This window comes from Harmonia axyridis, chromosome 2 (assembly GCF_914767665.1).
Source record: "Harmonia axyridis chromosome 2, icHarAxyr1.1, whole genome shotgun sequence".
Taxonomy (NCBI): Eukaryota; Metazoa; Arthropoda; class Insecta; order Coleoptera; family Coccinellidae; genus Harmonia; species Harmonia axyridis.
This window is the reverse complement of record NC_059502.1, coordinates 44,186,814-44,330,992: the sequence shown is the minus strand read 5'-3', so window position 1 is coordinate 44,330,992 and position 144,179 is coordinate 44,186,814. Positions and strand designations below refer to the sequence as shown.

Here is a 144,179-nt window from a genome sequence, read left to right as displayed (position 1 = left end):
GGTAAATTCCCCAGAATATTAAAAGTGGGTGTCGTTAAACCAGTATATCAGTCGGGAGAAAAAACAATATGACAAACTATAGACCTATTTGCCTTACATCTAATCTGTCAAAGATATTGGAGAAACTACTGAAGGTTCGCATCGTGAAATTCCTGGAAAAAAATAAAATACTATCAGAAGATCAGTACGGCTTCAGAGAAGGGAAATCCTCAGAAGATGCAATTAGAAGACTGATAGAGAGAGTATACGGTTGGTTGGATGGTGGGAGGACGGGTTTATGTGTCTTCATTGACCTTGAGAAGGCGTTTGATACTGTTTCACACAGAAGACTATTAGATAGGCTCTATCGATATGGGTTCCGCGGCAGAGTTTATGAATTGTTGAGGAGCTATTTAACAAGTAGGCTTCAGTTTATAAAGGTGGGCAACTGTTCTAGCGCAGCGAGATATGTTGAATATGGAATACCCCAAGGGACGGTGCTGGGACCGATATTGTTTATCGTTTATGTAAATGGCCTATTGATGATGAAGAAGAAGGGTGAAGTCATTAGTTTTGCGGATGACACCGCTATTCTATATGAAGATGATTCTTGGCTAAAGTTCAAATCTAAAACTGAAAGGGATCTTTCTATTATAAAACAATGGTTTGAGGTGAATAAACTTACATTGAATTTGAAAAAAACCAAATATTTGCCATTCGCCTCTTATAAATCAAGTCTACCACAAATGGGTCCTCTAGCTGTCAACAATCAGACGTCAATACCAGAGGGTGATTCAATAAAGTATCTAGGCGTTACGGTTGACAAACATCTGAAATGGGACATTCATATAGATGTTTTGGTAAAGAAGCTGAGATGCCTCCTGTTTAAATTCAAACACCTAAAAAAATACCTAAATACAGAAAAGGTAATGGAGATATACATGGATATATATATCCTTGGGCCAATCTCTAATAAGATATGGAATAATAGCTTGGGGAGGAGCATACGAACGCCATATACAAAGAGTCGAAGTAGTTCAGAAATGGATACTTCGAGTTATCTATGGAAAACCCCATTTATTCCCATCAGGTTTATATGCCATATCAGGAGTTATGAATCCTCACCAGTTGTTTATGGTACAAATGTTGATTGCAGTCTGTCTTGGGAAAAATCAAACTGAAACAAACCGAATGTGAAAAAGAAACTAGGAGTAAAAACACTTATTATATCCCTAGAGCCGAAAAACGTATTGGACAAAGATATTTCACATACTTAGCACCGCGCATTTACAGAATATTCCCAGGGAACCTGAAAAATATAAAAAATATCAAGAAACAAAGAAAAATCATAATTAAATGGGTAATTGAAAAAGGAAGAGAATATTTCCGATTGCTGATTAATTCACGATGGTGAATATTATCCTATTTTGTGTTCATCTCTGGTGTACTTACCTGTAAATAAGATTTTCATATTGTATCATGGTTTCTCAACATTATATCCATAGTCACCAGAACAGTTGTTTTGGTATAAAGATAATAAATTTCCGAAATTTGATTGAAAAAGAATGACTCTCGATGCTTTCTATTCCAATGTGGGTACTCGTACATGGAGTACAATAGTTTTAGTGTATATTTAATTAATTTTTTTTGTATTTGTTGAATTACATTTATTTTTCTTCACTAGATATTTATGTTGGCTACTGTAATAATGAATGTACTATTTGTATATCGCGTACAGACTTTGAAGCCTCTGCGATTAATGTTTATGATAAAATAAACTACATTATTATTATTATTATTATTATTATTATCATGTGATATGATTGAAAATTCAATTTCATATTCTCCTTCTGCCTAACAAATGAATTGATTTTTTATTAAATTAAAATTATCTGATTTATAAATGCACACTGAATTCACACAGAAGAGCTAGACCTTTATTGTGTACCTATTTAATTTCAATACACCATCAAAGACTAATCAGAAAATGTAAAACAATCATCAAGGCGTCAGCGCATATTCGTGTTATAACAAAAATTCGGAAGTGCTTAGTGCTTAGTAATCCGCAAAAGTAATCGGGAGCACTTCAGTGCTCGGGAGCACTTTCGGGATTACTAAGCACTAAGCCTTTTGTCAAAGTGCTTCGATTACTAAGCACCAAGCACCGATTTTAGAAAGTGCTCAGGAGCACAGTGCTCGGGGGCACAAAAAGGCTTCAAGTGCTTTCGAAAGCACTAAGCACAATGCTTTGGCACAGCTCTTGAAGAGGGAAGGCATACTTACATTTCCGTGTATATATCTACTGAAGGTACTCTGTCGTCAGGGCCGTCGCTAGCCAAATTGCCGCCCTAGGCAAATTCCCAATTTGCCGCCCTAACAGTCAACTCTGCAAAATGCAAAAAAATTATTTTGGCTCCTCGGGGTCTTCTACCGAAATATGGAAAAATTGAAGGTGACTGTTTGGGAAATTTTAATAATAATTACATAGAAAAAACAAAAACAAAACCAACAAGTTCAAACTTATACAAAAAATAAAATTCATTTTAGGATTGGTAAGTAAAAATAATAATAGGAACACATGAATGACTAGAACAAAAAATGAAAGTATCTGTCCGGAAAAAATATTCAACGAATTATTTAGAAATTAACTTTTCGATCATTGGAAAAAATGATCGAAGTTATACATTATTTCCATTTTTTGAACCAAAGAGAAAAGAAAACGAATTAAATATAACGAATTCGGTATGTTTTTTTGCCGACATTTCTAAGTTTTCTTCAAATTATGCCGTAAATTGTAAAGAATCAAAAAGATAGAGTTCGCTACCAATACCTTTCGTCCTTTCATATTTCATAATAATATTCAATAAGGACCCACTCTAGCGTTTCTGCCGCCCCGGCAAAAATACAAGTCGACGCCCTTGCAAATTCGTGATAAGATTTTGTTATAAAAAGTTAAAAAGGTTTTATGGACGTAATATGTATTGAGTGTAATTATTTCTTATGAATTCAAATTTAATCAGGAAACATTATTAATTGATAAACTACTAAAGAAATTAATGAAAATTGTTGGACGAAACAGATAAAAATTCCATTTCTTGAATATATTTGGTTTTTTCCATGAATTGTTCGTAAACCCGTATTAGGTCACAAAAATCTACCCTCGATTTCAGCAGCTGGTATAACGTAAACAAAACCGATCTTCGACAGAGGCAATAAAGTGATAAAACTGTGCTAGAAACCAATTGCTAGTTATGAAAGGAAGCAAGGACGATTTCTCATAAAGGCACGTCACGGTCCGTAATGTTTTTAAGATGTTAAAAATGTGGTAATGGAATCTATTACAAATGTTCGAATGATAACTATTTCAGTTCCGTTAATATCGCTCTTATGCCTACTACCGAAAACAAAATTGCAAGACCCTCCGAATTTCAGAATTGTACCTAGCATTTTAACACCTGACAAAGTACCTTATCAAGTATCTGAAAAAGAATCTTCAGATAGTTATTTGAATTCTTTTTTTTTAAGTATCTTAAGATACCTTTGCAAAAAAGTATCTTATTTTGTATCTAGATACTCTTATAAAGTAAATTTGACGGCTTTGTCAACTTTATTTTAAAATATAGGTAATTGATTTATAAAATTTGAAATAATATTCCAATTTCCAATCAGCATTGAAAAATCAAGTTATTAATCCGAAAAAAAAATCACGGTGAAAGTAAAAAGAAATCTATTCAATACATTCTTCTAGTAATTTAGTACCTAGATTTCACGGAAAAAGTAGAAAATACCTTCCTTCAATCTTTGCCGCCCCTCAAGAATAGGCTCTGCGATTTCAGGTTCTTCTGCTGAGTTCCACTTTATAAAACGTTTGAACATTTTGTTTTTTTTCAGGGGGTTTAGACGACATCTGGATATTTATGAGTGGTTGTGTATAATGCGGCACCTTTGATGGTTTAAATTGTTGATTAAATTGTCCGTATATTTTCGTGTTGTTTCTAACCGATTTAAATCTCATTTCTTACTTTGAATTTTTACACATATGATTTCTGTTGATCAAGATTGAAATGCCGCCCCAGAATTTTGCCGCCCTAGGCGGTCGCCTCCCCTGCCTACCCCCTAGCGACGGCCCTGTCTGTCGTACGTACAAAAAGAGGAATGAAATCGAAAAAGTCGGCGATAGACATGAATATAACACCAGAGGAGACAATCAACTAAAATTTAGTAGATTTACTTATCAAACATATAAAAAACTCCCGAGTATGCAGGATGTTATTTTTTTAATTTACTGCCTCTTGAAATAAGAAATGCCACTATTTTAAGTGTTTTCAGAAAAAAACTGATCAATATACTTAGGTCAGAGTTTTTTTATGACCTTTCAGAATTCAGAGTTTTTTTCACAGGCACATTATAATGAAATTATTTGATATAATTAATTTAATTTTGATGGCTAGGGGCTTTTGGGATATGTGTGTTATTCTTTTTTCATAGTTCTCATCAATAGGATTGTTGTTTCAGTTTGTAAATTTGTAATATTATTTTGCCTTTGACATGTCCAATACAATTTAATTTGTGAATGATGGATCAATAAAACTTTATTATTATTATTGTTATGAATCGTCATCAGCTATTTGTACTGAAAATCTTATCCGCCATAAGTTCGAGAAAAATTCAGATCCAACCAAGAGAATACTCTTATGACACAAGAAATAAGACCAACAGATGCTTTGCACCAAGAGCAGAAAAACGTATTGGCCAAAGAAGTTTCAATTACCTTGCTCCGCGATTATACTCTATACGGTTCCCAAAGAGTTGAAAATGATAGTAAATCCTAAAAAACGTAAAACTGAATTGAAGAAATGGGTAATTGAAAGAGGAAGGGAATATTTTAATTCAATTATCAACCCATAATGAAAGATCGTTATATATTTTTAAAATATTATTCTGAAATGACTACTATCGAATGAAAACCTTCCCTACACTTAATCATTAGTTCGACTATTTTGTAGATGAGAGACCAGAGACCCCTTTTTGTCTTGATGCGTTTCGTCAGTTGTATTACAAATCACGTACAGGCTGACGCCTCTGTGATTAATGTTTATCGATAATAAACTATATTATAATAACTCGTAAACAGTACTGTGAGAGGGTTTACACGACATCTGGATATTTACGAGTGTTGTGTATAATGCGGCACCTTTGATGGTTTCTATTGTTGATTGAATTTGTCTGTATATTTTCGTGTTAGATTCGAATCTCATTTCTTTCTTTGAATTTCTACACATGTGATTTTTGTTGATTAAGCTTGAAATGCCGTCCTAAGCGATAGCCAACCCTGCCTACCCCCTAGCGACGGCCCTGGTTATACCTATATAATATAATACAGTCTCTGGCGAACTGGTCCCATTTGAAATCTGAAAATCGATAGGGTCTCATTGAGTGAAGTGTTATTCCTGATTGCATTGGTTTATTGAATAAAATACTGAGAGTAAGACACATCCCAGTTGCACAATGCTCAATATACGAGGGGTACTAATGAAAGCTCGCAGCTTAGTTGTTACAGGATCAGATTGTACAGGGTGTCCCAAATTCGATGCTCACTGAAAGCATCTCGAAAAATATGAGAATAAAAAAAACTTCAAGGACCTCCTGATCTTTTTTTTTTCGGAAAAATAAGATTTCGAAAAACAGTTGCTAGATATTTTGATCGCTTTCGCGTTACTGGACGTTTCTGAAAATTGACTGTTTTAAATATTTTGCTATATCTTGGTTTCTGTTCGAGATAAGCGAAAAATTTTTGAACAGAAACCAAGATATAGCGAAATATATCTCGAATTCGAGAACGAATCAAGATACAGTCGTCGCCAAATAAGATGGCGCAGAGAGAGATAATGCTATCTCCTTCGCACTATTACAGTTCTGTTCTGTGTGCCACCGATTCATCAACATACCCTTCAGCGACCGTTGATGATTTCCAACCGTCATGTTTCTTTAGTGTCATCAAGTCTCCCTCAGATTCAACTAAAAGTGTAACAGAAGATCTTCGAAATGAATGACCTGTGTATGAGTTAGCATTTTCAAGTTAAAGAAAATTAGCTAGTGTTTCAGGTATAGTATATCCAAAGTCACTTGGAGGAAGCCTGAATATTTCAATTATACAAGGGTTGTCAAAGTTTTCAGAAATTCCTTTGGAATTTATGTAAATATTGCTATCAATACTCTCAAAATAAACACCGGTATTTAGCGAATCGTCTTGGAAACAAGAATGTCCCGATAAGATTGATCTTATTGGCTGAATATTTCCCCTCGTATTCCCCTTTCCACTTTGAGAGCGTTTTTGGTTATAGTATATCCAAAGTCACTTGAACTAGTCTATAAAAACGCTTGGCCAGAGATAATTGCAAAACAGTCATAAACCGTAGGCGCACACTTTTCAAACCCTTGAGTTGAAAATAATATATTTGCATATGTATCGGACTCAGATGTAGATTCCTTCAGAAAATTTGTGACGTGAGTAGCTTTTGCTGTTACATCAAAAATGATACTTTGTCATTCTACGGTGTTATAATTTGATTATTCTTTATTCTCGACCTGTAATATACTGTCAAGGAACGTTATCAGCGATGATTAACTGATCGTTGCATAGAATTATAAGAGCAAGAAAATGTTTGAGATTAATTCGGAAATGTTCTGTCTGAAGATAAGACAAACTAGGGTAGAGTAGGTGCATGACCTTGAGATCCTTGAATGACATCCAATTTTCTACTTCAAATTAACAGCTACGTTGCTGAATTGAATTTTATTTCTTCGTTATTGTAAGGCGAAATTTATGTCCCTCAGTGGAAGCAGAACGCTAAATGATAATGATGTACAGGGTGATTCACCGCGATGCCTATTAGTCGTTCATGGAAAACTAATAATAATTTTATGCTGAAAATTTATACAATTTCCTTTTATACCGGAAACAGAGTATTACTTTCTTATTTCAAACGGCACACCCAGTACATTATTGCATTATCAGATAGCTTGGTTGATGATAATTTCAGCAATATGGCAATACTTGAGTATAAGCTCAACGGTTCATAAGTTAAAGAGATTCCTATCTATAGATATCTTATGAAAAGTTTTTTGAAAAAAACCTATATTTTTTTTCATTCAGTCAATTTTACGTAGGTATAAAAAGAGAGGGATCCCAAGCAAATCCTATACTTAAAGAGTTATCGAGGCAAAACTCGAACCAAGGAAAACTGCAATTTCTCATTGAATGGAGTAGTCTATGACTTCTAGAAAACATGAAGAGGAACTAAAAAGTCGAAATTTCATGAATTTTAATAAATTATTCGTTAAGATGGTGAAAATCTATAAACCAATAAAATTTTCAATTACGAATAAATAATGACATTTCATAAAATTTCAAATTTTGTTATCCAAATTTCGATTTCAGTTTCTATGTTTTCCGGAAGTCATAGAACGAGTCATAGATTACTCCACTCAGAAATTGTAGTATTTCCTCAGTTCAAGTTTTTCCTCGATAAAAATTGATCTTTTTCTACATAAGCCATAAAATTGTGCCAAACATCATAGTCGAAATCATTAAAACCATCTGTCACACAACGAACTAAAACTACGTAAAAATGCATTTCAATAATACTCCTATGGACCACACTGGTCTATGCGAATTATTAGAAAGTAATTAAGAAGTGATAAATGCAGCCAATGACTGTAACCAAAAACGCTCTCAAAGTGGAAAGGGGAATACGAGGAGAAATAGTCAGCCAATAAGATCAATCGAATCGGGACATTCTTGTTTCCAAGACGATTTGCTAAATACCGGGGTTTATTTGAGAGTATTGATAGCAGTATTTTCATAAATTCCAAAGGAATTTCTGAAAACTTGGACAACCCTTGTATAATTGAAATATTCAGGCTTCCTCCAAGTGACTTTGGATATACTATAAAATAATTGGCTGCATCTATCACTTGTTTTTAATAATTCGCATAGACCAGTGTGGTCCATAGTGGTATTATTGAAATGCATTTTTACGCAGTTTTAGTTCGTTGTGTAAGTGTAACTGATGCTTTTAATTATTTCGACTATGATGTTCGGCACAATTCTATGGCTTATGTAAAAAAAAGATGAATATTTCGCAATCAAATCTATTCCTCCATTTACTTTCAAAGTCAGAATTGATATACAGGGTGTCCCGTAAAGACCACGTCAAACCGAGGGAGAATGTAGATCAAAGGATAACCCACCTGCTATGACAAAATTCCCATTATAAAAGTCTTACCGTTTTCGAGATATATTTTTTTTTAGAAAATAATGAATTTTTGCCCCTTTCAATAGTTTTGTCCTTACGGTTGGCACAATTTTACAGCTTTTTGGTTAATTTTTTCAGTAAAATATTGCTGAAGAATGATTTTAACGTTTACATTAAAAACATCTTCCGAACATTTTAAAGGGGGGCTATGAGAAATATTTTTATTGGAAATTTTGGTAGTGGATTATTTTGTTCATGAAGTTTAGCCCATCGTACTGGAAAAAAAATGTACCGAGCTACTGCTGCACATTACACCAATAAATTGTCTATTTTATAGTGATTTCAAAGAGGTATCACACAAGTCATTTGTTATTCAAAGAAAAAATATATGGCTGTTTTTATCCAAATGGGTACGTTTCTGACAACATCAAGTTTTTCAATTCTGTTAAGAAATCTTCTATGTTGCATTACTTAGTAAACAATGGCAATTGTTTACGTGCGAAAATATTACTCGCATAATTATTCACCTCAACGAAATTTTGGAAAATTTGGAAAACATCATGCAGATCCAGATTTTTTTAATAAGATCATTTGAAACGACGAGTCTTGCTGTACCAAGGATGGGTACATGAATCTCCACACTTAGCATAGCTGGAAAATCATAAATCCACACGAGGTGAAAGAAGATAGATCACAATATCGATTCAAGATCAATTTATGGACTGGAATATTTAATGGTGCAATTTTGGACCCGATAGAACTGCCGCCATCACTGAACGCAAACAATTATTTTGAATTTTTAACCAACCAGCTGCCCATTTTATTGGAAGATGTGCCACTGGCACTGCGACGTAGTCTGTGGTTTCAACATGATGGATGCCCAGTTACCGCACAATTGAATAGAACTTATCCCCACCGGTGGATTGGAAGAGAAGGTGAAATTTTGTGGCCTCCTCGTTCACCTGACCTTAATCCTATGGACTTTTATTATTGGGGCTGCCTAAAGGACAAAGTATACGCAACACTCATACGTGATGAAGCCGAATTGAGAGAACGCATCCGCAATTCGGCTTCATCACGTATGGGTGTTGCGTATACCTTGTCTTTTAGGCAGCCCCAATATTAAAAGTCCAGAGGATTTAGGTCTTCATGTACCCATCCTTGGTACAAGAAGACTCGTCGCTCCAAATGATCTTATTAAAAAAATCTGGATCTGCATGATGTTTTCCAAAATTTGCCGGCAAAATTGAATTTCGTTGAGGTGAATAATTATGCGAGTAATATTTTCGCACGTAAACAATTTCCATTGTTCACTAAGTAATGCAACATAGAAAATTTCTTAACAGAATTGGAAAACTTGATGTTGTCAGAAACGTACCCATTTGGATAAAAACAGCCATATCTTTTTTCTTTGAATAACAAATGACTTGTGTGATACCTCTTTGAAATCATTATAAAATAGACAATTTATTGGTGTAATGTGCAGCAGTAGCTCGGTACATTTTTTTTTCCAGTACGATGGGCTAAACTTCATGAACAAAATAATCCACTACCAAAATTTCCAATAAAAATATTTCTCATAGCCCCCCTTTAAAATGTTCGGAAGATGTTTTTAATGTAAACGTTAAAATCATTCTTCAGCAATATTTCACTGAAAAAATTAACCAAAAAGCTGTAAAATTGTGCCAACCGTAAGGACAAAACTATTGAAAGGGGCAAAAATTCATTATTTTCTAAAAAAAAAATATCTCGAAAACGGTAAGACTTTTATAATGGGAATTTTGTCATAGCAGGTGGGTTATCCTTTGATCTACATTCTCCCTCGGTTTGACGTGGTCTTTACGGGACACCCTGTATGACGGGTTCTGAAGAAAACGATTTCGCATCCTAAATATCTTTATTCCACTGAAGGAAGAATTGATTAAAATGAGATTAACCAACAAAATTTTCATTACATTTTCTGATTTTAGCAATGTTAATACTGGTTTGATAATCATGTAGGAAAGGCATATGATGTTGAGGCTCTTAGTACGTCAAATTAGCAGCTACGTAGCCAGATCGAAAAATCAATCAAGTATTTTATAGAAAATAGAAATATATCACCATTTCCTGTCATCAGTCAGGACAGTTTTAATAATAGGTTACATATATCTTTGAATATTTATTCTGATACTGAATACAAAAAATTTAAGAGTTATCGAGGAAAAACTTGAACTGAGGAAATACTACAATTTCTAACTGAGTGGAGTAGTCTATGACTTCCGGAAAACATAGAAACTAAAATCGAAATTTGGATAACTAAATTTGACATTTCATGAAATGTCATTAATTATTCGTTTATGGATTTTCAACCATATTAACGAATAATTTATTACAATTCATGAAATTTCGACTTTTTAGTTTCTTTCTATGTTTTCTGGAAGTCATAGACTACTCCATGCATTCAATGAGAAATTGCAGTTTTCCTTAGTTCAAGTTTTTCCTCGATAACTCTTTAAGTATAGGATTTGCTTGAGACCCCTCTCTTTTTATACCTATGTAAAATTGACTGAATGAATAAAAAATATAGGTTTTTTCCAAAAAACTTTTTGAGTGATTTGATGTCACTCACGTCACAAATTTTCTGAAAGAATCGACATCTGAGTCCCATACATATCTACGCAAAAATATTATTTTCAACTCAAGGGTTTGAAAAGTGTGCGCCTATGGTTTATGACTGTTTTGCAATTATCTCTGACCAAGCGTTTTTATAGACTGGTTCAAGTGACTTTGGATATACTATACCTTATAAAACTGATTTTTACCTTCAACCTGATTCATACATTTTCTATTGCGATATGCATAATGTCATGTCCATAAGAAAACAACGTTTGGTTTTTATAACTTTATTCGATATGCAACTCCTCAATCTCGACTACTACTATAAAATCTTTCCGAATACTGAACTTATAAACGCATGTGGAAACCTAGATGCTTAATCAAGCATGCGCACACAATATTACAATACAATATATTACAATCTCCCCCATTTAAATAAGTACAATTTGATTTAATCAGAAATTACAATTATATCATAATCTAAGAATTCATATATTTTAATTTTTTTAAATTTTATAATTTTTTTTTATTTTTGTTTATCTGTTATTTTTCAAAATTCACAAATACGATCAAAATCAATTTAACAATATGATTCCAATATAATAATTTACAATCATAAATTTTATTTTTATTTTTTATTATGTAATATAGAAACAATTAATTAATAGAGTTATTATTATACATTATAATCAATTATCATTACTATACAATTATTATGCAATATAGAACTAGTTACAATATACATATAAACAGAAATTCTGGATCTTAATTTCATTTATTTAAATTTTTCAAGCGTTCAGATCTCCTTATACTTATATCATCTTTCAAGTCTTTATTTATATCATTGTCATTACTTAAAAATTTCAACATTTGATTAACATGTCTTTTTATAATTCGTCCTCCATCACATAACAAGTTAAATGTAACTGGTGATAATTTTTCAACGATTTTTGCTTGTACTCGGTGCCTCTTATTATTGTTGTAAACATCTACTAAAACCACATCTCCCAACTTGAAATCAATTTTACTTATTTTATTTTTATCTGACATATTGAATTGTTTAAAAGATGTTTCACTAACTAAATTTTCTCTTAAAAGATGAAACCTCGTTTTAATCTCCCTTTTGAAAATAATATCTGATGGTGATTTTCCCGTTGTCGAATGCTTCATTGTACGATAATCAAACAAAAATTAATTCACAGCAAAATTTAATGACTTACCCTCTCCTGTAATTTTCAAAACCTTATTTTTAAATGTACCCACAAAATTTTCTGCTGCTCCATTAGTTGCTGGGTGATAGGGTGGAGAATATGTGTGCCGTATACCTAACGATTTCAAAAATTCATTAAACTCTTCACTTGCAAATTGTGGACCATTGTCTGAGACTAAATGATCACATAATCCAAACCTCGAAAAAATAGAATCAAAAACTTCAATCAATTTACTAGCTGAGGTGTTATTTTTCATATTTATAGCTTCAGGCCATTTACTGTGTGCATCAACTATGACTAAAAACATATTTCCTTGAATAGGTCCTAAAAAATCAGTGTGTAACCTGGACCATGGGTTAGATGGAAATGGCCATTGAAAAGTACTGATTTTGTTATTTTGTTTTCTATTTTTCACACATAACTCACAACTATTTGCTAATTTTTCTATATCATTGTCCAAACCCGGCCACCAAAAAAACGAACGAGCTACTTGTTTCATTCTAACAATACCAAAATGAGACTGGTGAAGTGATTTCAATAAAGTTTTTCGCAATGCTTTTGGTATTATTAGTCTAGAACCTCGAACAAGACATTCATTCTCAATACTAAATTCTGTTTTCTTATCAAAATACATTTTCTCTTCCAAAGAAATATCATTTGAATTTTCTACCCATCCAAACATTAACTTTCTTTTCACATCACATAAAACCTTATCTTTTTTTGTTTCTTGCTTAATCAAATTTAAATCAATCAAGTTACTTTCATTTTCAATAAAGTTTATAACATCTAATTCAGAATCAAACACAGCCATCTTATCTCGTACTGCTAACCTGGAAAGCGCATCACAATTACTGTTTTTAGATGATGAAATCAATTCAATCTTGTATTTGAAACCCGATAAAAAATATATCCATCTTAACAACCTATTCTGAATTGTAACATTCAATTTCTTCGAATTACCAAATATATACTTTAAAGGTTGATTATCAGTTTTAAGAATAATTTCATTACCAACAATATAATGATAAAATTTTCTAAACCCGAAAATTATAGCTGCTGCCTCTTTATCTAGAATAGATCGATGTAACTCATTATGAGGTATTAATTTAGAAGCAAAGGCAATTGGTCTCTCTGTACCGTCTGAAAATCTGTGAGACAAAATAGCTGACAACCCTGAGTAACTTGCGTCTGTAGCCAATACTAAAGTAATATCTTGCTGATATGGAACCAAAACTTTATCCGATGCTAATTCCTTCTTTACCCAATTAACTGCTTGATCACAATTAGAATTCCAATAAAATTTGATCTCTTTCAAAACATCGTACAATACCTTTAGTTGATCAGCTCGCTTATACAAAAATGACTCGTAAAAATTTACTAACCCTAAAAATGCTTGAAGTTCTTTTTTTGTTTTTGGAGAAGGCATATTCACAATTGAATGAATTCTACTAGGAGATGGTGATAAACCCGTTTTGTCCAATTTGAATCCTAATATCTCTATTTCAGACCTGAAAAATTCACATTTTGATTCGTTTACTTTAAGTCCTGCTTCATTTAACCTATAAAATATTTTTTCTAAATTATCGAGATGCTCTGAATCATTCTTTCCTGTGCAATAAATATTATCTATGTAAATTTCAATATTCGGAATACCTTTCAAAATATCAGTAACAATATCTTGACATTCTGCTGGGCTGGAGGCTACACCCTCTGGCAATTTTTTGTACCTAAACAAACCTTTCTGTGTGATTATTGTCAATGGATCTCTACAATCTTCAGCAACTTCAAATTGCATAAATGCATGTTTTAAATCAATTTGGGACCATTTGGTTCCAACCTGTAACGTCTGAAACACTTTTTCTTTTAAGGGTAATGGATATCTTTTAACAATTATTTGAGGATTCACTGTTAATTTAAAATTTCCGCATAAACGAACTCCTTCCCCTTTCACCACAGGAACTACTGGAGTAGCCCATTCACTCACCTCAACTTGTTCCAAATTACCTATTCTTACCAAACGATCGATTTCTGCATCTACTTTGTCTTTCAAAGCGAAAGGGACATGATAAGGTTTACATTGAATTGGCTGATAATCTTTTTTGAAAGTTAGTTTAATAGATTTACCTTTATATTTACCTGGGCTGTTATCGAACAATTGGGGATATTTTGATTTAAAATGTGAAATAATACTGTTATGATCATTCAAGCAATTCAACGCAAACTGAGGTTTAAAAGTTATCGGCCACATATCCAAGGCTTGAAGCCATTGCCTTCCTATTAAATTTTTCCCGTTACCTGCCAAAACGTAAGCTTTCAAATTTGCTTCAACCCCTTCGAAATGCACCTTAAGATCAGTCAACATACCCATTACATTCAACTTTGTTCTGTCATAGCTGGACAATGAAATATCTGCCTTGTGGATTTTCTTAGCTGCAAAATAATTAGCTACAGTTTTTTCTGAAAACACAGTCACATGTGAACCTGTATCAACTTCCAATTCTACCTGATTATTATCAATAATTAATTTCATACTATGAGGTTCTACCACAATATTGTTTACCTGAAATTCAGTAAAATTGTTTTGCTGCATATAATAAAAATCTAAATCAGAACTATCCAAATCTTCATTTTCTAATAAGTTGTCATTGACTAAATTAATTCCGTTTTGTTTTTTTAGACATGCTCTATCAATATGACCTTTTACATTACAATAATTACAAGTTTTCCACCTAAGTTTACAGTCTCTTGCGAAATGATCAAATCCACCACAACAATAACATTTATTATTATTACGCGTTTTTGAGGTTATATGTACCTGAGAATTGTTTGATACATTCGACCTACGGCTGCCGTTTCTGTCTTCTCGTCTGTAGCTGCTCCTGTTATCGTGTTGTCTTTGTCTATTGTCTCTGATGAGTTTCTGGCTCTGGTCTTTGGAAGTGGAAGCCGCGGCTGCGTTGTTTGGTTGCGAAGATTTGAATTTTCCTTCTGCGTTTCCGCTTCCCCTTCCTCTGTATTGTTGATGATTGGAATATTTTGAACCAGCCTTATTCATGTAAAAAATTGTATCTTCAGACACAGCATATGCGGGCTTCATTGATAAGGAATTTTTTATAGCTGCTTCTCGATCCTCCGCTATCTTCACTGCACTTTGAAATGTTAGATTTTCTTGACGAAATAATTCCACTTTTGTTTCGTGATTTATAAGTCCAAATACAAATTGATCACGAAGAGCAATATCAAGGTCCTTGAAATTACAATAAAAAGATCTTTCTTTCAATTTTGTAAGGAATGCGTGTATCGATTCCGAAGGTAATTGTTTCGTGGCGTAGAATTTATTTCTTTCGGAAATTTCTGAAGGCTTTGGATGAAGATGAGAGTTCATGATATTAACTAAATCAGAGTAGGAAAGATCTTTGGCCTTTTTTGGTGAAGTTAAATTGCGAAACAACATGAAAGTCTCTTGACAAACCCTTGTTAACAGTTCTGCACTTTGTCTTTCCGGCGGAATACACTGACACTCGAAAATTAATTCTAGTCTTTCGACAAAAACTTCCCAATTGTCTTTGTTTAGGGTAAAACTTATTTTATTAAAGTCGAACATGTCGTACCTCTATAGTTCCTTCTTTGTGAAAGTTTCGTTTTTTCCACGAAGTTTTTTTGACGAGCGTTTTTCGTAGGTTATCAACACTATCAGTTTCACTCACAGTAACGTTATACGTTTTTAGTTTTTCAATTAGTTCTTGTTTATTAAGTTCGTACACCCAGCTCACTCTCACTTCACTGGATGGACTTCTTCCTCTGGAACTAGGCTGAGAACTTGCAGCACCATCTGCGTCCGACATACTCTTTAAAATTCATAAGCCGGAATAAGCAATCCAACAATTTTTACCATAATCCTCGTCGCCAGATTATTGTCATGTCCATAAGAAAACAACGTTTGGTTTTTATAACTTTATTCGATATGCAACTCCTCAATCTCGACGACTACTATAAAATCTTTCCGAATACTGAACTTATAAACGCATGTGGAAACCTAGATGCTTAATCAAGCATGCGCACACAATATTACAATACAATATATTACACATAAAACAGGCGGCGATCGTTTGCTGCTGCTGGACGAAGGGCTATGTACAGTGCATCCCATTTTGGGTGAGACAGCCAGGTTTCTCGCTTGTTATTTAAGATAGAGCCTTGCGGTTTTCACGTTCCTGTCGTACTTTTTCGTGAAACTCAAGTTGGTCTAATCAGATTCTGCATAACTGTTTCCGTTCAAAAGATACAGGGTGATTTTGGAAATTGATACTTTTCGGACCCCTTCTTTATCTTCGAAATTATTAGAAATAATGCTGAGATAAAAACTACGTCTGAATCAGAATTCTGCGTAGAATCCAGTGGCGTACTCAATTTTTTTTTTCGGGGTATGGTTTTGAAGATTCAACACAAACTTATGTTTTTTTTAATAGAACACCATGTGTATCATAACTTCGTTGAATTCGTTATTTTTTTCCCTTCAAAATGATATATGACACTATGTAGGTAGGATGTTCAGAAATGTTAAAGAAACACTAAAACATCAAATAATGATGATTTTTTTGTTAATGGGCAATGGATTTCCCATAGAAAAGAAGAATCAATAATGATAACAATAATTTATAGCGATGACAGCTAGATCAGATCGGTTTTTTCCCTCCAATGCCTACTTGATAAAACAATGCTCCCAAATGCATAGTAGCCATAATAACAACAAGGATGTTTGTGTCATCAATGACCTACTACTTTTAAAAATCGAAAGTAATAATCCTCTTATTGGAACATAGAAAATTCATGGCCCATTTACAAAAAATCATCATTATTTGACGTTTTAGTTTTTTTTTAACATTTCTGAACATCCTACCTACATAGTATCATATATCATTTTAAAGGGAAAAAAATAACGAATTCAACGAAGTAATGATATATAGGGTGTTCCATTAAAAAAAATATGAGTTTGTGTTGAATCTTCAAAACCATACCCCGAAAAAAAATATTGAGTACGCCACTGGATTCTACGCAGAATTCTGATTCAGACGTAGTTTTTACCTCAGCATTATTTTTAATAACTTCGGAGATAAAGAAGGGGTCCGAAAAGTATCAATGGGATGCACTGTACAGTGCATCCCATTTTGGGTGAGACAGCCAGGTTTCTCGCTTGTTATTTAAGATAGAGTCTTGCGGTTTTTACGTTCCTTTCCTACTTTTTCGTGAAACTCAAGTTGGTCTAATCAGATTTTGCATAACTGTTTCCGTTCAAGAGATACTTTTCGGACCCCTCTTTTATCTCCGAAGTTATTGGAATTAATGCTGAGGTAAAAACTACGTCTGAATCAGAATTCTGCGTAGAATCCAGTAGCGTACTCAATATTTTTTTCGGGGTATGGTTTTGAAGATTCAACACAAACCTATATTTTTTTTAATGGAACACCCTATATATTATTACTTCGTTGAATTCGTTAATTTTTTCCCTTCAAAATGATGTATGATACTATATAGGTAGGATGTTCAAAAATGTTATAAAAAACACTAAAACATCAAATAATGATGATTTTTTGTAAATTGGCCATGAATTTTCTATGTTTCAATAAGAGGATTATTACTTTCGATTTTTAAAAGTAGTAGGTCATTGATGATAGAAACTTCCTTGTTGTTATTATGGCTACTATGCATTTGGGAGCATTGTTTTATCAAGTAGGCATTGGAGGAAAAAAAACCAATCTGATCTAGCTGTCATCGCTAAGAATTATTGTTATTATTATTGATTCTTTTTTTATATGGGAAATCCATGGCCCATTAACAAAAAAACATCATTTTTTGATGTTTTATTGTTTTTTTAACATTTCTGAACATCCTACCTACAAAGTATCATACATCATTTTGAAGGGAAAAAAATAACGAATTCAACGTAGTAATGATATACATGGTGTTCCATTAAAAAAAATATAGGTTTGTGTTGTATCTTCAAAATCATACCCCGAAAAAAAATATTGAGTACGCCACTGGATTCTACGCAGAATTCTGATTCAGACGTAGTTTTTACCTCAGCATTATTTTTGATAACTTCGGAGATAAAGGAGGGGTCCGAAAAGTATCAATTTCCAAAATCACCCTGTATCTCTCGAATGGAAACAGTTATGCAAAATCTGATTAGACCAACTTGAGTTTCACGAAAAAGTAGGCCAGGAACGTGAAAACCGCAAGGCTCTATCTATTTACAAAAAATCATCATTATTTGATGTTTTTGTGTTTTTTTAACATTTCTGAACATCCTACCTAGATAGTATCATACATCATTTTGAAGGGAAAAAAATAACGAATTCAACGAAGTAATGATATACATGGTGTTCCATTTAAAAAAATATAGGATTGTGTTGAATCTTAAATACCATACCCCGAAAAAAAAATTGAGTACGTCACTGGATTCTACGCAGAATTCTGATTCAGACGTATTTTTCAGCTCAGCATTATTTCTAATAACTTCGAAGATAAAGGAGGGGTCCGAAAAGTATAAATTTCCAAAATCGCCCTGTATCTCTTGAACGGAAACAGTTATGAAAAATCTGATTAGACCAACTTGAGTTTCACGAAAAAGTAGGAAAGGAACGTGAAAACCGCAAGACTCTATCTTAATAACAAGCGAGAAACCTGGCTGTCTCACTCAAAATTGGATGCACTGTACATTCGGTAATAGGTACTCAATATATTCTTCAGTAACTACAAATCTCACCACAGTTAGCTAGCAGAACCACTTTCGAATTTTCGATTTTTTGTTTGCCATAACTTTAGGCTAATTTATTACCCCATTCAAAAATTTGTTGCTCCTGAATTGTAGGAGAAATCGCGGGTTCGTTAACGTTAAGTTAGCAGAACCATCAAGCTAATCGATATCTTATGGAGAATCTGATTACAACATAACTTTAGGCCCTTCTTAGCCTCACGTTCGAACCCATTACCAAATTTCTGAATTTACGTTTTTTCAAAAAACCCTGGGTTCTGCTAGCTTTACAGTTGAGCTAGCAGAACCCATCGTGAATAAACTCCTAAGAATAATTTTAATAATATAATAATTTTAGGCTCTATTCAAACTAATTTATTACCCTATTTCGGAATTTTTTGCTGCTCAGATTACCGAAAACTTATGAGTTATACTACTACATTCATCTCATTCCGTCAGTACGTGAAAACTGCAAATGTCATATGAATATGGAAAAAAAGATTACGCCATAATTTAAGGCTCTACTATTTCGGAATTTTTTGCTCCTCAGATTACCGAGAACTCATGATTATTTCTACTGCATTCCAGCAGTAGGTACGTGAAAACTGCAAATCTCATATGAATATGGAAAAAATCATTTAGCCATAATTCTTGGCTCTATTCGAACTAACTTATTACCCTATTTCGGAATTTTTTGCTGCTCAGATTACCGAGAACTCATGAGTTCTACTACTACATTTGTCGCATTCCGGCAGTACGTGAAAAATACAAATCGAATATGAATATTGTAAAATTTAGATAAGTCAAGCTCACTGAAATGTCATTGAATTCTTCAGAAGGCAGCGCTTTGGTTATGATTCTAAATAAATAAAAAATTTAAATTATTATTCGTGATATAATCATAACGAATACCAACTCGAGTATTGACTACCTATATACGGAAAAAAATCTATTCTCAAATCAAGAAAGAGGATATTCTTGAAATATTAAACTTGATCCAAGTATATATTGAATCGGAAAAAGTAAAGTAAGAAATTTGGTATACTTGGAATGAATAAATAGACTACCGAATACATATACTTCATAGAAATATATAATACTCCATACAAGTAAATGATGTATTCACAATGAAGGAATAAATTTATTGATTCAAGAATACTGCTACATTCTGTTTGAACATACGATATTGCGACTTCGAAGATATCATTTACTCATTATGAAAATTGAAATATACTCATTCCAAATTATATTTTTGAAGAATTGGTTTACACATTATAATTATTGCGAGTGATACATTTTAGTTATAATTAGAATATGCCCAAGTCACAAAGATGAATTGGAGACCTATTTGCTCATTTTTCATGTTCGAGACTAATCATAATTAATGAAAATATGAAATTTTGTGGACAAAATTTCGTCATAGTGAGACATATTTCATTTTAATATTTAAATATTAGAGTTTGAGTGTTAGAAGGGGAGTGAATAATCCATCTGAACTCCACCCTGTGATTGAATTAGCAGATAATATGAATTTTCTTTTTCTTTTTATGTTCATTGTAGCTAACCAACTCAATAAAAGCCATTCTAGATAATTTGTTAATATACCGTTTCACAATACATCTAGTTTCTGACGCTAAAAATTGTCATAGCGTTACCATATTGAGGTAAGTTATGTGATTATTTGAGATGTGTTAATAATACATAAAAATATAAGTGAAATTGATTTTGGTGAGCAATCATGAACCTAAAAAATGATAAGAAAAACACATTTTTCATCTTATTTGAAGTTTGACCAGTCTTTTGAAATAACTTTTGTTTCAACATTCAAAAATGGATGAGGTGATGAGGTACTAGCAATAAAACACCTGGGATTGCCCAAGATAGCAAGGTTCTCGTGACCGACACAACATGGGAATAATAGTTAACAGTTTACGTTATATGTGTGATATAGAATAAGCCAAAAATTATTTGATGGATATAAATGTATTTTACAAAATATAATTCCTTTGAGTGGTGTCTAATGACCCAAGTGATTGATGAATGAAATATTTAAATAAAAAAAAACTAAAATATTTTGATCACGGATTTCGTTTTGAATAAGATGAGTGATACAATTTGTTTTGATTTTTGAAAAATTCAAATGATCCAGTTCAGAATAAACCATTCATAATCTGAATTATATTTGCATGTACTAGATCTGAGTATATTATACCGAAATATACTAAAACGCGAGTTCTTTTCCCTGCATCTTCGTCAACATGATTCGACTCGTTTGATATGCCGCGCCAATGAAAACGTTCTTATCCACCTGTTGGCAGTATTTATCGTAATTCAAGTATATAAATGCTTTCATCCACTAGATTCAAGAATATTATTCGAAGATATACTAAAATGCGCCCTCTGTGCAGTTTGCATTAGAAAATATCTCTTTCGATCCCCTTCAGTCTCATTTAGGTGATAGGACTGATCGGTCTACGGAAGTTTTGATTGTGTTATAAGTGTTAGATACTGAATACATACTGCAAAAAGCAAAATTTAATTAGGGATACATGGAGTGTCTGATTGGAACATTTCAAGGTAAGTTTTTATTGAGAAATAATTTCAACTCATTTAATTTTTTTTCATTAATTCGGATTTCATTTTCCTTTTCATGATGCTCTGGTGTTTTTTACTATTGTTATTCAGCTTGATATCTCTCTATTATTTCTTTGAGGACTAGGTATTTTTGAATTGATATTTTCAACAAAATTCTTACTTTCTCAGAACAAATGCGTTAATATTCAATAGGGTCTGTTATGAAGATTTTCTACAGATTTCTAATTATTTTCGAAATATTAATGCACTTTTTGAATACAACTTCCTGTTCATAATTGATTAATGTTAATTGAATTTGATTCTTTTGCAGAATATGGAAATTGTTCATGAACAATCGGGAGTTACGTTATCATTTGCTGATGAAAATGCAAATCAATAGATATCTATTTGGAATAATTCTTCGGGACCAGGTAGTATTTTTCATTCGAAAAAGTCCACGATAAAATTTATTAATCACAAATTTCCTCTTTCTTTGCAGATCTCAAGTGATATTGGACAAATCATTCAAGAACAGAAAAATAGAGCAACACAGAGGAATCAAACCGCCAAGCCCAACTTGTTTTTGGTATTAGGGGAATATCTATTATAGCCGAAAAGTTTCCAAATTGTTGTATAGATTAAGATGAACTTTTGAGAATGTATCTCGAATTCTCTCCACCTAAATAATTTATTCTTTAGGAGATAACTATGTTCCTTTAATCCTTTGTAGTACAATGTTTTATCCTGTATTTGTATAAATGTAATACAATTTTTTTCCAATGTAGATATTGTTTATTTGTTGGTTTTTATTTATTATATGATGATTTGAGAAATAAATTCATTTTTTATATATGCTGTATTTTATTTATTATTCAGATTAAGCAATCTAATGGATTGGATAAATAATTGCATTTATTCTTTCGAATAATTTCAAAGAATTGATTCGAAATTAATATTCATTTCAAGTAAGTTTACTGTTTCTTCGGAACAACCATAAAATTAATTTTGAATTTACCATATTACATACTTATTTTAACACTAACTTAATTTTGGTTTGAGTATATCAATTCTTTCATTCGAGTATATGATTCACTACCTTCAAACGAAGAAATGATTGAAATTGAGGAATTCAATATCTTGTCTTGATAATATTTTATATTCAAACGAAATTTATCAACCACTCATTTCAAGTATAGTCATTTACTCACAGCAACTATAAGAATTTTCTTTGGACCAATAATACCGACTTTATTAAATTGAAGAATATCATATACTTATTTGGAATACTTGGTATATTTAAATTTGGAGAATAAAGTATACTTGACCCAAATTTAATATATTCTTGCTTATATATGAATCTATCATATACTTCAACCAAATATTATTCACTCAATTTGAGAATAGATTTTTTTGCGTGTAGATTTCGATTATAGAGAGCATAGAGCTAGAGAGCATAATTTGGAACTTAATTCTTCTAAGTGTAAATACATGATATTTGGTCCATCAAATTCCCTGAATCTGCTCAATAATTCCTTGAGAATATGCGTGGGCGACGAAGAACTTGAAAGAGTTGATAATAGTAGGAATTTGGGAGAGATAATAGATAATAAATTGAAATTCACTCTGCACGTCAATAAACTGCTCCAACGATCATTTTTTGCACTAAAGCTACTGTACGTCAATAGAAAAGTTCTCGATGCGAATCTTCGCAAGCGCCTATGTGAGAGCCTAGTGCTTTCTAACTTTAACTATGGAATATACGTATATGGGACTTGTCTTGATAGTTCTGATCGCTCTCGAGTCCAAAAGTTGCAGAATAGATGTTGTCGCTTTGTTCTCAATCTCCCCAAGTTCTCGCGCGGTATTTCTGATGATATCAGTCGATTGGGTTGGCTCAACATGGGTAGTAGAATTGAAGCTGGCGTTCTGACACTAACGCATAACATCTTACTCACCGGCCTACCCGGATATCTCAGAAAAAATTTCATTATGAGAAGTCAACTATCGGGAAACCACCACCTAAGGGATCATGATAATCTTCACCTGCCAAAATATAGTACAACGCTATTTAGAAAATCATTCGTATACAATGCTGTAAGGTTTTATAATAGATTGCCCCTTGATTACAAAAATCTTCGTGTAGCCAGGTTCCGAACTAAAGTCAAATACTTTCTGATGTGTAATAATAGGATCAATAATGGTTAATATTGTTTATAATCTGTTATATGACTTGTGTTGATTCTGTTATTTTGTCCAAATTCTGTAATAAGTATTAACATATCTTAGTCACACCTGTATTGTACATTCTGAAAATGGATTTTGGTTGTTTTTTAAGTTTTGGAAAATTTATTGTGTATTTTCTATCACTTCAGGGATTAAGTTGAATAGCTTGCTAGACTTCGCCCTGCTGTGATAATGATCTGCAAATGAAGACCAGCTATCTATCTATCTATCTATTATACGAACCTCTTCATCTCGTCGTATTCCGCGAAACACCACACGAGTTGCGCTATCGTGACTCGGTGTTTAATCGAATTTTGTCTATGCTTTCATGATATAATAACTGATTATTGAGTGAATATTAAGTAATTATTCAAAGATTATTCAGTTAATACTCATTCGAATAATCCACCTATGACTGAACTGGATCTTCGTTGATATCTAGCAAAAAAATATGCATAACTATTCAACAGATCTATTTAACGAACAGGTAAAACTGTTATCTGATGCATAAATGTAAAAACGTTCGTTATTTTTGGAAAGTCCAAAGCCCTGGTTTTACCGAAAAAATACTCATATCATATTTTTATAATCAAATTGTCGTTTGTAAAATCCAGCAATTATTTTTATTACATGAGAACGTACTAAATAACAATATATTTTCGAATAGACGCCAGTAAAACCTTCGCTGGGACACTGAAATCTACATAGACCCATAATGCCCGCCACTCACGAAGCGTTTTTTCGAGCGTTTGGTAATTGGTAAAAATGATTGACTAGGAAGAATGGGACATTCCAGGGAAAGAAGATCTCCAATTAATGAATGTTTATTTCAATGTAAAGAGGAAGTTAATAACAATAAACAATAACAATGGAAAACGATATCGGCCAAATAGAAATTTACATCTACTCTTTCATTCTGTAATTTTCCTTTGGAATATTCTACTAGTTCCCCATAGAATTTACTTTTGATATTCCTGTTTACGTATGCTGAACTTTTTATTTTCCATCGACAGGTTTTCTGCCTAAATATTTCGATGAAACCTATCAAAAATTCTTTCATTTTTCACAAGAATTTGGTACGCTACGAAGTTCCGACGGTACCTGATAAATTGCCAGCTGTCTGTGACCATCTGAAATCCGACCCGGATACTCAATAAAACAAGTAAACAACCTCTCGAGTAGCAGGTTTCGATGGCAGCAAGGGATGACAGACTAGCTAACATTTCGGCGCAAGCTACTTGAACGCTAGCTACCAAACGCTCGGGAAAACGCTTCGTGAGTGGCGGGCATAACAGGTATTTATTTATTTTACTTGGGATTCGGAGAAGTACAGATTTCTAAACTTTCAACTTGAATTTGCTAGAAACCCAGAATAATCATGTTTATTAGTTGTTTTTATTGCTCTGAGACTTAAAAACCAGATGCGGACTGCTCTTTTTTGTGATTGGGTTCTCGGTAATCTGAGCAGCAAAAATTTCGAAATAGGGTAAATAATTACTTTGAATAGAGCCTTAAATTATGCCGTAATAATTTTTTCCATATTCATATTCGATTTGCAGTTTTCACGTACTGACGGAATGGGATGAATATAGTAGTAGAACTCATGATTTCTCGGTTATCTGAGGAGCAAAAAATTCTGGAATAGGGTAATAAATTAGTTTCAGTAGAGCCTAAAATTATGGCGTAATCATTTTTCCCATATTCATATGGGATTTGAAGTTTTCACGTACCTACTGCCGGAATGGGATGAATGTAGTAGAAGTACTCATAAGTTCCCAGTAATCTGAAGATTTTTTGGATCTTATCTCTTTTGTAGATATCAGTGCGTTAAATTACGTTATGTATTCTCGGAGTACTGCCTGATAACTTCGGGTGTTCCTCAAAGTTCCATTCTTGGTCCTCTGCTAATCCTTGTATATACAGGGTGAGTCTTTGACTTGTACATTTATTTCAACCGAAGATTCCTGAGGTCAAAAAAAACACTTTTTTCCTTTATAGTTTTTTCCGATTCGGCCCGGTTACAAAGATACAGGCTGTTGAAAATCGATAAAAAAATGTTATTTTCAGCTATATCTCGTAAATGGTTCTATTGAAGGAAATGATTTTTGGAATATAGCTTTTCCTTGATGTGATACATCTTATCCGAACACAAGATTCCCTACACATCTTTCAGTTTCTTCATTATGAACATTACATCACATAAAAATACCAGAAATTCGAAGAAGCCAACTCTTAAAAATAATTTGAACGTTCATTGAACAATATTTGGCTAATTTGAAAAATAAAAGTATTCTTCATATTTTCTCCTACAAAGCGCCGTTTTCGAATAACTTGATCCTAAAAAAAAAAAATTATCTGTGAAATTCGAAAAATTGGGTACTTTGGCTAAATGCAACTCTGTTCTGTTGTGGAAAAAAAACCACAGAAATGAATATTTACTATGATGTCATGTTTTCAGATTTTAGAATTGAAGTACTAGCCAACTTAGTTTGAAAATGAAGTTATTTGAATAAGCTCACCTCAACTCTTCTATTTGATTACAAATTACTGAACTTTGACACAGCTCTTATAATAAGAAGATACTTCATTGAAATCAACATTCTATTTTGAAAAGTCCAGATTTCCCATAAAGCCCATGTTTAAAAAAGTTTTCACAAAATAGTCCCATTATAATGGCAACAGTCAATATCCCACTAAAGACTGCTGCTATCGAACAATACTGTATTCTTCGAGGGTCATTCAAACTCACATCGAAACATACCACTAAGTACATACTAGACAAATTTTCATGTGATTGGGATTAAATACTTTTATTCTTTTGCTATTCCATAAATTCATCCTAGAGCATATGATTGACATACTTCCAAGAGTGCCATAATTGTTTTAATATGAAAACAAATACGTGAGAAAGAAACAGGATATTCAACTGTGGATATTTATATTGAATACTTCTCATTTATTTTCAATGGCAAAATCAAGATGAATCAAGTAGTAGAGTTGGCTATAAATGTAGGTACATATTATAGAACAAATTTGATTACAAGTGGAGTCTAACATTTTCCATTGATTACAGAGCCATAATACTTCATTTCCATATTTTCACACTGATGTCTTCAAAAATATTGATGCAGATCATTATTTTTATGAGATAGTTGGAACAAATCAAATGCTTCATTTCATAAAGGAATTACTTTCTATCAGAATGCACACTTATTTATTTTGTATCCACACAATTATTTTGGATATTGTTTTTAAATTTCTCAAAAATATGTATGGAACTTCAATATTCTGTTGGTATTCTTCAAATCTTCGATGATTTTCATTGCAAGTTAACATAATATCAAATATCATAATAACAACAGTGTAATCGGCTGTAAATGAATATTTTAGGTTAGAACATAGATTATTCGAACTGCTGTGTTTAAATTTGCAACACTCGAAATTTAAAGTTCAAACTTAAAACCACAGACAACTAGTCTGTGTTAGAACTTTTACAGATGAATTTGAGAATGGTAGGTTAATTGTACGAAATGAAATAAACAACGATATATTATAAATGCGATATAATAAATGAATGGATATGAATTATGACTATCAGAGCTAAGCTAACATGGGTGGTAGCGAGCTTAATTCGTTAAGATTATCGAAAATGAAATAGAAAATCAAGAGAAAAATATTTAATCTTTATCGTCAATGAAATTGGGATAACTCATTTATTGTATTATTAATACTACTTTGTTCAACAAATGGAATGTTAAAAGTGAGTTTATGATGGTTTTTCCAATCTAGTAGCTTATTTCCAAGGTTTAAATTGTATATCTTATACTTGCGAAAACTTCAGTGTTCCGGTTACCAGGGGTGAATTAGCTCATTATGAAAATTTAAAATGGCTATATCTTTTGAACAGGGCCGAATCGGAAGAAATGGTAAATGAAAAAAGTGTTTCTTTTGACCTCAAGAATCTTCGGTTAAAATATATGTACAAGTCAAAGACTCACCCTGTATAGCTGATAAGTATAAGGTTGTTAGGTTTGTTGACATCTATTTTTCTTGCGATGACACTCAGGTTCATCTCCCTTTCCTCCCCTCTGCCATTTCAATAGCTGTCGAACGGTTAAATGAAGACTTGTTAAGCATTGTGCAGTATTGCAGGAGGAACAATCTGAGAATAAAGGTTAAAAAATGTTTCTATATACCCTTTTTTCCGAGAACGTTCCATGCGGAGGTTGAGGTTATGATAGGTGTTGAGAAGATTCCATCCTCCTCCTGCTGTTAGAACCTTGGAGTATTTTTCGATTGTCGACTGAGATTTAGAGAGCATGTCTCGATACTGTTGAGAAATTCTTTTCTGGCACTAGGTTATTTGTATCGCCAGAGACAGTTTTAGATTTCCTTTCTCGTAAGTATCTCTGCGAAACTCTTGTGCTGTCCAAGCTGAGCTATGGATTGACAGTTTTTTATCCTCGCCTAGATTCCATCGAGAGATATAGGCTGCAAAAAGTGCAAAATTCGTGATGCCGCTACGTTTAAAGTTCAAGAAAACACGATAGAGTGATCAGTGATGGAATAAATGGGTTAGCGTGGCTCAGGGTCGAAAATATTTTTCGGCTTCAGATGAGTATTACCTCAGAGAGTATTACTGTATATTGAATTTTGAGTACGGGTATTCCTCCTTATTTGAAAGCCAAGTTGGTCTACAGACAAGATGTTCACCGTGTTGCTTCAAGGCATGGGCGGAGGCTCATGCTGCCTCGATTTGGTTCAGCCATGTTTCAGCGCTCTTTCAGCTTTAATGCGGTGAAATTGCATAATAAGATGCTAATTGCGTGTGGGGATTCTTCTTTGAACTCATTGAGAAAAGATAAGTTTCATTTTTGGATGTATTCATGATGTATATTATTTATATTGTATTTCCTTTCATTAATTTTTATTTTTGTTTTTTCTTTATTTGTATGTTGTTGGGGGGTTGAGTGGAGAAGCCTTGGCTAGACTTCGCCCCTAGAATTTTGTCAAATAAAGACTCTATTATTATTATTATTATGGGAGATTCGCAGTTTTCACGTACAGTTCTCGATAATCTTAGCAGCAAAAAATTCCGAAATAGGGTAATAAATTAGTTCGAATAGAGCCTAAAATTATGCCGTAATAAGTTTTTCCATATTCATATGGGATTTGCAGTTTTTACACACCTACTGCCGGAATGGGATGGATGAAGTAGAAGTACTCATGAGTTCTCGGTAATCTGAGGATCAAAAATTCCGGAATTCCGGAATTAGTTTGAATAGAGCATAAAATTATGGTGTAATTATTTTTTCCATATTCATATTCGATTTGCAGTTTTCACGTACTGACGTAATGGAATGAATGTAGTAGTAGAGCTCATGAGTTCTCGGTAATCTGAGGAGCAAAAAATTCCGATATAGGGTGATAAATTAGTTCGAATAGAGCCTAAAATTATGCCCTAATAATTTTTTCCATATTCATATGGGATTTGCAGTTTTCACGTACCTACAGCCGGAATGGGATGGATGCTGTAGAAGTACTCATGAGTTCTCGGTAATCTGAGGTAATCTCAACTTCATTTTTGTGAATTTTTTGGTTTTCAAGAGAAAAATGATGTCAAAACGATATTTTTAATGAGAACTGGTACAAATACCTATAAAATGAATGTAATTAAAAAAAACAATATGAACATATTAAAAACTACTTTTCGTGCGACATCTTTGAGGGCCGTAACTAAGCGGAAGGGAGCTCAAAAACAATTTTATTTGAAAGACCCACCCTCTTATTAGAGAAGGAATCTCCCCCTAATTTTTTCACAACTAATCATAAATACCCTGTATATGTACTTATTTTTATTGAAACCATTGAAATTCATATAGGTACCTACATATAAAAAGATAACTACTGAAGATCTAAAAAACCGATCGTTATAAAATTGTATCAAAGAAAAAGAAGCCGTACTTCATTCAAAAATAGATGGTACTGTTTGTCGAAGAAATACCGACAAGTTTGATGAAGCGCAAAAAACTCGTGAAAATTGGGGTAATAACACATGTCGACGCTCAACCGTAATATTTATGATCTGAATGCGGACCTTTGTTCATGTCGACGATCAACAGATATATTTATGACTAGATTACGGCACGCTTGAATTAAGCCATACTTATATTATTTCTTTCCTTAAATTGAAGATTTGTTGATCTTGATTCTTAATATTATTTTAGGTTTAGTAGGCAAATTCTATGGAAGGCTAGCAATAGTTTAAATGTTTTCAAATTCCTCGGCATCGCTCGTTGCTAGGCGTATATATAGATGAAAACCGAGTTATTTTTATTTCGCCTGGAGCTCCAATATTTTTTCTTTTGATATTTTTGGGCGCCCTTATGGGCCTTGCGCCGGTGACAAATGTCACCTTTGCCACGCCCTAGATACGGCACTGCCCAAATACAACAACAACCTTGGCCATTAAATAAACTTCATCGGGTGCATTATTTAAAAAATCACTAATTTGTGTAAATATTTTGAAATGTCTACATTATTATTGGATCGTAACAAACTTTTAATCATTGAATAATTCGACCACACTGTTGATGACTCATAACAATAATACTTTCTCCGAGAAAGAACTACATGTCTTTTTCATTTTCCATTCCATAAATCTTGAATACGCGGCTGCGTAAATTTTCCGCGATTTAGCTGGCAATAATTTTCGTGACTCTACTTGCGCTGCTTCTATCAACTCCGGTGGAGTCAGAGAAAACTCGGAATCAGACATTTTTTAACTTTATATTATTTAACAAAATAACCACTAGACTAGTTATTTATAATACAAGTGCAGAAGGCATTGGTATTCTTCCACGAGTTCAAAATTCGAAAACGAGCCACGAAGTGGCGAGTTTTGGAATGAACGAGTGGTAGAATGAGCCTTCTGTACGAGTATTATACATTATTTTCTCTAATTCATTGCATTTTCATTGAAATTAATGAAATATTTCCATAAATATAATTTAGTGATTTTTGCATTGAAAAATGTTGGTTGGCAGAACTGATTTCTTTAAGGCAAATTGATGAATTGACAGATAAAGCCGTGGCGGAAAGTTCGGAGTACCAACATAGAATAATAAAATATAATAATATAACCATGAAAACTGTGCGTTTCTGATATATTCTCGCACGATTTTGTTCTACAAGATGTGGAAGAATGAACGGAATAACCACAGAATTGGAGAAAATTATTACTGAGTTCGCAATTTTTGAATCAAATCACAAAATTAAATTGACAGATATTTGATTACTTTGAAGTTTTCCCTAGCAACGCAGGTCTAATTGCAGCTCACTAGTACCGCTTCGCGTCGGGAGACAACATAACCCTCAGCTAAAATCTAATACTTTTTTCCCTTGTATAATAAATAACTATTATTATGAATTTATTTTAGGTGAAATGATTTTTTACCGTTCCTACTTTTTCATGAAATGTGATATTTTGTTTTATATTTTTATGCTTAATATTTTTTTGAGATTTTTTGTTTTATTCAGGTCTTTTTTTGACATAGGTACCTATATATATTTGTTCAGTTTTGCTGTTGTATTTCATTCAAAATCTTAAAAAAACCAGTATACTATATATCAAAATATTTCAATGTTCTTTATTCACTAGAATTAAATTTTTTTTAATAACGATTACAAGACATCATCGAAACAGGTGATGTTTTTTGTTGGGGGTGCGGTTTGATTCATACTTTTTCAGAAGGGGCGCTAAAAAATTCTTTGCTTCAGGGGTCAAACTTGCTAGCGCCGGTCCTGATAACCATTAGCCACTAATGAACATTGTCTCTCCTCTCTCAATAAGGGGAAACGCCTTCCAGCAGTATTCAATTGTACTCAACTCACTGAATTGGGGAAGGAATTCCCCATAGGAATACTCTTGGACCGGTTTTATCGATCCAGCATGGCGGTTACCTACAGCTGAGCCACCAATGGAATGAAGTAGTGGTTATCATCGGAAATACATAAAAGAGGGGGAAAAATGAGAAAATAGTATATTATTCAACGAGCGGTAATGTAGGTCATAACTCACGCAGATGATGTTTGCAGCACGAGCCGCAGGCGAGTGCTGTAACTCATCAAGTGAGTTATGACCATTACCGCAAGTTGAATACTATACTTTATCTACGACTATATCAATAAATACTAAGAAAAAAATACAGACTTAGAATAAAGACAGAAGGAACATAATAAAACATAATGTGCTCGATCCCGTACAAGAGAGATGGAAACTTAGTGCTACCAATCACAATCGAACTAGCTTCGGCTAGCTCGAATCCAGTACATAGTACAGACATAGAAATTTATTGAAAAACCTTAATAATTGCCTATAAAAATGCATCAAAATATACCAAAAAATATTCACTGTAAACGATGACTTAATGATCTTACTGCTACACCAATCTCGAAAATTTTTTCAAACTCCTTTATATTTTTTCGGGCAATTAATTCTGTATGGTAACATTAGCTGTTTGTCTTTTGGAAATGTATACCTTTATAATATTTCATCTTCACTATCTGAATTAATCGTTTTCAGCAAAACATTCACAATAATTAGATATCAACTTAATTTGAAAACGTCAAAAGTGACATTCCCTCGGACATTCCTCCCCTCAATAACAATAATGGAATGTTCCCTTTCGGCCAATCGAATAGAAGCAGAGAAGTATAGAAGCACAGATCCATATTTTCCGATTTATAATAGTGAGTTATAGTAGTGAGTTATTATAAATCACGCTGTTTGTTAATAGATACTATTAATTGCTCAAAAGCAGTTGAATAATGAGTTTATAATTCAATAGGAGTAGATAAAGGACGTTTATCCTCTTGTTTAATTTGAAGGAAAGATAACGAATTTCTTATTTTGATTGTTTTTATTACCTGAGTTGATTTGTAAAAACCTACAATTTTTGTAGCTTAAGTTATGAAATAATATTAGTTAAAAAAATTGTTTGACTGTTGTTCAGGGCTTTCCCTAAAAAATAACAACAGCGATGAAAACGCAAAAAAATCGATGGATCGGTTTTCATACAATTTCTCGAAGAACAGTCGTTTTACAATGCTTTACAAGACAAAGGCGTATACAGAAAGGATAATGGGAGAAATAAGAATTTTTTTCATAGAAATAAATGAATGTGCGTATTGTGCCTGCATGTACATCATATAGCAAAAATATCAAACTCGTTCTCTGTATACCTATGCCACTGGTTCAAGAAAATAATGCGAATAAAAGTGGTTGACATAACCATAATCATATTTATTATAAAATATATATTTAACCATATAAAAAAACAAAAAAGAACAAGTACATTTGATTTTATTCACATATTATAAAAAAAGTCTTCTGGTTTTCTTTTTAAATAACGGGTGTTTTTTTTCGAGGTATATAACTTTAAGTTGGCATTACTCTTCAAGATGGCGACCGATTCAACAGCTGTCAAGTGATTTATTCTCAGTTTGGTTTGGCAATTCATCACGAATGGACTCACGCCTAAACAACGCTTGAAAATAGTGCAATTTTATTTCGAAAATGATGGTTCTGTGCGGAATACGTATCGCGCACTACGTCCATTTTATTTTGTTTAGCGATGAAGCGCACTTCTGGTTGAATGGCTACGTCAACAAACAAAACTGCCGCATTTGGAGTGAAGCTAATCCTCAAGTGTATGTCGAAACACCGTTACATCCAGAAAAACTGACTGTTTGGTGCGCTTTATGGGCTGGTAGAATCATTGGTCCGTACTTCTTCAAAAACGATGATGGCCAGAACGTTACAGTCAATGGTGATCGGTATAGATCCATGATTATACTAACTTTTTCATTCCTGAATTGAACAACCATGATGTCCAGGAGGTGTGGTTGCAACAAGACGGCGCAACATGTCACACGGATCGTGCCACAATCGATTTATTGAAATACACGTTTGGTGACCGCCTATAATTTCACGTTTTGGACCTGGTAATTGGCCTCCAAGCAGTACCGTATCTAGGGCGTGGCAAAGGTGGCATTTGCCACGGGCGCAAGGTCTGCAGGGGCGCCCAAAAATATCAAGAGAAAAAATATTGGAGCACCAGACATAATAATTCGAAACAACACAACTCGGTTTTCATGTGTACGCCTCGCAACGAGCAATGCCGAGGAATCTAGAAACCAAGGACAGAGATCTTTTTTTTTTCTTGGGGGGGTTTTCGAAAAAAAAATTCTTTTTACAACAACGTTTACTCATATCTGTAATTAATGTGAGAAAAAGAGGTTTGATAACGAAGTTGGAACTTAATTACTTACTCAAATTATTTTTTTTATTACCGATTCGATTGTTCTCACCTTATACTGGGTTTTCCTAAAACAGAGTTACGAAAGATAATATTCCTTGGATATTTAAAAAAAAAAGTTCCATAAACATGAGCCCGCAAACGCTTTGTTTTCGAGATACAGGGTGTTTCTTGTATATACATACTTTCAAGTGATGCTTATATTTATTATTATTGTGGGTCATAATGTACATATTGGGATTAATAAACCTTATTATTATTATTATTATTAGTTTATCGGATCTTTATTAATCTTCGCTACAGAATTTGTTGATAAGTACCATAAGTTATAATTAATTTATTCATCACAGCTTACTAACTGGATTTTTATAATAGTTTGGATTTTCCTAAGGATTACCAGAGAGCTGTTTGAATTCGTTTTTTGAAATCGATAGCAGATACGACAAAACTACAACAAACCAAAAAGTGTTGTACTAGACCAGAGTTTCTTTTCACATTTTTCTATAGAACCAGTGCTTCACCAGAAAATAGTTCTGGTGGAAAGAAGCAGGTACCCTTTCGGAAAAAATATCACCCTGTAGATTTGCATACAAAATAAGCATATCACGAAATGAAAACTTCAAATCGGAAGATTTATGCCAATTCAAGTTAAATATCTTGTGAAGGGAAGGTGCTATGAGAAAAAAACTTTAACACCGGTATCTCAAAACCAAAGCGTTTGCAGATTCATGTTACTCGACATTTACTCAAAATGATCTGAGTAATCTGTCATTTTCATTTGTACACATTAGGAACACCGTTCAGATATAATCAATTCAAAACTGATATCTGCACAATTAAATTGCAATCATAATAAATTGTATAATACGGCCCAGACAATTTTCCGATGCGAATTACTCAGTTCAGTACTTTGATAACTACAGTATTGAAATTTTGTGATGAGAATGAAACAAAAAACCGAAAACAACGAGTAAGTGCATACCGATTACGAATGCAAAATTTACAGATGGCAAATAAGGGGCGACACCGACAAAGCGGATAGATGAAGGAAAATAATAAACCCAGGGCCGTCGCTAGGGGGTAGGCAGGGTAGGCGGTCGCCTAGGGCGGCAAAATTCAAAGGTGGTATTTCAAGCTTGATCAAAAATTACATGTGTAGAAATTCAAAGTACCAAATGAGATTTAATTCAGTCAGCAACAACAGGAAGCAATACCGACAAATTTAATTAACATCAAAAACCATCAAAGACCGCATTATACATTATACTCATGAATATCAATGTAAAATGACTTTGCCGTCTGATTAAATAAATAAATAAATACATAAATAAATAAATAAAAATATCCAGATGTGGCTTGATCCCCTCATAGTGCTGTTTACGAGTTATTGACTCTAGAAAAAACACAAGCATTCTTCAGGATTGTCAGCGTTCGCTTCACGTTGCCGAATTTTATTGCCACATGGGGTTCTGAATTATTTTCTTTTCAATTCTCTAACCAGAATGTTGATTCCCCAGAAGTTAGAATGGAATGCAAAATATATGAAAACAATTCCATTTCATCACTTCCAACTGATCCTTCTTAAGAAATACATATAGGAGGCTTTATTATTTCATACCACATTCCATTATTTTATAATATTCTTCATTTTTTATATCAAATCATATAGTGTTGGGCGTGAGCGAATTCGAATTGAATAATGGTTCTTAAACTAAAAAAAAAGCTTTTTCTAAAATCGAAAGTGAGCTAGGAACCTGAAACTGCAGGGCCCCTCCAGAGGGGCGGTAAATAATGGAAGGCGGCATTATATACTTTTTTTTTTATTCTGGATTACTGGAAGAACGAATTGAATATTTTTTTTATTTAAATGGATTTCACTAATGATTTTTTCTTATCAAATTCACTAATCTTCAACATCTTCGCATCGTGAATATCTGTACCATCTATTCGAATTTAAAATAATTGTTGATTCGCATCATCCGGTTGTTTAATTTAATAATATTAATTATTAATTAATTAATTAATCAATAATGAAATGTTCAAGCGTTATATATGAAGTCAAAACTCAGCAGAAGGATCTGAAACCTGAATTCAATTATTATATTTTATCATTTATTCATTAGAATTCATTTGAGCACGTTTATTGTTTATTGCATCTCACTTATCCTAAATGATCCTTGGATCAGAAATCGAATACATAAAAAATAATTATACTTGAAATACATTTTTTCTGCCTAAAATAGTTTTCCTGAAAAAGTGTGGAGTTTGTCACACTTCCAAAGTGAATCTTTGAAAACAAATTCACCAAACCAATATCCACCCCAAACCCTCGCCCCCCACTTTTGCTTAGTACAAAATCCCAAACCTGAAAGGGTTCTGATTTGTATTTAATTGAGCATGCGCTTGACCCCGATTATTCAATATTAATTTTCAGCATTCTTTAGAGTAGGCTTCTGTTAGGGCGGCAAAATGGGTATCTGCCTAGGGCGGCAGTTTTTCTAGCGACGGCCCTGAATAAACCTCGGACATAGATCTGCTCGTAGTACAGTAAAAGTACTCATCTTGAAAGCGATAATAAACTCATAAACCGTAAAAGGGTCTGATTTTGTACTCGGTGTCGATTTAAGAGGAAAGTAAAATGATTATTGGTTCTTTTTATGGAAAAATTTTCGTTTTTCGTCTTTGCGAGAATTCTGAAATTTTATATTTTGGAAATATTGCATGGGGTGAGGGATAATTACCACCCATTTCTACGCCCTTGCTGGAAACATTGAAAATATTGCTAACTTTCCCTAGAATTTGCGTACTAAGCATAAAATAATCCCAAAATATATGACTTAAGTTATGAACAAAGAAGTACCATAAGGAAATATAATCGATGAAAAAAAATCTTCGAAAATGGGGGGCGCTGTCTAAGATATTGCACAGGCGCAATAGTACCTAGATACGGCTCTGGCCGAACAGGACATTTATAAAATACTTCTGGGACACTGATGTCCCAGTCGATACCCTTGAAGGAGTAAACTTCTTCTGCTTCATCCATTACATAATTTCGATATAATAAGGTGGAAAATTCTCTGAAGTCTATCTCATTTATTTAGAAGTAATGAAACCAGTCCACTTCATATATTGTAAACATGGTCAGCTTTTTAAAAACTTCATATCCCTAGCTTGAATGTCCATCGCTCTTCTGAATAAACTGAACATGCACAACGCTTTATATAATTACACAAAAAATTTATCTGTCCCCAAAGTCTCATTAATGATATTGTCCAAAGTCACCACCAGATATCTCATTCCAAAAATATACACACTGCCTATTCATTTGTTATTTGCATTCCATACCCATAATTTCATTTAAAATCCAATTATAGAAGTATAATAAGTTAGGTATTGAAATTTTTCAATACAAACTACGACGAAATGTAAATTTTTATAAATAAACAAACACCAAAGACAGATAAAATCCAATAATCCATAGACAAAGGTTAACTCTGTGGATAAAATCGTTTTGCTAGGTCGAAAACGTCCGACCAAAAAGATTGACATCTAATTGCTCAGATATCTTTGCCGAACGCTCCAGATGTGTATTCCCCTCAATCTGGATGTAATAAACGAACGGTTCAAACAAGTCGGAGCGGCGGTCCGAGGTAATAACCGAACGGCGAACGCCCTTCATGTTTGTTGGCCAATAGCGATACAGACACTGAATGCCGCGTTATCCCCTCTTCAACCCAAGTCTAAGAGTCTTAGACTAAGACCTTGGTTCGCGCGTAATCTAGATTCAGTTAGTTTCAACAGATAACAGAGTATAGACTAGTTTAGTTTATTTTCCAGAGTTTTAGTGAATACCTATGGACAATATGATGAGTTGCATGCTTCTTAGAAGTGGCCGCCTTATGGTGAGTTTCACAGTTTCATATTACTCCATTAACACCCCTTAACTTTGTGAATATTCTCTTTATAGAACATAAACTGCAGGTTCATACAAATTTGAATCCATGCATACATTTGTGCTATAAAACTTACCACTTTCTTTATTCAAATTGGGGTTGCAACCCTCTCCAGGGGGTTGCTAGTAGAAATAAGCTTTGTATCTCAGATCATCTCCCCCGTCATCAAAAATCGACCTGTCTGAGTGTTTTCACAAATTCTGATTCGTTGTTGTGTTATTGAGGGTGCAGGACACTTTTAAATGAGACCTGTATAGATACATATAGAATAATCATTTCAAGCTTCGTGTTAACACTGTTAACTGAGTGAACTGCGTCATCAGAGTCATATAGAAAAAAAGCAATGACGTGAGTTAGGAGCTTTTGAGCACTCGTAATTCATTCACTAATTGCGCCCTTGTAGACCACAAAAATCCCCTTTATGTCGGTCGTTTCTTCACATTTTGAAACCGCTGAATTCTGTTGGATCATATTTTTTCTATTATATTATTTAACAAATATTATTCCTGCTGCATATTTGTTTTACTAAAATATTGATTTATTTTCAGGGCATCACGAGTACTGGCGTGGGTAAGATTGACGACATCCATTTATTTTTTTTTAATTTTATGATTTTTGTTTGTAACAAATTTCTTGATGTTTTTAATATCCGTACGATACGAAGAGCTTCTTTCTCTATCGGCTCAAGCAGACATTTAAACCGATTAATGTAGTAAACTTTTATGATCGTTTGGAAAATATGATTTAGGTCTCATTGAGTTCTTATTAGAAAAGGAATTATTCGAATACCTTTTATTGCTGTTTTTTTTAAATAGCATGAAAATTGGCAAACTTCATCAGTTTATTCTCATTTTTGAATTAGTTATTGATTGTTGAGAAAAACATAGAATATCCGGGCAGCATTTTTCCGTTTCTTAAGGGGCTAGGCAATCAGTTGCGCGAGGCAACTCCGTTCCCTATGTGGTTAGCGCAACTTATACACTAGTTGCTCACTCCGAACGCATACGCTCATTCATGTTGTGTCCATTGTATAATTGTAGTCAAGTCATATTTATGGTGTCCCATTTGATTAGGAATCAATTATCGTTTTGGAGATATAGATCGGAGTTGGATTTTTAAATGGAACAGCCTATATGTGTCTTGATTGGAATTATACTTGTACAGGGTGGGCAAATTTCGATGTTTTAGCACTACAACTTTTAAACCAGAGGAGATAGACAAAATCTGATACCCCATTCTCGTTCTCTTTTTCTGAGAAACTAACAAGGGTAGTTTTCATTTTTGGCCAACTTCTTTTGTTTTCGAGTTATAAGCGAAAATTGGAAAAATGGCGATATCGAAAACATTTATATCTCCGCTAATACTGATGATGTGGCTCTGATACTAAAACATTATACAGACACTTTTTCACGTACAATCCAGTGGCGTGCTCGTCTTTTCAAACGGGTTTTTAATTACGAAGCTATGACCCAAAGTTATGTTCTTTTAAATGGGAACACTAGATTTCTGTGCCTTTTTTGAAAGCTTAATTTTTCCTGATTTCAAAAATATATAACATCGTAGGGTTTGCATCAAAATGAATAACAGAAAATGGTCAAAAACCTTTTTTTTATTTAACCATCCCAATATTTCTATGGTTTCAACTGTTGATGATCACAAAAAAATTGAGCTTTCTATAACAAGAGCAGTGTCCTTCCGTCAATCTGATTATTTCTATGCTTTTCACTCATTTCTACAAAATTCGAATCTAGATATGTTTCATAAATTTTTTATCTAAAAATTGATTTGGAAATAACGGAGAAACCACAAGATCGAATTTTTCAATCGAAAGAGTTGTATTGAGATGCATGTATCAGGAGATTATTTACATAGGTCTCCAGAATCAATACGCACAAGTTCCAATCCATTTTAAACAGCATATGAAACAATGCATATATGATTGAACTCAACATTTTAATTACGAAGGGACAAACAAGAAATAATATTTAACCTAATAATGACAACAATTGCACAATACACAGTCGACACCTCTTCTCGATATTTCAATAGATGAATATTTGAAACTGCGTTCAAGCTACCTAGGAAACTTTTTCCAAGTTCGTTTATCTTTTCGAAACTATTTGTATAAAATAAATATAGATTCGAATTTTGTAGAAATAAGTGAAAAGCATAGAAATAATCAGATTGACGGAAGGACACTGCTCTTGTTATAGAAAGGCTCATCAACAGTTGAAACCATAGAAATATTGAGACTCTTGAGTAAAAAAAGGTGTTTGACCATTTTCTGTTATTAATTTAATACGAATCATACGATGTTGTATATTTTTGAAATCAGGAAAAATTAAGCTTTCAGAAAATGGCACAAAAATCTAGTGTTCCCATTTGAAAAAACATAACTTTGGGTCATAGCTTCGTAATTAAAAACCCGTTTGAAAATACGAGCACGCCACTGGATTCTACGTAAAAAAGTGCCTGTATTATGTTTTAATTTCAGAGCTCTGTCATCAGTATTAGCTGAGATATAAATGTTTTTCGATATCGCCATTTTCCCAATTTTCGCTTATAACTCGAAAATAAAAGAAGGTGACCAAAAATGAATACTACCCTTGTTAGTTTCTCAGAAAAAGAGACCGAGAAGTGGGTATCAGATTCTATCTATCTCATCTGGTTTAAAAGTTGTAGTGCTAAAACATCGAAATTTGCCCACCCTGTACACATAATAAATTGAACATCGAAATAAATGAAAAATATTTAAATATGAGGTGTATGATGAGACACCCCATATGAAAGCAAAAGCATAAGTTCTTCACCCGTTTTAGAGATATTGAGTTATTCACTTGAATTTTTGCTGAAAAAATTAAGTGAAAACCGATTCTGCGTTAAAAATATGGGTCCCCTATTTAAAAACATCAAATCTCCTCAATATCTGTGAAACGGTAATTATTGATTTCTTTTATCTACTTATCATATAAATAAATTCATTCGTTTGTGAAAAAACAGGCCTTAATTGGGCTTACATACAGTTAGAAGGCTTCAAAAAGACGGATTTTCAAGAATTTTTTTCGCGCAGACTATTCAATTTATTAATTTGAAAATTGGTGTACATATTATAATAACCTTATAATATATTAACATATTTTTTATTTGTCAAAATAATCTTCGCGAATGTTGCTATCGCCGATCTCCTAGAGCTCCGCAAAAAAAACCAATTTTGCGGTTATCACGATATCTCTGGACCGGATTATCTGAAATGAAAAAACCAAATAAATTTCGTTAATATAATACATTATCTAGTATTTAATCGAAGGAATTAGCGAAAAAATAATTTTTGACAAAATGGCGACTTCTCAAAATAAAAGACTCGATTTTGAACGAAAATTTGCCTCGAAATTGTTTATAAAATGGAAAATATTCATCGGAGAAAAAAAATCTTCGATTAATTACTAAAAAATCTAGTTAAAGAGGTTGTGTTAAAATTTGAGACTGATCGGTTCAGCCGTTTTCGAGAAATCTTGATCACCGATTTTGAAAACATAGTTTTGAGAAAAACGCGTTTAAAGTTTCAACTGTGAGACGCGCCTCCCTAACGAGCCTCCATAAATGTGTCTATAACTTCTAAAATATTCGTCTGATTGACATAAAATTTTGAGTGTGTATGCTCGAATATATGTATATTCAGAAAATACAAAAAAAAAAGATTTTTTGAAAATTACAAGTGTATGTAAGCCCTTAAGTTTTTCATAGTTCTCGAGATGCTTTCAGTAAGAATCGAATTTGGGACATCTTGTACATTCGAAATAAACACACCGACAAAGGTCATGGCATTGTTACTGAAAAGACGACCTATTTATCAGAAACATTAAATCAAAAGTGTGCTTGCAACTTTACTTCAGTCGAAAGGTATTGGGTTTTAAATTGCACAATATAAGAAGAGGTGCCAGATAATTTTTATTTACTTGAACTGACTTTTTTCAATTAAAACAGCCAAAATCTGTAGTCTAAAAAAAAAAAAAAATGTTTATGGAAAAGAACGGATCAATTTGAGATTTTAAATTATCCAATAAAATGTTTGTAGGTAGAGTATAATAATTAGGATTGTTATTCTCAAAAATTAGATATTCAATAGTATATTCTAAAACAAGTTGCAGAATGGGCTCCTATTCCAACAAGAATGTGAAATTCGAAAACGAGCGACGAAGGAGCGAGCATGAGAATTGCCTTCTGCAACGAGTATTAGACGATATTTTCTCTATTTCAGTCAAGTTTTGTGAAATATTGTCGAAATCCAATGAAAAATTCGAATTATACATCCTAGTGACATTTGTATTGTATCTTGACAGTTGGTGTGACTGTTACGAACATTAACAGATTACGAAATATGAATTTGAATCGTACCTACGTACTGAAAACAGTGCTGTAATGAGTTCATTACTGCACTGTTTTTAGAACTGTAATGAACTCATTACGATACTGAAATAGAGAAATAACTTTTCATATTTACATTTATACCCACAGTTGAGATCAAATGTTATTGAAGTAAACGTGAATTCTCAATATCGAATACTATTTTTTTTGTATAAACCAATTATTCATAGAAGAATAAAAAAAAAAATTAAATTGTGTTATCAATGTATCGTTGGGAGAAATAAACTACCGAATGATCTAGAGAATTATAAATGCAGAACCTATCAAATGAGAGAGCTAAATTGAGTAATTTAATAAAAACCCAACTTAAATATGCCTGATCTCAAGAAAATATTGTAATTGTCATTTTAAATATAAATATAATAGGTGTATATTCACATTTTTTTTTGCATGTACGCAGAAATCATGGTTAATAAATGTACGAGTTGCATTATAGCCACATAGGAAACGGAGTTGTTTCGCGCGTCTCCGTTTCCTAAAGGATTAGAGCATCTGGTTGCGCCAGCCCCTTAGGAAACGGTAAAATGCATCCGGGCATACATAATTCGTATACAGCGTGTTTGGTAAAGATTTTTTTAAATTCGGGAGGTGATTCTTCAGTTAAAACTAAGGTCTGTTCCCTTCTCTTCTGGGTTTAACCAAAAGTAAGAACTATCCGCATTTTATAGGAATATGTGGGTGGCGAATCCAAGAAAGTTTTATGAAACGTATGGGACTTTTGAGTCCATCATATGCTGCAGTTTCTGAAATTTATCTGCATTAATTTGCCGAATTTTTATGTCTGTATGAAACTGAGGATATTCCTTTCAAAAATTGTTTCACTAGAAATCTGTCAGCTTTGGTAAAAATACCTAACTGTTTTTTTCAAATTAAGTTTTCTTCTTTTATTTCAATACAAAAAAAAATCAGATGAAATTGTGACGGTTACAATTTCACGTCACAATTTCATCTGAATTTTTTTTTATTGTAGTAAAAGAAGAAAACTTGATTTGAAAAAAACAGTTAGGTATTTTTACCAAAGCTGACAGATTTCTAGTGAAACAATTTTTGAAAGGAATATCTTGAGTTTCATATAGACATAAAAATTCGGCAAATTAATGCAGATAAATTTCAGAAACTGCAGCAGATGTAATGTCATTCAAGGAATCGCTTCTTCAATTTTGACAAAGGTATCTTTACCAAACATCCTGTATCGGGCGTCCCAAATTTTTTGTCTAGTGAGGGGATGCCAGAATCCCTTTAAGCAAGAAATAAAATGAAAGGCACATTTTCGAGATCAATTTGTGAGAGTTCAACTGTTTTCAAGCTGTTGGAGAAAATTAGATAACGGCGTCAAATGAAAAGTTCTGATAATTTTTAATACTGGTGCTATAAACAGGAAACAAAAATATTTTACAGGCACTTTTTTCAGTAAAATCCATTGGTGTAATTATGTTTTTTCATTGCAATTAGTTTTGAAGTTATGATACAAACTTTTGTTTTTTTTTTAATGTAAGCCGTAAAAATTTCCAACTATAATAAATAAAATATATAACATGATATATTCAAGATATTCAAGAAATTCGGTGGGCAAATAAGGTTTCCAGAATTAAAAATCTTAGATTTTTTTCAAACATTTTCCAATTTGTATTGTACTATAACTTCGATACTAATAGCACCAGTAATGAGAAGTTATGTGAACTTTTTATTTCAAGCCATTTTCCAATTTTAACTTAAAAGGCTGCGGTTTTCACCAAAATAATTCTGTCAAAAATCGAGCCCGAAGATGCGTCATTCATTTTCTTGTAGCTCAAAGGGATTCTGATATACCCCCACTAGATAACGAATTTGGGACACCGCATACATTCTTGGTAAGTAAAAATTTGTTTAATTATGTTTTACAGAACTCAGAAGATCTACGAGGATCCGGACTGAGCCGGATCGCTGGACTTATCCGGCGGACCACATAAGGAGGCGGAGGAATAGGAGAAGTAAGAAAAATCTTTATACCTATTAGTAAACACCAAGGGCGTAGATTTCTTTTTTGAGGGGGGGGGGAGGCGGTGGTAATCGAAAAAAAATTATTGACGACAACGTCAACTCATATCTGTAATGTGAGTTTGAACCAAAAAGTATTCGAAATATTAGCATTTTTCCATTACCGATTCGATTGTTCTTGCCTTATACAGGGTGTTCCTAAATTGAAGGTACGAAGGAAAATGAGAGATTCCCTGAATATAATTCCAAGAATAAAATGTCTATACCTAGGCCCAAAAACGCATTGTCTTCGAGATACAGGGTGTTTCTAGGAGTCCTACTTTTTTGTGATTCCTATAACAGTTTATCGAATCTTTATTAATCTTCTTTACAGATTTAGTAAATAAGTACCAAAACTTATGATAAATTTTATTCATCTAAGTTTACTGAATATTATGATTATTTGGATTTTCCTGAGGATTACTGAAGAATTGTTTGACAAGTACCCACAATTTTCACATATGATGAAAACTTTGAATTGGAATGTCTATATCAAATTTGAATTGAATATCTTGTGAAGGGAAGGTGCTATGAGAAAATTACTTGAACTTTAACATCTGTATTTCAAAAATAAATCGTTCACGAACCCATGTTGTAGTATTCAATTTGTTGAAATGATCCGAGGAATCTTCATTTTCGTTTGTACCTCCAACTTAAGAACACCCTTTATAGTCAATTCAAAACTGATGTCTTCACAAATAAATTGCAATTCGAATGAAACACATCAAATTGTGAAACACAGTACACAAATTTTTCGATGCCAATAAGTCAGTTCAGTTCCTTCTTTGATAACTGCAGTTTTAAACATGAGGCATCTTATTAGATTTGTCCCTTAACCTATTGCGGGTTTTTGTAACTGTGAGAGCAGCTCTGGAAAATTGACTTTCAACAGGAAAATGATCTCTCAGAAGATGCTAGCGTTGATAAAAAATCCTTGGCATTTTGGCCAAGTTTGGAAAGATATTTCTGAAACTACTAAAATCTACCAATAGATTTCATAGAAATGTGAGAAAACTACCAAGAATGTCACACTGTCAAGTCAGTCTCCCGGCGCTCGAAGAATCCCTTTATTTAATCTAAGTGCGCACGAGATTGCAGAAATATATGCAAAGTCAAGGCAAGCTCAAGTATGTAATTTTTCACGAGCATGATTTTCAAGTCAAGTAGGTAGTTAGTTAAATGCCCAAGATAGGGAGTCCTGGAAGCAGCTCGTTCAAAGAGTCGCGACATGATGTCACTACACCCTTACGAGGGTTAGATTGAGAGAGAGAGTTGGTTAAAATATCAAGTTACTTGGCCTAATGAATCCCTAAATGAAATATAGTTTAGGTTATCGATATATCCAGTTGTTAGAATCTCTCGTCCATAATGATTACAAATAATAAATATCCATTTCATTCCAAAGGTCTTCGGAACTTTTCGAAAAAAAATTAGTAATCCTTATGAAATTTCCAGAGTTTGAAATTTTCTGTCTATTCCATTGAACCTCTTTAAAACGTACTATAGATTCATGAAATCACTGGATCATAAATATATAAAAACAAATGATCATCCCATTCCTGTGAGAGACTGTTGAGGGAGAAGGTACTCTTGAAATTTTCACAGTAAAGTGAATAGGTACCTTCAATCGTTTTTGTAAATATTTGTTTTGATCCTGCAATGCGCATTTAGATTAGCTAATTCAAAAATTCATCCCTAAAACGTGAAATAATTATTTATCCAACCTTGGATAAAAATCAGTGAAAATTTCAAAACCTCTCATTCAGGAATTGCCGAGGAATCAACACTCTTTATGAGTAATGAGGTACAAATTGTATTGATAAGCTAAATTCTGAATAATTCTTTTACAGCTCCCTACGAAAGACCCCAGCCGCCGAGGACAGAGGTACCAACAAGTAAGTTTTCGTTTTAGTTCTGTTTCTTCTTATCCCTATCCTTTTATTACTGGGCACAGGTGAAAAAAAATGCAACAAGTTGATATTTGGTAAAATTTGAAATCTCTTAGTTTCTTATTTTTAGCTCAATTTTCAAATTTTTTTCAATGAAATGTACATGAAATTATTGATTTCAACTTGCGAATTCAATCTTTTATTGAATGATGGCAAAAAGCGCGTGTATGAACGAGAGATCGAGAGCTTCTGAAGCAAAGTCGGTGCTATTTTTTTTTCATCTAGGATATACAGAGTGATTCACCGGGATGGCCTATTGGACGTTTATTGAAAACTGATCATAATTTTAAGCTGAAAATTTGCATATTGGGGTTGAGACAATTAATGTTTTTCCCTGAAATATTTTCAGATCTCTACAACTTCCGGTTGTACCGGAAACAGACTACTACTTCCTCATTTCAAATGGCACCCCCAATTTATTATTGCATCATTAGTTAGCTTTTTTGACGACAATTTCGGCAATGTGCCATACCTTGGGTAAAAATAAAAACTCAACGGTTCATGAGTTAATGTGATTGGATTTCATGTCTAACAGTCATGGAGGGCGGTTCGTTATCAGATTCAAGAGACAAGAAGTGTAGATTTTGTTCCAAGTTTCCGGGTTCGAATGATATAAAATATAAAACTGTTGGTTGTGACATGATAGTGCATAATAAGTGCTTAGACTATAAAAATAACTTCTTTCATCGAAAGTGTTCGGAATTGACAGATAAGGTCAAATCAAGTGAAACAAATTCGAACGTTATTTCGAATGCAGAATTCGTGGTTTTGAAGAGAGAAATTGAGTGAGAAAGTTCTATTGGAAAAGTATGTATCAGAACTAGAATTTTCCAACAATTTTTCGAAAAATTAGAAAGAATTTCATCGGGAAAATGCTTCAAGGTCCCCTGGAGGTCGTTTATTAACGGTTTCAGATGAGTCAGCCCGATCGTCATATGCATCAACTGTGCGAAGAAATCGGTCTCCCATGTGCTATTGGTAATGGCTTCGTACTTTCCTGACTTCAATTCAGAAATTGTTTTATTCTTCATTTTGTTGAGATCACTCTGACATCCCAAATGCATATCATTTACAATTTATGAAACTTCAACTCAAGTTTCAAATGAATTTGGAATAGAAACTCAAGTATTCCCTAATTATTGGTGTGAATGGAATAAAAAATATAAAGATTCCATGAATGACATAAATCTCAGGCATCAGATGAGTGATTTCCCGAAGACGCATATTCAGCTGAATAATGAATTGTCCCCGGTGACCGAATGATCCAAATGTCTACCAAGTGATAAAATGTTTAGTTTATTAGTTAGCGCAACGTATTCGGAAAACTTTGGCTATTGCCGACGATATTTAAACATTTTTAACGCATTGAAGGTCATATCGCATACGAGGATTTTTATTCGAATAAACATCCGATTTTTGAAATGCTCGGATATAGAATAACCGATTATTGAGAACATCCGATTATGTCCAACACTACTTTATACCCAAAACTTGATGAATTGCATGATGTAACGGCTGCTGAAGGTCTTGATATTGTTTTTTTACTGCAACTTGGCTGAACCAAAATATTACGGATGAAAGTATTTCATCCCTGGTTTCCGAATTTTAACATGTGATCGCACTGGGCCCGTTGGAGGGGGTGTGGGTTTTTATATATTGGATTAATTGTCGTCAAAGCGTGTATTCGTTGATTTCAATCCGCCGGATGGAATAGAGTAATAGAGCATATTTGAGTTGATCTGAAGATTGGCAGGGAGACTCTATTGTTGGGATCTATTCATCGAACATCCTTATGTAACACATCCAACTTCATTCGCTAATTTTTTTTTCTGTTCTGTATCCTCGAGTTATGAACATATAATTTTTGCGGGAGATACAGGGTGTTTCATTGGGCAACGGAAATACTTCACAGGTGCATAGGTGGCACCAAGGCGGTTCTGGAGATACCCCATTTATCGGGTCTTACTGTCTTCGTAGCCGAAATACAGGGTGTTTTATGAATTTTGCCCGTTTCTTTCTGAGGCCATATCAAACGAACCACCCGGTATATTTTCTTCATATTTGGCAAATATGTCCCTCATTGAGAGCCCAAACGTATCATGCAATAACCGCCTTGAAAATCCAGGTCCGGGTTGACAAAAAATTATGAATCGTTTGAATCCTCGTAACAACACCCTGTACATCGGAATTTTGAAAATCTGTTTTAATATTCGGAAACACCACTAAAATCTAAACTGAGTCGTATACTTCAAATTTTCGCGCAGACAGTTTTACTGCACAAATTTTCAACGTAAAAGTGAAGTTCTTAAGAACTTTGATAACTGAAAGTGGTTTGAAGTGACTTTTAACAATGGATTTTCAAAAATATTGAATCCATAATTATTTCAAGATTTCTTTGTAATTCATTTTTACATTGGTTTTCCTTCTTATAGCTGTATATTATTTCAGTTTCTATTTATTGAGAAATGAGTTGCATTACACATTACATCACGTACAGGCTCACGCCTCTGTGATTATGTGTTTATACCCTGTAGCTTACAGAATAAACCATTTCCCCGACTTTTGCCTATACGCGTAGGATTTCTCCTCGCCGTCGGCTTCTCACTCCTCGCTAAGAGGAACATTCACTCAATCCCAGATATTTAAAATATCAGAAGGGTAGGGATGGGCAAGGGACAGAAAACTATCGATATATATTGTATCGATATTTTCTGACACTATCGAAATGTATCGAAATATGTTAGAGAAAAAATATCGATATGTCGACATTTATCGATATATATCGCTGTATATTTTAGTGTGGGAAAATTTTGTTGAATTCAATAAAGTTTTTCTATCATAGAGAAGAATAATGAGATTCAGATGACGAGATTCAGATGACGAGATTCAGTTGAAGATGACATATTTAATAGTTTTCAATATTTCGCATTATGATTTCGACCACATGAAACATATTTTGATCTACTTCCATTAGTCGAAAATCCAGATTTTTAGTAGTTTGCTCCCATTTCATGGAATATTTTCGATATGCAGAATTTCAGTTTTGCGATTCTACATTTCGATATTTAGATATTTCAGAGTTTCAAATTCGATATTTTCAATATGTCGCATTATGAAACATCGTGACCAGATTCAGTTGAAAACACATTTAGTAGTTGGCTTCCATTTTTATAGAATATTTTCAAAATGAAGTAAGTACTTCAGTTCTGAAATTCTGCATATCGAAAGTAGTCGATATTTATTTGAAAGTGTCAAATTCGATATTTTTTAATATTTTGCATTATGATTTTGACCACACGAAACATATTATGCTCTAGTTTCATTAGACGAGAATACATATTCATCGTGACCAGATTCAGTTGAAAACATCATATTTAGTAGTTTTGCATATTTTGAATATGTAGAATTTCAAAACTGAAAATGCTTCTTATTGTATGGGTTGATATGGGGTAGGTGAAAGGAATCTTCGGAATTCCAGCAATAACCAATAAATGGTTCAGGACGTTTATGTACAGAAAGAAAGGTATTTAACAACGGCCGTTGAATTTTATTACAATTTTATTATGTCTTTTTTTTCTTGAGCTTTCAGCAAGATCGAGACATAACTTTTTATTTTCGATGAGTAGAATTTCAAAACTGCCATATATATCGAAAATATTCCATATTTATTTTATATTCCGCTAAATCGGGATATTATATGTTTCGTGAGGTCGAAATCGTAATGCGAAATATTAAAAAATATCGATTTTGATACTCTGAAATTTATATAAATATATCGATAATATATCGGTTGAAAATATCGACAATCGATAGTATCGAAATGGTAAATATCGACGATCTTCATCGAAAATTTTCTGGGAAATATCGATATTTCGATATATCGATATTTATTGCCCATCCCTACAGAAGGGTAGAGCTCGATCGTGTCCGGTCCTTGTGGTCCTCCTGGTTCTCGTCGAACTTCTGGCCCTCTTACACGTGATCCTGTGACCTGTCCTTCGCTTCCTAGGAATTTTCTCACCGTCCTTGCAGTACCTAAAAGAACAGCTTTTTGCATTATATTATATATATATTATATAAGTCCCAGTTGCTTGATATTCCTCTTGAGATTTTTGGGCACTATTCCAGTTGTTGAGATGATAATTGGAATAGTTTTCGTTGATATCATTCCCCACTGGCGCTTTATCTGAAATTCGAGGTCCCTATATTTTGAAATATTTTCGACCTCCTTTTGACGGAGGTTGTTGTTATTTGGTATTGCTACGTCAACAAGTAATGCTGTCTTTTGATGTTTATCGACTAGTAGTATATCTGGTCTATTGTGAGGGACTGTTTTATCAGTCAAAACTGTACGATCCCAGTACAGTTTATAGCGTTCGTTTTCTAGGATGGTCTCCGGTCTCAGCTGTAGGAGTTCGTTTGTATCAGGGAGGATACTTACAATATCAAGCATGTATATCCTAGCCTGTTTAAAATATGTTCACCAAAATATTGAACAGTTTCCAAGAAATATGAACAGACATGCTTTCAACACAAGGAATAAATCTGCTCTAGAAATACCTTACCATCGACTTACCTCATCCCAAAAGTTCATTGACCATTGGGGTCCTGTTTTTTATAATAAAGTTCCAAATGCTTTCAAGAGGTTGGATGAAAAGCGATTCAGTCTGGAGATGAAAAAGATGCTGTTGAAGACTGCTTTCTATAGTGTACAGGAATTTTTAGACAGTGATATTTTTACATGATTTCTATTTAATTAAATCTATAATGTAATTATTGTATTTGTAATGTGTACTTGTTATATACCTTATATGTTGTTATATTCATATGACGTCTTCCTATATCTTTATATAGAGAATAATAAATTATGATGATGATTATGATGATGGTCGGTACTTGTAATATGGCATTTTTTCAGAATGAATTAGTTTTAATATGGTTGCCAATTCTTGGTGTAGTATCTTTCCTAATTCATCATGTCTCTCTTTATATTCATTTCCTGCAAACATTTGACATCCTCCTGTGATATGTTGTATTGTCTCATTTGTTGAAATGGAGTTAATAACAATATTAGTTGTAAATTACAAAATTCACATCTTTTCCGTCGTAGTGTACAGTGCATCCCATTTTGGGTGAGACAGCCAGGTTTCTCGCTTGTTATTTAAGATAGAGCCTTGCGGTTTTCACGTCCCTGTCCTACTTTTTCGTGAAACTCAAGTTGGTCTAATCAGATTTTGCATAACTGTTTCCGTTCAAGAGATACAGGGTGATTTTGGAAATTGATACTTTTCGGACCCCTTCTTTATCTCCGAAGTTATTAGAAATAATGCTGAGGTAAAAGCTACTCCTTAATCAGAATTTTGCGTAGAATCCAGTGGCGTACTCATTATTTTTTTTCGGGGTATGGTTTAGAAGATTCAACACAAACTTATGTTTTTTTAAATGGAACACTATGTGTATCATTACTTCGTTGAATTCGTTATTTTTTTCCCTTCAAAATGATATATGACACCATGTAGGTGAGATGTTCAGAAAATTTTAAAAAACACTAAAACATCAAATAATGATGATTTTTTATTAATGGGCAATGGATTTCCCATAGAAAAAAAGAATCAATAATGATAACAATAATTTAAAGCGATGAAAGCTAGATCAGATTGGTTTTTTCCCTCCAATGCCTACTTGATAAAACAATGCTCCCAAATGCATAGTAGCCATAATAACAACAAGGATGTTTGTGTCATCAATGACCTACTACTTTTAAAAATCGAAAGTAATAATCCTCTTATTGAAACATAGAAAATCCATGGCCCATTTACAAAAAAATCATCATTATTTGACGTTTTAGTGTTTTTTTAACATTTCTGAACATCCTACCTATATAGTATCATATATCATTTTGAAGGGAAAAAAATAACGAATTCAACGAAGTAATGATATATAGGGTGTTCCATTAAAAAAAATATAGGTTTGTGTTGAATCTTCAAAACCATACCCCGAAAAAAAATATTAAGTACGCCACTGGATTCTACGCAGAATTCTGATTCAGACGTAGTTTTCAGCTCAGCATTATTTCTAATAATTTCGGAGATAAAGAAGGGGTCCGAAAAGTATCAATTTCCAAAATCACCCTGTATCTTTTGAACGGAAACAGTTATACAGAATCTGATTAGACCAACTTGAGTTTCACGAAAAAGTAGGACAGGGACGTGAAAACCGCAAGGCTCTATCTTAAATAACAAGCGAGAAACCTGGCTGTCTCACCCAAAATGGGATGCACTGTACACAAGTTATCCAACTGGCATACAAACGTGTAACGGCATAAATATAAACAAATTATTTCGATGAAATATATTTGAATAAGTTCCCATCTTCAAAATTGATAAGAATACAAATAAGACTACTATAAAAATGAATGAATAGGTCTTAGCAATAGGTTTACAATCCTCATCCCTAAAGAACGTGTTTCAAGTGTAATTTCGGGCCGAAATTACATCTGCATAGCTGTTACTGTCGGCACGTTTGAATGTTTGATGATTTTAATACCCTTGTTGTTTTTATTGGTAGACCAAACGCATATTTTTTCCGAGATTTGAATAGGAAAAAGAACAGGCATAACATTTCGTGTTTCAACTGAAATTGCAGAAGTTATTATGGCTGTCGGCTTGGCTGTAACTGTTATTGTCGGCTCGTTTGATTATTTTGTGTTGTAATTGTCAATTCTAGTCTTTTTTTTCATATTAAACAATCGATTTTCTATTCTATTCTATTATTATATTAATTTCTACCTGAATGGTTGAAGACCTGATAAATAAATGAATTAATTAAAATATAAATATTATGAATATAAATATTCATAATATTTTTTCATTCATATTTTTTGAGGAGTTAGGACTTGATATCGGCGTAATCTGGGACTTGTTATTGGTCCTATAAAAAAACTTGAAGCCCATGACGGCCATCCCCCCCAAAATTCAAGACTAGGACCGCCCTTGCATATTGTCATCTTTTTATAGTTAGGTACTTGGACGTTCGCAAAAAAAATTTAAGTCAAACTCATTGAAATATCATCGAATTTTTCAAAAGGCAGTGCTTTGGTTATAGTTATATTAATGAATGACAAATTAAAAATATTATTCGTGATATAATCGAAACGAATATCAACTCGAATATAGACGATATATTTTGATTATACGAACCTCTTCATTCGACGTATTTCGCGAAACACCACTCGAGTTGCGTTCTCGTGACTCGGTGTATAAGAGAATATTGTACTAGTAAATATTCAATGGTTATTCTGTTAATACTCATTCGACTATTCCACTCAAAAAACCTAGCCACCGATGACAGGAATGGATATTCGTTGATATCTAATAAAAAATATGCACAATTATATAACAGATCTATTTATCGAACAGGTAATACTGAACACAGTTACGGTTGTTTGATGCATAAATGTGAAAACGTTTGTTATCTTTGGGATGTCGAGAGCACCCTGGTTTTACCGAAAAAAAATGTCATATTTTTACACTCAAATTGTTGTTTGGAAAATCCAGCAATTACTTTGATCACATGACAACGTACAAAATACAATAGATCCCTAAATAGACGCAGTAAAACCTTCGCTGGGACACTACATAGACCCATTACAGGTATACAGGGGTATATGAATTCAAATAGCTATACAAGTATATAGGCAGCATTTCTTTTTATTGTCCATTATCTTTCTTACTTTCGTAGAATTTATTTCATTGAAAAAACATAAGTACCCGTCATATACTCATCTTTCCTAATGTATTTTCTATCCTTAATATTGGCTGCATAGGTTTAAAGCTTTGAACTTTAAATATTTCAGTTCAGTTTATTCTGAAATTTTTAACAGTCGTTTTGTCGAAGCGAGAAATCTAAAATTACAATGTCGAAGAAAAGTAATATTTTCTGAAAAACGATGAAGATCAAGTTCAGTGTAAACTGTGCCCTTATAGTACAAAGTTCAAAGGTCCTACAAGCAATTTATGGCACCACTTCAAGAACAACAAATCTTTCAAGGTAAGTGAAATAAAATTCGGTTAGATTTGTAATTTCGTATTTAAGTTATACTCATTTCCTTTAAATTTGATCAGTTCAGCCTCACAACAATCAAGTGAAGAAAGGGGAAACTCGGAAAAGCCAGAAGATATGGAAACAGCATTGATCGCAGAATCCTCTACTTCGAAGACATCATCAGTTGGGCAAACAAGAATTGACGATGTGTTCATGTCTAGAAGGATTTCCCATTAAATACAAGAAATAAAATCGCAGTTGATAGCAAAAAAGGTATGCATAGATACTTTGCCTATTTCCTTTGTTGATAATAGGGCTTCAAAGATTTAATGTCTTATATAACTCCCAATTATGTAATTCCATGTAAAAAAACCATTTTGCACCGAATTCAATCATTATATGAAATAGAAAAAAGTAAATTAATTGTGAAGTTCGGTGCTATAAAATATGTTGCTTTAACGACTGATTGTTGGAGTTCGAGGTCAAACGAATCTTACATAACCGTCACTTTTCATTATATAGATAGCAATTGGCAACAAAAATCGGTAAATTTGACAAAGGAAGTAATGGACCAATCTCATACGGGTGTCAATTTGAAAAATGAATTAAAAGAAATTCTTGTGGATTGGAAACTGTCAGAAAAATGTGTAGCAATTGTTCACGATAATGCAGCAAATATTGTTGCTTCTACTAGAGAGCTTCCATTCTTTGCTGTATACTGTTTTGCTCACACATTACAATTGGTATTGAATAAAGGATTGGATGATCGAAATATCAAATCATTAATCGACAAATGCAGTATTATCGTTCGACATTTCAAACATTCAAACAAAGCAACCAATGCTTTAAATCTGAAGCAAACTCAGTTGAAATCACCCAATCATAAATTGATTCAATGCGTGAAAACTCGTTGGAATTCTACTTTTTATATGTTGCAAAGATTAATAGAACAACGTGAAACCATAATCGCAGTTTTATCAGATAGGTCAACGACAACAAAGTCTCAAGCAGCACATTTTATTGTTTCGGAGGTAGAATGGTCGGACATTGAATCCCTTTCACAATCTCTGAAACCTTTCGAGGTCGTAACCAATTTATTATCTATGGAAACTCAACCTACCCTTTCAATGATCATGCCGATAATTCAATCTTTATCACAAAATTTTATGGACAAAGAAAATGATCAAACGGATTCTGAGAACATCAAATCCTTCAAAAATACACTTCGTGATCAATTCTATGAAAGATTCAGTTTTGTTAGGGAAAGATGTTACTCCAGTTGATGTGTGTACATTTTCAGACCCCAGATTCAAAAGAATAGAAAGATTCGTCGGTTCGCAATTCAGAATCAAACAATATTTGACCACTGAAATTGAGAAATGTCTAGAAATGGCAATGCATACGGAACAGGAGAGCAAGGTTTCAAATGAAAAAACTCTGCAATCGATTAAAAAGGCGGCGTTAGATTTCATCTTCAAAAACGATTTAGACGAGTCCTTAAAAAATAGTACCAATTGTAATAATGAAATAGATATTTACGCCTTGGATTATCCAATAACCAAAGATTCAAATCCACTAGAATGGTGGCAAAATAATCAAAACAAGTACCCCAAATTGTCTGAAATAGCAAAAAAGTATCTATGTAAAGTAAACCATCAACATCAACTTCGTCAGAACGCGCGTTTTCTAGAGCTGGTAACATAATTACCGCCAAACGTGCATGTCTGAAAGGTTCATCAGTTCGAATGATGTGTTTTCTTTCACAAAATCTGCAAAGTAAATAAATAAATAATCTGTGAACATAATTTTTTTCATTATATATTTCAGTAACTATTTATATTTTTTTAGATTATAATTATTTTGTTTGATGAAGTATTGTTTCTGTATATGAATTTCGAGTATTATTCATTCATCATATGTTCATATAATTCGAATGTAGAATCTTATATTATAACACTATTTATTGCTTAATTCATATGTTAGAATCTTATATTCAATTGTAATATTTTTTCATTGATAAAACCCCAATTCTATTCAAGTTTCTTTGGATGAATACCAGTTGCTACTATTAAATGAATAATTGTCATTCAATTGTATCCATCAATTTTAATAAATGTTATTTCCAGTAATTGTAATATTAATAAAACGACATTTCCATAGTAAATCACAAAACCTTGTTTTAATTATTCCTGAATAGTGAGTTAAGTGATCATTCAAACTTTCATACGTAACTACACAAATGATTAATAACTCAACTAACAACTCATCACTAGTAAATATTTATGAATAGTAACGAACATTCATAAATATCCACTACTCAACTACTCACTGAATAGAAAACTATTCACGGAATAATCAGTGAATACTCGACTATTCACTGATTATTCATGAATAAAAAAGTAGTCATTGATTATTCAACTATTCAGTGAATACTCGACTATTCACTGATTATTCATGAATATTCGAATAATGCAAAATGCACTTTTTCGAATAATTATTCAATAAATATTCGAAAATTCAAATCATTCATTCATGATTCCCAGCCCTAGTTCGGATCACTTCACAGTCAGACAGCTCGGGACACGGCAGCACGACTGTAATGCCCGCCACTCACGAAGCGTTTTTTCGAGCGTTTGGTAGCAAGCGACCAAAGTAGCTTGCGTCGAAATGGTAGCTAGTCTGCCATCCCTTGCTGCCGTCGAAACTAGGGATGTGTGGTTCGTTCAATTTCGACGAACCGGGTCGAACCAGATCCATGGCTGAGACGACCCGGTTCAAAAAACCCGTTCAATTGACCCAATGGTTCTTTTCAGCTCACTAGCTCAGATCGAATCATGTACGATTTGCGCATGATTCAAAGATCCGTAAATCTGGTTCTTTCGTTCTTTGTTTTTTTTCTTTTTAAAGAATGTTAAGTTATTATCAGCTTTGTATTTGTTAGTCGGTATGTTTTTAATCGGATCGTGAATTTGAGATAATGATTTTTTTGAGACATAATCATAAACATAAAGGAGATTATCCATAATCATAAAGTTTTAAGTTATTGAGATGACAGAATATAATAAATTGATATCTAGTTCATGAGATGATTATGGACCTCTCAAAAAAATTTCAAACGCAAATATATATTCCTCCTTCAAATTGATGATTTTGGAATATTTAAATGACTAATGAAGAAGTAGAAGTTAATCATGAATTTACATTGTACAGAACACTTAATTCACGAGGTCTTGAATTATTAATTTTAACGAAAACTACCTAATGATCATTATCTGTATCTATTCCAACCAAATAAATACAGAAGATCTGAAATTCCTTAAACTGATATTAACCCTAATTAATATATTTTGTTCCCGAAAAATATTCATTTTGATCAACTTTACAAAGTTAGGTTTGAATATATAGTTAAAAAAATTCCATAACATTTTCAAGAAATAATAATTGGTGCATCTAAGAGAGTGCAATTACAGAGCCCAGTTTCTTTTACTATCTATCATCTTTCTTCAAAACCGGGTGCCAAGTGCCGAGCCGATGATTCATTTGCGAAATGGATGTTTTTTATTACTACCATAATTATGTTCCTTTAAGGTCAGTCCAAACCGAAACCCATCTACCTAGGCTCGGATAACGAACCATTCTATGGATCTTTGGGTCCTAAAAGATCCTTAGATTGAATGAACTGAATGAAGTTTGGCTAATTCGGATCGGTTCGAACGGACGAATCATTTTCAGAGAGACGACCCGATCGAACCATTCGTTCTGAAGACCCGGGTCTTTTGATTCGTTCGTTCGTGAACGACACATCCCTAGTCGAAACCTGCCACTCGAGAGGTTGTTTTATTGAGTATCCGGGTGGGATTTCAGATGATCACAGACAGCTGGCAATTTATCAGGTACCGTCGGAACTTCGTAGCGTACCAAATTTTATGCAAAATGAAAGAATTTTTGATAGGTTTCATCGAAATATTTAGGCAGACAACCTGTCGATGGAAAATGAAAATTTCAGCATACGCAAACAGGAATATCAAAAATAAAGCCTATTGGGAACTAGTAGAATATTCCAAAGGAAAATAACAGAAAAACGCCTCGTGAGTGGCGGGCATCACGCAGCGTTTTTTCGAGACTTTGAACGCCAAGCGTCCAAGAGATTCCAGTCGGGCAGTCAAGTTCATTCTATGATTTACAGTCGTGCGGCCGTGTCCCGAGCTGCCCGACTGTAAAATTATCCGAACGCTCGAACATGGTAGCCTTGTGAGTGGCCGCCTTTATAAGACATCCTCCTTGCTTCTTTTCATAACTAGCAATTGGTTTCTATTCACAGTTTTATCACTTTATTGCCTCTAATTCCTCTGTCGAAGATCGGTTTTGTTTACGTAATACCAGCTGCTGCAATCAAGGGACATTTTTGCGACCTAATACGAGTTTACGAACAATTCATGGAAAAAACCAAATATATTCAAGCAATGGAATTTTTATCTTTTCAGTCCGACAATTTTTGCTAATTTCTTTTGTAGTTTATCAATTAATAATCTTTTCTGATAAAATTTGAATTCATAAGAAATGATAACACTCAATACATTTTCCGTCCAAAAACCTTTTTAATATTTTATGAAAAAATCTCACTTGCAAGGGCGTTGACTTCTATTTTTGCCGGGGCGGCAGAAACGTTAGAGCGGGTCCTTATTGAATATTCTTATGAAATATGAAAGGTATTGGTAGCGAACTCCATCTTTTTGATTTTTTACAATTTACGGCATAATTTGATGAAAACTTGAAAATGTCATTTATTCAAATGATCGAAAAGTTAATTTCTAAGTAATTCGTTGATTATTTCTTCCGAGCAGATACTTTCATTTTTTGTTCTAGTCATTCATGACTATATTGTTACTTACCAATCCTAAAATGATTTTTATTTTTTGTATAAGTTGGCACTAGTTGGTTTTGTTTATATTTTTTCTATGTTATTATTATTAAAATTTTACAAACAGTCGCCTTCAATTTTTCCATATTTCGGTAGAAGTCCCCGACTGAAATAATAAAAAATATAGGTTCTAATTTGAAAATCTTGAGTTTAGATGAATTTGAGTTGTTCAAGTTCATGATCTTCTTATAAACACCCTGTACATTTTTGGTCCAAAACGCAAACAGTGTTATAATGCTACGTATTTGCAGAATCGAAAAATTCAAAAGAAACTGAGTCCTCATTGCCACTATTTTTTTCATAAGAATCCCATCAACTCATGAACCGTTGAGTTTTCACACAAGGTATAGTCGTGTCGTCAAAAAAGCTATCTAATGATGCAATAATAAACTGGGTGTGCCATTTGAAATGAGGAAGTAGTAGTCTGTTTCCGGTATAACCGGAAGTTGTAGAGATCTGAAAATATTTCAGGGAAAAAAATTAATTGTCTCGATCCCAATATGCAAATTTTCAGCTTAAAATTATGATTTAATTTCCATAAACGTCCAATCAGCCATCCCGGTGAATCACCCTGTAGAATTCTCATTGAAGCGTCAAGTTTAAATAAATAAATACAGTTTATTCTGTTAGTCAACATACAGTTGTTCTCACAGAAATATTAACAAAATATAAATGAATGTGCGATATAAATTTCTTATTACAAATTTGAATTTTTTGGTATTCAGATATCAAAATTACACTACTAAATGTTTTCGTACATTAGCTCGGAATGTTCCCTGCGATGTGGAGCATCTGATGGTACGAGGTAATTTGTTATAAAGTTCTACAGCGGCATAGCTAGGCCTTTTTCTACCATAATTTGTTTTTGTGTTTCTATCCAACCTGAATCTGTCTATATTTCTTGTATTATATTGACGGATGATGTTGTTTTCCTTTGTTAGGCCGTTCTTCATGAGATTATTGGTGATTTCGTAGACAAGCATATATATAGACTGTCTTATCTTCATTAATTACGAGTTTGTTGCAACACAACCATTTATAGAAAGTAAGCAGAGCACCACTATTCGAAACTCTTTCAAATTCCTTCAGATCATTGTGGTAAAATAATAAAACTGTGTCGCCTGCAAACATATAGATTTTTCTGGTAGATTCACCTTTGATGAACTCTCAACATTCAGCAGGTACAATACAGGTACCCTAGGGTATACCGGTTTTGACTTTTCTTTTTCCAGTATATTTTCCATTTATTGTAACATATTGAGATCTGTCTAATAGAAATGATTTTATAAGTTTCAAGGTTTCAAGTTGTTTATTTACCGAAATAAGTTTCAAGGCTGGTGTTGGTATTCCAAGTAGCTCCAGTTTTCCAATAAGCTTGAGGTGATTTATTGTATCGAATGCTCTCTTAAGATCTATGAATATTGAAGCAACATAATATACATCGCCAGTTTTTTTTATTATATTTTCTACCAGGTCAGCCACTGGTCCCAGCGTTGAGTTATTCACTTGAAAACCATACTGTTCTTGAGACAATCTGAAAAAATCCAATCAATCTTTTTTTATTATTTTCTCAACAATCTTTGGAATTGTAGAATTAAATGTAATTGGCAGATAGTTCTCCACTTCTTCTTTATATACTTTCTTAATAATCGGTTTAATTTCAGAAATAGTACAGTACAGTAATACAATATTGTAGACTGATGAGATGTCTCTCGCTGTCAGGTCATCATTTCCACAAGTAGATGAATTACTGAGAGAGTTCACAACATTTTCAATTCTTCTTCAGTATACAGGTGTTGAATGATTGCTTCAATTTATTCCCTGAAGATTAGCACAAAATAATATACAGGGACTCCGAAATTTTTTTTTATTTACGTTTTGGAGAAAGTGTTTTTTTGTACCGAATGCGATCTGAGGTGGTGTAAAAAAAAGTACTGGACATTTTCTGCATATTAAGGTGAAAATTTGCCTATTCTGTGAGGATTTCAAAGAGGTAAAATGCAGGGGATAACCTTATTCAGAAAAAAAGATATTCAAATGTTCATTGTCACCTTTTCCACAAATTCAAGCAAAATAAAGAAAAAATATAATCAATAATACACTGCTTGTACCAATAATGAGAATTCCTTTTCATTGAATGATATCGATATAGAAAAATTACTCAAAAAATATCTTCACTGTTAGAAAAATTATATGCTTATTTCTATTTCAGATCCAACCAGCACATTGGCTGAACCAATGGCTGAACCAATGGTGGCCACGACCGGGCAGACTCCCGACTGTGTCACTACTAGTGAGTAATATGTCGAAAGAAGTACAGGCCAATGAATCACGAATATTTTTTTGAGATATTTGTTTTTTAAGACTTTCATTTCATCCACAGATTTAATTGAATTAACATAGACAAAGTTAATACTACATTAATGAATAAATCCATATTTAGCAGGGGATTAGTTATCTTCAATAAACTACCGGAAAAGATCAAATATTGCAATAATTATAGAAAATTTAAAAATGTTTAATGAGTTATATTTATGAAGAATTAAATTAAGTTTATGGATTACATTAGTGTTGTTTTCAATAGCCGAGTGCTAAATATATATATATATATATATATATATATATATATATATATATATTAATTAATATGAAAAAGAAATACATGACAATGCAAGTTGACTAAAATTAATCTGTGGATGGCACCCAAAAAATATCTTCACTGTTAGAAAAATTATATGCTTATTTCTATTTCAGATCGAACCAGCACATTGGCCACGACTGGGCAGACTGGTAAGTTTTATGTTTGAATGCTTTTATCCCTATTCTGTAACCACTATGTCAAACAAAGCTGCTAGAAAAATTATATTTTTTATCCCGACTCTGTTACTACTAGTGAGTAATATGTCAAAAGAAGTACAGGCCAATGAATCACGAATATTGTTTTTTGATATTTGTCTTTTAAGACTTTTTTTAATCCACAGATTTAATTGAATTAACATAGAGAAAGTTAATACTACATTAATGAATGAATCCACATTTAGCAGGGGATTAGTTATATTCAATAAACTACCGGAAAAGATCAAATATTGCAATAATTATAGAGAATTTAAAAATGTTTTATGAGTAATATTTATGAAGAATTAAAATAAGTTTATGGATTACATTAGTGTTGTTTTCAATAGCCGAGTGCTAAATAAAGTTTATTATTATATTATTATTATTATTAATTAATATGAAAAAGAAATACATGACAATGCATGTTAACCAAAATTAATCTGTGGATGGCAGATGGAGTTTTCAGACGAATGATTTTTAAGTACCTTTGTTTTACTTAATATTGTTTATGTCCCATATACATAATAATTGTTCTCTATCTTCGAGTGTTTTCATATGAATACTTATGTGTTTTTATTTACATATTGTACTTTTATCTAGGAGTATGACTAATAAGCCCTTGAAAAGCCATGAAATTTTTTGATGGCAAATTATTTGTAGAGTGGGCAAATTAGCGAGGTAAGTGGCAATATCTCAGGATCCACTCATCGTAGAGACTTGCGGTGAAGAATTTTAGCACTAAAATGTACAAGATAACACACTGGAAATTGTTTTGAAGTTCATACCTCTACCGCTAGGGGGCGTAATAGCTACCGTCGAGTAGAAAAATGAATTTTACTCGAAAATGTTTCATATGAAGTTGAAGAAAAAATATCATCACTGTAATCCTTGGAAAATTCTCTATCTCTCTGAATTGTCACTTTCGATTTTACGACATCAAATAAGGGTAGTTGAAAGGGAGAAATCTGACTGATTGAAATGCCTCTAACTTCAGTTTGTCTCAACATTTTTGAGCAAATTAGATCTCGCCTGAAAGATAATATCTTGTTGATTTCTCCCTTTCACCTACCCTTATTTGATGTAGTAAAATCGAAAGTGACAATTCAAAGAGATAGAGAATTTTCCAAGGATTACAGTGATGATATTTTTTCTTCAACTTCATATAAAACATTTTCGAGTAAAATTCATTTTTTTACTCGACGGTAGCCATTGCGCCCCCTAGCGGTAGCGGTATGAAGTTCAAAACAATTTCCAGTGTGTTTTCTTGTACACTTTAGTAGTAAAAATTTTTACCGCAAGTCTCTACAATGAGTGGATCCTGAGATATAGCCGCTTACCTCGCTTATTTGCCCACCCTGTACATGTATTCTCTGTATATATTACTTTAATATGTGCGAATAAATTATTATATGTATTATATATATATATATATATATATATATATATATATATATATATATATATATATATATATATATATATATATGTATTATTATAACCCCTTAATACAGAAAAGTGCAATTGTGTTCTGCCGACAAAACGTATTATATTTTTATTTGTTTATTTCAATAAAAAATCATTACTTCTGTTAAGAAAAGGGAGCATATGAAATAGAATTTTTAATCATCATTATCATGATTTTTAAATTTTATTTTCATTACAAATCTTAAAGATAACGGAGAAAGTACCATTCTCTTATTTTTTCAACAGGGACGACATGTACCCCGGTTAAGCTAGCAGAACCACTTTCGAATTTTTGATTTTTTTTTGCCATAATTTTAGGCTCATTTTAGGCTAATTTATTACCCTATTCAAAAATTTTTTGCTCCTTAATTGTCGGAGAAATCGCGGGTTCTGCTAGCTTAACGTTAAGCTAGCAGAACCACCAAGCTAATAGATATCTTATGGAAAATCTAATAACACCATAATTTTAGGCTCTTTTTAGGCTCACGTTTGAACCCATTACCAAATTTCTGAATATACTTTTTTTTTAAAATACCCTGGGTTCTGCTAGCTTTACGGTTAAGCTAGCAGAACCACTTTCGAATTTATGTTTTTTTTTTGGCCATAATTTTAGGCTCATTTTAGGATGATTTATTTCCCTATTTAAAAATGTTTTGCTCCTTTATTGTCGGAGAAATCGCGGGTTCTGCTAGCTTAACGTTAAGCTAGCAGAACCACCAAGCTAATCGATATCTTATGGAAAATCTGATAACACCATAATTTTAGGCTCTTTTTAGGCTCACGTTTGAACCCATTACCAAATTTCTGAATATACGTTTTGTTAAAAAAACCCTGGGTTCTGCTAGCTCAACGGTTAAGCTAGCAGAACCCAATCGTAAATGAAGACCTCAGAATAATTTGAATATCATAATAATTTTAGGCTCTATTCAAGCTAATTAATTACCCTATTCCGAAATTTTTTGTTCTTCAAATTACCGAGAACTCGTGAGAACTACATTCATCCAATTCCGTCAGTACGTGAAAAATGCAAATCTCATATGAATATGGAAACAATTATTACGGCATAATTTAAGGCTCTATTCAAACTAATTAATTACCCTATTCCGAAATTTTTTGCCCCTCAGAATACCGAGAACTCATGAGTTCTACTACTACATTCATGGCGTTTAATCGAATATTGTCTATGCTCTCATGATATGATAACTGTTCATTCAGTTGATACTAATTCGAATATTCCACCTATGTCTGTACTGGATCTTCGTTGATATCTAGCAAAAAAATATGCATAACTATTCAACAGATCTATTTAACGAACAGGTAATATTGTTATCTGATGATGAATGTAAAAACGTTCGTAATTTTTGGAAAGTCCAAACTCCTGGTTTCTCCGAAAATATTGTCATATTTTTATAATCAAATTGTCGTTTGTAAAATCCAGCAATTAGTTTTATTACATGAAAACCTACAAAATACAATAGATTCTCAAATAGACGTAGGTAAAACCTTCGCTGGGACACTACAATCTACATAGACCCATTTCACTTGGGATTCGGAGAAGTACAGATTTCTTTACTTTCAACTTGAATTTTCTAGAAACCCAGAATAATCATGTTTATTAGTTTTTATTGCTGTGAGACTGAAAAACCCAAATCAATTTCCATAAAAACCATCGAAACTATTCAGAATATCCAGATATCAAAACGATCAGCTTCATGATATCTCATTATTTCAAAAAAAATATATATGAATATATATGAATTCGGTTATAAGGGTCTATAAGTATTTAGATTTAAGTATGAGGGTTAAACGACTCTTTTTATTGGGTGAATTTAAGTGAAAGTATGTATATACCCATACACAACAGCCCAAAAATCCTCCAGAAAATTTCCCCCATAAAGCTTTTCTACCTTTTATCAAAGGTGTCACTGACAAAATCAGTCGCATACTACGAAAACAGGATATAAAAACAGTTTTCACAGCCGATAACAAAATTTCCAAATTTCTTCGAACACCAAAGGATACGATCGATAACGAGTCAGGATACGATCGATAACGAGTCTCAGGGAGTATTCGAGATACCATGTTCCGCATGTCCTAGAACATACATAGGACAAACCAACAGACTGAAGGAGTTGAACGACAATAAAAAAATAGAAACATGAATGTGAACAAATATTCTTTGTATCAACAAATGAGTTTGGTAACAAATCTACAAGCTAATGAATTTGCCTATAAGGAACATAATTGAATTGAAACAAACACACATTGACAATTATAATAAATAAACTTCAAATAAACAAAATCTCATAAAGTGATATGGGAATAACATTAATAAACTAGTTATTTGAATGAGATTATTATCTTTCTCTTCTATGAGTTCGAAAGATACGTGGGTGTATAATTAATATATTGCTCGAAATGAGATCATTTTTTGAAATAAACAAGTAGATGGGGATTCACTTTTTTTTTATGCATCAATTTTTTTTCTTTATCGCAGAGATCATTATACTCGACCCAGAACAACGACCTTGCTGATATGCCTGTATAGTGCCCCATATTCAACTGAGGCTCGAGGTCATAGTTCCAGGAATGAAATTCATAATTCCGAGCAAATGTAAATTTTAATCTGAAAGTGGGTCAGATAAAGATTTTGGAATATCTTCCAAGGAGATGTCCAAGTTTGAATTATCAATCAAATTGACTAGTTCCATAAAAAAAATTTACCTGAAAAAATTCAAAATGAATTTTCATTAAAATGATAATACATACACAGAACACTTACCGGTCTCGGTTAGTTTTGAATCTCTGTAGCCATTGCAACTAAAACATTTCTGTTTTCCTTTCAGAACAATGAATTCCTCAATGATATTATAAAAACCTTTGCCCATAATCGTGGAATTTAAGCTAACCACTCTCTAATTTTTGACTTTGAGAGGACAACCATTTTCACAAACGGACACCTCTTGCAATCTTGGGTAATCTGCAAATATCTTCGATATCAATGACACTACATTACACTCACAATCTATCAAATAGTTGTTACTTATTATTTGTTTGGTCGCTGTTTCGGCGACGATAAGAGTTTGTATTTATTCCTTTGTAGCTGATGTACGTCACCATTTCAGCAAACGTGTTTCCTTCCGAGGCTAATTCCTCGAAATAAATCCTGATCTCTTCTGCGTCACGGAACCCAAAAAGAAATATCTACTTGAAGCAGACTATCAAAACCACACGTATTCTTCAATGAATATAATTTCCCCTCTATATTGATTGCCTGAAATGAGAAAAAGAAGTATAAAACACTGGAAATAAAAAGTTCATTGCATTTCTTCATCAAATATTACATCCTCAATTCGAAGTATAGATACATTTCAAATGGGTAGATTTGATTAATGTGTACTCACTCGAAGAGACGGATTGTGTCCATTTTTGATAATTGGGATTTTCTTGAGTAGTATACTCATCCAATGAATTAAATATATTATAATTTTTGGTCAAATAAAGAGATGCTGGTTTTTCATTTTTATTGATCAGGCCTTTCCAGTTCTCCTCTTCCTGGGTCACCAGTACTTCGTCTTCGATTTCATCATCATTTTCGAGGTTTTGTTGTTTTGGGTTATTATTCAGTTCGGCAGTCACAACTTTCATATTTCCTTCCAAATATTTCAAGTAGCTGTCTATAAAATTATCTGCTCGAATTGGTTTACCACAAAATTTGAAAATTTGATTTTTAATTATACTGAAGTGTCCTTCCACTGGAGCACTAGATGCCGGTATCCTTACATAACCGAATTTTGGCCTGGCAATGCATGACCAAAGGGGCATCCATTCCAGATCATCCATGATCTTTTTTGTTAATTCTGAGAAATAATGGGCGTTGTCATCATCCTCCTTTTCAGTTCGAGCAACACTGAGAGCCTCAGAATTAATTTTTTCCCCCCAAATTCTCCATTTGTTCGAAGATGTGAGTTTCGTACTGAAAATGCTATCATCTTCAAAAGGAAACGTAACCACATCGTCATCGGGATCTTCAGCCGCAGGATCCAAAAGTTTTCTCATTTTAATTTTATGATTGACGCAAGAAGATAATTTTCCGTCTTGAAGACTTCCCCCAGTCATACACTGGCTGATCAAAAATATCGAATATAGAATATCCGCCGCTTCTTCTATACTTTGACATAAAACAAGCTGACCAATTAATGCCAAATAAAATTTTTTGATGGGTTTATTCAGCTTACTCAGAAAATTTGCATAAATTTTTATGAAATGAGCTACATCTATCCTAATATAACATTTTGAAGATTTCTCACTCCAAAATGACTCGGTGTAGTCTTCGATTTTCAGAAAACCTGTATAGGATCTAACTGTTGCAGTCAGAAGAGCTCGTGAAGAGTCACATACCACTTCTTTTGGTATTGGAGGAGAATTGATTCTTACCCATTCATTTAACCAATATTCTATGATGTTGGTGTTGTGCACTTCGGTAATCATCTGCATTATCGGAAATTGTAACTTCCCTGCAGAGCTGTGACGAGCACTGAAGAAAAGTGCTTGAGCACTAAGCACTAAGCACTCGAAAAAAAGGGCTTCGAGCACCAAGCACTAAGCACCGATTTTCACAAAAGACTCGCGATTACTAAGCACTTTGTAAAAGTAATTCGAAATTTCGAGCACTAATCACTAAGCACTTAAGTAGGAACTGTTGAAAGTGAAGTTTTTTAATCGGAAAATATATTGTTCCTATAATCTAATGTAAGATTATGGTCGGGTAAGAGAAAAAGTACACCAGAATTTTATAGAAGCGATCTGATTCAAAATAGTAAATTTTCCGAAGTTGATAATATAAACTGGATTATCAAAATAAAGAAGAATGAGCAAAATGAAAGAGAACAAGTTCAAATTCTTCAAATATGATTTTGAATTTTTAACAATTCAATTTTAATTTTAGAAAAATGTTTGACTATATTTGAATGAAAGTAAAAATTGAATTGTCACAATAGTGAATGATACTAGTTAACCAACAGATAAATTGAATATCAAATAGCAGGAACCTGCATGGAAGGGACGAATGTGATGAGTTATTATTCCATACTTGAAAACTTATGACTATATATTTCAGAGCCATCATTCAGCCTTATTATTTCGTCATAATATCTGCAATGCTCGACCGAGGGTTCGACTCACTGATGATGAATCTGTCTTGAAATTCGATTGTATTCGTCCGGCCGAAAAAATGATAATTCTCGGAGAGATATTCAATCTTAAAATTCTCAGGATATCTTCGAATATCGAATGTTGCTGTTAAGTTTGTCCAAATCCAACAAGGAATCTCGTAGATATAGGAGTTCGAATTTTTTTTTGAAGATTTCGAAACTTTTGATTCAATCTCAATAAAATGTTGCCTTTAGATGTTAAATAACAATTTCAAGAGTCGTAATGAATATTATGTGGATAGCTCAACCGAAAACATAAAATTTCAAACAGAATATAATAATAATAATAATAATAATAAATTTTATTCAATCCTTTCAGACACAAACATGGTGTATAGGACAGGTCAAAATGAGAACAAAACAATAATCATAAATAACACTATGAATTAAGGAATCAAAAAATCACACAAATATTCTTGTACTGAATAGTAACATTTAACTTAAAGAAGGTTCTTAATTTCTTTCTTGAACATTTTTGAATTGAGAGATTTCATAGTAGGTGACAAATGATTGAACATCCTGATACTCTGATACATTGGAGAGCATTCAAATCTATAAGTCTTATGTCTAGGAAACAATAAAGTTTGTGAATTTCTCGTGTCATAACCATGATAATCTGATAATTTCATCCATTTAAATTCATTCTCTTTGGCATATAGCAAACATTTGAAAATATATATACATGGCAAAGTTAAAATTTTATTCTCAACAAAAACTGATTTGCAAGAATCCATCGGATTTAAGTTAAATATTGCACGTATGATTCGTTTCTGTGCTACGAATACTCTGTGGAAGTCAGAACATCTTCCCCAGAGCAGGATGTTATACGATAGATGACTATAAACCAGACTAAAATAAACACTCATCAGACAGCTTCTAGGTAGAATGTCTTTAATTCTGTGGATTGCAAAATACGAGCTGTTCAATTTTTTACATAAAGCGTCAATGTGGGTCGTCCATCTTAAATTTTTATCAACATGGATACCAAGGAATTTTGTCGACTCTGATGCCGTGATAACGTTATCTCCATACCTTATGCTGAATGCTTCGACTTCAAACAAAATCTAACGCAAACAGTTTTATTGATGTTCACCATAAGATTATTCCTACGGCACCAATTTAGAAATTCCGTCACAATACATTCGCATGCCCTATGGAGCTGCCCAAGACTCCCCGCAGAAACAACTACAGAAGCATCATCAGCGAATAAAGTTAACAAAAAGGAGGCTAACCACACAGGCAGATCATTTATAAATAATATGAATAAAAGAGGTCCCAGCACAGAACCCTGAGGAACTCCAAGGCCAATAAAATGACTCTCAGAATAACTTTCGCCTATTCTAACTGACATCGATCTTTCGTTGAGGTAACTACGTAACCATTCCAGGAATACTCCCCTGAAACCCAGATTGTAGCATTTTTCTAGTATGAACTCAAAAGATAGCGAATCAAAAGCGGAGGCAAGGTCAAAAAATACGCCCGCCACAAACAAGTTCCTATCCAAACACTCATAGACCGATTCAAAAAAATCAACTGCAGCTGATTGTGTTGAGTGACCGCTTCTAAAACCATGTTGAGCCGGGTTTAATATTTTGAATCCACTGAGATAATTCATCATTCTGGAGAAAACAATTTTCTCGAATACCTTCGAGAGCAAGCTGAGAATAGATATTGGGCGATAATTTACTATTTCATTTAGGTTACCACTTTTGAATATCGGAATAACTATAGATTTCTTTAAAATACGAGGAAAAGTTGCAGATGTTATGGAGAGATTGATGAGATGTGCAAAATGCTCACTAACTACTTCACCCATTGCCTTTATTATTTTAGTTGATATAGAATCGACTCCAACGCTCTTTTTATTTTTCAATGATTTAATGGTTTCCACGACTTCAGATCCCGTGACAGGATAGAAGAAAAAATTTGCGCTTACCATGGGCGTCACTGTGCAAGACTGTGATAAATCATCACCATAGCAAAATTTTAATTTAGAGGTAGTTATGGTAGAAAAATGTTTGGCAAAAATATCAGCTAACAAATTCGGGTCGCTACACAGTTTTCCATCTGAATTTATGGAAATATTACAACAACCACTATTTGTTCTTCCAGTAAGTCCGTTAACTATATTCCAAACTGTCTTATTTCTGTTCGAAGAGTTGTCAATAACAGAACTATAAAACTTACATTTTGTGCGTTTTATCAGAGCAATATGCTGACGTTTTGCTATTTTGTAGTTTTCGTAAGTATCTAAGAGGCCAAAATTCTTATGGAGCCAATAGAGGTTCGACAGGTTCTGTTTACTCTAGATGATCTCGGGTGTTATCCATTTTTTGACTGAAGGTGTTGAAGTTCGTTTACGCATAGGACAGTTTTCTTCAAGATAATAGTGAACAATATTAACGAATGTCTCAAAACATGCATCAATATCAGAATTCGAATAAAGTTCAGCAAAATTACACTTAGATAATGAGACTAAGAAATTATCTACATTATTTTGACTCAGATTCCTAAATGAATATGTTTCGATCTTTTGCTTGTGTTCCAGTCTGAAATTCACCTGTAGTAAAATAGCCTTATGATCACTAATATGGGGATCGAAAACTACAACTTTATAGTCATGTGGATCAACATTAGTAATGATGTAATCAACTTTCGATATACTGGTATGACCGTTTATGTTCGTGAATTCTCTAGTGGGATACTGTGACGTTACACTCAATCCAAAGCAATCTAGCAAATCATTCAACAATTTAGAGTTATTACAGTTTTTGCTTAAGAAATCTATGTTTAAATCTCCACAAAGAAAAATATGATCAACAAAGTTAATACATGACTGCAATGCGCAAAACAGCTTATCAAAAAACATTTCTAAATTACCAGAACAGGGCCGATAAACACTGATGATGCCCATACGAATGCCTTGATCCGAAACTACAACACCACAAATCTCAATGTGCATTTCCTCGGAGAATCCGGAAACTTTCAGTTTCTTCACTTGTAAACTCTGCTTCGTATATATAGCCGATCCACCATGTTGCCTAGAGGTACGGCAAAAGTAATCAGCCCGAACAGCACAGCCAGCAATCACCACTGCTCTGATATTGTCCACACTGCACCAATGTTCTGCGACACTCAGTACATCTGCATTTGTTTCTTCCAATAGCAATTCTAAACTATCCAATTTGTTTGAAATGCACTGGGTATTTAGTTGCATGATTTTCAAGCAACCTCCATCTGGAGTAGGAACTAATGTAGTTGATCCTGATTTGTCCTTTTTCGGTGAAAAAAATGATGTACATTGACCTTATTGGGCCAATTTGAACCTTCAAGTGCCTTATTATACTCAGAACTAGGAATGAGTACTTTGAATGATGAATAGGAATTGGGATAGCGTGAAGATAATTTCTCACATATAACATTTGAAAACTTATTTTTGAGAAAGTTCTGTAAGTTTTCAACACTTGTGTCGGGTTTCAGATTCGAGACGTGGAAAGCCTTGAACTTGTCTAAGCCCTCAACGTCCGCTGCTCCGGAATAGGTTCCAACAACTAGGGTTTTTCTAGGCTTGCGATTTTTATTTTTCACAAATTTCCATTCGGAATCTGAGTTTTTTTCTGCAGGAACAGCTTCACTCACCCCATCTCTACCATTTAGTTGGCGGGCTGACCTAATCGCCTGAGTTACTTGGGAATAGGTGATCTTCTGGGGAGGATATTTTATATTGATAGGAGCGGCAGTTGAAGATCTCGTTTCAGATTTGTCCACATTTAAAGAAGGAGCGTTCGTTACAGCAGATGGAATTGTTGCATGGGAATCCTCGGAATTTCCAACACTCACGTCATCCGAAATATGTTGCTTATCGGGCATGATGCTCGGCATGATGTTGACAAACTTTTTATTCAGTTCGTTTATTTCGTGTTTCTTGTTTTTGAGTTGATATTCGAGAGAATCGATTTTGAATCTAAGTAGGGAATTATTTTCCATGAGAATATTGTTTTTCGACTCCAACTCGGAAATGATTCTAAGTAAAAGATCAGGTTGAGTAGAATCGATACTTAAGTGCTTTGCAGTCGTCTCACAAATCGGTGAGGAGCTGCCACTCATTTTATCACTCGGAACTGGGTTTGTCAGCTCTACATCACAACACTTTTTCATTTTCGTACCACAACCGGGGTGGAAAAACTTGTGACAAATGTGACACTTTGTACTACTTTTTACAATTGATTTTCTACAGTATCCACAACAAGGGAAATTAACTTGTAGAGAGAGTTTCGCATCGACTTCCTTATTTGCCGACATATTTAATCTTTATCTTGAAAAAATTATCCAATATTTCCTTGATCACAAAACCGACAAGTTTGGCTTAACCATAACTAGGCTTCGGATGAATATGAATTTGCATAACTGCATATTCCTATGTTTATTTGAGTTCAAGTTCATATTTTAATCATTTTCTGTTTTAAATACATATTTCCAAGATAAAATTGGTTTTTAAACAAGAACAAATCTAATAGAACCGTTCTTTTGGCAAATCCCAAAAAGCTTTTATGACTTTTTATGACATACCCAACCCGCAAAGAATGCAGTATTCGGAGAAAATATTCATCTGGTAAGAAAGATAGTAAACCTCGTTTCTGTCGTTGTTTTTTAAGTGCCTACTGAAATATTTCTTTAGGCAAGTATCAGAGCAATGAGAATTCGAATGAAAATATGGAACAATGGAATAATGGAACTTTTTTGCGTATCGATTTCTTGACCCTTATACGTGTTAATTCTTATTATTTTAATCTTCACTATCGTTTACCTAACTCATGTAAATAATACTATTTTTGTTTAATATACTATTGGCCAACGCTATAATAAACTAATGAAATTTTGAGATTTTATTCTTTACGACCTTTATACCTGCTTCTGTATGTATTTTGTTCAAACAAGTACTTCATTAATTTCAACTATAGTATAAAATGAAGAACTAACTGTCACATAAGTGGATACATAAGATTTTTTGTCCGATCAGAAAAGATTTGTGTTTCTTTTTCAGAAATTCCTCATTTTCATAAGAGTTCTTTTCCCAAATAACTTCAAATATTGCCAAAATCTTGCAATCACTGACAATGATGTACAAGATACCCAATGAAATATAACCAAATACAAAATTAGATACACAGATAAACTAGATACAAGATACCTACGTTTCGAAATTGAATCTGAAAGAATGATATACATGATATATAAGGTTGAAGTTTTTAAGTACGATTTCAAGTTACAAAAATTATTATAATAATTATATTCGATTTCAATCGTAACTTTCAGAATTAGAATAAATCAATTCGATTCAAGATAATCAAATTTTTGGATGTTTTTTTTTTTAATTTCCTTTCAACAATTGAACATATGCTTCCATAGTCTCTTATTACAAAATGAAACCGAATGATTAAATTGATTGAGATTGAGAATACAAAGATACGTAAAAATTCTTTAAAAAATAAAGTTCATAAAAAACGATTCTGTAATGTGAAATGAATATCTATGAATCTGAAATAATCAGCCACTTTAATTTATCAATGAAATTGCAGTTAGACATATTTTTTTCCGCTTAATAGATTAACTGATGTGAGATAATGGTAGGTATATTTTCGAATGAAGATTTTGCAAAACTCGTTTTACCATCTGTTTTAAATGATGTACTCTTCGAATATTCCATCACATTTCGTAGTTATTCTGAACCGACAGCCACCAAAGAAGTTTTATAATTTTATTATGTTTATGTACGGTCTTCTAGAACCGCATAGAACCTCGATGAACAGAGAATTGATTCATCGGAACAGTCTAGGTATCCCAATTCCCAACCATCTCGGTGAGATTTCTGAATCTTATAAAATCTACTAACTGATTTCTTCCTACTAAAAATTTCATTCAAATGCGAAAAATCTAAAAAAGTTGATTTCTACTAAATCTGGTTACACTGGTACGAAGCTTCAGATATTGGTTCGTTTGGTCATAAAAATGGTCTACGAACCGTCCGGAGTTGCTTCGTTTCCGAGATATGACGAGCGAAGAAGTTTCGAAAAAACGGTACCTAGTTATTTATGAATTATCCTAAATATTTTTCTGTAGTTTTTTATTTTTTAGATTGATTAACTAAAAATGGAACTTTTCGGTCTCCTGTATTATCTGCATATCAAGCTTTGTTATCGAGAAAAAAAATTAGCTCAACTCATTCTGAAAACTATTCATGGTGTTTAGGATCCACATGGTGTTTATGATTCAATAGAGTGGCTTCAATTTTTTTTTCTCGAAAACGAAGCTAGATATGACGGAAATACAGGTGACGAAAAAGTTGGACCTATATTATTAGTTGTTCAATCTTTGAAAATTTATTAAAAACCACAAACGAGTCAGTTGCGTACTCTTTGTCCTCAATATTGTTGTGTCCACTGAGACACCACTGGACCTAAATAATTCAATCTAGTAAGAGCTAAATAAGCGCCTTATTACTTTCAATAACTTCACTGAATTCATTTAAATACCCAAGTACCAAATATTTAATATTTCGTAGATCCTTCAGAATACCTATTTGTTGCTATTTACTAGTATTTTCTTCACAGTTTGAACACAATTCGTCTGAAATTACTTACCGGGAAGGTGAATGAGTATAACCAGGTAAAATCTTTTTGACCGAGCTGCGCGGAATTAACTGACGTTTGAATTTGTTTTGAAATTCATAACAAATAACATGTTTACTAGGTCCTACCTCCAAAGATGATAAATCAACAGTTGACCTGTCATGATTGCCAAAATGTATAGGTACATTCGACAGGAAGGCTTTCCAGATTAGAATTAAGGAACATCTAAAGAGTTTTCTTAACTGCAAGAACAATTGTACATATTTCAATCCTTCATTGGATTGAGGACATACGTTCAATCATAATATTGAAATTCTACAGACCGAAATTGAAAGTTGAGGCTTGAAATTCCTACAACCACTAGATATACCTAGATAGTCTTAACAAAATTATTAAGCGCTGAAACTTCGTAATGAAGGAATTTATTTGAATTAGAATTCGAAAGAAAATGATTGGAAACTCTACTGGGTGTTCGAAATGATAAAATTCATTGATGATACTAAGATTTGCTACCTGATGAAAGAATAGAATACATGTTATGCCATTTAGAATAAGCCTGATAATAACATTTGAATGAGTCACCAATGAATTGTCTTAGTAGAGTTCCCAATGATTATCAAAAAGTAAGTACGTACGTACCTCCATTTGTCTAGAATTCAATTTGAAAATCTCATCTCAATGAAATCATTCATTTCGAAAACTTCAGGTTCTTCCAAAGCCTGTTTCCTTTATGAAAAATCGAAATATTTCAAAAAGGGTAAATTTTAAACATATAAAATTTCTTTCATTTATACATTTTTTGTACACCCTATGTATTTCGAAACAATAAGATAATGTAGCTCTAATGGAGCCTAAGGATACTGTGAAAATTTGAATATTTCAGCCCTTCACCATAAAGACTATCGCCATCGCGCCAATGGTGGAACAGCCTGTCTCATTTCAATTCATAAGAAATAAGCCTTCGTATTATTCCTATGATTCTCCAACAAAGCTTAATAATTTTTGTGTTAGCAAAATAAAATAGGATATATTTTGCAGAAGTGCCTTATCGGCATCGGGAAAAAGCCTAATTTTCTTTAAACAATTAATTTCATTAATTTCTATTTTTTTTGCCTTCCGTACCCAGAGTATACATAATAAACATGGGATTCAGTAACTGAATACATCGTTAGACCCGAATAACAGAGTTAGATAATGTTGAGGGGTATAAACGTGAAATAAATTTTCGACATCTTATGATGTTTCATGAGATAAGAGAAAAAAAACTCATTCAGGAATTTTGTGTGTATGCATCTATATTTCGGGATTCTGAAAATACAATCCCGGATGAAATAAACCTCTTTCGCATCTCGGATAAACTTCTTCAGATAAAAAATATCCTAGAAGAATTTGTGCACTGCCAATAACGACAATAACAAAGAAGGGTAATAAAATTGTCAAAAGTGCCGACAGGCAACAGTAACAGCGGACAGCTGTAATTACATCTGAAATGCAGTTGAAATATTTCTACCTATACCGAATTGAAGATAGAAACTCGTCAAGATGGAAATTCTACGGCGTAATAATAAAGAAATTGAACAATTTATCATATTCATCAATATTTCATGTCTAAATCATTCTTATTTTCGAAATCCTAAACGTAGAATCACATCAATGTATGAATTTGATGTGCAATTTAGGACTTTCATCAAAGGTTAGTTGAGTTAGTTCGAGGGTTCAAAATGAATTTTTATTTCGGTTAACTATCTTTCTTACCAGGGACCGTATTCTAGACGAGTGATCTTTCAAAATGTATACGTACATTCAGTGTTCAGAGCTCTGAAAGAACGTATACGTTTTGAATGATCACTTGTCGAGAATACGGTACCAGATGTTGTTAATGTCATTATTTGGGATATTTTTTTTTTCCGAATACTGCATTCACCTTGTATATCATATGAATTCCCTATAGTTGAGATGTTACGGAATCCTATTATCATCAAGACGTTCATAATTTGAATTGGTTGGATGGTTTAAATTTCTATTTAGGTGAACTATTTTTCTTACCAGATGTTAATAAATATTTTCTCCATTCATTTGATGCGGGTTGGGTAGGTTATAAAAAGTCATAAAAGCTGTTCGGGATTTGCCAAAAGAACGGTTCTATTAGATTTGTTCTTGTTTAAAAACAAATTTTATCTTGGAAATATGCATTTAAAACAGAAAATGATTAAAATATTAACTTCAACCCGAATATACATTGAGACATACAGTTATGCAAATGCATATTCATCCGAAGTCTAGTTATGGTTATACCAAACTCGTCGGTTTTGTGATCAAGGAAATATTGGATAATTTTTTCAAGATATTTTGTTTGCAATTTTTATGTTTCTGGTTGAGCTATCCGCATAATATTAATTGCGACTCTAGAAATTGTTATTTATCATCTAAAGGCAACATTTTATTGAGATTGAATTGAAAGTTTCGAAATCTACGGAATTCCTTGTCGGATTTGTACTAAGTAAACAGCAAATTTCGATATTTGAAGATATCCTGAAAATTTCGAGTTTGAATATCTCTTCGAAAATTATCATTTTTTCGGCCGGACGAACAGAATAGAATTTTAGGACGGATCATCTGTGATTCGAACCCTCGGTCGAACCTTATTGTTTTTGACCATATTTTGCATAAAATTCATAAATTACAGACATTAAGACAAAATAATAAAGCTGAACGACGCGACGGCTCAAAAATATATAGAATAGAATAGAATAGAATAGAGTTTATTTAGTACAAATACAAAATAAACTACAGAAAATAAAGCTGTGAGTTATTCACCCTGAGGTCACAACTGTGTACAGCATTCAAATTATTATTTATTCCCTTTTTTACGGTAACAAAAAAAAAACTGAAAAACCAGCAACTATACATAATAAATGATAAATAAGTTTCAACTCTAAGTGATCCCTGTCTCAGCCGGTATAGGTACGTCTCTTCATCAGTTTTATCTTGTTTTCATCGGTGACTCTTTCTTCTCGGTTTTTTTTCCCTGTCGTCTTTAGCGTGTATTTTTTCTCTTCATCTTTTCTCCCTTATTTTTTTCTCCTTCTTTAAGTGGAATTTATAATCCTATCTATCTCAGTTCGGTCTTGTACAATCAGCCATCTCTTTAGTTCTTTGTTGAATTTATTTTTATTATTAATTTCTTTTATTTCTTTTGGTACGATCGGGTATAATCTTGCAGCTATATATTCACTACATCTCTGTCCTATCCTTTTTTCTGCTCTGGGTCTCTCATAATTTTCGTTATCGTCTCCAGCTCTCGTAGGGTATTTGTGTTCTTTTTGTATGATGGAAATTTTATTTTGTTTGATATGCGAGATAATCCTTTGAGCAAAAATTTGCCTTATATCTAATACTTTTGCTAAAGTGTATATACTGTCACTAGAGAATGTAATTTTTTTTTTGTACATTACTTTGAGGATATTTTTTTGGAGAACATCAATGATTCTCTTGTGTGTGTCAAAAACACCTCCCCATCCTATTATACCATACGAAAGCTGTGGCTGGACCAGCGACTCATAGAGCATCTGTAGATGTTTTGGAGAATTAACATAATTCATTATATACTTAAATCTATATAGGATACCTCTAAGTTTTCTCGAAACATACGTTATGTGTTCATCCCATTTCAAATGTTCATCGATGACTACGCCAAGATACCTTGTTGAATGTGTTTTTGCTATATATAACTGGTCATCGAAATTCAAGTCTCCTAAATCTGGAATTCCCTTTTTATTTGAGGCGAAGGTTATATATTTGGTCTTACTGATATTTATCGTCAGTTTATTCAATCTAAACCATTTTGTCAGAGTCTCAAATTCTTGGCATACTTGTTTTTTCAGATTCTTCCATGTAACATCATGAAAAAGTATCATGGTATCGTCCGCGAAACCGATTATTTCACCTTTGTTTTTAACCCTGAAGAGACTGTTTATATACAATATGAACAGGAGAGGCCCAAGAACTGTACCCTGTGGTACTCCGAAGTTTATTTAATTACTTTCACTATATTTTCCATTGAGGTGTACAATTTGTATTCTATCTGATAGATAGCTTCGTAGCAGATTTAATACTTTGCCGCGGAAACCATAATTTTCGAGCTTTTCTAGTAGACGATCATGACAGACAGTATCAAAAGCTTTTGCAAGATCGACAACTACCGCCAAAGTTGGAATTTTACTATCAATATTTTTATATATGATGTCTGTGACTTTTTTTATGGCATTTTCCGTCGACATGCCTCTCCGAAAACCAAACTGATTATCTGATATAATTTTATGTTTATTTATAAATGTCTCCATACGAACTTTAATCAACTTTTCGAGGATCTTTCCCAGATTTGAAACTAAAGTTATCTGTCTATAGTTCTGCATGCGACTCCTGTCTCCTCCTTTATAGAGTGGTTTCACTATTCCTACTTTTAATATTTCTGGAAAACAGGCTTTTTCGAAGCAGTTATTCATAATATAAGTGAGAGGATTAGATATCTCCTGCCGTATTTCTTTCAAATGTTCTGCGCGTATTCCATCATATCCAGCTGATTTTTTCGATTTCAAACTACTTATAATTTTTTTTATTTCCTCAGAATCAGTTGGAAAAAGAAAAAAAGACTTATCAAAATGTTCACTCTGCTCTGTGAAATCAGCAGGAGCAATTTTTTCATTTGCATAACTTTCCCCTAGTCGACTATAATAGTCATTGAAAAGATCGCACATTTCTTGTCCGTTCTCAATGATTTCGTCATCGTCATTTCTTATGTGTTTTATATTTGTATCCGGTTTTTCGTAATTGGTAATCCTTTTCACACAGTCCCATAAAGCCTTGGAGTCTTTTTCATTATTTTTTATGCTCTTTTCGAAAAAATGTGTTTTGGCTTCTTTTATGAGCCTGTGTAATTTATTTTTTAATTTAGAATACTCGCTCTTCAGTTGTGAATTATTTGGCTCTCCTTTAACCCTATTAAACAATTTTTGTTTTTCATCTATCACTTTCATGATACTTGGAGTAACATAATCTTTTCTGATCTGATTTTTCTTTTTCGCGGAGATCACGCTTGTGCATTTATCTATATATTTTTTCAAGATATTGATAAAGTTTTCCATTATTTTATTGACATCATCACAACCGTAAACCGTATTCCATCCCTCATTAATCAAACAATTTTTTAGTTTGTCGTAATTAATATATTTTTTTATACGTTCTTTTCCAATGTGATGTTCTTTTAGTTTTCTATTTGCATATAATAATACAGGATAATGGTCGGTAATAAGATTGCGAAATATGGTGCCACTAACATTTAAATTTTCTGGATGCATAATACCTTTCACAAAATAATGATCTAAGCAGGATCGGCTGTCTGGCCGTGTGACATCGTTAATGAGTGATATGAATCCATATGTACTCAATATATTTTTATATTCTTCCACAAGAAATTCATGAGATAATAAATTTATATTTATATCACCACTAATAATATGATCGGAGCAATGTTTCTGTTTTTCTAGATAAACTGTTAATTCCTTATTAAATTCCATGATAGGATAATGTGGCGACTTATATATCGCAGTGAGTTTTAAGCTTTTCTCTTGACTCTGAATATTCAATTCCAATGTTGTTATCTTTCCCAGTGTGATATTTTTGTGATCAAAAACAAAACCTTCTTTGACGTATACAATTATCCCATCGTTCTTGTTATATTTACCCTCACTGTAAACATGGGCGTACCCCCTCATCTTAAATAGTTTCGGATCCTCTACTTTGTATGTCTCAGTTAGTATAACAATGTCAAAATCTGTAGGAAACATTTCAAGTAACAATCTGAATTCATCGAAATTTTTTTGTATGCTCCGTATGTTCATCGTTATAATCTTCAATTCACCAATTAAATTCATCTAATCTAGTTCCCTCATACCATCAATGTTGATAGTTTGATAGTCTTCATTTTGATAGGTTCTGATGAAATCATCCATAATTTAATACTTTAATTTTGACTTATTTTAAACTTTGACGAATTGAATATACCCACAAAAAAAGGAAAGAAAAACTTCTATGTGAACCCCAAATATAACTAATTTAGATTATATAATTTAATACACATATATTGTTTATTATTTGTATTAATAATTTTTTTTTTACATAATGAAATTTCACTTATCTAATGCTGATTTCTGCCGAAGTTTCATCCCACTCGCACCTTCCTTTGAAGGTGGTTTCTTCCTATGTAAAAATCTTTTCTTATGCGTTGCCAATTGTGGTGTCATCAACTTAGCCAAACGTTCTTTCACACTACTTGTAGCTACCCCAGAAGCTGAATCTATCAATCCAAAATCTGTTCTCTCTTCTAGAGGCTTAGTTTGCTCCTCAGCGGCAGGAGTACTTGGTGCGCTATTTGGTCTATTTTCCTCTTCAGAACTATCCTGCTCCTCCAAATCATAAATCCTCTGTCCAACCACCAACCTATTCCCCTTTATATAGGATTTTTCGGATGAATTTGCCCTAGCTTTCAGCAAGAACGACCTGAGCCTATTATTTTCCTGTCGCTGCTGAACAGTCAGATCATTTGCAACGGATACTGCAGTGCCTTTCAAGTTCTTCACGTGTTCGAAAATAATTTTTTTTGTTCGATATGATCATAAGTTTTCAAGTATGGAATAATAACTCATCACATTCGTCCATTCCATGCAGGTTCCTGCTATTTGATATTCAATCTATATGTTGGTTAACTAGTATCATTCATTATTATGAAAATTCAATTTTTATTTTAATTCAAATGTACATGAACATTTTTCTACACATAAAAATTGAATTGTTAAAAATTCAAAATCATATTTGAAAAATATGAACTTGTTCTCTTTCATTTTCATTTTACTCATTCTTTTTTATTTTGATAATCCAGTTTATATTATCAACTCTGAGAAATAATAACCTCATTTTTTTATTTTCAAAAATTTCCTATTTTGAATCAGTTCGCTTCTATAAAGTTCTGCTGTACTTCTCCTCTTACCATACCATAATCTCGCATATGTTTGTAGGAACAATATTTACTCCGATTAAAAAACTTCACTTTCAACAGTTCCTACTAAAGTGCTTAGTGCTCGAAATTTCGAATTACTTTTACAAAGTGCTTAGTAATCGCGAGTCTTTTGTGAAAATCAGTGCTTGGTGCTCGAAGCACTTTTTTTCAGTCCTCGTCACATCTCTGCCACACTTGTTGCACTTTGTCACTAAAAAATTCTATACCCTTTTGTGAAAGTGTATTACAACAAATGATAGTGGCATTCTCAAAATTTAAAACATTTCCATAATTACATTTTCCCATTCCTTAGTAGCTCTTGAGATTCAAAATTTTCACCATATTATATATAGTAGTTTGACAATCGACTGATTGAACCAAATTCAGCAAAGATGTTTGAAAACAAGTGGAAAGTATTTCAGCTCTGATGCTATAAACTTTCAAAAAATGTCATATAACACATGGTCGAAATGTTGGCGGTTAATCTTCAATTTAACATTTCTGGATTTCACGGAATTTATCACTTTTTTCCAAAAACCAATTATATCTTATTCATTTCAGCATCCTCATCTAATTTGATCATATATTCCGAAAGATCATTAAATTTGCCTTAATATGAGAAGTATGAGTGGCAAAAGAGTTTTACTGACGAGTGAGGTGAGGTGGTGAATATAAATATTCTGAAGAGAGCGAAATAAGTAGTATCTTTCCAATCGTTTTATGAATGAAAAACTATTACTGAGAATATGTTTTCATTGCAGTAAAAACTTCTTCATTTAGCAGGCTTTCGAACGGCTTATCAAATTTTGTGCTAGCTACCTTCCTTCTGCTGTAATATCATGTCTAACTAATAACTACAAAATTTTCGACAACTGTAGGGGACAAAATCCATACCATACGCCATAAAATTAGCACAATTTATCTGAATAAGAAAATATCCGTCGGACAAATAAGTGACTCACAGGAAAAACTCAAAATATCTCGAAAACTGAATGGGCACAAATTTTTTTTATGCGGCAAAAATTGGCACAGAATGGGCACAAAATACCCAAATGAAAAAATTTGAAAGTTTTCATGTATGAGTCACAGCGTCAAGTTGGTGACTCACGGAAAAAAACTCGAAATATCTCGAAAACTTAATAGACACAAAATTTTTTATTTTCGGCAAAAATTGGCACAAAATGGGCACAAAATACCCAAATAAAAAAATTTGAAAATTTCCATGTATGAGTCACAGCGTCAAGTTGGTGACTCACAGGAAAAACTCGAAATATCTCGAAAACTGAAGGGGCATAACATTTTTTTTATACGGCAAAAATTGGCACAAAAAATGGGCACAAAATAATACCCAAATAAAAAAATTTGAAAATTTCCATGTTTGAGCCACAGCGTCAGGTTGGTGACTCACGGGAAAAACTCGAAATATCTCGAAAACTGAATGGGCACAAATTTTTTTTATACGGCAAAAATTGGCACAAAATACCCAAAACTCTGGAAGTGGATCACCAACTTGACGCACCTTTCAATGACTTGTATAGAATGAAATTAGTGCCCCGAAATAACTTTTTTTGTTTTTTATGGTATCCTCTTAGATTAAATATTTATTTGATGAAATACATATGTTATTGCTCATGTAAAAAAAAGAAGTATTCATGCTTATTATCACGTGATGCGAAACGTTTCAATTGGCTTAACTTGCAATGACGTCAATCTTAGATACGCACTTGTATCAATTCCTTTTTCTTTCTTTGTATCTACCAGTTTTGGTGCAGTTTTTCTAAAGATTCATTGCCTCTCTGGAAAAGTCATTGAAAAATGTAGGTTATTGAAAATAATATTGAATTCTAACCTCGGGTAGATTGCTGTTCTAAAAATTTAACGAATCAAAGTAATATTTAGAATGAAATACTATTATTGAATAATGAGTTCATTATTAGAAAAAGTTTTCAACATTATACGAATCATTTTATTCTACTTTTCAGAACCCCAAATCCAAACGACGCCAAGGAGGCCCAAATCCTCCGTCAAACGTAAGTACGATTTCCATTTCAAAAAAGTAGGTACCAGCAATATAAGTTAGAAATCAGATTTTTAAATCCCCGTCTTATTATATGGGAATACGTCTAGTATTCTCTAAAGAACCTCATTAAGGCAATTATCATTTCTTGTCGAGACATGTTATGCCAAAAATTAATATTTTTCAAAATGCTTTGCATTTCATGTTTTGTAGGGGGTCTGGCAGATTACTTCTACGCAAACCCGTAGTTCCAAACCGGTGTGAATTTGGCAGACCGTTTCCAGACGGTCTATTCACTAGATCGGATAGAAATTTAGGAAGTGTGTTCCGTATAGCATTCAGAGTATCCGTTGGAGGAAATATTGATTTTCTATAGATCTCGGGATATTTTAGCAACGTTTTCATTCAAATTATCATCAGTCTAACTTGAAAAATTTATATCTACGGAAGTACGCGTCGAAGCATCACCATATTCGGAATGTAGATTACTATTAGCGATGTGAATGAACTGTGAAAAATGATTGACTTACCTAGGGATCCAGGGGTAGATTTTCAACCCTTAAATTTCGAAAATTCGTAACTTCGGAAATACGCGTCGGAGCATAACCATATTTGAAAAGTAGATTACTATTAGCGATGTGAATGAACTGTGAAAAACTAATTGACTTACCTAGGGATCCAGGGGTAGATTTTCAACCCTTAAATTTCGAAAATTCGTAACTTCGGAAATACGCGTCGGAGCATAACAATATTTGTAATGTAGATTACTATTAACGATGTGAATAAACTGTGAAAAAATGATTGACTTCCCTAGGGATCCAGGGGTCGAAAAATTCAATCCTTGATGACAAATACACTAGGTATTCAGCATAGGTAGCTATAATTGTTAACAGCAAGCTCTTCAAATTCAAATATAACGATTAAAGAAACGTGAGGTTAAACGCTTGTCATAAAATTGGCCCGCAATACCTATCTCGTTCGGAATTCCTAAACTCTAACAAATGAGAGTTTTCACGAACGCATTCGTTTATTACCCTCAAGTTATACAAGCATTAGTTTACTGAGAGTGAATTGAAAGCGAATGCAGTACAGTATTTGGAATTACCCCAATTTGTACCTTCTGCAAAATTCTTGGAATTTCAAACTAGGGTTGTTTTGGATCACTTTTGTGCCACCCTGACAATGCGACGCCTTATGTTAATTGTATTTAAAAATCTCTATCGGATAATAAAGGAATTCCAAATTATTTCGAATAATCAATCCATTTCTAGTGATAGCATGGGCATTCTTTATAGCATTTTTTATGATTTCATATGAGTTATTAATTTCGACAATGTCATGTGTCAGAAATTGAAATCAGCGATTGCCTAAGCCTTGATAAAGAAAATTATTTGTGCTTGACCATTACATAAGTGTTAGTTATACTCGAGAGGTCTTTCAAAAATTATCAGTCTAAATTGCAAGATATATGTTTTCATATGGCGGAGAGACAAATATGTTTACCACTAGTCAATTCATTCGGGTCATAATCAACGTTGCAGCGAAATAGAATTTTCCTCTTGATAACTTGAAAGGATTAGAAAATATAGAGAACGCAAACAGGTTCAAACAACATTTTCATAATAACAGTATTCCCTGAAATGGATGTCACTCATCAATAGGATAATTCTAATTGTGAAGAAGAATAAATCATAAATGTTATGAAAAATTTTCCTACCAAAAAATCACGACTATCACTTATATCAAGTATTATGCCTACCCGAGTCTGGGAAGAAGGGGTTTGGCTGCAGCTTCCCCAAGGATACCAAATATTCAAAATTTTGCATTTAATAGAAGAAATAAGTAATAACGATTAAGTAATAGCTTTTTGTTTAGTGTTAAAAAATCGATACAACTTCATTAGTCAAATTTACTCAAAATCTATCTCCTGACATAAATATCGATTACCGATTTTACATTTCCAAATATGCAACTTATCGAAACGTGCTTTATCTGCGAAAGAAAGTTTTTCAATGGAAAGACCATTACGTCTCCAATAGATATTCGTTTATTATTTATAACCCAGCATCATGCATTGCTTCGGTCGGCAACTTCTATATAGAAAGAATTTCTTAGGGGTTGTTTATCAAAGATAACCATAACATTCAAATTTTATTGTCACCTGTCAGGTAGAAATTCAGTAGTTGAACACTATGGTACAAAAGAAATATTATTATTTTTTTGTATAAGGTATCATGGTTGAGCACGTTCCAAAAACCGATGCTGCTATAGCTCTGTCGTGTAAAATAAGCTATTATGTAACTAGAAAAACGTTTTATTTCCGTAAAATGAATGTTTTGTTACTGAGTTATTTGTTCTTAATCAAGTTTCAAATGAGGCATAGTAAAAAACCACTTATACTTTCTGAAAATGATAATGGATTTTTATTCATAATTGAAAATCAATAGAAACTATTCAATCTATAATTACCTTAGAAAACTTGAAAAATAATGAATGTTCCCCTAAATCTAATACTGAAACAAGATTCAAAGCAAAATTATTGAAACAATCTGAATCTACCGAAATATATCGATTTTTGGAGACAAAATCAATCGATCGCATTGAAGTTGGACTGGCAGCCACCCGAAAACAACAATCTGGCTCCGGTATCAATTCACACCGCTAATAGTAATCTACATTCCAAATATGGTTATGCTCCGACGCGTATTTCCGAACTTACGAATTTTCGAAATTCAAGGTTTGGAAAAACTACCCCTGGATCCCTAGGGAAGTCAATCATCTTTTCACAGTTTATTAACATCGTCACTAGTAATCTACATTCCAAATATGGTTATGCTCCGACGCGTATTTCCGAAGTTACGAATTTTCGAAATTTAAGAGTTGAAGAAACTACCCCTGGATCCCAAGGGAAGTCAAACATCTTTCCACAGTTCATTTATATCGCCAATAGTAATCTACATTCCAAATATGGTTATGCTTCCAAGCGTATTTCCGAAGTTACGAATTTTCCAAATATAAGGGTTTAGAAAACTACCCCTGTATCCCAAGGGAAGTCAATCATTTTTTCTCAGTTTATTCACATCGCTAATAGTAATCTACATTCCAAATATGGTTATGCTCCGACGCGTACTTTCGGAGATACGAATTTTCTAAATATAAGGGTTGGAAAAACTACCCTTGGATCCCTAGGGAGGTCAATCTATTTTTCACAGTTCATTCACATCGCTAATAGTAATCTACATTCCAAATATGGTTATGCTTCGACTCGTACTTCCGTAGATATGAATGTTTCAAATTAGTCTGATGATAATTTGAATAAAAACGTTGCTAAAATATCCTGAGATCTATAAAAAATCAATATTTCCTCCAACGGATACTCTGAATACTATACGGAACCCACTTTCTAAATTTCTATCCGATCGAATGAATAGTTCCATAATAAATCGTTTTTTGCCACACGCCACTGGTCACCGCCTTCGGGTGTTTCCGTCAAACAGTCTGCTGGAAACGGTCTGCCAAATTCACACCGGTCAGTTCCAAAGGGATCACTTTCCTCTACTCTCAATTCTCATCAATATTTATCGCTCATATGAGCTGCTCAGATATCTGCAGAAGAATTCAATATATGATGTCTAGTTTAAACCATTATTATATCCATGAAATTTTTCGACATGAATTGCCTATGTCAAAAAGTACCAGAGATGAATGATGACAAGTGGGTTAGTTCGAAATCAGAATTTCATGGAGATTATGAGTACTAGTATGATATAAAAATTTGGCAAACTCATTCGAAAAACAGGGTAGTATCATGTTTCACCACTTTTGAACCAGGCTGTAGAGAAAAAAAATTAACCTTTTGTGCTGAGATCTGTTGATTCCATCCAAATTTGAATCACTCTTCTATCCCAAAATTTCCAAAAGTTATTGACCGATCGAGCACTGTTGACTCACCCTTTATATAATGGAATACAGATCTTCACGTCAAAGAGAATGTAATGTTAATTTTTTATAATATCTATTTCAGCAACTCTAAGATGGAGGCAGTTGGTTTTCGACGAATCAGGTAAGTGTTACTTCGTTCTAACTACATATGTGAGAAAAGTATCATGAATAGGATTATCAAACTTAATTTGGAAACAATTTTTTTCATATAATTTTTTTTTTAATTTCAGACCGTACTCCTTATCCGCCGAGGAGGAGTAAGAGAAATAGTAAGTAGTCCAATAAAATTTGTCAATGTTTGTCGGAGAATATCAAGTTTCTCGAGATTTTTGACTACGTCTTTCAATTACCATAGTATAAGGAAAGGATAGTAAGCCAGTGTAATGCTTTTTTCGATTTTGTTGATGTTTAGCGCCATCTAGTTGTACTCACGTTCAACTCGAATTTTACTGTAAAAAATTGGTCCGTAAAGTGGAGCCCTCTGAAAAAATTGGTGTTTCCTAACCGGAAGGTGGAACCGACAATTGGAGCGCAAACACCGAATCAAACAGGTACTCTTGAGCAGAAGATGGCATCAACGGCCAAAGCGCCTCCAAATAAGGTTAGTCATACTAAAAAACCATCCAAAACTGATAATCCTGGGAGGCCAAAAATTTTGAGATCGAATTCCAAAACAGGTGGCCAGCCTTAGCGTGTGGAACTGTAAACGAGTATATTACTGCCTCTTGCCCGTCCTTCATGATTGTATTCCATTTCTTCAGGGATAATATTAGTTAAGTAGTTGAGTAGTATCAAAATAGTTGTAAATTTAATTGCATTTTGTTGTTATTTCAATCAAACTATTTTGTTCTCTCTGGTTTAGTTCGTAGAAGATTTGCAAATTTCGTCTGAATAGTATCGTTGATTTCATCTTATATTGGCTAATTGATCATATTTGCTCTTTTCGGTGATGAATAAATTCATAGATGAAATTGATGTTACTGAGTTGGGGACTGAGGTATTGGATGAGAGTGATCTCATCGAGACGTTCCTCACGGGTAATGACCAGGATTTGTGTTTGTTACAAATGAATGAAGTATTAGTAGAAATCACAATGAATTCCTCACGTTTGTTTCTTCTTTTAATTTCAATATTGATATAATCGTCTTAACCGAGACATGGATCGTGGATAATGTCGATTAGTTCAGTATTCCTGATTACGTTGCTTATTATAATGGTTCAAATATAAATCAAAACGATGGTGTTGTCGTGTACATCAGATCATGTTTAACTCACTCCGTTGAGATAAAGGTAATTCGAAGTCTTAATATGATGGTTTGTTCTTTCGAAAAACATGGTAGATTATTTAATGTATTACCATACTATCGACCACATACATACAAATCGACGATTTTCTTCCAGATCTTGAAACATTTCTATCGACCACAAAACTGAATGGCACGACTTATTTGCTGGGTGACTTGAATGTGGACTTTATGAATCAGTGTAGTTCTGATAGCTTAAGATATCTCGAGTTGCTTAGTGGCTTTGGTTTCAAATCGCTTATAAACTCTCCTACCAGAGAGACTGAGAGTACCCCATCCTGTATCGATCACGTCTTTGTCAGCAACTCTGTGGCGCGCGTAGTAATAAAACCTATTATTCTGAAAACCCACATTACTGATCTTTATACAACACTTGCCATTCAGACATTGTCCAATCCGGGGTACTGTAATTCACAAGAGAAATTCAGGAGTTGCATTAACTACGAGAAATTAAAAAATGATCTCATGCACGTATCATGGGATGAGTTTTATGACACCGCGGATGTTGCACGGAAGGCCGATATATTTATTGAAACTGTTACCAGTTGTGTGAGTGCAGCAACCACATTGAAGGCCACTAAAATACAAAAAAAAAAGCAACCCTCGATAACATTTGGTTCGATCAAGTCTATACGTACTCGAGACAGATTGTTCCAGAGGTTTATTAAAACAAAGTCCAATGAGGCCAGGGATAGTTATAGAGCATATGGGAATAAACTGAATTCACTTTTGGGGGGCAAAATTTTCTTATTATAGGCAGCAGATGAGAGACGCGAAGGGCGACTGTGAAAAAACATGGGAATTGGGAAGTGCTCAATGGAGTGTTTGATGGTGGTGGCTCATCTAGATCAGTGCCCGATAGGGTCGTGCAGTACCGTATCTAGGGCGTGGCAAAGGTGGCACTTGCCACGGGCGCAAGATCTGCAGATGCGCCCAAAAATATCAAGAGAAAAAAATATTGGAGCACCAGACATAATAATTAATAATTCGAAAGATCACCACTCGGTTTTCATGTATACGCCTCGTAACGAGCAATGCCGAGGAATCTGGAAACCAAGGACGGAGATCTTTCTTTTTTCTTGGAGGGGTGTTCTCGAAAAAAAAAATTATAACAACGTTTACTCTTATCTGTAATGTGAGAAAAAGAGGTTTGATAACGAAGTTGAGACTTAATTACTCTTTTTTTTATTATCAATTCGATTGTTCTCACCTTATACTGCGTTTTCTTGAAACAGAGTTACGAAGGAAAATATTCCTTGGATAATTTTAAGACAAAAAAGTCCCATAAACATGAGCCCGCAAACGCTTTGTTTTCGAGATACAGGGTGTTTCTTGTATAGCCATACTTTTTAGTGATGCTTATATTTATTAGTTCATCGAATCTTTATTAATCTTCACTACAGAATTTGTTGATCAGTACCATTTGTTCTCGCATTTGTTATAATTAATTTATTCAGCATAGCTTTCTAACTGGATTTTTATAATAATTTGGATCTTCCTGAGGATTACCAGAGAGCTGGTTGAATTTTTTTTTCGAAATCGATATCTAATACGACAAAACTACAACAAACCAAAAAGTGTTGTACTAGACCAGAGTTTCTTTTAACATTTTTCTATAGAACCATTGCTTCACCAAAAAATAGTTCTGGTGGAAAGAAGCAGGTACCCTTCCAGAAAAAATATCACCCTGTTGATTTGCATACAAAATAAGCATATCACAAGATGATTACTTTAAATCGGAAGATCTATGCCAATTCAAGTTAAATATCTTGTGAAGGGAAGGTCCTATGAGAAAAACACCGGTATCTCAAAACCAAAGCGTTTGCAGATTCATGTTTTACGACTTTTTCTCAAAATGATCCGAGAAATATGTCATTTTCATTTATACACATTATAGGAACACCGTTGAGATATAATCAATTCAAAACTGATACCTGCACAATTAAATTGCAATTTAAATGAATCAAAATAAATTGTATAACACGGCCCAGACAATTTTTCGATGCGAATTACTCAGTGCAGTACTTTGATAACTACAGTATTGAAATTTTGTGTCGAGAATGAAACAAAAAACCGAAAACAACGAGTAAGTGCATACCGATTACGAATGCGAAAGTTACAGATGGCAAATAAGGGGCGACACCGACAAAGCGGATAGATAAGGGAAAATAATAAACCTCGGACATAGATGTGCTCGTAGTGCAGTAAAAGTACTCATCTTGAAAGCGATAATAAACTCATAAACCGTAAAAGGGTCCGATTTTGTACTCCGTGTCGATTTCAGAGGAAAGTAAAATGATTATTGGTTCTTTTTATGGAAAAAATTTCGTTTTTCGTCTTTGCGAGAATTCTGAAATTTCATATTTTGGAAATATTGGGGGGGTGGGGGGATAATTACCACCCATTTCTACGCCGTTGTTGGAAACATTTGAAAATATTGCTAGCCTTCCCTAGAATTTGCGTACTAAGCATAAAATAATCAGAAAATATATGACTTGAGTTATGATCACAAAAATACTATAAGAAAATATAATCGATGAAAAAAATCTTCGAAAATGGGGGGCGCTGTCTAAGATATTGCCACAGGCGCAATAGTACCTAGATACGGCTCTGGGGTTGTGATTGGCGATGATAAGATTGTTGATGAGTGCGGGATAGCGGATGCGATGAACCAATACTTTGCGAGTGTTGGTGAATCGTTGACTGCTGATGTTCCGGAGGTCCCAGATGATTCTAAGTTCGACTTCAGGCTTGGACAGACCGGAGGTTCGTTTTATCCGAAGCCGACAGATTCAGCTGAGATAATGGGGCTCGTAGGTTCCTTGGGCGACACAGGCTTGACTTTTTGGATTCAACCCATAGAACGCGTCAAGCCGAAAATGGGATAGTGAGAGATCCAAGAGTGACCAGAGAAAAATCAAGATCTTCGCTTCTCTACAGGTTACCCCAAATTTATAATATAATACCATCATTTCTTAAGATGTCGCAGAGCTTTCATTCCCTTAAAAAACACACAAAATCCTGGTTACTCGACAGTTTTGGAAGACAGGCAGGTCATGAAATGTTTTGAGATTTTCAGATCTTCATAATAATCAGTAAGCCAGCTCAGTAGTAATTTGTAATTTAGTGTAGGACTTACCTGTATGTTGTTTTTAGAGGAGAAGAATACATTTTGTTTTGTTCTGTTGATTCCTCGAGCGGGCTCAAACACGAGCTCTTAATTGAGCTTTCTTGAGCTCGCGGGGGGAACACAGCTTGTACGTTATGGAGAAATAAAGTATAAAGTATTTTGAAGAACTAAAATATTTGAAATAGAGTGGTCAGAAGATTTCTATATTTTGATATTTTTTCTGCTCTGTAATAAGCATTTACGCTAGTGGCGTGTATTTGTGATAAACAAGTACAATGCTACAAGTTATCATGAAATCACTAATCAGGTCCAGTCGTCATGAAATGATATCTCTAGGTTTTTTCATGATTCAGCGCCATCTATTATCGAGTTACTTCTCCACTTTGGGTAGTCACGAAATCCAACTACAGTAGCGACCCCTGGTGACTATTTCCTTGCCGTCAAATGTCGGTTGGCTTACTATCCTTTCCTTATACTATGGTTATACAGTCGTTATCCCAAATCTTTTCAAATTTTACTGACGAGCAACGTTTTTCAATAATTCTGCGGCCGTCCTGCATCAAATCGCGAAGTGCTCTCGAATTTTCCTCTATTAAGACTATGTCATTAGCATACTAAATACGTACAATCGAAGCCAAGCTTAGTTTTTAGAAGATTCAATCAAAATAAAAGTTGACTGCGGAATGAATATTTCCAGTCCATCTTTAAAAACTCATTAAGCCTTGAACGGGAAATTTCTACTTTTTTACTAAATATCGCATTCATCGCCTCCCCAGAACCATACAAAATTCAAGCAAAATAAAGCAAAAATATAATCAATAATACAATAATGAGAATTCCTCTGCATTAAACTATATTGATTCAGAAAAATTACCCAAAAAATATCACAGCACAGCACAGTGGCCACCACAGAACCAATGGTTAGCCGTGTGGCCACCACTGAGCAGACATGTAAGTTTTATGGTTAAATGTTTTTATCCCTATTCTGTCACCACTATGCCGAATAAAGCAGCGGAAATCGATCAAAGAAACACAAAATACGTTTTTCTGAAATCGTTCAAGAATTCCTCAAATCAAAATTTCTCAAACAGAACTGTTATATGTTTAGTTGAAATTTAGCCCTTTAAAAATATGAATTGTTTTTTTTTTCTGGTGAACGTGTGAAAATTGTGAAATAAAAAAAATGATTCTATAGTAATTACTTTTCGTTCATCACATACAGAGTATGGTTGACATTGCCCATCTGATCGTATAATTAAGACTGAGATTGGATTTGTAACTGATGTCCTAAGATCCATACATTATCGAAATCTAGACATCAACGAATATATTGCTGAAAGTGTTGAAGAAGATCCAAATTTATTCACTCCTCGGAGTGCACAACATTCGAAACTCGCGTACGCCACGCTATGCCCTATTTTGCATCTTCATCCATAAGGTTCAGTTGACTCAAACACTAGAGCTAGCTAACCAAGAAATGCGTAGAACTTACACCGATTGGGTTCTTGAGCAACAACTTTCGGTTGACGATTTTTCGCATCGAATTGTCTTCAGCGACCAAGCACTGAAAATCATTTTTGAAATGCTCTCTGTATTAGTGACAAAAAACTACCGTGTATTTTTTCATAAATAGGGTGCCGTTTTTTATGCGAAACAAGACATTTTAACTTCAATATACCTATTATAAACAATTATCTTTTGATCGATAATTTATGAAATAAATGAAAAATATAAGTTGAGATGTATTATTTTCTTGCTTCAAGAAAATTTTATTCATTCTCCTATCCCAAAATTCCGAAGAGTTATCCCCTGTATACAGGATGTATATGAATAGTTGCGAAAAAATTTAGGAGGCGATTCCTTGTCAACAAATAGGGTGGGTCTTTCATATAAACTTTTTTTTAGCCTTCCCCTGCTTATTTATAGCCTAGCTCCTGAGGATGACGCACAAAGGTAGTTTTTAATTTGTGAAAAGTTTATAATTGTTTTTTTTTGTAACATTTATTTTATATTTGTACCAACTCTCAATGAAAATATCGTTTTGACATCGCCTATTTGATAAATTTAAGGTCGAAAATAATTCCAACCTCCACAACTCAAACGTATTATCTGTTAATAATTTTTTTTGTAATGCGTTCTAATACAAATTAAATGTCAGCTTAATTTCATCTAGCTGAATTTTTTGGATTCAAAGAAAAAATTTAAAACTACTTTTTTGGTGCCATTTTTAGTGAGCTGCAACTAAGCAGGAGAGGGCTCAATAAATGAAGTTTATATGAAAGACCCATCCTATTTTTTGACATGGAATTACAGCCTGTATAATGGCATATAATGATATTGACATTGATGCTTTTTTCATTTTACTCTATTAGCACCGAAAAAGAGACATCTGATATCCACCGAAACAATTAAGTGTTAGACATTTTCTCCTTAGTATGTTAGAAAAGCGCTATCAAAAGTACTTATTACCAAATATAAATTGTGAAAACCTTTTTTTCATATATTTTTTTATTTCAGGGTCTGATTCGTCGAGGAGGATGGACGATGGGTCGGAACAATCTTTGATGAATATTGCGTTTATCGCGTCCAGCAGTGAGTTTTATGTTTAAATTCTTTTTGCCCTATTCTGTAACCACTATGTCATACAAAGCAGCAGAATTCCTCTCCTTTCACGGGGCAAATTTTTGTCTGATTCGTCACATTCCCGAGCTGTTTTCGGTCCGGAATATTTATTTTTCCGTCTTAGGCCGTCTTAATCTCGCGCCTATGGAGAACATAGTACTACGCTCTATTAGTGTGACGTCACACACCGCCATTTTTGGTTCTCCTGTTAGTGTTTGGAATCCAAACAAATAAATTGTCATTAAAATTAGTACGGTGTCGTTGAAACAATTGGCTTATTTTCATAAATAAGAATATTTGAGGAACGATTTCAGTATTAATTGATACACAGAAGGAACGAGGTCAATACCATTAATTTTGAATCCTGTATTCCCCAGATTTTGTATAAAGCCGTGTTTATCAGTTGAACTTCCAGTTCGAACTCACTGGCATTAATCTCGTGCCTTCTGCCTATCAATTAATAATAAAATCCATCCCTAAATAATCTTATTTATTGAAATAAGCCAATTTCGTCTACGCCAAAGTACTAATTTGAATGACAATTTGTTTGTTTGGATTCCGAACACTGACAGGAGAACTAAAATGGCGGGGTGTGACGTCATCACCAATAGAGCGTATTGCCTGCTGGAACTTAACAGTTCCATAGAGAAATGAAAGAAAGAGTAACTACTCAGTGGTAAAATGAGTACGCGTGATTGTCGCGCCCTTATGGGCAGGTTTTGAACTAACGATGCTGATTCTGCGCATTAGGCGCTTTAAATCAATTCCAAACAATTTCACAATTTGAATGGACACTTGCACTGAAAATTGTAAAAAAACTGTAATTGATATTACAGTTTTTTATATTTCAGTGAGGTTTTGCACCCAACTTAATTTTTACTTAAATAATAATACTCAACGAATTTTGAAATACTTTTTATTGCACATAATTATACAAATTGATATTTGTGAACAGAAATTAATGAAATAATTGAATCACATCAGATATATCGTATTGTACCACTTAACTATTGAAGAAGGAAACATTTCATTTGAAGATTGACGATAAAATAATTATTTTTTTGATTACTGACAAAATCCAGGAGATCGAAGGATTGATTTAGAATTGGAATCTTCAATTCTTTGACAGAACTCCAACGTAAGCCGTTTGAAACCTGGAACAAATTGAAAAATAAATGGTGATCCTGAAGAGATTTTCATTGAAAGTATACAGGGTGGCCACTTTTTCAATGGGTTTGTATTGGTAACTTTTGAACCATAAGAGTTAGAAGGTCGGTCAAATGGAGAAAAAGTTGCATGCATAGAAGCATTGTCAAGCAGTTCAAACAAATCGAGATTATCAGGGCCGGTTATTGAGATATCATAAGAAAACTAAATTCTGTCATTTTCATTTTTCTTTTTTTCCCACTTTATTTGAAATATTATCAAAAAATGTTACAGGAATTTTTTATTCGACAGTAAATTGTTCTCAATTTGACGTAATCAGATTTCGTATCCAACATTTCGTGCTCTCTGGGCCACCCTCAACCTAATTTTTTTCAATACGGACCTGTATATTTTATGACACTTTTCGAAATAACTTTTAACGCTGAATTCAACGATATATCATACAATGTCATTCAAAGTTGATTTTCAGGTGATTTTGACCCTTATCCAATTTTCTTTGGGTCGGATCTGTAGTGAATGCAATTTATCAAAAACTGTTGTTAATAAAATAGTCAACAGACGCGAATACAATGATTTTAAATTTGAATACCAAGCCTTGCAAAACTTATATCGTAATGATATCCAAATAAAGTTCGATTCTGTAATTTGTTTCAACGGAACAAATGACAAATCCAACAATAGTGATTTCTCGCGAGAATATTGTTTAGAATTAATGTAATCAGTTTGAACTCTTATCATGCTCCGCCTATGGGTTTCATAGACTTTTCTAGAAACTTTGGGGCCATGTGCAACCAACCCCGCTTGAAACCACTTGACACCCTGCGAGTCTATGCGGGAACGCAAGTCATTCAGTCTATTATACAGTTCACTAGCATAAGCATATATATGTAACCATCAGAAGTGAATATATTATTCGTTAACAAATAGCGTTTTTTATCGTAACATAAAGTTGAGAAAATACCCAACAAATATTGAGAATGTATTGGAAGGTATTCAAGAAGACGAAATAAGCAAATGTATAAGAAGTATGGGTTCCAGAACCGTTAAGTTCATTTTACAAAATGGTGGACATTTCGAACACTTACTTCGTTAATTTTCATTCACTTTCGAATAATCATTCGATTTTTATTTCATTAAATGATAATTCGTTTAATTAATATGAATTGAAATATGTGAATAATTATTACTTGTTTCTTGATTTGATTCTGATATGTTCCATTTAGTTCAAGATGAGTAAGTTGATTTTCTCATCGAAATGTATTGCATGTTGTTAATTAAACTAGAGGTACCTAAATGTAATACAGATCCGACCCAAAGAAATTTGGATAAGGGTCAAAATCACCTGAATATCAAGTTTGAATGACATTGTATGATATATCGTTGAATTTAGCGTTAAAAGTTATTTTGAAAAGTGTCATAAAATATGCAGGTCCGTATTGAAAAAAATGAGGTTGAGGGTGGTCTAGAGAGTACGAAACGTTGGATACGAAATCTGATTACGTAAAATTGAGGATATTTTACTGTCGAATAAAAAATTCCTGTAACATTATTTGATAATATTTGAAATGAAGTGGGAAAAAAAAGAAAAATCAAAATGACAGAATTTACTTTTTTTTATGATATCTCAATAACGGGCCCTGATAATCTCGATTTGTTTGAACTGCTTGACAATGCTTTTATGAATGCAACTTTTTCTCCATTTGACCGACCTTCTAACTCTTATGGTTTAAAAGTTACCAATACAATCCCATTGAAAAAGTGGCCACCCTGTATAAGCTGATAGCAATAGAACAATATGAAGTGAAAATATGGCTCCGTTTTCTTAAATCTACACAACTGCTCCCTCCGACATTTTTCCTTGATATTAATTTGATTTAAAATGCTTGATCTTTTCTTCACAAAAGGGGAAACAGTATCAGTATCCTAGCCTCAAATTTTGAGAGGGGGGGGGTGCGTCGTTATGGGCTTCAAGTTTTTTGAATGAACCATTTCGTACATTGTCTGCTTGAAACGCATATCAAGTGTAAGGTGGTTCTATTTTGGAAGGGATCATAACCCCCCCCCCCTGCGGGACCGCGCATGATTCGTTCAAATCAAGGAAAAATGCATCTTGCAAAATTCATACTTATTTGTTTCACAAAAATTTAAAACTGTTGTTCTTGAAACTGATTATAATATTTCATTTCAGAAAAATCAAAGACTGGGAAGACCTGCCGTAGTTAGGAAGTAGAGAATTAAGGTTTTTGTATCACCCGGACTTACTTTCATGCTCTTTCTCTAGTAATATATTTTAATCAATATATATACATATATACTGGAATTAAGTTATGTAAATTACAGCTGATCTGATATCACTGCCTTTGCAGAAGTTGAGCACTTCTTAAGCACGGAGTATCAACTATGAGTAGGGCCACTAGAGGGCGCTACCGATTTATATAAATATAAAAAATCGAGTTCAGAACAGATTCTTCAGTGTGTTGGAGCAAACCTGTTTTTATTTGATGTGTACAATAGCACTTCACATCGTATTTTCTGGCTTTTCATTCGGCTATTACGGATGAGGTTCCTTCCTACGTTTTCTCTCTACAATTGCACTCGACATTTTTGGGGTGATCAGAGCTTTAGATTTTGATCTCGAAGACGATTCGCGGTTGACTTCGAACTGTCAACCCAGGGGCGTACGGCAGGGTGTAAGTCTCACCGTTGGGAATGCCAAGACGTGTTGGGCACCACTGGTTCTTACTTCCCCATCGCTGTGGGTTCGAGCGTCTTGGCGGTGAGAGGTACATATCCAAAGTCAACGGAAGGGTTATCTTCTTCCTGTTGTCTTCATGTTTGCGGGGTTCAGTGTGTTCCAATGTTTGTTCTCTGACAGAAATTCCTCAAAAAGATGTGATTTTTGCCTTCATTGAACATCAGATCGTGGTTATCCTTTTGAGTAGGTTGTACGACTGCTGGTTGATTTGATTGGGGATTGGAAAACATTTTTTGCGATTTTGGATATTAGATTAACTTGAAACAACGGCTTGAAAAAACGAATCTGGAGCTCACTTTGCATTCCTCATGTTATTTATAGATACAGGGCGTTCCTAAATTGAAGTTACAAACTAAAATTCCTCGGACAATTTTAGGATAGAAAGTCCTATGAACATGGACTCGCAAACCATTTCTTTTCGAGATACAGACTGTTGATTTTTTTCAATTTTTTTCATCACAGCTCTTCCCCTTCACAAGATATTCATCTTTAATTTGACACAAATATTCCAATTTAAAGATTTCATCATTTTGAATTCAAATCTAATAGCTGATGCTGTCTTTCTTTCTTCAACCAGACTTTCTAATGTCCCCGGTCTCGCCAGTCTCCATCTTCTAGTTCTTTGCTATGCATAGCTTCGTCGACTTCATTTCGCCATGATCTTCTCGGCCTACCTCTTCTTGCTACTGGCCTCCACTCCGCAACTTTAGTAATCCATCTATCTATCATTTGCCCATCTAACGTGACCATACCATATCAATATCTGCTGTTCTATGTGTAGAGATACTTCCATCCTCTTTCTTACCTCCAAGTTTGTTACTCTATCCCTCACGGTCAAGCCACAACATCTCCTCCAGTATTCCATTTCTGTAGCCTAGATTTTTCCCTGGTTGTATTTATTACCCAGATCTCTGCGGCATATCATAATCATAATGTTTATTCAACATAAAAAAACATGTCATTATACTTTGGTTTTGGTAATAGTTTGGTAGATAATTTTCTTCATTTTGCAAATGCAAATATGCACGGTGATAATTTTTCTGGAACAATGCCCAGTGACTTTGGCACAGTACTACACGTTTTGGTCTCTTGTAGTTTTGTCGTATCTGCTACCGATTCTAAGAAAAAAAATTAAACAATTCTCTATACTTAATACTCAGGAAAATCCAAATGATTATAGAGATCCAGATAGGGAGCTGAATAAATTCATTATCACTTTTGGGTAAACTGTTATAATAATCACCCTGTATCTCGAAAATAAAGCGTATGCGGCCCATGTATATAGGACTCTTTTCCTTAAAATAATTCAATCATTCAAATTATTCCTTTATGCGTCCAATTAAGGACCACCCTGCATATTATTCTCAAATAAAATAAAACAAAATAAATTTCCACAAATATTTCAATATTAACAATAATTGTTTTGTCAAGTTTAATTTTATATTTCGACCATAGAAATGTGCATATTTTGTCTTATATATAGATTTAAGAAGTGAATGGAAGGCAAAAGCGTTTGAAGTTAGTAATTTGAGTTCAATTGATTTCATAAAACAAACATGTTTGTATCTTTTGCACGTGTTTGGAAAGTTTTTCAATTCATTTCATAAAATGAATATTATGGAAAAATATCGGTATCTTTCGCGCGCTTGTTCCATTTTCGTTCCTCTCTGTGAATTTATATTCCGATTATCACATCCATTTAGGCAAATATAAAATGTGAAATTTAATAATTTAAAATTTTTCCAATAATGTTATTAAATAATAAATAATAATAATAATTGGAAAACTTTTTTTTGAGCTCTCGTCTCCCCACAGATTTATCATTTTCATTTGTAGAGTGAATATTCTTACTACTTTTAGGTATTTTGCTAAACTTACAAATTTAACTGTAGACAAATCATCGATTAATTCAAAATAGCTTTTTGATATATTTATTGACAAGGGTACCCTGGAAGAGTCACTAATGGGATTCCATCATTTGAATGAATTGGTCATGGAGGCTCAAAAATTTGAAATGTATCAAGAAAAAAAACAGAAGGAAAAAACAAACAAAAAAGAAAGACAGAAAAGTTCACTTATGCCATGAGATATTTTGCCGATTATAAAAAATATTAGTTTTTCATTGTAGGCAAATGTTCTATGTCATAAATTCATTTAATCACGAATGAAAAGCCTCCAAGATCAATGAAATTGTATAAGTGTATTTTGTGATATTCAAAATGCAATCAAGTCTACTTCGATTATTATAAATTAAATCTCCTCAGGCGGCTCCTTCAGCGGTTTAATAAATAGTTGTTTTCTATAGATAATTAAAAAATATCGGTTACTTGATTATATGTATTGAATACATGTCACGTTATTACGGTTTTATGTGATAATTTGTCGAACAGATCAAATTTGTGATGTATCAGGATATATGATTCTGTAATTATGAATTTCAACTATGCCTTTTATCTTCAGGTGTAAATTCAAGTATCTACCTATAATTTCAGATAGAATAAAACTATTTGAAATATCGAGTGAATTGTTTTCTTGCCGAAAACATTTTGTAGCTGAAATGTTATAAGCTGACTTATCAGTTGATTTGAATTCAAATAGTTTTTCAGAAATTTCATGTTTCTACTTCCTTTCTTTTTGGTTTATCTACAATTCGAGAATAACAGAACAAACGTGCGAAATTATAGATAAATTGGAATATGCTAAAAATTAAACTTTGGAGAACAAAATGCCTACTTCATTCGCGCAACTATTTCTATTAAGAAAAAAATTCTTTGATTCACAGAATCAAAAATAAAATGGAAATTTATATTAAATACGGATGGAATTGATTCGTTTTTACAACCGTTGTATATCATAACATAGGTATGATATATATATCATATATATAATATATTATACTTCGTTCAATTCGGTTTTTTCCAAACAAAGTTTACTCAAATCACAATGAAATCTCAAGATGTTGTAATTTTCCAGTCATGTTTCGCACTAAAGAGGGATAACCACCACGTTGTTTTTCGCGTAACAGTCGAACTTTGGTACACATTCATTCCCTCTCTGGCGCTCCAGCGATAACCAAACTTTGTACGGTGAATGAAGTTGTACATTTACTTCATCTTCTTTCTTTTTTCGAAGCAAATAAGAAGAGGGCAGCACTTCACGACGGTCTATTATATTTTTGACGAAATTATAGTTTTACCTTTTTTATAATGATTATTGGTAGTTTTTTTTCACGAATATTTCAAAAACATAAGTGCTTTGTACAATGTACGTATTATTAATTTTTTTAGCGAAAATCGAAAAGTTACCAATTTTTTTTTCATTCTCAAATTAACAATATTCACTTTCTTCCATAAAGATTATTGTTCGAGGAAATTATGAAGAAATTTCACTAATTTCGTTTTGAACTGAGCATCCACGTGGTGGTGTTCCCTCTTGAGTTCAACTAATGAAAATTATGGAATGATTTAAATTTTGCAGAACATAAAATAAAATTGACTTATTCTGCTCCATTAATATTCGAAAAATAACTAGTTAGCTAGTAGATCATGATGGCTACCGCAATAAAATTCATATTTTTCTTCCGTAAATATTGTAAAATTCATTCATTATAAAGTTTCATTTTTTGTTTGTTTTAGTCCCAGTAGCATGTTCATATATTTTAATTTTTTCAAGATTTCTAATCTGTTTCCTAGTTTTCTTCCCTTCGTAATTTTTCGAAAAGGTCATTCTCGGCTATTACATTCAAATATTCAATACATTTTTCGTAGCCCTCACAATAGTGAACAATTCTTACAATTTAGATTCAATGTGAGTATTTTAACTATAGAAATTTCGTAATAACCGTCCTAAGGCTACAGATTTCTTGAGATTAGTGATGTCGCTAAAATTAACATTTGGCTTCAACCCATTCTGAAAATGTTCTTCCACATCGTAACGATGCAATTTTTGAATAATAAAATACTTTCTTACATTCCTTTTTTTCTACGCGTTTTCATTTTGATAGTGTCCGAATTGTAAATTTGTTGCAATTGCCTCAGTGATCTACCAATCCATTAAAATCGCCACATTGAATTATTTAATGAACCATCTCAACATGCTACCGAATTCAACGAAATAGCTAAGTCTGGATTCCCAATCACTAGGGAATTAAAGGGAATAAAGAGGCAATACACTGGCTAGAAAAGTAGCACAAACTCCTATCTCCTTTCTGTGGTATAGGTAAATGTTGCTACAAGAAAGACTTTCAAGAGAAGAAAAAACAAAAAGAGAAGCACTTTGGCGAATTCTTCTCGAGTTGGATCATTCCAAAAAGTTCCGTTGAAACTAGTGAGGGATCAAGAAGTACCTTGACCTTAGCAAGAATATGCATCACCTCCTCACCGGATTCCTTACTGGGCATTGCCGCCTATGGTAGCAACTTATGAGAATGAGTGTAGCAGAAAACGACGAGCGCAAACTCTGTGGGGAAGGAAAAGAAAATCCGGATCACCTGGTGACGGATGCTAGCCAACGCAAAAAATGATCAAGCGACTCGTAGAAGTAAGGCAGTATTCTCCTTGAAACCATCCCAGGTACTGAAGTTCATTAAAACTCTGGAACTGGAGGACGAGCTATTGACTACGACGACTACTTTCGAGAAGAGCTCTGATGGAGGCACAATATACCATAAAGTCGCGTTGAATGAAAAATAAGACCCATCCTCAAATCTATAACTACAACATGCTACTAAACATTCGGAATAAAATACGAAAAAATGAAGGAATTGTAAATTGGTTATACCAAGCATCAAATATGCAGGAAGTACATAGCTCAAGGAAAAAGACCTTACAGAGTGCACAACTTGGATATGCCGTAAGAGCTTCATGTCACGCGGGCAACCATATTTGAGTACATTACAAACTTTTAAGAAACATGACAGAACATATAAACAGCAAAATCAGCTGAAAATTATGAGTCTCGTTTATAAGTGACAAAATTTCACCTCTATTCAAAACTCATGCAGTAGTGAATCCATACGAAGGAAGTGGTAGAAACGAGACAAGAAGAGTAAGCAACAAAGAAATATCGGCCCTCTAACATAGCCACAGGAGTTGACTACGATTGAAAAGGAGTTGTATGTTGAGATTAATGAAGATTGTCCCAAAATGATTGGGAAGTAAGACATACACTTCCTTTATGTCGTCAAAAAATAAAGTATATACTTTCTCTGAAATGACGCATTACTACTAAAACCCGCAAATAATACAAGGCAGTAGTTCCAACGGAATTTCGATTAAAGAAAAATCAGTTTAACAATATTTTGGCAAAACATGGACGAGTGGTATTGTCTTGAAACAAGTAGGAATAATGACGATATCATCCATCTTCAGAGAAGGAAGTACCAATGTGTCCTTTAACTCGACAGGTACCATAGACAAGAATCTGATAACAAACACGTTGGAGAAGAAGCTTAGCTGACATTGGATCTTATTCATCAGAAGTTCATTTAGTACGAGAGGATCAATCAATTAATCTTCAGAAGGAGGAAATATATAAGTACTTTATTCTATACTTACAATTTATGTTTGGCGTGAAATTATTATTTTCGAAGAAGGGTATTTCAATTAATGGAAATTCAGTGGTAGGATCAACAGATCGATCGCAATTCAAAAATTTTGCTTACCAAAAATCTACATAGGCGTACAACTATGCCTCAGCCGTTTGTTCCGAAATTCGAGGATTGATTATAAAAAACCGGTTTTACATTTATGATTCAAAGTATTGTTCATCTCTGGCCACTACTTTCTCCCCTATTTCGGACTGCGTACGAATCCCGCGTTGAAAAATCTGGTCATCGTTTAAAGCGATCCACGAATCGAATAAATTTTTTCCTTCATAAGTTCGGAAGTGCTAGTCAGCCAGGCCGTGTGCCATTGATCGAATCAAGTGATAGTCCGAGAGAGTAACCTCTGGAGAATACGGCGGGTGGGGTAGGACTCCACATTTCAACGTTTTCAAGTATGTCTTGACCATTTTTGTATCATGAAGTCGAACATTGTCATCCTGTTTATTCACTTTATCATGTCGGCCGTTTATCTTTCAATGCTCGGCTCAAACGCATTGATTTCGTTCGATAACGATCGTCTGCGATTGTTTCAGTCGGTTTTAACAACTCATAATACACTACGCTGTGCTGGCCCCATCAAATACTGAGCATGACCTCGGAACCGTGAATGTTCGGTTTGGCCGTCAACGTGAATGCATGACAGGGATATCCCTATTATTTTATGCGCTTGCGATTATCGTTATGAACCCATGTTCTGTATTCGATGAGCCTCAGCCGCAGATTTCTCCATATTGAAGCAGAAAATTAAAATCTCCCGCAAATGACTAGAATTTGGCTCGTAAGTTGACATGTTTAAGAGAGAATAACTTTATGATGCAAGTACAAATCGACTAATATTTCGATGGCGTTATGTTTACAAATAACTAACCTTATTGTAGGACATCTACGATCTATTTATTTCGACTACCACTTACCGTTACAGCCATCTATTGTGAAACGCCGGAAGCAAAGTTGTACACCTAATATAAATATTGCTTTTTATCTGGATAATGATATGTGGAAAAAACTTATTCTACCTTTGCCATAATACGGATGAAATATTCACTTAATTCTCTAGAAATGCGATAATGCCCTTAATTTTTTCTCTTTTAGGTCGTAAGTCAACTCATGATCAAAATGATTTTTATCAGTGCGCTAAGTGTTCATTTGCAAATTTTCTTATTTGAATAAAATCTCAAATAATATGCCATCTCATTTTCGACAAATATTATGTGGTCCATGCATGTATATTTTTCTAGAATTTTTTTGATCAAAATCATATTACATGTCATATAGTTAAAGGTATTAATCCAGAACTTGTCGAGAATTTCAAAATTGTTTTTGAATTGTGTCATTTTGTCTTTATTTTGCATTTATTTCCTATTTAAACTCTAATTTTGTTATCCTTTTATTAACCTATATGTACCATGCCAAAAACATTGCGTTTCATCCAATCAAACACGAGATCCAGAAAAATAAAATATCTGAATCGATTTAATGATGTTCATGGATATGAAGAGATGCTAATAGTTATGTCTTGGCTATATTATCATGTATACTAGCAATTCATCTTTGAAAATTTCTAAGTGTTATAAATCTAGAATAATAATATTTCGTGATCCAATTGATGCTGTTCATAGAAAAAAAGATATGCCAACAGTTGTGGCTTATCAATGTTTTCATGAACACCGAAAATTTATATTTCAAAATGTCACTATTCCACTCGTCATCCTAAATAATAAAATTTAGTAATCAAATTGATGACCTTCAGAAATCCCTGTTGCTAGCAATATATTTTTTAAACTTTGTTTCATTTGCCAGGTCGAGCTCCCATTATGTAATTATGCTCTTCAGTATGGTGTTATATAAACGGTGTTTGTTATGTTCAGATATTGATTGATCCCACAGTATGCCGTTCATCATGGATATCGCCTTTCTTTCCTTTATAACTGCACCAAGTGTTCCGTCATGCGCCAGTTTCATACTAAGGTATTTATGATCTAGGCAATAGCTAATTTATTTTTCATCTTTCGGAATAATCTTCTGTGGTATCCCTCCAATGCACATAGATTCAGTTTTTTTTTATGTTCACTTCGAGATCCCATTTTTGTATTCCTCTATAAGTTTCCTCGTGATATAATTCAAGTCTTCCTGATCTTGAGCTACTAAAATTTGGTCGTCTGCAAAGCATAGAGTATATAGCGTTGTTTCGTCATTGGGGGGATTCCCAAGCCTTTACATTTTTTCTCCACATTTTAGGGCTTGTTGTAGGTAGATATTGAAAAGATTTGGCGAGAGCAGCATCCCTGCTTCAGCTCGTTTTGGATATTTGTATGTTGAAGCGTTAACCATAGCTTACTGAGGGGACGTTATCAAAAGCTTTCTGTAGATCAACGTACAGTAGGTGCACTTCTTGATTAACTGCGGTTTTCTTCTCGATGACTTGGGCAATACAATATAGATGGTGTACCGTGACCTTTCTATTCTAAAACCAGCTTGTTCTTCTGCTTCATAGTCCTTATATTCCCGTTTAATTTTATTTCTGAGGAGTCCGACATACATTCTGCTCACTGTGCGGGTTACTGCAATACCTTTGTAGTTCTCGCGATCAACTTCACTTCCTTTCTTGTGGATAGGAGACATTAAGAAATTTTCCATTCACTTGGTATTTCTGAACTATTTATGCAATCTGTAAATATATCTTTCTGAGCTGTTTGTTGAGTTTCTTTGTTCCAGCTTAGACCAGTTCAGCATAAATATCGCTTGGACCAGGGGATCTTTCATTCCTAAAGGACTTGGTTATTTCTTCGATATCTGTAAGTGTGCTCTTCAATGGTGATGAAGTTATGTTTATCGCTGTCGTACTTTCTTCCTCAGTAAAATCTGCTGTCTATTCCGTAAGGAGTTTCTTGAAATATTTTCCATATGTGTCCGTTATAATTGGTTATATTTAGTCCATTTTCTTTTCCGTTCTCATGTTTCTGATCATTCTCCAGCTTTCTGTACTTCTCCTTCCTCCAATGTAGGTGTGGATTCTTTGACAATTCCTTGTCCAAATGTCGTTCTTTCTTTGGCTTATTAACCTTCTCACTCTGGTTTTTGTTGTATTTTAATCTATTTTATCGCTTTCGTTCTTTGTTGTCAGAAATTTGTGATTACTCTTCCTCTTTTCTTCATAACGCTCTCTACCTATTCATCTCACCAGTATGGTTTCGAACTCTTTCTGTTCTTTTCTAATTTTCCGAGTGCCTCTTCTACTACCTCATGAATAGCATTCTTAACGTAGTTGTAGTTGTCTTCAGTTTTATCAAAGATATCCTTGTTCAATTTTTTATCTGAGCGTTTTTGGGACGACGACCTCATCATCTCGTAGTGTAAGCCATCCAAATTGTACAGAACTGGTTTAATTTCATGACTTGATTCCAAGCATTCATGTTTTTTTTTTTGCTTTTTTCATATATGGGTGGGAACAAGGCTTTCAATTTTGAAACATAATGGCCACTGCCGCACGATGGCCCCCTTGATACTCGCACATCTTGTGTAATTATTATATATTTTTTTTTAATTTTGGATTTTGTTTCATCTGTCCTTAAAATCAAATTAAATTTTTCACAACTGTAAACAGTAATAAAATAACTCACAGTTTTTTCAGAGTTTATACAATTTATTATGTTGAATAAACTCATATCTATCTATCTATCTATTCTTGTATATTGTCTCATAATGCTATATATAATCTATGATGGATGTCAAGTTCCGAGTCTGCTGCGTCCAAGTGTACCTACTTAAGTATGACGCGGTGTGAAAAGACTCTGATTGATATTTTCATACTGTTTTGTTGGCATGTTGTTATCAATCTGCATCAGTTATCATTTTGGGTATTTTCGCCGGGTGTTTCCACTACCTTGCTATCGTATTCTCGTCCCACTCTACTGTTGAAATCTTCTAACAACAAAATTTCTCATGTTGTCCCTATGTAAACAATTTTGTCATTCAATGTTTCGAATAATTCATTTTTGTTGTTAATATATACATCGTCGTGGATTCCATATACTCCTAAAATTGTTATCCAAAATCGTTGTCCTTCAATTGTTAGGTTCATCTTTATGAATCGTTGGTCAATGGGCTCCCAAGAGGTAATAATTCTTCTGAAGGTTTTTCGAATCAATATACCCACTCCCTGTTGAGCACTTTGATCTTTTTTCACTCCACTATAATACGGGTCATACCTAATATCCCAAATTCTCTAAGCCTCTACATTTCTTCTTCGTTTCTGTTATGACCGTGATAACCATCCTTGCATTCTGGAGCTCTGCCGTTACCTCAATAGTTTTCTTATAGATCGATCTTTCTATGATTACCACGAGTTTGATTTTTAAAATGTTGTTATTCAACCCAATAAATATAAGATAATGAACTTTCGTAAACAAATTGATGTTGTTTATGGAAATGCTGATAAGCTATAACTGTTGGCATATATTTTTTCCATGAACAACATCAATTTGATTGCGAATTGGTGATGTTCATGGAAATTCTGATAAGCCACAACTGTTGGCATATCTTTTTTTCATGAACAACATCGATTTGATTCCGAAATGGTGATGTTCATGGAAATTCTGATATGCCCAAGTTGTGGCTTATCAGAATTTCCATGAACATCACCATTTCGGAATCAAATCGATGTTGTTCATGAAAAAAAGATATGCCAACAGTTGTGGCTTATCAGAATTTCCATGAACATCACCAATTCGCAATCAAATTGATGTTGTTCATGGAAAAAATATATGCCAACAGTTATAGCTTATCAGCATTTCCATAAACATCAACAATTCGGAATCAAATCGATGTTGTTCATGAAAAAAAGATATGTTATGACCGTGATAACCATTCTTGCATTCTGGAGCTCTGCCGTTACCTCAATAGTTTTCTTATAGATCGATCTTTCTATGATTACCACGAGTTTGATTTTTAAAATGTTGTTATTCAACCCAATAAATATAAGATAATGAACTTTCGTAAACAAATTGATGTTTGTAAAAAATATATGCCAACAGTTATAGCTTATCAGCATTTCCATAAACATCAACAATTCGGAATCAGATTGATGATGTTCATGGAAAATGGCTTATCGATCTTTCTATGATCACCACGAATTTGATTTTGAAAATGTTGCTATTCAACCTAATAAATATAAAATAATGACCTTTCGTAAACAAATTGATGTTGTTCATTGGAATGAAGATATGCCACCAGTTGTGGCTTATCAGAATTGCCATGAACATCACCAAATCGGAATCAAATTGATGTTGTTCATGGAAAAAAGATATGCCAACAGTTGTGGCTTATCAGCAATTCCATGAACATCAACAATTCGGAATCAGATTGATGATGTTCATGGAAAATGGCTTATCGATCTTTCTATGATCACCACGAATTTGATTTTGAAAATGTTGCTATTCAACCTAATAAATATAAAATAATGACCTTTCGTAAACAAATTGATGTTGTTCATTGGAATGAAGATATGCCACCAGTTGTGGCTTATCAGAATTGCCATGAACATCACCAAATCGGAATCAAATTGATGTTGTTCATGGAAAAGAGATATGCCAACAGTTGTGGCTTATCAGCATTTCCATAAACATCAACAATTCGGAATCAGATTGATGATGTTCATGGAAAAATGGCTTATCGATCTTTCTATGATCACCACGAATTTGATTTTGAAAATGTTGCTATTCAACCTAATAAATATAACATAATGACCTTTCGTAAACAAATTGATGTTGTTCATTGGAATGAAGATATGCCACCAGTTGTGGCTTATCAGAATTGCCATGAACATCACCAATTCCCAATCGAATTCATGTTGTTCATTGGAATGAAGATATGCTACCAGTTGTGGCTTATCAGCATTTCCATGAACATCAACAATTCGGAATCAAATTGATGTTGTTCATGGAAAAATGGCTTTAAGATCTTTCTATGATCACCACGAGTTTGATTTTTAAAATGTTGCTATTCAACCCAATAAATATAAGATAATGAACTTTCGTAAACAAATTGATGTTGTTCATTGAAATGAAGATATGCCACAAGTTGTGGCTTATCAGAATCTCCATGAACATCACCATTTCAGAATCAAATCGATGTTGTTCATGAAAAAAAGATATGCCAACAGTTGTGACTTATCAGAATTTCCATGAACATCACCAATTCGCAATCAAATTGATGTTGTTCATGGAAAAAAGATATGCCAACAGTTGTGGCTTATCAGCAATTCCATGAACATCAACAATTCGGAATCAGATTGATGATGTTCATGGAAAAATGGCTTTTCGATCTTTCTATGATCACCACGAGTTTGATTTTGAAAATGTTGCTATTCAACCTAATAAATATTAAATAATGACCTTTCGTAAACAAATCGATGTTGTTCATTGGAATGAAGATATGCTACCAGTTGTGGCTTATCAGAATTGCCATGAACATCACCAAATCGGAATCAAATTGATGTTGTTCATGGAAAAGAGATATGCCAACAGTTGTGGCTTATCAGAATTTCCATGAACATCGCCAATTCGCAATCAAATTGATGTTGTTCATGGAAAAAAGATATGCCAACAGTTGTGGCTTATCAGCAATTCCATGAACATCAACAATTCGGAATTAAATTGATGATGTTCAGGAAATTGAATGCATGCCAACAATTATGGTTGGTCGACATTTTCTTGTACACCACCAATTTATATTTGAAAATGTCAATTTCTACTAAAATAAAGTTTCCTAACTAAATTGTTGTTCATGGAAATGAAGATATGCCAACAATTGTGGTTTATCAGCATTTCCATGAACACCTTCAATTCGGATTCAAATTAATCTAATATACTGGAAATAACGATATGTCAACAGTTGTGGCTTATCAATTTTTCCATTTTCACCACTATTCGTTTCAAAAATATTGCTATTTACCCCAATGAATATAAAATAATGACATTCAGGAATCAGATTGTTGTTGTTCATAGAAATAAAGATATGCCTGGAATTGTGGCTTTTAACATTTCCATATACATCACCAATTCGATGTTAATTTTCTGGATTTCGTGTTGGTTGGATAACAAGCAAAGTCAATACTGAACATGCAGGTCTTTCAGACTTCCTTACATAGTCTTCCTTCAAACCAAATCAGGATAAGACAGTATCAGATCATATTTCCCATTTAAATAACAACAAATCAATTTTATAAATAATTTTGAAATTCTCTACAACGACAGTTCTAGATTAACCTTTGTAAAATCTCTTGAAAGTAGGAACACTCTTCGAAATATTCTTTTGACGGAACATTATTATGCTAACACATTATCCTCACCGAACATTATCAAATAAGAATAATTTGTAAAGTTCTACGTCGATCTTTGATACCACACATCATTTATATCATTATATTCCTACATAAATCAACTCCTCATCAATAATTTTTCTATACTTTTTTATGAATGGTCATTTTTTTGAGTAGATATGTTACATTGATTTTGCAATGATGCTGTTTGCTGCGATGATGTCTTCGTTGCAATAACATCTTGTTATATCCAGCTAAGAACTATTTCATTCCCTCATTTTCACCCTGTTTAAGATGTTTCTAGTTTTTTAATTTCATTTTTCTTCATGAGAATCTAATGGCTTTATTGTCGTCCTCATAATCGCATCGTGTATGGTAAGGGTCGATCAACTTTTTTTCGAAAAGCAAACTGAGTTGAAAAAATTTCATTAGTGATTTGATTGATTGATTGATTCTATCGACAGAAGAATGAAGATGTGCTAGGGTTTGTTGAAATCAGAAATCTTTTATCAGAGATCCTGACTGCTAAACGAGAATATAATTACCTCACAAGAAAACTCTATAGAATCCTGCAAGAGTACTTCAATTCAAAATTTCAACACCATATCGAAAATATTGACAACAACAGTGGAGGGCTACTAAAAAATACAAAAGGCCAGCAATGCGTTAATCTCCGATCAAAAAGACAAATGGAGAATGGGCTAGTTCTGACGAGGAGAAAGCGACACTATTTTCATCACATTTCTCATATAACAGCAATGAGAATGATTCTAAAAGAAGAAATTTCAGAGGCTTGGTGAGATGTTGAGGTGGGTGCGATTTGGGAAAAATTTCATCATTAAGCCGGATATCAAATTTTCATCAAAACAAAAACTTTAGCATTGGATTTGTGTTAATATTATTTTATTTAATTCTGTCGGAATTTCAATCAATTTATAATTTTAGTAGTTGAACGTTTCCGTTTTGTTAGTACTAATAATTATTTATTTTCATAGTCGTAATACAGAGATTTCATTGTAACTTATTATTTTCACACTAAAATTGAAGAGAAGGAATATTATACAATGCGATATAGGTACATTCTCACTTTTCTCTAATTTCGCAATCACTTTATTTTTCAATAAAAAAAAATCATATCCAGTTCCAATATTCAGCTCTATTCATCTGCCATTTTTTACTTTTTAATTTATACGAATCATCACATTTTACTCACTCTTCTTTATTTATCCAATAAGTTCATTTAAATCTAGTTTTGCGTCTTTTCACCTCTGCCTTCATACATATCAGGTAATAGTTGATTGCTTGCGATTTTTTGTGGTATTTAATTTCTTTTAGATTGTCTATTTCTATATTCTTTTTTTTAATTTCTTCATTTTGGCGTACCACAATCAATGACACAATTGTCTTTCATAAATTCTTATTCTGTATGTTTGCTTTTCGCTCCTTTTCTGTCAATATTCTCATTGAATTTCAGATCTTTTCCTTTTTCTTTATTTTGTGCTTGATTTTCGCCTCGTTTCTTTCAATATTCTCATCGAATTTCAAATCCCTTTCTTTACATATTAGGAAAAGTGTATGTGAACTTAGGAAAAGTGTTTTATCGTTTTCTAATAACCATTTAGATCAATCAATAAATGTGCAGCTTATTCTGGGGGATGAGAGTGGTATGATTTTTTTGAGAGCATGAATTTTTCTTTGTTTGAGGAATTTCTGTTAGAGAATGAATACTGGAACCCATAGATCTTCACAATCATGGGGAGGGTGCTTACTTATCGTCATCAAGACGCACATATCGAACTCACTTAGATGGTTGGGTGAGACCAGTGTTCGGCACGTCACTGCGTTTCCAGCATTGAGACAAGAACCCTGCGCACGCCCCTGGATTTACAGTTCGAAGTCAACCGCGATTCGTCTTCGAGATCGAAATCTGAGGTTCTGATTACTCCCAAAATGTCGAGTGCAGTTGTAGGGAAAAAACGTAGGATGAAAACTCATCAATAATTGCCGAATGAAAAGCCAGAAAGTACGATATTAAGTGCTATTGCACACATCAAAGAACGACAGGTTTGCTCCAAAACACAGAAGAATCGGTTCTGAACTTTACTCTCAAACGCAGTTGCATGCCCCACTGATTTATAAGTTTTGCTCTATATTTTAATTCTATCGTGTCAAATATAGTATTATCAACATCACTAAACTAGTCCATTGCAATTCTTTGTGAAATTATGTGTTACTAGAGGAGGAGTATGAAGTAAGTTTCGGAGATGTAAATGTAAATTGTAAATAGTTTTCTATTTTTTTTGAAAAAATTTTGTTTTATTTATTGTATTATGTATATGTATTATTATTTATGTTCAAAAGAGTTATTTGTTTATTTTTGTTAAGAAGAATATTTATTTTTTATATATATTTTTTTATCATATAAATTGTTCGAATATACTCCTGGCTTTTATTATCCCATTTTATATACAAAAATGTTTTTATCTGTCATACCCAAAATCCAAAAATAATTTCATACTTATTTCTATGCGAAGCATCTGCTTCCATTTACGATTCATTTTTTCCAAAACTAAAAAATAACAATTTGAGTTGTTTTGTAAAAGGTAGGTAAGTTAATAGTTTGTTATTATACATTTAACACTTACCGGGCCTAACCAGTAAAAACACATTCTTCTCTATGCTTCAAATTTTGACACGCATCTTTTGAATCTTAGTAGTAACGAGAGAAAAAAGTGGTATGAAGTACACAAACATAATATATAGTGACTATTCAAGTGGCGATAATATTAGGTGAAATGAGCAACCAATGCGGCGGTGAAGTGATCGAGATAGCAGACTTTGTGAAGATATCATCTGAACGTGTACCTATCATATCATTCACGCATATTTGTACATGAGAAATCTGTGTGCAGAATAAGTGCCGTGCTAGCTAACAATCGATCAAAAGCAACAAGGTATTAATGATTCTGAGCTTTTCAATAGGTTGTTACGGTCAAGTAGGTATATTGAGTTTAAGTAGTTTTCTGTGCTTTCCCGAAGAAAACAAAAAAAATAAATAAAAAAAAATTGAGTATTCGTTTCCGATGTCCTTTGAATTTAAAGACACTTCTTGTGATTGATATATCCGCCTCATCCCCCCTTGCATACGCCACTGGTGACTTAATAAACCACAGTGGCCACAAGCTTGGTCTCGTTTTTTATTGGCGGAGCCTAAATATGGCGGCTTCTCGTTTACATTCTCCGTTTACCTGATTTTTGGGATTTATTCAAAATGTAAGGCCCATTTTATTAAGTCACTGTTGTATTCTTCAGTTGGATAAATTTGTTCGATATACAATCAAATACTGTCAGCCTCAATAATTTTGATTTTGACGTGTATCAGTTCAGTCAATTTTATTCAAGTTCTATGGTTCTATGTCCCCATTCGCCATTTTTAGGCTCAATCTGAACGAATTGTCGCCACTGTGTTGTATTAAGTCACTGTACTCTATAAGGTACTTACGATGAATATATAGAGTTTTTGAATGAAATTATTCATTAATTTTCAGATATTCAAGTTGGTTACAAGAAATAATGGAAGCCTTCTCAAACTGAAAAGTCATTGATCTAGAAGATTGAATGTATTCCAGGACTAAATTACATAACTGGTGGATGGATTAATAGAAATAACTACCCTCCATTGAGCTTCCAACTGGTCATCAACCTGAAACCTTCATCCTGTAGTAAAATTAATATACATTGATGACATGAAGATCACATTTTTTTTGTAAAAAGTTTATTACTGTATATCTGGTACTGGTTGTCTAGAAATTCGTGGTAATATGTTACCATTAATGAATGGGTAATTATATAGGTACTTATAATTCAGTACATACAAGAAGAATAAAGTGACTTCAATTGCTTGTGGTTTGCACAACAAAGTTTTCCTATAAATGCCTAGCCAAACTTATCACAGGCGGCTTTCTTGTATTTGAATATTGATTGAATGCATTTCAGGTCTGAATTACATAAATAGTGGATGAATTAATGATAATAACTGCCCATCATCGAGCTTGCAACTGGTCATCAACCAACAACCTGAGACCTTCATCCTATAGTTGAATAATATACATAAATGACACTTATGAAAATTAATTTTTTTTTGTAAAATGTTCATTACTTTATATCTGGTACTGGTTGTCTCGAAATTCGTAGGAATATGTTACCATCAATGAAGAGGTAATTATATACTTATAATGCAGTACATACAAGAAGAATAAAGTGACTTCAATTGCTTGTGATTTGCACAACAAAGTTTTCCTATAAATGCCTAGCAAAACTTATCACAGGCGGCTTTCTTGTATTAGAATATTGATTGAATGCATTTCAGGTCTGAATTACATAAATAGTGGATGAATTAATGATAATAACTGCCCATCATCTAGCTTGCAACTGGTCATCAACCACCAACCAGAGACCTTCATCCTATAGTTGAATAATATACATAGATGACACTTATGAAAATTAATTTTTTTTTGTAAAATGTTCATTACTTTATATCTGGTACTGGTTGTCTCGAAATTCGTAGGAATATGTTACCATCAATGAAGAGGTAATTATATACTTATAATGCAGTACATACAAGAAGAATAGAGTGACTTCAATTGCTTGTGATTTGCACAACAAAGTTTTTCTATAAATGCCTAGCCAAATGTATCACAAAAGGCTTTCTTGTATTTGAATTTTGATTGAATGCATTTCAGGTCTGAATTACATAAGTAGTGGATGAATTAATGATAACAACTGCCCATCATCGAGCTTGCAACTGGTCATCAACCAACAACCTGAGACCTTCATCCTATAGTTGAATAATATACATAGATGACACTTATGAAAATTACATTTTTTTTTTGTAAAATGTTTATTACTGTATATCTGGTACTGGTTGTCTAGAAATTCGTGGCAATATGTTACCATTAATGAATGGGTAATTATATAGGTACTTATAATTCAGTACATACAAGAAGAATAAAGTGACTTCAATTGTTTGTGGTTTGCACAACAAAGTTTTCCTATAAATGCCTAGCCAAACTTATCACAGGCGGCTTTCTTGTATTTGAATATTGATTGAATGCATTTCAGGTCTGAATTACATAAATGGTGGATGAGTTAATGATAATAACTGCCCATAGTGAACTGACGAAAAATCTGGAAGGGACCCGTAGGTACAGAAAAATGAGGCCGACTGAAATAGAACATTTGTGGGAAAGCTTTCTCACTCTTACTCTCTGCCGTAGCGGGAATAGCTTTGATTTCAAATCGAAACTGGCTAGTTTGTATGTTTAATTTTAATTTTTTTATTTATTATGGACCAAAATTGACTATTGTCTCAGTTTTTTGTGTTATTTTGTGATTGGAATAATATTTATTAATAATTCAAGCCATATTAGGGCAGTTGATAATTACGAGTTCGCAATATTCATCGAGATTTCTTTGGGATTTCAACAAAAACTGACTGCTCCGTTTTCTAAACTGTTTGTGTGAGGTGAATCTTATTTTTTCATATTCAGACCTTTTTGAGCGAATATAATCATTTTGATAATTAGAAATTTCTATACTTGACATGACTAAGTATCGAGAAAGATTAAAAAAATGTATCTCATAAAAATGATCCCGCAAACGCTTTGTTTTCGAGATACAGGGTGTTTCTAGTAGTCCTACTTTTTTGTGATGCTTAACCAGTTTATCGAATCTTTATTAATCTTCTCTACAGAGTTGGTAAATAAGTACCAAAACTTATAATTAATTAATTTATCACAGCTTACTAACTGGATCTTTATAATAATTTGGATTTTCCTGAGAATGACTATAGAAAGCTGTTTGAATTTTTTTTCTCGAAATCGATTGCAGATACGACAAAACTACAACAAACCAAAAAGTGTAGTACTGAATCAAAGTATCTTTTTCTAAACTACCAGTTGCTCACAAAACATAATTCTGGGGGAAAGAAGCGGGCACCCTTCCAGAAAAAATTCACCCTGTAGATTTGCATTCATAATTAGAATATCACATGATGAAAACTTTAAATTGGAATATCTATGCCAATTCAAGTTAAATGTCTTGAGAAGAGAAGGTGCTATGAGAAGAAAACTTAAACTTTAGCACCTGTATCTCAAAAACAAAGCGTTTGCGAACTCATGTTATGTAGGACTTTTTTTCATGAAATGATCCGTGAATGTAATTTTCATTTGTACCTTCAATTTAGGAATAACCAGTCGATTAAGTCAATTCTAAACTGATGTCTCCAAAAATAAATTGCAATTTGAATGAAACACAATAAATTGTACAACACAGCCTTGACAATTTTTTGATGCGAATTACTGAGTTCAGGTCTTTGATAACTACATATTGAGATTTTGTGACGAGAATGATACAAAAAACCGAAAACAACAGGTAAGCGTATACCGACGAATGTGACGAATGCAAAAATCACAGACGGCAAATAAGGGGCGATGCCGAGAAAGCGGATAGATAAAGGAAAATTATTGAAACACGATAAGGATTCCATGATTGTAATTGAAATCCGGAAAATTGTTGAGAATCCATTACTTTCCTTTTTTCCATACCCTCTGGATTGAAGAAGTAATATTGAGGGTGTTGTGCTGAAAAATGAGGCAATCAAAATCTCAGGGGGGCCATGGCCCCCCTGGCTCCCCCCTGCGGGCGCCGATGTACATAGCTTGTTCAATAATTCTGCAAAATCCTGTCGGTTTTGCAAAATACATCCATGAATTTATTCAACCATTGGTGAGAAAGATTGAAGTTAAAAAGAAGTATTCATTACGTTGGAATATTCCTCCCAATATGTGGTGAAAAACTAAACTAAATCTTTTAAACGAACGTGTACACATTTATCCAAATTTATCAAATTGGGGCATGAATGAAAGAGCGTCCAAAAGTACCTTTATATCTTCAAATCTGTGATTTCCAAATTTTTATAATCAGCATATCACCTTTTAAACATTTGTTGTCGATGGAGCAGAGTCTGAATAACACATACCAAGTAAAGTCTTTTCTTGCACAGTATTTTTCTCGTGTTTTATTAATATACGAAACATGTTTCTAGACATTGTCCAAACAACAAGAAACGTTCAATATCTCGTTAGTACCTACTTTGAGTACCTACTTTATTATAAATATTACATTCAGACTATAGCAAACTGTTTGAGGTAAGAACTGTTTTTAATGCATAAATGTTCAATGAACTAACATATTTTATTTTAGGAAATGTTGAAATTTGCAAGGAAACACTAAGCTAAAATGAATGTCACCTCTCCCGTAGTGTAGGGTACCTAAATGCACAAATGCAGTACCTACTTTGAGTACCTACTTTATTATAAATATTACATTCAGACTATAGCAAACTGTTTGAGGTAAGAACTGTTTTTAATGCATAAATGTTCAATGAACTAACATATTTTATTTTAGGAAATGTTGAAATTTGCAAGGAAACACTAAGCTAAAATGAATGTCACCTCTCCCGTAGTGTAGGGTACCTAAATGCACAAATGCAGAAACATCGATTTTTTCGCACGATTTTTTCGCACATAAACTTATCAAATTTTAATGGTGTTGGTGTTCATCGATTCTTTGGCGAGTTTTAAATGATTTGTCATATAATTTTAAGCGTTCTTTCCGCATTTAACCTTTGAAATGTGAAAACATAGAAAATCTCAATAACTTTCGGTTCTCGAGCACGCCGCAGAGTTCTCGACCATTTTTGTGTTAGTTTTCGACCACTGATAATAGTGGCCGCTCCACTTGAAAATTTTATAAAAAATTTTAGAGCGAGATGAGTGATTAGTACTTACTTTCGTACCGTACCATCGACATCATCTATCACTCAGATGAGTTTCAGATGAGGTAATCAAGTAATAAACACTCGGAAAGTAAAAAAAAATATTTTGCAAAAGTTTCCACTTTCTATAAATATTTCAAAATAGCAACTCATTCAACATTATTTGGTTATTTTGCTCTCAATATCTATTTAGAAACTAATGAGTAAATGAAATATAAAACACCGACCACCAGTGGTCGAGAATTAAGTACAATCAAATTGCTTCTCGACCGCGAATAAATAAAAGGTAGAAATAAGTGTTTCAACGTTAATTCGGTGGTCGCAAACTAATATACAGAAACTAGATATATAAATGAATCAGGGCATCGAAAAAAAAACGAAAATGATCCAACAGAAATATATCGGTTGAAATAAACAATTATTGAAGTAACAATTGGTTCTCGACCACTTTGGTCGAGAAATAAAAGATAAAAATTCGCGACCGACGAATATTGAACAAAAAAATATACATTTATTCGCTTCTTGATTGAAATACACTAAAAAATGTATCTTATAGTTGATATGGAACAAAATATACACACATAATTCATTTGAAATAAGAAATAATTACCATTTTCTGGTCATATATCACAAAGCACTTTTCTAAGAGAGGACGAGAAAGAACCCTTTCCTATGATAGACGATTATAAACTAATTTTTAGCGCAAAAACTTTGACCTATACCACTACTATGCAAACTATCTTGGAAGGGTAGAATGGTCGAGAACACGTACCGCGAAAATATTTTACACTACATGATAGATTTTTATTATTATTTTATCTCAAATCACGGAATGGTCGAGAACCAGTGCCGGTCGGCTAACCAGTGCATTTACCCTAATTTTCTTGGAAAAATTTCGTAGCAGAAGTTGCTCCATCCTGCTGGAACCATGTTATTTGGTAATAGCCAGGAAAGTTCTGCAAATAAGGGAACTAATAACAATAACCTCACATAATGCTCTGAATTCACAGTTAGTGCACGCCTCCTTTCCTCCTGACATTTCAGCCCATACGGTCACCTCGGTCGAATGAAGATGGCATAGATAAGGGGTTTGTAGAAGAAGGTTCAGATGCATACGTTTCGGATTTGTTGCACTTCAGTCCTCAGTAGCAACACCCCAGAGCTTATTTACGTGACCATTGTTCATTCAGAAATGGATCTTGAAAATCATTTACAAGAAAAAGCTCACATTTCCTAGCCAACAGGTATTTGAAATGGAAGAAGTCCTAGATGTAAGACAGCTGTATGCTCTTAAACTTCTTTCTAACATCATCTCAGGAAAGACAACCTTAAATACGTTACAGCATCAATATTCGACGAGCTGAAGAGATCATACTTACATGCAATAAAAGTATATGCCAGAGAAATTACACTTATCTAGGAACAAAAATTTACAATGTCCTTCCTGATCAACTCAAGAACTTGAAAAGTCTAAGAACATTCAAAAAGAGTTTTAAAGCTTGGTTGGATGGTAAGAACAGAAAGATAATCAGTGACTTGATAAATAATAGTAAATATCAGATGTGAAATAACTTTTTACATTGTGCTTATGAATGATATTTGTTTTTCTCCTGGTATTGTAATTATTTTCTTTTGAATTATCTTATGGAACATTTATTTCAGAATTCTTAATTAAGTTAATATCACATACAGGTCATACCTCATGTACCTCCTTGATGTAAAGTGTTTATTTATGAAATAAACTTTTTTATTATTATTATTATTTTTGTGACAAGGATGGAAGTTTAAAGGCAAAACATTGGTTTTCTGAACTGATTGTATGTGTTTTCTTGTGGTGATTACTGATTTTCAAACAATTTACTGAGTGTTTGTTGGTATTCTGGTGCTTATTTCACTACTAATAAACAATTTTAAGTATCTCTGCTTCTAGTGTAGCTTATAATTGTGTTGTTATATCCAAAAAAGGGTTAGACGTGACATTTCATAGGTAAGAAAACAAGAAGGGATTTATCGTTTATTTAATTGAATATTTTCACAGGCGTCCGAGAAATTGAATTAAATGGGTAATGGAAATATGGAGTGAAGACAAAAAAACCTTCTGCCACAACCGTAATATGTAGTAATCACTACAAAACAGAGGATTATTATGTCAAACTCCATATGGAACCAGAGTTTTGAAGGAAGGAGCCATACAATTATGATATTGAGAACATGTGTTACTGAAAAAATAATTAATACTATACAGCAAATTCCTGCCATTCATAAATACGGAGTTATGAATTTTTGACCATGTTATTCCAGTTTCGAAGCCCTGATTCGAATCTCTTCGTCGGATGTTAATCATAATTTTTTTATATTGATATTTATTATATGTTTTTTTTTCATATGTGCTTGCATATTTGATGATTAAAGGTAATATGATACACCCATGTATCAAATTTGCAGTACTTTTTTAAACCGTTAGAGTATAGAGGAAGATGTATATACTTTTGGAACGTAATGCCCGCCACTCACGGAGCGTTTCTTCCAGCGTTTGGTAGCAAGCGTCGAAGAGATTCCAGTCAGACAGCTCGGGACACGGCCGTACGACTGTAAATCAGAGTATGAACTTAACTGCCCGACTGGAATCTCTTCGACGCTTGCTACCAAACGCTGGAAGAAACGCTTCGTGAGTGGCGGGCATAAGGATGAATTTGTCCTTTAATAGGAAAAATATGGCATTTATCCCCAATAATAATAATAATAATAGTGCTTTATTTCAGATCATATTCATCACAAATTGCTCAGTACATGAAAATGAAATGGAATAGTGTCAAAAAGGAAAAAATATTAACCATATCCTATCATGCAAAATAATCTTCATTTCCATAAGGCTCCAACTCAACTAAATATTTATACAGTTTCTTTTTAAATTTTTTGATATCAGAGATCATAGATATATCTTTTGGCAAAGAGTTGTACATTTTTAAGCATCTGTACTCAGCTTGCTTCTGGCTTGTTGTTAAATTATGCCTAGGGTATATATAATTGTTATTCCTTGTGTTATAATAACTTTTTTGATTTTCATATTTACGAAACATATTTGGATTCTTCTTGATGAAAATAACACATTCTTGAATGTATATTCCATATATAGTTAGTAATCCCAAGTTCTTGAATGTACCTCTACATGATTGATCATACCTCATGTTATTCAGTATTCTAATTGCTTTTTTCTGTAATACAAATAAAGGCTTTATGTTTCCGGATCCATAGAAGATTATGCTGAATCTCAGTTTAGCTTCTATTGTTGCGTGATACACCATCTTCAAGTTGCGTTGACAAATGTATTTCGATGTTATTCTAAACCCATAAATTGCTGTCTGAATTTTTGTACAAAGATTTGTAATATGTTCCTTCCAGTCCAGATGATTATCCATGTGAACTCCCAAAAACTTTGTATGCTCCACAAGTTGGTATTTATTCTGATTAAGTGTTATGGAATTAAGTTCTTCGATACCTGTACTACTTGGAGTGAATAGTACGATTTCAGTTTTTTCTTTATTCAAAAGGAGGTTATTACTTTTGAACCATTCATCTGTTTCTTCCATTTTACTTTCACATATGTTCCTCAAATCTGGATATAAACTCTCTATAATAAGTAGGTTGGTGTCGTCTGCATAGTTAATTGTTGTTGTCTTTTTATTTTCACTGTCTTCGCTTACTGTGTAGTCATTGATATATATTATGAAGAACATTGGTCCAGCAATGCTTCCTTGTGGAATACCCAAAAGCAGTTCCTCCATATTTGATCTTATTACTTCTTCCTCCATTTCCATTTCCACCATCTGTTTTCTCATTGTGAAATATGACCTCACCCACTGCAAGGCAGGTCCTCTAATTCCATATCTTTCCAGTTTCCTCAATAGTTTTTCACTGTCTAAGCAGTCATATGCCTTGGTTAGGTCAAGAAATATTCCCATAGCTAGGTCTCCACTTTCAAATGCTTCAACTATTTTATTAATAAATTTGTACACTGCTGTTTTTGTAGATTTTCCTTTTGTATAACCATGCTGATTATCACTGAGAATTTCATTTTTCAATAAGAACTCCATTAATTGACTACAGTATATCATCTCAAATATCTTGGAGAAACTTGGCAGGATACTTATAGGCCTATAGTTATTAAAGTCATTTATATCGCCCTTTTTATGTATTGGTTTCACAATTGCAATTTTTAATTTATCAGGGAAAATACCATGTTTGAGAGAGTTATTAATGATATGGGTCAAAGGTTCAATTTTTTCTTCTGCTGTTTGCTTAATTATGTGATTTGATATTTCGTCATATCCACTGGAGTGTTTATTTTTCAAAGATTTTATAACCTCTTTGATTTCTACTGTGGAAATTTTCTTCAAACGGATGGATTTATCTAATTTTCCAATTTTTTCATCATTATTAGTGTTCACTATGCTTTCTGTTGAAATTATACCTGCCTTTATGAAGTGATTATTCATTTCATTTGCGATATCTTGTGGATCTCCATCTACTTCAATACATCATAAATGTGAACATCGAGAATTGCATTATTTTTGATGGCGCAAAAAACATTGAAACTCCAGGTCTCTTGAAAGTTCCGTTGTCTGAAGTGGTGGTTGATCTCTTCATCCCAATAATGACTGTTATGCCTATTGAAAGAACCATTCTTTGTGAATTTAGATTCATCTGTCCAAATTATACAGTCCAAAAAGTTTTAATTCTCTTGAAATCGAATCATCATAGCTTCGCAAAACTCTGTTTTCCTGACGAAATCAGTTTCCTTCAAATGCTGTACCCTATTGAATTTATATGGGTGCATTTTATGTTTTTTTAATATTCTCCAAACACTCGATTGAGATAATCCCAGATCAATCTCGGCATCTTTGAGAGAATTTTGAGGATTCACACGAAAATATGCAAGAACTGTAATTTCGTTGTTCTCATCTTCTACTACACTTTTTTCTCTGGGTATAGTTTTCTTATAGTTAGACCATTTTTGAGTTCCTCCCAACGAGACCTTTCATTTGACTACCATATCAGACTTTTTATTTTTTTTTGAAATCCCAAAAAACTGCTATAACTCGAGAACCGTTGATCCCAGATCGAAAGTTAGACCATTTTTGAGTTCCTCCCAACGAGACCTTTCATTTGAGTACCAGTCAAACTTTTTAATTTTTTTTTGAAATCCCAAAAAACTGCTATAACTCGAGAACCGTTGATCCCAGATCGGAAGTTAGACCATTTTCATCATATTTTCATCAGTTAAAGTTGATTTAATTTGAAAATAAAAATTTTAAATTGTTATAACTTTTTTATAAACAATTAAAAAAAAAAATTTTCTCTAGAATTAAAGTTTATAATCATATAAGTAATTTAAAAAAAAAAATTATGAGTTTTTTCAATTTTTCAACAACTTATGATTTTTTAAAGTTCCTGTTATCATCCCCTAGCTTCTAGCTACCCTATCTCAGTTAATTTCAATTTTAGGAAAAACAGTTATGAAAACATTTTTATGTAAAATTTTACGCTCTACAACTTTTATTCGAAACTTTTTTTTCTAACACTTACCATTTCCCCAAAATTTAAAAAAAAAACACTTTTTTTATTTTTTTTTCACCCCTTCTCGGGGGTGAATTTAAAAAAACCGTTCACAGTTCGTTTTTAGATGCTTCAAAGTAACTTATATCGAAAATTCAAGTTTTAACCTCAAAATTCGTATTTCATTGATCATTTTCTTGGACTATAATAACTACAAAATTTTCGACAACTGTAGGGGACAAAATCCATACCATACGCCAAAATTAGCACAATTTATCTGAATAAGAAAATATCCGTCGGACAAATAAGTGACTCACAGGAAAAACTCAAAATATCTCGAAAACTGAATGGGCACAAATTTTTTTTATGCGGCAAAAATTGGTACAGAATGGGCACAAAATACCCAAATGAAAAAATTTGAAAGTTTTCATGTATGAGTCACAGCGTCAAGTTGGTGACTCACGGAAAAAAACTCGAAATACCTCGAAAACTTAATGGACACAAAATTTTTCATTTCCGGCAAAAATTGGCACAAAATGGGCACAAAATAATACCCAAATAAAAAAATTTGAAAATTTCCATGTTTGAGCCACAGCGTCAGGTTGGTGACTCACGGGAAAAACTCGAAATATCTCGAAAACTGAATGGGCACAAATTTTTTTTATACGGCAAAAATTGGCACAAAATACCCAAAACAATTTGATACCAAAATTCTGGGAGTGGATCACCAACTTGACGCACCTTTCAATGACTTGTAAAGAATGAAATTAGTGCCCCGAAATACCTCTTTTTTTGTTTTTTTATGGTATCCTCTTAGATTAAATATTTATTTGATGAAATACATATCTTATTGCTCATGTAAAAAAAGAAGTATTCATGCTTATTATCACGTGATGCGAAACGTTTCAATTGGGTTAACTTGCAATGACGTCAATTTTAAGTAAGCACTTGTATCAATTCCTTTTTCTTCCTTTGTATCTACTAGTTTTGATGCAGTTTTTCTAAAGATTCATTGCCTCTCTGGAAAAGTCATTGAAAAATTTAGGTTATTGAAAATAATATTGAATTCTTACTTCGGGTAGATTGCTGTTCTAAGAATTTAACGAATCAAAGTAATATTTAGAATGAAATACTATTATTGAATAATGAGTTAATAATTAGAAAAAGTTTTCAACATTATACGAATCATTTTATTCTACTTTTCAGAATCCCAAATTCAAACGACGCCAAGGAGGCCCAAATCCTCCGTCAAACGTAAGTACGATTTCCATTTCAAAAAAGTAGGTACCAGCAATATAAGTTAGAAATCAGATTTTTAAATCCCCGTCTTATTATATGGGAATACGTCTAGTATTCTCTAAAGAACCTCATTAAGGCAATTATCATTTCTTGTCGAGACATGTTATGCCAAAAATTAATATTTTTCAAAATGCTCTGCATTTCATGTTTTGTAGGGGGTCTGGCAGATTACTTCTACGCAAACCCACAGTTCCAAACCGGTGTGAATTTGGCAGACCGTTTCCAGACTGTTTGACGGAAACACCCGAAGGCGGTGACCAGTGGCGTGCGGCAAAAAAAACGATTTATTATGGAACTATTCACTAGATCGAATAGAAATTTAAGGGGTGGGTTCCGTATAGTATTCAGAGTATCCGTTGGAGGAAATATTGATTTTCTATAGATCTCGGGATATTTTAGCAACGTTTTCATTCAAATTATCATCAGTCTAACTTGAAAAATTTATATCTACGGAAGTACGCGTCGAAGCATCACCATATTCGGAATGTAGATTACTATTAGCGATGTGAATGAACTGTGAAAAACTAATTGACTTACCTAGGGATCCAGGGGTAGATTTTTCAACCCTTAAATTTCGAAAATTCGTAACTTCGGAAATACGCGTCAGAGCATAACCATATTTGAAAAGTAGATTACTATTAGCGATGTGAATGAACTGTGAAAAACTAATTGACTTACCTAGGGATCCAGGGGTAGATTTTCAACCCTTAAATTTCGAAAATTCGTAACTTCGGAAATACGCGTCGGAGCATAACCATATTTGAAAAGTAGATTACTATTAGCGATGTGAATGAACTGTGAAAAACTAATTGACTTACCTAGGGATCCAGGGGTAGATTTTCAACCCTTAAATTTCGAAAATTCGTAACTTCGGAAATACGCGTCGGAGCATAACCATATTTGAAAAGTAGATTACTATTAGCGATGTGAATGAACTGTGAAAAACTAATTGACTTACCTAGGGATCCAGGGGTAGATTTTCAACCCTTAAATTTCGAAAATTCGTAACTTCGGAAATACGCGTCGGAGCATAACCATATTTGAAAAGTAGATTACTATTAGCGATGTGAATGAACTGTGAAAAACTAATTGACTTACCTAGGGATCCAGGGGTAGATTTTTCAACCCTTTAATTTCGAAAATTCGTAACTTCGGAAATACGCGTCGGAGCATAACAATATTTGTAATGTAGATTACTATTAACGATGTGAATAAACTGTGAAAAAATGATTGACTTCCCTAGGGTTCCAGGGGTCGAAAAATTCAATCCTTGATGACAAATACACTAGGTATTCAGCATAGGTAGCTATAATTGTTAACAGCAAGCTCTTCAAATTCAAATATAACGATTAAAGAAACGTGAGGTTAAACGCTTGTCATAAAATTGGCCCGCAATACCTATCTCGTTCGGAATTCCTAAACACTAACAAATGAGAGTTTTCACGAACGCATTCGTTTATTACCCTCAAGTTATACAAGCATTAGTTTACTGAGAGTGAATTGAAAGCGAATGCAGTACAGTATTTGGAATTACCCCAATTTGTACCTTCTGCAAAATTCTTGGAATTTCGAACTAGGGTTGTTTTGGATCACTTTTGTGCCACCCTGACAATGCGACGCCTTATGATAATTGTATTTAAAAATCTCTATCGGATAATAAAAGAATTCCAAATTATTTCGAATAATCAATCCATTTCTAGTGATAGCATGGGCATTCTTTATAGCATTTTTTATGATTTCATATGAGTTATTAATTTCGACAATGTCATGTGTCAGAAATTGAAATCAGCGATTGCCTAAGCCTTGATAAAGAAAATTATTTGTGCTTGACCATTACATAAGTGTTAGTTATACTCAAGAGGTCTTTCAAAAATTATCAGTCTAAATTGCAAGATATATGTTTTCATATGGCGGAGAGACAAATATGTTTACCACTAGTCAATTCATTCTGGTCATAATCAACGTTGCAGCGAAATAGAATTTTCCTCTTGATAACTTGAAAGGATTAGAAAATATAGAGAACGCAAACAGGTTCAAACAACATTTTCATAATAACAGTATTCCCTGAAATGGATGTCACTCATCAATAGGATAATTCTAATTGTCAAGAAGAATAAATCATAAATGTTATGAAAAATTTTCCTACCAAAAAATCACTATATCAAGTATTATGCCTACCCGAGTCTGGGAAGAAGGGGTTTGGCTGCAGCTTCCCCAAGGATACCAAATATTCAAAATTTTGCATTTAATAGAAGAAATAAGTAATAACGATTAAGTAATAGCTTTTTGTTTAGTGTTGAAAAATCGATACAACTTCATTAGTCAAATTTACTCAAAATCTATCTCCTGACATAAATTTCGATTACCGATTTTACATTTCCAAATATGCAACTTATCGAAACGTGCTTTATCTGTGAAAGAAAGTTTTTCAATGGAAAGACCATTACGTCTCCAATAGATATTCGTTTATTATTTATAACCCAGCATCATGCATTGCTTCGGTCGGCAACTTCTATATAGAAAGAATTTCTTAGGGGTTGTTTATCAAAGATAACCATAACATTCAAATTTTATTGTCACCTGTCAGGTAGAAATTCAGTAGTTGAACACTATGGTACAAAAGAAATATTATTATTTTTTTGTATAAGGTATCATGGTTGAGCACGTTCCAAAAACCGATGCTGCTATAGCTCTGTCGTGTAAAATAAGCTATTATGTAACTAGAAAAACGTTTTATTTCCGTAAAATGAATGTTTTGTTACTGAATTATTTGTTCTTAATCAAGTTTCAAATGAGGCATAGTGAAAAACCACTTATACTTTCTGAAAATGATAATGGATTTTTATTCATAATTGAAAATCAATAGAAACTATTCAATCTATAATTACCTTAGAAAACTTGAAAAAAAATGAATGTTCCCCTAAATCTAATACTGAAACAAGATTCAAAGCCAAATTATTGAAACAATCTGAATCTACCGAAATATATCGATTTTTGGAGACGAAATCAATCGATCGCATTGAAGTTGGACTGGCAGCCACCCGAAAACAACAATCTGGCTCCGGTATCAATTCACACCGCTAATAGTAATCTACATTCCAAATATGGTTATGCTCCGACGCGTATTTCCGAACTTACGAATTTTCGAAATTCAAGGTTTGGAAAAACTACCCCTGGATCCCTAGGGAAGTCAATCATCTTTTCACAGTTTATTAACATCGTCACTAGTAATCTACATTCCAAATATGGTTATGCTCCGACGCGTATTTCCGAAGTTACGAATTTTCGAAATTTAAGAGTTGAAGAAACTACCCCTGGATCCCAAGGGAAGTCAAACATCTTTCCACAGTTTATTTATATCGCCAATAGTAATCTACATTCCAAATATGGTTATGCTTCCAAGCGTATTTCCGAAGTTACGAATTTTCCAAATATAAGGGTTTAGAAAACTACCCCTGTATCCCAAGGGAAGTCAATCATTTTTTCTCAGTTTATTCACATCGCTAATAGTAATCTACATTCCAAATATGGTTATGCTCCGACGCGTACTTTCGGAGATACGAATTTTCTAAATATAAGGGTTGGAAAAACTACCCTTGGATCCCTAGGGAGGTCAATCTTTTTTTCACAGTTCATTCACATCGCTAATAGTAATCTACATTCCAAATATGGTTATGCTTCGACTCGTACTTCCGTAGATATGAATGTTTCAAATTAGTCTGATGATAATTTGAATAAAAACGTTGCTAAAATATCCTGAGATCTTAAAAAATCAATATTTCCTCCAACGGATACTCTGAATACTATACGGAACCCACTTTCTAAATTTCTATCCGATCGAATGAATAGTTCCATAATAAATCGTTTTTTGCCGCACGCCACTGGTCACCGCCTTCGGGTGTTTCCATCAAACAGTCTGCTGGAAACGGTCTGCCAAATTCACACCGGTCAGTTCCAAAGAGATCACTTTCCTCTACTCTCAATTCTCATCAATATTTATCGCTCATATGAGCTGCTCAGATATCTGCAGAAGAATTCAATATATGATGTCTAGTTTAAACCATTATTATATCCATGAAATTTTTCGACATGAATTGCCTATGTCAAAAAGTACCAGAGATGAATGATGACAAGTGGGTTATTTCGAAATCAGAATTTCATGGAGATTATGAGTACTAGTATGATATAAAAATTTGGTAAACTCATTCGAAAAACAGTGTAGTATAATGTTTCACCACTTTTGAACCAGGCTGAAGAGAAAAAAATTTAACCTTTTGTGCTGAGATCTGTTGATTCCATCCAAATTTGAATCACTCTCCTATCCCAAAATTTCCAAAAGTTATTGACCGATCGAGCACTGTTGACTCACCCTTTATACAATGGAATACAGATCTTCACTTTAAAGTGAATGTAATGTTAATTTTTTATAATATCTATTTCAGCGACACTAAGATGGAGGCAGTTGGTTTTCGATGAATCAGGTAAGTGTTACTTCGTTCTAACTACATATGTGAGAAAAGTATTATGAATAGGATTATCAAACTTAATTTGGAAACACTTTTTTTCATCTAATTTTTTTTTTTAATTTCAGACCGTACTCCTTATCCGCCGAAGAGGAGTAACAGAAAAAGTAAGTAGTCCAATAAAATTTGTCAATGTTTGCCGGAGAATATCAAGTTTCTCGAGATTTTTGACTACGTCTTTCAATTACCATAGTATAAGGAAAGGATAGTAAGCCAGTGTAATGCTTTTTTCGATTTTGTTGATGTTTAGCGCCATCTAGTTGTACTCACGTTCAACTCGAATTTTACTGTAAAAAATTGGTCCGTAAAGTGGAGCCCTCTGAAAAAATTGGTGTTTCCTAACCGGAAGGTGGAACCGACAATTGGAGCGCAAACACCGAATCAAACAGGTACTCTTGAGCAGAAAATGGCATCAACGGCCAAAGCGCCTCCAAATAAGGTTAGTCAGACTAAAAAACCATCCAAAACTGATAATCCTGGGAGGCCAAAAATTTTGAGATCGAATTCCAAAACAGGTGGCCAGCCTTAGCGTGTGGAACTGTAAACGAGTATATTACTGCCTCTTGCCCGTCCTTCATGATTGTATCAAAATAATTGTAAATTTAATTGCATAGTTGCAGTAGTTAGTTGCATTAGTTCGTAGAAGATTTGCAAATTTCGTCTGAATAGTATCGTTGATTTCATCTTATATTGGCTAATTAATCATATTTGCTCTTTTCGGTGATGAATAAATTCATAGATGAAATTGATGTTACTGAGTTGGGGACTGAGGTATTGGATGAGAGTGATCTCATCGAGACGTTCCTCACGGGTAATGACCAGGATTTGTGTTTGTTACAAATGAATGAAGTATTAATAGAAATCACAATGAATTCCTCACGTTTGTTCTTTTGATTTCAATGTTGAAATAATCGTCTTAACCGAGACATGGATCGTGGATAATGTCGATTAGTTCAGTATTCCTGATTACGTTGCTTATTATAATGGTTCAAATATAAATCAAAACGATGGTGTTGTCGTGTACATCAGATCATGTTTAACTCACTCCGTTGAGATAAAGGTAATTCGAAGTCTTAATATGATGGTTTGTTCTTTCGAAAAACATGGTAGATTATTTAATGTATTACCATACTATCGACCACATACCTACAAGATCGACGATTTTCTTCCAGATCTTGAAACATTTCTATCGACCACGATTTATTTTCTGGGTGACTTGAATGTGGACTTTATGAATCAGTGTAGTTCTGATAGCTTAAGATATCTCGAGTTGCTTAGTGGCTTTGGTTTCAAATCGCTTATAAACTCTCCTACCAGAGAGACTGAGAGTACTCCATCGTGTATCGATCACGTCTTTGATTGAGACTCCAGCAAGAATAAGTATTATCTAAATAAGATTTAGATTTCAGTCATTATTAATTTAATTTGAGACTCGGAATCTTATTGATCGGCGAGAATTGTGTCGGGATTCTCGGTAAGTGTTAACATGAATATTAGTATTCAACAAGTAATAATCTCACCAGAATGAATCAATTTAATTTGAAACAGTAGTTTTTTTTTATACTTTTTTATGAATGGTCATTTGTTTGAGTAGATATGTTACATTGATTTTGCAATGATGCTGTTTGCTGCGATGATGTCTTCGTTGCAATAACATCTTGTTATATCCAGCTAAGAACTATTTCATTCATTCTAATGGCTTTATTGTCGTCCTCTTCATCGCATCGTGTATGGTAAGGGTCGATCAACTTTTTTTCGAAAAGCAAACTGAGATGAAAAAATTTCATTAGTGATTTGATTGATTGATTGATTCTATCGACAGAAGAATGAAGATATGCTAGGGTTTGTTGAAATCAGAAATTTTTTATCAGAGATCCTGACTGCTAAACGAGAATATAATTACCCCACAAGAAAACTCCATAGAATCCTACAAGAGTACTTCAATTCAAAATTTCAACACCATATCGAAAATATTGACAACAACAGTGGAAGGCTACCAAAAAATGCAAAAGGCCAGCAATGCGTTAATCTCCGATCAAAAAGACAAATGGAGAATGGGCTAGTTCTGACGAGGAGAAAGCGACACTATTTTCATCACATTTCTCATATAACAGCAAATATTGTGAGAATGATTCTAAAAGAAGAAATTTCAGAGGCTTGGTGAGATGTTGAGGTGGGTGCGATTTGGGAAAAATTTCATCATTAAGCCGGATATCAAATTTTCATCAAAACAAAAACTTTAGCATTGGTTTTGTGTTAATATTATATTATTTAATTCTGTCGGAATTTCAATCAATTTATAATTTTAGTAGTTGAACGTTACCGTTTTGTTAGTACTAATAATTATTTATTTTCATAGTCGTAATACAGAGATTTCATTGTAACTTATTATTTTCACACGAAAATTGGAGAGAAGGAATATTATACAATGCGATATAGGTACATACTCACTTTTCTCTAATTTCGCAATCACTTTATTTTTCAATAAAAAAAAATCATATCCAGTTCCAATATTCAGCTCTATTCATCTGCCATTTTTTACTTTTTAATTTATACGAATCATCACATTTTACTCACTCTTCTTTATTTATCCAATAAGTTCATTTAAATCTAGTTTTGCGTCTTTTCACCTCTGCCTTCATACATATCAGGTAATAGTTGATTGCTTGCGATTTTTTGTGGTATTTCATTTCTTTCATATTGTCTATTTCTATATTCTTTTTTTTTTAATTTCTTCATTTTGGCGTACCACAATCAATGACACAATTGTCTTTCATAAATTCTTATTCTGTATGTTTGCTTTTCGCTCCTTTTCTGTCAATATTCTCATTGAATTTCAGATCTCTTCCTTTTTCTTTATTTTGTGCTTGATTTTCGCCTCGTTTCTTTCAATATTCTCATCGAATTTCAAATCCCTTTCTTCACATATTAGGAAAAGTGTATGTGAACTTAGGAAAAGTGTTTTATCGTTTTCTAATAACCATTTAGATCAATCAATAAATGTGCAGCTTATTCTGAGGGATGAGAGTGGTATGATTTTTTTGAGAGCATGAATTTTTCTTTGTTTGAGGAATTTCTGTTAGAGAATGAATACTGGAACCCATAGATCTTCACAATCATGGGGAGGGTGCTTACTTAGGCATTGTCCTAATAGAACGCGAATGCGCGATGCGAGCGATGCGACCATCGCGTGTTCGCGCGACGTCAAAAACTGGGTGTCCTAATAGAACGCGAATCTTGCTCGCGCGATTTGACGACGGGAGCGAGCGTGACCGGGCAGTGGCACGGTCGATACCAACAACCATGGACGTCAGACACGCAAAATGTTTGCTGTCGGGAAATATTTGGATGACGTTTTGTGCGGATTTAGATGGAAATGAAAAAAAACAACGTGGGACGCAAAGTGCTTTGTTGAAAATGAGACCAAATCGTGGTGAATTTCACAATCAATATTTTGACTTACGAGAAGATGAGTCTGCATTTTATGATTATATGTCTATGTCACCAGAAGCATTTGACTACCTATGCAATATGATCAGAGACGATTGCAATCGCGCGGGCGCGGTACCACTCCGACGTTTTCGCACGAATTTCAATTAGGACACCTATTCAAATTCAATATGTTTGATCGCGCGTTCGTACGAACTAAGTTCGCGCGAATAGGGTTTCAAACATTTGAGTCGCGCGACCGCGTCGTGCGATTGTCAGTTAGGACACCTATTAGAGTTCAATATGTTTGATCGCGCGTTCGTACGAGTAAAATTCGCGCGAACTTACGATGATCGCGCATTCGCGTTCTATTAGGACAACGCCTTATCGTCATCAAGACGCACATATCGAACTCACTTAGATGGTTGGGTGAGACCAGTGTTCAGCACGTCACTGCGTTCCCAGCGGTGAGACAAGAACCCTGCGCACGCCCCTGGATTTGCAGTTCGAAGTCAACCGCGATTCGTCTTCGAGATCGAAATCTGAGGTTCTGATTACTCCTAAAATGTCGAGTGCAGTTGTAGGGAAAAAACGTAGGATGAAAACTCATCAGTAATTGCCGAATGAAAAGCCAGAAAGTACGATATTAAGTGCTATTGCACACATCAAAGAACGACAGGTTTGCTCCAAAACACAGAAGAATCGGTTCTGAACTTGACTCTCAAACGCAGTTGCATGCCCCACTGATTTATAAGTTTTGCTCTATATTTTAATTCTATCGTGTCAAATATAGTATTATCAACATCACTAAACCAGTCCATTGCAATTCTTTGTCAAATAATGTGTTATAGTTTATCCAAAGTCACTTGAACTAGTCCATAAAAACGCTCGACCATAGATGTCCCTTTAAAGTGGATACCGCGATCTGCTAAATACCAGGGTTTATTTGAAAGTATTGTTAGGCAATAAATTCACTGGCCCCAAAGAAATTTCTGGAAACTTGGACAAACCTTGTATAATCGAAATATTCATCTTCCTCCAAGTGACTTTGAATATACTATACTAGAGGAGGAGTATGAAGTAAGTTTCGGAGATGTAAATGAATATTGTAAATAGTTTTCTCCTATTTTTTTTGAAAAATTTTGTTTTATTTATTGTATTATGTATATGTATTATTATTTATGTTAAGAGTTATTTGTTTATTTTTGTTAAGAAAAATTTTTATTTTTTATATATATTTTTTTATTATATAAATTGTTCGAATATACTTCTGGCTTTTATTATCCCATTTTATATACAAAAATGTTTTTGTCTGTCATACCCAAAATCCAAAAATAATTTCATACTTATTTCTATGCGAAGCATCTGCTTCCATTTACGATTCATTTTTTCCAAAACTAAAAAACAACAATTTGAGTTGTTTTGTAAAAGGTAGGTAAGTTAATAGTTTGTTATTATACATTTAACACTTACCGGGCCTAACCCGTAAAAACACATTCTTCTCTATGCTTCAAATTTTGACATGCATCTTTTGAATCTTAGTAGTAACGAGAGAAAAAAGTGGTATGAAGTACACAAACATAATATATAGTGACTATTCAAGTGGCGATAATATTAGGTGGAATGAGCAACCAATGCGGCGGACTCAGTGGGCGCCCACGAAAAAATAAAAATTTCACAATATAATTTTGAATGACTGTAAGTGAAGTGATCGAGATAGCAGACTTTGTGAAGATATCATCTGAACGTGTACATATCATATCGTTCAGGCATATTTGTACATGAGAAATCTGTGTGCAGAATAAGTGCCGTTCTAGCTAAAAATCGATCAAAAGCAACAAGGTATTAATGATTCTGAGCTTTTCAATAGGTTGTTACGGTCAAGTAGGTATATTGAGTTTAAGTAGTTTTCTGGGCTTTCTCCAAGAAAACAAAAAAAAATAAATAAAAAAAATTGAGTATTTGTTTCCGATGTCCTTTGAATTTAAAGACACTTCTTGTGATTGATATATCCGCCTCATCCCCATTGCATACGCCACTGGTGACTTAATAAACCACAGTGGCCACAAGCTTGGTCTCGTTTTTGATTGGCGGAGCCTAAATATGGCGGCTTCTCGTTTACATTCTCCGTTTACCTGATTTTTGGGATTTATTCAAAATGTAAGGCCCATTTTATTAAGTCACTGTTGTATTCTTTAGTTGAATAAATTTGTTCGATATACAATCAAATACTGTCAGCCCCAATAATTTTGATTTTGACGTGTATCAGTTCAGTCAATTTTATTCAAGTACTATGGTTCTATGTCCCCATTCGCCATTTTTATGCTCAATCTGAACGAATTGTCGCCATTGTGTTGTATTAAGTCACTGTACTCTAAGGTACTTACGATGAATATATCGAGTTTTTGAATGAAATTATTCATTAATTTTCAGATATTCAAGTTGGTTACAAGAAATAATGGAAGCCTTCTCAAACTGAAAAGTCATTGATCTAGAAGATTGAATGTATTCCAGGACTAAATTACATAACTGGTGGATGGATTAATAGAAATAACTACCCTCCATTGAGCTTCCAACTGGTCATCAACCTGAAACCTTCATCCTGTAGTAAAATTAATATACATTGATGACATGAAGATCACATTTTTTTTGTAAAAAGTTTATTACTGTATATCTGGTACTGGTTGTCTAGAAATTCGTGGTAATATGTTACCATTAATGAATGGGTTATTATATAGGTACTTATAATTCAGTACATACAAGAAGAATAAAGTGACTTCAATTGCTTGTGGTTTGCACAACAAAGTTTTCCTATAAATGCCTAGCCAAACTTATCACAGGCGGCTTTCTTGTATTTGAATATTGATTGAATGCATTTCAGGTCTGAATTACATGAATAGTGGATGGATTAATGATAATAACTGCCCATCATCGAGCTTGCAACTGGTCATCAACCAACAACCTGAGACCTTCATCCTATAGTTGAATAATATACATAAATGACACTTATGAAAATTAATTTTTTTTTGTAAAATGTTCATTACTTTATATCTGGTACTGGTTGTCTCGAAATTCGTAGGAATATGTTACCATCAATGAAGAGGTAATTATATACTTATAATGCAGTACATACAAGAAGAATAAAGTGACTTCAATTGCTTGTGATTTGCACAACAAAGTTTTCCTATAAATGCCTAGCAAAACTTATCACAGGCGGCTTTCTTGTATTAGAATATTGATTGAATGCATTTCAGGTCTGAATTACATAAATAGTGGATGAATTAATGATAATAACTGCCCATCATCTAGCTTGCAACTGGTCATCAACCAACAACCTGAGACCTTCATCCTATAGTTGATTAATATACATAGATGACACTTATGAAAATTAATTTTTTTTTGTAAAATGTTCATTACTTTATATATGGTACTGGTTGTCTCGAAATTCGTAGGAATATGTTACCATCAATGAAGAGGTAATTATATACTTATAATGCAGTACATACAAGAAGAATAGAGTGACTTCAATTGCTTGTGATTTGCACAACAAAGTTTTTCTATAAATGCCTAGCCAAATGTATCACAAAAGGCTTTCTTGTATTTGAATTTTGATTAAATGCATTTCAGGTCTGAATTACATAAGTAGTGGATGAATTAATGATAATAACTGCCCATCATCGAGCTTGCAACTGGTCATCAACCAACAACCTGAGACCTTCATCCTATAGTTGAATAATATACATAGATGACACTTATGAAAATTACATTTTTTTTTTGTAAAATGTTTATTACTGTATATCTGGTACTGGTTGTCTAGAAATTCGTGATTATATGTTACCATTAATGAATGAGTAATTATATAGGTACTTATAATTCAGTACATACAAGATTAATAAAGTGACTTCAATTGTTTGTGGTTTGCACAACAAAGTTTTCCTATAAATGCCTAGCCAAACTTATCACAGGCGGCTTTCTTGTATTTGAATATTGATTGAATGCATTTCAGGTCTGATTTACATAAATAGTGGATGAATTAATGATAATTGTCCATCATCGAGCTTGCAACTGGTCATCAACCAACAACCTGAGACCTTCATCCTATAGTTGAATAATATACATAGATGACACTTATGAAAATTAAATTTTTTTTGTAAAATGTTCATTACTTTATATCTGGTACTGGTTGTCTCGAACATCGTAGGAATATGTTACCATCAATGAATAGGTAATTATATACTTATAATGCAGTACATACAAGAAGAATAAAGTGACTTCAATTGTTTGTGATTTGCACAACAAAGTTTTTCTATAAATGCCTAGCCAAATGTATCACAGAAGGCTTTCTTGTATTTGAATATTGATTGAATTTATTTCAGGTCTGAATTACATAAATGGTGGATAAGTTAATGATATCTAATAACTGCCCATAGTGAACTGAAGAAAAATCTGGAAGGGACCCGTAGGTACAGAAAAATGAGGCCGACTGAAATAGAGCATTTGTGGGAAAGCTTTCTCACTCTTACTCTCTGCCGTAGCGGGAATAGCTTTGATTTCAAATCGAAACTGGCGAGTTTGTATGTTTAATTTTAATTTTTTTATTTATTATGGACCAAAATTGACTATTGTCTCAGTTTTTTGTGTTATTTTGTGATTGGAATAATACTTATTAATAATTCAAGCCATATTAGGGCAGTTGATAATTACGAGTTCGCAATATTCATCGAGATTTCTTTGGGATTTCAACAAAAACTGACTGCTCCGTTTTCTAAACTGTTTGTGTGAGGTGAATCTTATTTTTTCATATTCAGACCTTTTTGAGCGAATATAATCATTTTGATAATTAGAAATTTCTATACTTGACATGACTAAGTATCGAGAAAGATTAAAAAAATGTATCTCATAAAAATGATCCCGCAAACGCTTTGTTTTCGAGATACAGGGTGTTTCTAGTAGTCCTACTTTTTTGTGATGCTTAACCAGTTTATCGAATCTTTATTAATCTTCTCTACAGAGTTGTTAAATAAGTACCAAAACTTATAATTAATTAATTTATCACAGCTTACTAACTGGATCTTTATAATAATTTGGATTTTCCTGAGAATGACTATAGAAAGCTGTTTGAATTTTTTTTCTCGAAATCGATTGCAGATACGACAAAACTACAACAAACCAAAAAGTGTAGTACTGAATCAAAGTATCTTTTTCTAAACTACCAGTTGCTCACAAAAAATAATTCTGGGGGAAAGAAGCGGGCACCCTTCCAGAAAAAATTCACCCTGTAGATTTGCATTCATAATTAGGATATCACATGATGAAAACTTTAAATTGGAATATCTATGCCAATTCAAGTTAAATGTCTTGAGAAGAGAAGGTGCTATGAGAAGAAAACTTAAACTTTAGCACCTGTATCTCAAAAACAAAGCGTTTGCGAACTCATGTTATGTAGGCCTTTTTTTCATGAAATGATCCGTGAATGTAATTTTCATTTGTACCTTCAATTTAGGAATAACCAGTCGATTAGGTCGATTCAAAACTGATGTCTCCAAAAATAAATTGCAATTTGAATGATACACAATAAATTGTACAACACAGCCTTGACAATTTTTTGATGCGAATTACTGAGTTCAGGTCTTTGATAACTACATATTGAAATTTTGTGACGAGAATGATACAAAAAACCGAAAACAACAGGTAAGCGTATACCGACGAATGTGAAGAATGCAAAAATCACAGACGGCAAATAAGGGGCGATGCCGAGAAAGCGGATAGATAAAGGAAAATCATTGAAACACGATAAGGATTCCATGATTGTAATTGAAATCCGGAAAATTGTTGAGAATCCATTACTTTCCTTTTTTCCATACCCTCTGGATTGAAGAAGTAATATTGAGGGTGTTGTGCTGAAAAATGAGGCAATCAAAATCTCAGGGGGGCCATGGCCCCCCTGGCTCCCCCCTGCGGGCGCCCATGTACATAGCTTGTTCAATAATTCTGCAAAATCCTGTCGGTTTTGCAAAATACATCCATGAATTTATTCAACCATTGGTGAGAAAGATTGAAGTTAAAAAGAAGTATTCATTACGTTGGAATATTCCTCCCAATATGTGGTGAAAAACTAAACTAAATCTTTTAAACGAACGTGTACACATTTATCCAAATTTATCCAATTGGGGCATGAATGAAAGAGCGTCCAAAAGTACCTTTATATCTTCAAATCTGTGATTTCCAAATTTTTATAATCAGCATATCACCTTTTAAACATTTGTTGTCGATGGAGCAGAGTCTGAATAACACATACCAAGTAAAGTCTTTTCTTGCAGAGTATTTTTCTCGTGTTTTATTAATATACGAAACATGTTTCTAGACATTGTCCAAACAACAAGAAACGTTCAATATCTCGTTAGTACCTACTTTGAGTACCTACTTTATTATAAATATTACATTCAGGCTATAGCAAACTGTTTGAGGTAAGAACTGTTTTTAATGCATAAATGTTCAATGAACTAACATATTTTATTTTAGGAAATGTTGAAATTTGCAAGGAAACACTAAGCTAAAATGAATGTCACCTCTCCCGTAGTGTAGGGTACCTAAATGCACAAATGCAGAAACATCGATTTCGAGCACGATTTTTTCGCACATAAACTTATCAAATTTCAATGGTGTTGGTGTTCATCGATTCTTTGGCGAGTTTTAAATGATTTGTCATATAATTTTAAGCGTTCTCTCCGCATTTAACCTTTGAAATGTGAAAACATATAGAAAATCTCAATAACTTTCGGTTCTCGAGCACGCCGCAGAGTTCTCGACCATTTTTGTGTTAGTTTTCGACCACTGATAATAGTGGCCGCTCCACTTGAAAATTTTATAAAAGATTTTAGAGCGAGATGAGTGATTAGTACTTACTTTCGTACCGTACCATCGACATCATCTATCACTCAGATGAGTTTCAGATGAGGTAATCAAGTAATAAACACTCGGAAAGTAAAAAAAAAAATATTTTGCAAAAGTTTCCACTTTCTATAAATATTTCAAAATAGCAACTCATTCAACATTATTTGGTTATTTTGCTCTCAATGTCTATTTAGAATCTAATGAGTAAATAAAATATAAAACACCGACCACCAGTGGTCGAGAATTAAGTACAATCAAATTGGTTCTCGACCGCGAATAAATAAAGGGTAGAAATAAATGTTTCAACGTTAATTCGGTGGTCGCAAACTAATATACAGAAAGTAGATATATAAATGAATCAGGGCATCGAAAAAAAAAACGAAAATGATCCAAGAGAAATATATCGGTTGAAATAAACAATTATTGAAGTAACAATTGGTTCTCGACCACTTTGGTCGAGAAATAAAAGATAAAAATTCGCGACCGCCGAATATTGAACAAAAAAATATACATTTATGCGCTTCTTGATTGAAATACACTAAAAAATGTATCTTATAGTTGATATGGAACAAAATATACACACATAATTAATTTGAAATAAGAAATAATTACTATTTTCTGGTCATATATCACAAAGCACTTTTCTGAGAGAGGACGAGAAAAAACCCTTCCTATGATAGACGATTATAAACTTATTTTTTAGCGCAAAAACTTTGACCTATACCACTACTATGCAAACTATCTTGGAAGGGTAGAAAGGTCGAGAACACGTACCGCGAAAATATTTTACACTACATGATATATTTTTATTATTTTTTTATCTCAAATCACGGAATGGTCGAGAACCAGTGCCGGTCGGCTAACCAGTGCATTTACCCTAATTTTCTTGGAAAAATTTCGTAGCAGAAGTTGCTCCATCCTGCTGGAACCATGTTATTTGGTAATAGCCAGGAAAGTTCTGCAGATAAGGGAACTAATAACAATAACCTCACATAATGCTCTGAATTCACAGGTAGTGCACGCCTCCTTTCCTCCTGACATTTCAGCCCATACGGTCACCTCGGTCGAATGAAGATGGCATAGATAAGGGGTTTGTAGAAGAAGGTTCAGATGCATACGTTTCGGATTTGTTGCACTTCAGTCTTCAGTAGCAACACCCCAGAGCTTATTTACGTGACCATTGTTCATTCAAAAATAGATCTTGAAAATCATTTACAAGAAAAAGCTCACATTTCCTAGCCAACAGGTATTTAAAATGGAAGAAGTCCGAGATGTAAGACAGCTGTATGCTCTTAAACTTCTTTCTAATATCATCTCAGGAAAGACAACCTTAAATACGTTACAGCATCAATATTCGACGAGCTGAAGAGATCATACTTACATGCAATAAAAGTATATGCCAGAGAAATTACACTTATCTAGGAACAAAAATTTACAATGTCCTTCCTGATCAACTCAAGAACTTGAAAAGTCTAAGAACATTCAAAAAGAGTTTTAAAGCTTGGTTGGATGGTAAGAACAGAAAGATAATCAGTGACTTGATAAATAATAGTAAATATCAGATGTGAAATAACTTTTTACATTGTGCTTATGAATGATATTTGTTTTTCTCCTGGTATTGTAATTATTTCCTTTTGAATTATCTTATGGAACATTTATTTCAGAAATCTTAATTAAGTTAATATCACATACAGGTCATACCTCATGTACCTCCGTGATGTAAAGTGTTTATTTATGAAATAAACTTTTTTATTATTATTATTATTGTGACAAGGATGGAAGTTTAAAGGCAAAACATTGGTTTTCTGAACTGATTGTATGTGTTTTCTTGTGGTGATTACTGATTTTCAAACAATTTACTGAGTGTTTGTTGGTATTCTGGTGCTTATTTCACTACAATACAATACAATAAACAATTTTAAGTATCACTGCTTCGAGTGTAGCTTATAATTGTGTTGTTATATCCAAAAAAGGGTTAGACGTGACATTTCATAGGTAAGAAAACAAGAAGGGATTTATCGTTTATTTAATTGAATATTTTCACAGGTGGAGTGAAGACAAAAAACCTTCTGCCACAACCGTAATATGTAGTAATCACTTCAAAACAGAGGACTATTATGTCAAACTCTATATGGAACCAAAGTTTTGAAGGAAGGAGCCATACAATTATGATATTGAGAACATGTGTTACTGAAAATATAATTAATACTATACAGCAAATTCCTGCCATTCATAAATACGGAGTTATGAACTTTTGACCATGTTATTCCAGTTTCGAAGCCCTGATTCGAATCTCTTTGTCGGATGTTAATCATAATGTTTTTATATTGATATTTATTATATGTTTTTTTTTTCATATGTGC

At 33.4% G+C, this 144,179-nt stretch overlaps 2 protein-coding genes and 3 long non-coding RNA genes across 5 annotated transcripts; 4 read left to right on the top strand and 1 right to left on the bottom strand.

The window, feature by feature from the left end:
* Positions 1-13,420: 13,420 nt before the first annotated feature.
* LOC123673164 (uncharacterized protein K02A2.6-like) lies at positions 13,421-16,040 on the bottom strand. The gene is made up of 2 exons (XM_045607621.1): positions 13,700-16,040; positions 13,421-13,554 (listed from the first exon to the last, which is right to left on the bottom strand). The coding sequence occupies exons 1-2, from the start codon at positions 15,648-15,650 to the stop codon at positions 13,544-13,546; spliced, it is 1,962 nt and encodes a 653-aa protein (XP_045463577.1). The 5' UTR covers positions 15,651-16,040; the 3' UTR covers positions 13,421-13,543.
* Positions 16,041-19,976: 3,936 nt separating this feature from the next.
* Positions 19,977-22,223, top strand: LOC123672881. Its single transcript, XR_006746381.1, has 3 exons — positions 19,977-21,377; positions 21,706-21,805; positions 21,874-22,223. It is a non-coding gene; the product is annotated as an uncharacterized LOC123672881 (long non-coding RNA).
* Positions 22,224-37,715: 15,492 nt separating this feature from the next.
* LOC123673316 lies at positions 37,716-103,779 on the top strand. Its single transcript, XM_045607804.1, has 11 exons — positions 37,716-37,818; positions 38,418-38,439; positions 44,178-44,264; positions 46,161-46,205; positions 61,436-61,516; positions 61,978-62,013; positions 84,401-84,448; positions 88,460-88,498; positions 88,608-88,646; positions 95,329-95,403; positions 103,574-103,779. The coding sequence occupies exons 1-11, from the start codon at positions 37,771-37,773 to the stop codon at positions 103,777-103,779; spliced, it is 726 nt and encodes a 241-aa protein (XP_045463760.1). The 5' UTR covers positions 37,716-37,770.
* Positions 103,780-105,882: 2,103 nt separating this feature from the next.
* Positions 105,883-117,241, top strand: LOC123673624. Its single transcript, XR_006746517.1, has 5 exons — positions 105,883-106,928; positions 115,827-116,119; positions 116,275-116,496; positions 116,648-116,869; positions 117,021-117,241. It is a non-coding gene; the product is annotated as an uncharacterized LOC123673624 (long non-coding RNA).
* Positions 117,242-137,840: 20,599 nt separating this feature from the next.
* Positions 137,841-138,766, top strand: LOC123673753. Its single transcript, XR_006746541.1, has 3 exons — positions 137,841-138,025; positions 138,177-138,398; positions 138,550-138,766. It is a non-coding gene; the product is annotated as an uncharacterized LOC123673753 (long non-coding RNA).
* The last annotated feature ends 5,413 nt before the right edge of the window (positions 138,767-144,179 follow it).

Excerpts from the sequence above, each read along its gene's own strand:
- LOC123673164 (XM_045607621.1), bottom strand. The coding sequence starts at position 15,650 with ATGTTCGACTTTAATAAAATAAGTTTTACCCTAAACAAAGACAATTGG.
- LOC123673316 (XM_045607804.1), top strand. The coding sequence starts at position 37,771 with ATGGACAATATGATGAGTTGCATGCTTCTTAGAAGTGGCCGCCTTATG. Across the intron at positions 61,517-61,977 it reads TCCCGACTGTGTCACTACTA|ATCGAACCAGCACATTGGCC; the intron begins GTGAGTAATATG and ends TTTCTATTTCAG. Across the intron at positions 62,014-84,400 it reads GGCCACGACTGGGCAGACTG|AACCCCAAATCCAAACGACG; the intron begins GTAAGTTTTATG and ends TCTACTTTTCAG.